Source organism: Canis lupus, chromosome X, assembly GCF_011100685.1.
Source record: "Canis lupus familiaris isolate Mischka breed German Shepherd chromosome X, alternate assembly UU_Cfam_GSD_1.0, whole genome shotgun sequence".
NCBI classification, from domain to species: Eukaryota; Metazoa; Chordata; class Mammalia; order Carnivora; family Canidae; genus Canis; species Canis lupus.
The window spans coordinates 45,313,008-45,435,792 of record NC_049260.1 but is presented as its reverse complement, the minus strand read 5'-3'; the positions used below and the strand labels follow the sequence as shown (position 1 = coordinate 45,435,792).

The 122,785-nt window shown below is 47.1% G+C and overlaps 1 protein-coding gene and 1 pseudogene across 6 annotated transcripts; one reads left to right on the top strand and one right to left on the bottom strand.

Moving 5' to 3' along the window:
• Positions 1–33,936: 33,936 nt before the first annotated feature.
• LOC106558388 lies at positions 33,937–34,811 on the bottom strand (annotated as a pseudogene).
• Positions 34,812–36,768: 1,957 nt separating this feature from the next.
• Positions 36,769–115,588, top strand: IQSEC2 (IQ motif and Sec7 domain ArfGEF 2). Of its 6 annotated transcripts, XM_038587488.1 has the most exons (16): positions 36,769–37,549; positions 63,603–63,632; positions 76,613–76,708; positions 97,353–97,614; positions 98,804–99,205; positions 100,275–101,170; positions 102,627–102,788; positions 103,271–103,393; positions 104,385–104,551; positions 106,970–107,109; positions 108,494–108,619; positions 110,850–110,949; positions 111,510–111,671; positions 113,213–113,386; positions 113,878–113,927; positions 114,525–115,588. In XM_038587488.1, exons 1-16 carry the CDS (start codon positions 36,843–36,845, stop codon positions 115,488–115,490), a joined length of 4,563 nt encoding a protein of 1,520 aa, XP_038443416.1. In that variant the 5' UTR covers positions 36,769–36,842; the 3' UTR covers positions 115,491–115,588. The 6 variants fall into 6 exon arrangements, with proteins under 6 accessions (XP_038443416.1, XP_038443417.1, XP_038443421.1 ...); XM_038587489.1 differs by lacking the exon at positions 76,613–76,708; XM_038587493.1 differs by lacking the exon at positions 113,878–113,927 and having other exon boundaries at positions 36,772–37,549; positions 114,525–114,685.
• Positions 115,589–122,785: the final 7,197 nt, after the last annotated feature.

The window sequence follows — 122,785 nt, the reverse complement described above, 5'->3', positions numbered from 1 at the left end:
GATTGGTTGGGAGCCTGGAAGAGGCAGAGGTTGATCAAGTCAACTACTAGACTTTACTGTGACTGGGTGGGGACCAGCACCTTCTGCTGGAGGACTCCTAAAGTCCGGAAATTGGAGGCTTTGTTCTAGAACTGTTTGATTTCTTTAAGAAACCCTCTGTATTTTGCTTAAGTGCAGATGCTTGGCTCTTCGGATTTCTGCACATGGAGAAGGGCAGAGGGAGGGTGGGGGAGTCAACTGTTCCAACACATACTTTGAATTCTCCCCCTGTCAGGGGCTCTACATTTCATGCCTACCATCAGGATAGCTCTTCTGTGCCAGTCTCACCAGGATTTTTGCAGGGTAGACCAGGGCTCTCCTTCGCAGGTTCCCCGTCCCACGTGTGGACTGTGCCTCTACCTTTCTCTGTCCTGCTTTCTCAGTTACCACCACTCCAGCCTCTTTCTGCTTGCCAGAAAGTTACTGAAATCTCATCCCCATTGATGGGACCTCCTCCAGCTCTTTTTGGAGATGTGGGTTTGTACACAATTCCTTTACTCTTATTCCCAGGAATTAGAGGAGACAGATGTGTTCCACCTTCTTGAATGGAAGTTAGAATCTGAATTATTAGCTGTCTCAGATTATGTGGATATGCCTTAAGCATGTAGGCCAACATTTGTGAACCACTGGCGATAGAAAAAGCCTGGGTTTGGGAGTCTGAAGCATTTAAGTTCGAATTCTGACTCTGACCTCCTTATTCAAGTCACATCCATGGGCCTTGATTTTGTCCTCTACGAAATGGGAATGATAATGCCTATCTGATAGAGTTCTGGAGAGATTTTCTTAGCTACTGCGTGTAAAGCATCTAACACAGGCCTTGGCAGACAGCAAGCAGGTGTTCAGAATGGGAATGATTACTCTTTAATGGGAGCAAGTGGGAAATGTGATTGGAAAGATTTGAATCAGGTTTTAGGAGAGCCTCAGACACCAGGACTTATTCTTGTGACACTGAGCTGTAGCAGGCTTGTGATCAGGGAAGTCACTTGAACCCAGAGAATATGTCAGATTGTTCCCTCAGTCTGGTGTGGGGAGGAAGCTAGAAGCCCTTGGACCAGCAGCTGTTGGGTTAAAATCTTCATCTGCATCTGAGTTATTTGTAACCTGTTGTCATGGCAACAAGTTTGGCAAGAGAGCCAGTGCTGCAAGCTCCTGACAGTAGGGAGGGGAGGGCAGTGGGAGAAGACTGAAGATTTGGAAGGGGGGGTCGTCTGTGACCAGCGTCTCACTTTCCTCTGATTTGTCTGAAGCATTCTGCTAAAGATGAGGGTAAGCATCCTCCAGGGAGAATCATTGGACATTGGAGAGTCTCCTGCTCCATCTCCTGATATTCCAGATGTGAAAATAGGCCCAGAGAGGTCCAGCAGCTGGCTCAGTGCCATACAGTAAGTCAGGGCTGGAAACAGGATTAGACTTTTTTTTTTTTTTTTAAATAAAAAAGGACTCAGGGTCATAGAACTAATGCATAACACACCTGGAGAGCACCTTTGGAAACATTTCATCCACCTTTCCACCAACACACACATGCTTTTATTGTTGTCCATATGGGAACCTGGGACCCAGAGTGGGTTAGAACTGACTCAGGGTCACAGAGCAACTCAAGCGCTGACTTGAGATCAGAACTCAAAGGTATCAGGCCTCTCAGGCCTGGGTACTTCTTGAGGAAGTGGCTGTCTCAGGTTCATAATTCAGAGAGGCTCTTCACTGCTGACTGCCAAGATACAGCCTCCCAGGGGTAGATTCATTTGACTGCCTTGATCTTTGACCCCCTCAAATCCAACATGCATGTGTTCCAATCACATTTCCCCTTCCCGCACACCTTCTTCTCCTGCAAGGATGTGTTCCCACTGCCAATGGCAAGGCTGTTGCACAAATGGCAGCCCAGCCCCACCTCTCCCTGGACCAAACCCACCTGTCACACACCTTCCCCTCCAAATCATCCACAGGGCTAGGCACTTCCTGAACATTCTTTGATGTGATTCATTCCTCACAATTATCATTCTTTGCCTCCTAAGTTAGCAGGTGGACATCTAGCCTTCTTCCTTCCTTTCTTTTTTTAAGTAAGCTCCATGCCCAATGTGGGACTTGAACTCACAACCCTGAGATTGTCACAGGCTCTACTGACTGAGTCAGCCAGGCTAGCAGGGGGAAATCTAAAGAACCAGAGGAAGATAAAATGACTGACCCAAGATAAAATGACTGAACCAGAGGAAGATAAAATGACTGACCCAAGGTCACACGGTGAGTCTAAACCTGAATCCCTCCTCCTCCAAAAAGGTGTTTCTGCCCTTTCTATCCCACACTGATTTCTCAGCCCTCAGAGTTCCCCCATTATCTTTGTCTTAGTCACCCCCTTGACACTTGCACAATACATTTCCTCTGTGTCCTCTGCCTATGTGCATCCTGAACCCCCCTTCTCTCATCAGAGCCAATCCCTCACCAAGTCCAGCTGATTCTCCTTTCTGTCTCTCAAATCCACCTTTTCTCATCCTCTGCCATTGCCTTGCTTCAACCTCAACATCCCTCATATGAGCGACCCCAAGTCTATTCCCTGGTTCCCTGTTTCCCGACTGGCCACATTCAACCTACTATTTTGCATACCAGCAGTGAGAGAGCAGTGATCCAGATGCTAATACATCACTTTCTTCCTTTACATCTCTGCCACCCATCCCCCGCCACTACCATTAAAGTTCTAGCTCCTTGTTAGGCAATTAAGGCCATTCAGAGTTCAGACCCCTGCCATACCACTCCAGCCTCATCTCCTACCACACTTTGCCTGACATGCTGTGCTCTGACCACTGAACTAACTACAGGGGGTTACTGCAATATACCAGGATTTCTCTTGTCTCAGTGTCTTTCTATGGAAGGCCTTTACACTGAATTCCCAAATCTGATGAACTCATTTCAAGTGTCATTTCTTCCAAGCAGCCTACCTGGATTCCCAAGTGGGATTGGATCCCATCCTCTGGGCTCCCACAGCCCCCAGAGGTCCCCGCCGTCTGCCCCCATGTGTTCTCGTAGCAGCTCAGAAGTTCCCTGAAGGCAGGGACTCTATCTCTAGCAAAGCCCAGGACCTGGCCAGTCCCTAGGAAGGGTCAGTGAATATTCATTGAATGCATTTAGGTGCATGAATGGTTGGACGAGGAATGGAATTTGGGTTCAGCCCTGTGGTTGCACACTCTTGCCTCAAAGGGCCTGCAAGATGTCACTAGTTCCTGGCAGGTTCCTCTGGGTTCCAGGGCATGGTTTCTCTGGGAGGGGCCGCAGAATGGGTCAGCTGTTGCAGGGTGAGGCCAAAGCAGCCAAGTCTTGAGCCTGAAGGTGAGGCATATTGGAAGAGAAGGGGTGCGATGCAAGATAGAAAGTGAGGGGAGCCACTAAGGTAGGTGCTATTATTGTCCCTCTTTGCTATAGGTATGGAAACTGAGGCACAGCGAGTCTTAGGTGACTTGCCAAAGCCATACAGCTAAATATGGTCATTCAACTCCAGCTCTGTTCAATTCCAAGTCACTTTTCACCTTGTCCCCATCTCTCCCAGGATTCACTTTGGACAACAGGTTTGCAGTAGATAATGGTGGAGTCGTGCCTCCAACCTGGGTCTTAGAGAAACAGTTGTCAAGGCAGAAATGAAAGAAGAAATCATACCCTGAACACCTACTGTGACCTTAAGCTCTGGGGACATCTGGAGTGGGGATCAGGGGCGGAGGATGGAGTTTGAACATTTATTGAGTTTCTGTTACCTGCTCATACATAACCTCTTAACACTTAGACTAACTCCTTTATGTGGAAATTATTAATATTGTGGTTCACCTCTGAAAACCTGAGGCTCCTAGAGAGGAAATGACTTACATAAGTTTAGCCACCTAATAAGCAGTGAGGGCAGGGCTTGTGTAGGTGTGTCAAGCTCCACAGTGAAAGGAGCTGAGCAAGGCTCCGAAGCAAATTAGATCATGGCTTTCCAAGGGGCTGGGACAAGAATGTTTGGGTTGAGAGCAGCCTGGAGGACAGGAGAGACTTGTGGAGGCTGTGCTTTGAAAAGGAAGGGTGGAGTTTGGCTCTGGAGGGTCCAGAGGTAGAATGTCAGACCCAGATCTGTTAAAAAGTGATAAATATATCACACATAAATTTATATTTTCTCTCTATATTATAATATTATATAGATATATAGAGAGAATATATGTTATATGTAAGTAAGCATATTCTCTTTATAGAGAGAACATATAATATATACCTATATATTATGCATTTATATATTAAAACACATGTCATATGTATATTAAAGAGAAAATTTTCTGATGCTAAAAGTAAAACTCACTAAATACACTTAAATGTTTTTTGGGGGAATGGGAGTGAGAATGGGGTGTGGGGGCAGCCTGGGTGGCTCAGCGGTTCAGCGCTGCCTTCAGCCCAGGATGTGATCCTGGAGACCCAGGATCGAGTCCCACATCAGGCTCCCTGCATGGAGCCTGCTTCTCCCTCTGCCTGTGTCTCTGCCTCTCTCTCTCTCTGTGTCTCTCACGAATAAACAAAATCTTAAAAAAAAAGAGAGAGAAAAAAGAGAATGGGGTGTGGGAACTCTGGAGAATAAATAAATAAAATGAACAAAGAAAGGAATCGAGAGAAGAAGGAGCCAATGATAATAGCGTGCCTGATCTGAGGCCATTAGTAACCTCACCTACTACCCAGAATGTCCCCAAACAACAAAATAAATGTCCCTCCCCCCAAAAGTAATACGTATTCATTGACAAAAATTATGGGGTAAAAAACATTCTACTGCCCAAACACAACCAATGTTAGCATCTTGGTGTATTTCGGCTTTATTTTTTTAAAGATTTTATTTATTCATCAGACACACACACACACAGAGGCAGAGACACAGGCAGAGGGAGAAGCAGGCTCCATGCAGGCAGCCCGACGTGGGACTCAATCCCCGGTCTCCAGGGCCACACCCTGGGCTGAAGGCGGCGCTAAACCGCTAAGCCCCCCGGGCTGCCTCATATTTAGGCTTTATTTTTGTCCTTAAGAACCACATTTGAGATCACGCTGTACATTCAGTTATATACTGCCACTTGCACATCAACATTTTCCCATTGAAATTGTTCATAAACATTATTTAAACAGTGCAAAATATCGTGTTGAATGGAGATACTTATGGAATTCCTTTCTGCGTGGGATTTGGTATTACTTTTGTTACTTTTTTTTTCTTTCTTTAGAATTGTTTGGCCAGGTTTTAGGTTTGATTTCCTCTATGTCTTATTTTGGAAGATAGCAGAAAGATCGTTGTTTGAGAGAAGTTGGGAAAAGCAGGGTAGGCTTATTGGAAGCAGTAGTACTTGAGGGAAACTTTGGAGTATGTTAGACATTACAGGATAAAACCTTGAAATGATACAAGAAGGTATTCAGTGAAAAATCTGTCTCTTTCACACGGCTCACCTTCAGTTCTGCTGGGTAGCACTCTTTGTCTTCTGTGTGTGGATATCCTAAGCCTATACAAGTGTGTGTGTGTAGCTATGTTTTAATTTTTTAACAGCCTTATTGAGATGTAATTCACATACTATACAATTCACCCGTTTAGAGTGTGTCATTCAATGGCTTTTAGTGTACTCAGAGTTGTGCAATGATCACTGCAATAAATTTTAGAATATTTTTATCATCCCCAAGAGAAACCCTGTACTCCTTTGCTGTCACCTTGAAGCACCCATCTCCCCGTCCCTAGACAGCCACTAATCTAGCTCTATAGATCTGCCTATTCTGAATGTTTCATATAAATGGAATCATGATATACAGCCTTCTGAAAATGACTTTTTTACTTAGCTTGTTTTTAAGGTTCATCCATGTTGTAGTATGTATCAATACTTCATTCTGTTTTTTATAGATAAACTGTATTTAAAACTTTTTTTATTTTTTAAGGTAAATTCTACACCCAATGTGGGGCTCGAACTCACAACATTGAGATCAAGAGTTGCATGTTATACTGACTGAGCCAGCCTGGGGCCCCTAAACTTTACTTTTTTGAGCAGCTTTAGGTTTAAACAAAAATTGGGTGGTGAGTACAAAGTTCCTATATGCCCCTTTACCAAACCCAGTTTCCCCTATTGTTAACGCCATGCATTAGTGTGATGTATTTATTACAATTGATAAACCAATAATGATACATTATTATTTTTCTTTTTTTACGCTTTATTGAGATATACTTGGCTGATACACTATTGAAAGTCCTAAAGTCCATAGTTTACATCAGGGTTCACTCTCTGTTGTACATTCTATGGGTTTTGACAAGTGTATAATGACATGTATCCACCTAATAATATTATACAGGGTAGTTTCACTGCCCTAAAAATCCTCTGGTGCTTTGCCTGTTCATCCCTCCCTCTCCCTAACCCCTAGTAACCACTGATCTTTTTACTATCTCCATAGCTTTGCCTTTTCCAGAATGTCATATAATTGGAACCATACAATATGTCTAGTCTTTCACATTAGCGTCCTTCATTTAGTCATATGCATTTAAGGCTCTTCCGTGTCTTTTCATGGCTTGACAGCTCACCTCTCTTTATCACTGAATAATATCTCATTGTCTGGATGTACCACAGTTTATTATATAATAATAATGTTGGTGATGTGAGATGCTTTCAAGTTGGGTCCTTGGTTCCTCCACATATTTAGACTGACCCTCAAGAATGGAGTAGAGTGAAAGCTCATTAACCTTCACAGAAGCTGGATTTTTAAAAAGATTTTATTTATTTATTCATAAGAGAGGCAGAGAGAGAGGCAGAGGGCAATCCCGATGGCTCAGCGGTTTAGCGCCGCCTTCAGCCCAGGGTGTGATCCTGGAGACCTGGGATCGAGTCACACGTCGGGCTCCCTACATGGAGCCTGCTTCTCCCTCTGCCTGTGTCTCTGCCTCTCTCTCTCTCTCTCTCTCTGCATCTCTCATGAATAAATAAATAAGATTTTTTAAAATTTTTATTTATGATGGTCACTGCCAAACTCAAGGTCACCTAGATTTTCCCCAAGTAGTCTTCTAGGAATTTTATAGTTTTGTGTTTTACACTTAGGTCTATGATCCATTTGAGTTGATTTTGGTGAACAGTGTAAGATCTGTGTCTAGATTAATATTTTTTACATGTGACGTTCAATTGTTTTAACATCATTTGTTGAAAAGACTATCCTTTCTCCATTGACTTGCCTTTGTTCCCTTGTGAAAAGATCACTTGACTACTTGTGTGGATAAATTTCTAGACTCTCTGTTCTCTTCCATTAATCTATTTGTCCATTCTTTTACTGATACTACACCTAGATTACTATTAACCGATAGTAAGTTTTGAAGTCAGGTAGTGTCAAGTCCTCAGACCTCATTTTTCTCCTTCAATGTCATGTTGGCATTCTGGGTCTTTGCATTTACAGATAAACTTTACAGTTTGTTGATATCCAGAAGATAACTTGGTGGGATTTTTATTGGGATTGCATTGACTCTATAGATCAAGTTGGGAAGAACTGACATCTAGACAATATTGAATCTTCCATCCATGTACATGCTCCATGTATCTTCTTTGATTTATCAGAGTTTTATAGTTTATATAGATTTTATACATATCTTTTTAGATTTATACCCATGTATTTCATTTTTTTGGTACTGCTGCAAGTGGTATTGTGTTTTAAATTTTTTAAATTTTTTGTGTATTTTTAATTTAAAATCCCAGTTGTTCATTGTGGTATGTAGGCAAACAATTGACTTTAAAAATTTTAATTTCAATTTGCCAACATATAGTATAACACCACGTGCTTATCACATCATGTGCCCTCCTTAATGCCCATCAGCCAGTTACTCCATCCCCCTACTCACTCAGTTTGTTTCCCAGAGTTAAGAGTCTCTCATGGTTTGTCTTCCTCTCTAATTTTTCCCCATTCAGTTTCCCCTCCTTTCTGTATGGTCCTTTGTACTATTTCTTATATTCCACATATAAATGAAACCATATGATAATTGTCTTTCTCTGATTTATTTCACTTTAGCAAGCATAATACCATACAGTTCCAGCCATGCCCATGAAAATGGGAGGCATTCATCCTGTCTGATGGCTGAGTAATATTCCATTGTATGTATATATACTACATCTTCTTTATCCATTCATCTGTCAAAGGCTTCTTCCACAGTTTGGCTGTTGTGGACAAGCAATTAACTTTTATATGTTAACCTTGTATCTTATAACCTTATGATAATTGTTTATTAGTTTCAGCAGTTTTTTTGTTGATTATTTGGGATTTCCTACATAAACAATTACGTCATCTGTACAAAGGCAGTTTTATTTCTTCCTTCCCAATCTGTATACCTTTTAATCCTTTTCTTATGTTATTTCATTAGCTAATTGAATAGGAGCAATAAGAGCAGACATCCTTGCCCTGTTCCTGATCTTAGTAGGAAAGCATCTAGTTTCTCACCATTAGATATGATGCTAGCTCTAGGTTTTTTGTAGATGTTCTTTAACTATGTTTTTTAATTAGGAATTTTTCTCTTAAATTTTTATTTAGGCAATTTCAGATTTACTGAAAAGCTCCAAGAATAGTACAAAGAGATGCTTACACTCTTCACCCAGATTCCTCAAATGTTAACATTTTACCACATTTGTTTATCCTACTCTATTTCTCCCTCTGTCTCATATATATTTTTATATTTCTTATATATATATATTTCTTCTTTCTCCTGAACTAATTAATAGTCAATTGCAGATATGATATCCCTTTACCCATAAGTACTTCAATGTATATTTCTTTTTTAAAAGATTTTATTTATTTGAGAGAGAGAGAGAGAGAATACATGCAGGGGAAGGGGCAGAGGGAGAGGGAGAAGCAGACTCCCCGCTGAGCAGAGAGCCCAATGCAGGGCTGAATCCCAGGATCCTGAGATCATGATCTGAGCCAAAGGCAGACACTTAACAGACTGAGCCATCCAGGTGCCCCTCAATGTGTATTTCTTAAAACAAAAAATTATCTTACATAAACAGAGCAATTATCAGTCAGGAAATTCACATTGATACAATACTATTATGAACATAATTTACTGAATTTATTTAGAACCGATAGATAAATAAATATCTTTTTAAAAAAATGACTGAGCCATGTTAAGAATACAGAGAGGGAGGAAGAAGATGGGAGAGGCCATCAGAGAGAAAAAAATAGCATATCTCTGTGCTTCGGAGGAGGCTGTCTGGAGTAATAAGCTAAGAATTTGAAGACTGAGACTCTAGTCTCACCTCTGCCATTCATTGTGAGATCTGAGGTGGCCGTGTAGCTTCTCTGAACCTTAGTTTCATTGCTTGGCCACCTCACAGGGTTGTTATGAGAATCAAATTAAATGATAGCTCCAAAGCAGACTTGTAAACCCTGAAACATTACACACATGGACATGGTTGTTATTTACCTGCCCTAATGAGCCTGGAGTCTCTTCTTCCACCAGAGACCACAATTCTCTTGGAAATGCAATTGATCTAAATTACAGGAGAATCCTGAAGACCCAAACAGGGGATTTCTAGGACATTCCCTTGGCAAATTTTATTTTGTTTTTTTTTTTAAGATTTTATTTATTTATTCATGAGAAATACAGAGAGAGAGGCAGAGACACAGGCAGAGGTTTGAAGCAGACTCCCTGCAGGGAACCTGATGTGGGACTCAATCTCAGGACCCTGGGATCATGCCCTGAGCCAAAGACAGAGGCTCAACCACTAAGCCACCCAGATGTCCCTCTCTTGGCAAATTTTGACTCTTGGTATTCACACCCTTATGTAATACCCTCTTTGAGTGTGGGCTGACCTAGGTACTTACTTCTAACTGATTGAATGTGGCCAAGGTGATGGAATGTCACTTAGGGATTTGACTACATAAGACTGTGACTTCCATCTTGCTAATGGACTGTCTCCCTTGCTGGCTTTGATGAAGCAGATTGCTGTGTTGGGGAGGTCCATGTGCCAAGGAAGTGAAGGCTAGCATCCAACCAGGAACTGAGTCTCTCAGTCCAGCAGTCCTTGAGGAACTGAAAATCTGGCAACAATCAGGTGATCTGGAGGTGTATCCTTCCACTGTCAGGCTTTCAGATGAGACCAAGCTATGGCAGACATCTTGATTGCAGCCTCATGAAAGACCCTGAAACAGAGAACTCAGAAGAGGACCTGGACCCAGCTAAGCCCACAGAAACTATGAGATGAATACATGTTGTTTTTTTTAAGCCACTAAGTTTGTAGTTATCTTTTACTCAACAAAAGATAACTAAATATAATAACCATCATTTATACAAGCTCCTCCAATCATCTATTCTTTCCTGTATTTCGTACAACTCTGTGCTTTCCCTCTCTTGAGCAAAACTTGAAATACCTCTCTTCCTCCAAAATCTTTCTACTGTACCCCCTGGAAACTTCATTCTGTAGTTAATAAGGTCCCTTGTTGGTTCAGAAATATGTGAATAAACAGAGAGACATATCTGGTTCCTGCATGGGCATACTCAGTATTATAAAAGATGTGAGTTCCCTTCAAATTAATTTATAAATCTAATGCAATTAAAATCATTTTTAATTCACATTACAGCTCTAAATTATGTACAGTTCTAAATTATATAATAAACATCCAGAAATAATGAGGGAAATTCTGAAAAAGAAGAGTAATGAGTACCAATCAGTCTTACCACTTATTGAAACACATTGTAAAGCTATGGCAATTAAAACACAGTGGTACTGATTCAAAACTGACAATTTGATAGAAAGTTCAGGAAAAAGTCATTCAGTCTATGGAGAATTTAGTATATTGAAAGATAATATTTTGGGAACTTGAGTGGCTCAGTCAGTTAAGTGTCTGCCTTTGGCTCAGGTCACAATCCCAAAGTCCTGGGATCAAGTCCCACATCGGGTTCCCAGCAAAGTGGGGAGTCTGGTGTAATAGACTCTCATGCTCTCTCTCTCTAATAAATAAACAAAATATTTTTAAAAAGAAAGATAATATTTTAATTCTTGGTGAAAAGATTATGCAAAAAATGGTTTTGGGATAATTGACTTATGATTTGGCAAAAATAATGTTGGATCTCTACCTCATTGCTTACACCAAAGTAAGTTCCAGATGTACTAAAAATATAAATGTTCTGCCCTCCCACCCAATACGTTATTCATAATCACACAAAAAGACCAAAAACAACCCAAGTGGCCATTAACAGGTACATGGATAAACAAAATGTGGTATAGCCATACAATGGAATATTAGTCAATACTAAAAAATAATGAACTAAAATGGATCTTGATTTGGAGAGATTATCTTGGATTATTTGGGGAGATCGATGTAATCAAAAGGAAGGAGGAGAGTCAGAATCAGAAGATGTGACATCAGATGCAGAGATCAGAAAGAGAGATTTGAAGATGCATCCGTGCTGGTTTTGAAGATGAAGAAGGGGCCACAAACCAAGGAATCCAAGTATAAAAGTGCAAAAGCTGGAAAAAGCAAAGTAATAATTCTTTCTTAGTCCCCAGGAAAAAAGTCTTTGATTTTAGTCCCATAAAGATCATTTCAGACTTCTGATCTCCAGAACTGCCAGATAATAAATTTGCTTTGTTTTTAAAAAAAGATTTTATTTATTTATTCATGAGAGAGAGAGAGAGAGAGAAAGAGAGAGAGAGGCAGACACAGGCAGAGGGAGAAGCAGGCTCCATGCAGGGAGCCCAGAGCGGGACTCCATCCCAGGACCCTGGGATGACATCCTGAGCCTAAGGCAGACGCTCAACTGCTAAGCCACCCAGGCGTCCCAATTTGCACTGTTTTAAGCCAACAAGTTTGTGGTAATTTGTTACAGTAACAATAGGAAGACTAATGTATATAGTTAAAAAAATCAGGGACGCCTGGGTGGCTCAGCAGTTTAGCGCCTGCCTTCAGCCCAGGGAGTGATCTTGGAGTCCCAGGATCGAGTCCCACATCTGGCTCCCTGCATGGAGCCTGCTTCTCCCTCTGCTGGTATCTCTGCCTCTCTATCTATCTATCTCTCTCTCTCTCTCTCTCTCTCTCTCTCTCTGTCTCTCATGAATAAATAAATAAAATCTAAAAAAAAGAATAAAAAAATAAATGTTCTAACCACCTAATATCTTTTACTAATCATGGTTCTTGATTGTAAATAATGCATTGCATCACTGATGACTTTGGTTAACTGTAGCATAAAATGAAATTACTAGAAGGAGTGGCCAAGTCATTTACTGTTTGCTGGATATCCATGTGCTTCTCCACATTTCCCAGTCCTCTCAGAGTTAGATGAGGCCATGTGAAGAGTTCTGGCCATTAGTGCATTGAAGAATTGATGAATTGAAGAATTGAAGAATTGATGTTCAATCCTTCTGCACTCTGTTCTGCTATGGCAATCATGGAGGCCTCAAGTGCTAGTTGAGACAGCCACAAGATATCAGCCTGTATCCCTAAGTTCCCATTTGGAAAGGAAACTTGCTGTAGATTTTGGATAAGCAAAAAATAAACTTGTACATGTTGTTATTGAGATTTGGGGTTCATTTATGAACAAAACGTAAACCATCCCATCTTGACTAACAGAAAATGGTGTTACATATTTCACGGGGTCCATGAGAGGCCTGGAGAACCAGATGGGGTCAGGAACCAAAGGTGGCATGACATGACACAGCAAAGATTTTACTGAAGATAGCATGATGCTGTTGCTTCCATTGCCAACTAATACTTGCCACTACAGCTGGACCCTATTGTCCCTTGATACTATTTCTGTACTGTCAGATTTTTGACTTTGCAGTAGCTGGTTAAAAAATTACTAACTAAAAAAAAATCACTAACTGACAGCATACTTTTGTATCACTCCTTCAACATTCAAGGTTCCAGGCAAGATCATGTGATTTGTCATTCTGAGGTCACATACTCATGCACTAGCTACAAGTGGATGGGAGAAGAAATATGTGTCCCCATTCTCTAGCCCATAATATCCTCAACCAAATGCCTTATTGTCCTTCCATCACAGCCCCAACTCCAGATGGATACAGCATTCACCTTCTCTATATCAATCCTATGCTCATATAATTGCTTAGATGGAAACCAATAAAAAGTCATGGTCCCCAACCTCTACTGCATCCTGGGAATCCTGCTTCCTTGCTCTCTTCTCCAAGTCTCCATAGCAGCTTTGTCAAATCTCCATTTCCTTAGCCCTCCTACATTTTTCTCTCTTTCCTGTCACTTCACTTCCTACTGAACTTAAAATAGTCCCAAGCAGCATTGCTCTCAACTTTTTGCCACAAGCTACCTGCAAATTCATCAGGATCCACACCTGGCCAATCCTTGCTTTTTTCCTTCTGTCATAGTGAAGAGATGCCTTTTTCATACTGACTAATCCTGTTGATGTTCTGTGTCCCATGCCCCATTACTTCCTCAAGAATCTTGATCAGTTTCTCTCTCCCTCCTGTATCCTCAGTCTCTCCCTCTCTACTGATTCAGCCTTTAAACATATTCAAGTTTCTTGAATCTTAAAAAAAATTGCCTTATTTACAATAACATCAAAAATAATAAAATTCTTAGGAATAAATTTAAACAAGAATATGCAAGACTTGTACACTAAAGACTGTAAAACATTACAAAATTAAAGTAAATAAGAACTAAATAAATGGAAAGACATCCCATATTCATGGATTGGAAGATTTAACATTGTTAAGATGGCAATACTACCCAAGCCATCTACCAAACGAATACAACCCCTATCAAAATCCTAATGATCCTAATATAGCACTGCATGCCAATTATAGTTCAAAAATAATCCCGATGATCTTTTTGCAGAAATGGAAAAGTTAAACCTATCATTTATATGGAATTGCAAGAGACCCCACATAGCCAAAACAATTTTGAAACAAGAAAACAAAGTTGGAAAACTCACACTTCCTAGCTTCAAAACTTACTACAAAGCTATAGTAATCAAACAGTGTGGTACTGACATAAGGATAGACATAGAGATCAATGGAATAGAACTTTGGATGTCCAAAATAAGCTGAAACATCTATGGCCAGTTGATTTTCAACAAAGATGCCAAAACATTCAATGGGGGAAAGAATAGCCTTTTCAACAATGGTAATGGGATAAGTGGATAGCTATATGCAAAAGAATGAAGTTGAACCCCTTACTTCACACCATATACAAAAATTAACTCAAAATGGATCAAAGACTTAAATGTAAGAGCTAAAACAATAAAACTTTTGGAAGAAAACCAGGGGTAAATCTTCATGATCTTTGTTTTGGCAATGGATTCTTATAGATGACACCAAAAGCACAGGCAACAAAAGAAAACATGATTTTGGCTCAAGTCGTGATATCAGGGTCCTGAGATTGAGCCCTGCCTCAGGTTCCATGCTCAGCATGAAGTCTGCTTGAGATTCTCTCTCCCTCTTCCTCAGCCCCTCCTGCTCACTCTCTCTCTCTCTCTCTCTCTCTCAAATAAATAAATCTTTTAAAAACCACAAAAGAGAAGAAAATGGGCAAAGGACTCAAATAGAAATTTTTTTCAAATAAAATATATAAATAATCATGAAGCACATGAAAAAAAAAGCCCAATATTATTAACCACCAGGGAAACACAAACAAATGAGATACTACTTCACATCCACTAGGATGGCCATAACTTTAAAAAAGGAAAATAAGTGTTGGCAAGTACATGAGAAAATTGGAACCTTTGTATATCGCTGATGGGAATATAATATGGCATGACCACTGTGGAAATAAGTTTCGCATTTTCCCAAAAGATAAACATACAATTGTCATATGATACAGCAATTCTACTCTTTGGTATATACTCAAAAGAATTGAAAACAAATATTCAAATACATGCATGAATATTTATAATAGAACTATTCACAATACGCAAAAGGTAGAAACAACCCAAATATGCATCAAGTGATGAATGGACAAACAAAATAGTGGTATGTCCATATTATGGAATATTATTCAGACATAAAAAGGAGTGAAGTACTGATACATGCTACAACATGGATGAATCTTGGAAACATTATGCTAAGTGAAAGAAGCCATATATAATAGGCCACATATTATATAATCCCACTTACAAGAAATGTCCAGAAAAGGTAAATTTATATAGGTAGAAAGCAGATTGTTTGTTTCCAGGGACTAGGAATATAGGAAGAATGGGAAATGACTGGCTAATGGGTGTAGGGTTTCATTTGGGGGTGATGAAAATGTTTTGTAAATAGATAAAAGTGATGACTGCACAACACTATGTATTTACTAAATGTCATAGAATTGTACACTTTAAAATAGCTACTTTTATGTTTTGTGAACTTTACCTCAATTTAAAAAGTCATTGCCTCCATTTCTTTAAATTTTTTTTAATTTTTATTTATTTATGATAGTCTCACAGAGAGAGAGAGAGAGGCAGAGACACAGGCAGAGGGAGAAGCAGGCTCCATGCAGGGAGCCCGATGTGGGATTCGATCCCGGGTCTCCAGGATCGCGCCCTGGGCCAAAGGCAGGCGCCAAACCGCTGCGCCACCCAGGGATCCCGCCTCCATTTCTTTAAATGTTAAACATAAATTTACCATATGACGCAGCAATTCCACTGTTAAATACCTACCTAAGAGAAATGAAAATGTGTCTGCATAAAAAATTGTACTTGGATGTTCATAGCAACATTATTCATCATAGCTAAAAGGTATAAACAGTCCAAATGTTCACCAACTGGTAAATGCATAAACAAAATGTAATGTATCTATAGATATTTGTCAATAAAGCAACAGAGTACTGATACGTGCTATACCATATATGAAACTCAAAAACATTTTGCTCCATGGAAGAAGCCAGACGCACACACAAACACATATTATGAGTTTATTTATATGAAATTTCCAAAAATTGCAAGTCTATAGAGACAAAAAGTACATTATTGGTTGCCTGGGGCAAGGGGTGCAGATAGGGAGTGACTACAAACAGTCATGAGGGATCATTCTGGGGAGGTGGAAATGTTCTAAAGGTAGATTGTTAGGATAGTTTTACAACACTGTAAATACGATACAACTAATTAAACTGTATACTTAAAAAAGGTAAATTTTATGCTACTTAACTATATCTCAGTAAAGCTGTTTTTTTTTTAAAGAACAACACAGAACATGGCATCCAACAGTAGCAGAATACACATTCTTCTCAAGTGTACATGAAACATTTTCCTAGATGCATCATGTGTTAGGTCACAAAACAAGACATAATACATTTCAGAAGACTGAAATTATATTAAGCATCTTTTCCAAACACAAAAGTATGAAACTAAAGATCAATTACAAGAAGGAAATTGGGGCACCTGGGTGGCTCAGTTGGTTAAGTATCTGCCTTTGGCTGAGGTCATGAATCTGGGGTCCTGGGATCAAGCCCCATATCCAGACTCCCTGCTCAGTGGGAAATCTGCTTCTCCTTTTCCCTGCCCCGTCCCCTGCTTGTGCTCTCTCATAAATAAATAAATAAATAAATAAATAAATAAATAAATAAATTAATTAATTAATTAATATCTTTAAAAAAACAAGAAGTAAACTGGAAAACTCACATGTATGTGATTAAACAACATGCTACTGAACAACTGATACGTCAAAGAAGAAATCAAAAGAGAAATAAATATTTTGAGACAAATGAAAATGGAAATACAACAAATCTAAATTTATGGGATACAGCAAAAGTAGTTTTGAGAAGGAATTTCATAACAATAAACACCTACATTAAGAAAAAAAGAAAGATCTCAGACAAACAATTTAATTTTACATCTAAAAGAACCAGAAAAAGGGATCCCTGGGTGGCGCAGCGGTTTGGCGCCTGCCTTTGGCCCAGGGCACGATCCTGGAGACCCGGGATCGAATCCCACATCAGGCTCCCGGTGCATGGAGCCTGCTTCTCCCTCTGCCTGTGTCTCTGCCTCTCTCTCTCTCTCTGTGTGTGACTATCATAAATAAATAAAATTTAAAAAAATAAATAAAAGAACCAGAAAAAGAAGATCAAATCAAGCCCAAAGTTAATAGAAGGAAGGAAATAACAAAGATAAGGGTGAAATAAATGAAATAGAGACTAAGAAGACAATAGAAAAGATTAAAAAAAGACCTTTGAAAAGGTAGATGAACCTTTAGCTAGACTTAGAGAGAGAGAGAGAGAGAGAGAACCCAAATAAATTAATTTAGAAATGAGGGAGGAGTCATTACAACCGAAACCACACAAATACTAAGGATCATAAGAGACTGAATAATAGTAGGCTAACAAATTGGACAACTTAGAAAGACAAGATAAATTCCTAGAAACATATCAAGACAAACCTATCAAGACTGAATCATGGGGATCCCTGGGTGGCGCAGCGGTTTGGCGCCTGCCTTTGGCCCAGGGCGCGATCCTGGAGACCCAGGATCAAATCCCACGTCGGGCTCCCGGTGCATGGAGCCTGCTTCTCCCTCTGCCTGTGTCTCTGCCTCTCTCTCTCACTGTGTGCCTATCATAAATAAATAAAAAAAAAAAAAAAAAAAAAAGACTGAATCATGAAGAAATAGATAATCTGAACAGACCAATTACCAGTAAAGAGATTAAATTAGCAATCAAGAACCTCCAACAAAGAAAAGCCCAGGACCAATGACTTCACAGGTGAATTCTACCAAACGTTTATAGAAGAATAAATACCAGTCCTTTTCAAACTTATCCAAAAACTAGAAGAGAGGAAACACTTCCAATCTCATTTTATGAGGCCAGCATTACCCCAATACCAAAACCAGATAATAACACTAGAAAAAAATAAAATTACAGGCCAATGTCCTGCCCTGAATTCAACAATACATTAAAATAATCTTGCACACGATAAAGTGGGATATATTCCAGAGGTGCAAGGATGGTTCAACATCCATGAGCCAATCAATGTGATATGCCACATTAGCAAAATGATGTATAAAAATCATTATTTTCCTAATGGATACGGAAAAAAACATTTGACAAAATTCAACAAACTGGGTATAGAAGGAACATCCTTCAACACAATAAAGGCCATATATGACAAGTTTATAGCCGATACCACACCTAATAGTGAGAAGCTGAAAGTTTTTCCTCTAAGATCAGGAACAAGACAAGGAGGCCTACACCTGCTGCTTTTATTCAACATAGTACTGCAAGTCTTAGCCAGAAAAATTAGGCAATAAAGAGAAATAAAGACATTCATATCAGAAAGGAAGAAGTAAAACTGCCTCTATTTGCAGATAATATTATATATATAAAACCCTAAATACTCCACAAAAGAACTGTTAGAATGAATCAACGAATTCAGTAAATTTGCAGAGTACAAAATCAATCTTAAAAAATGAGTTGTATTTCTATATCCTAACAATGAACTATCAGAAGGAAATTAAAAAAATAATCCTGTTTACAATTGCATTGAAAGGAATAAAATACCTAGGAATAAATTTAACCAAGAAGGTGAAACATCTGTACACTGAAAACTATAATACATGTGTTTTACACCAATACAAGAAATTGAAGAAGACACAAATAACTGGAAAGATATTCCATGATATGGATTGGAAGAACTAACATTATTAAAATGTTTGTACTATCCAAAGCAATCTACAGATTCAAAGAGATCTTTATCAAAATTCCAATGACATTTTTTCATATAAATACAACAAACAATCATAAAATTTGTTGCTACCATGAAAGATCCTGAATAGCCAAAGCAATCTTGAGGAAGAGCAAAGCTGGAAGCATATTCCCTGATTTTGAGCTATATTACAAAACTATAGTCATCTGAGAAATATGCTCTCAGATCCTAAAAGTTCTCATCCCAAGGAAAAAAATTGTAGCTATATGAGGTGACAGATGTTAGCTAAACTTATGTTAACTAATCTTAATTGTTTTGCAATATATGTATGTCAAGTCATTATTCTATACACCTTAAACTTATACGGTGTTTCGTATCAATTATATCCCAATAAAACTGGGGAAAAAAACAGTATGGTATTTAGCATGAAAACAGACACATTGATCAGTGGAAAGAATAGAGAACCCAGAAATAAACCCATGCATATACAGTCAATTAATTTACAATAAAGGAGTCAAGCATACACATGGGGAAAGGATAAGCCCTTCAATAAATGGTATTGGGAAAATTGGACAGACACATGCAAAATGATGAACAGGATCTCTATCTTACAACATACCCAAAGATCAACTCAAAATTGATTAAAAGCTTGGATATAAGACCTGAAATTGTAGGAGAAAACATAGAGGGTAACCTCCTTGATAGGGATCTTGGCAAAGATTTTTTGGATTTGACAACAAAAGCAAAGGCAACTAAAGCAAAAATAAACAAGTGTAACTGCTTCAAACTAAAAAGCTTCTGCACAGCAAAGGAAAGTCACTATGCTGCTCACCGTTTCAAAATGGAAAGGCAACCTATGGAATGGGTGAAGATATTTGCAAATCATATATCTGATAAAGGTTAATATTCACAATATATAAAGACCTCATACAACTCAATAGCAAAAAAACCAAACAAGATTAAAAATGGGAAGAGGAACTGAATAGACATTAAAAAAAAAGATATACAAATGGCCAACGGGTACATGAAAGGTGTTCAACATCACTAATCAGAGAAATGCACATCAAAATCACAATATTACTTCACATGTTAGAATGGCTATCATAAAAAAGACAAGAGAAAAGTGTTGGCAAAAACGTGGAGAAAAGGGAACTCTTGTGCACTGTTGGTGGGAATGCAAATTGGTGCAGCCACTATGGAAAACACTATGGAGTTTTCCTTAAAAAATTAAAACTTGAACTACTATATGATCCAGCAATCCAACTTCTGGACATATATCCAAAGGAAATAAGAACACAGCCTCACAGAGATATCTGAATCCACATGTCATTACAGTATTATTCACAATAGCCAAGATACAGAGAAAACCTAAGAGTCCAATAAAGGATAAATGGATAAAGAGCATGTGATATATATTCACACATTATATATTTGGATATATATTCAGACTACTATTCAGCTATGTGAAAGAAGGAAATCCTGCCATTTGTGACAACACGGATGGACCTTGAGGCCTTATGCTAAGTGAAATAAGCCAGACAGAGAAAAACAAATATTTCGTAGTATCGTGCAAACTGTGGAATCTAAAAGAAAAAAAGTCAAACTCAGAGAAACAGACAATAGAAAAGTTGTTGCCAAGGGTGGGGCAGTGGAGAAAATGGGGACAGGTTGGTAAAAAGGTAAAAACTTTCAGCTATAAGATGAATAAGTCTGAGGATCTAATGTATATAACATGGTGACTAGAGTTGACAACACCGTATTATATAATTGAAATTAGCTAAGAAAGTAGAACTTAAATGTCCTCATCAAAAATAGAAAAACGACAACAACAACAATGCCTTGGTGCCTCATTATTCTCTACCTTCTGCCCTGTTTCTCAGCTCTCTGTCATGGGCAAGCAGCTTTAAAATGTTGTTTGCACTCCTGTCTATACTTCCTCATTTCCTGTTCATTTCTTTCTTCTTTTAGTCTTTTTTCACCTCCAGTCTCCTCTTCACCCATTGTATTTTGCCTTCCACTCCTTCCTTCTTAACCCATCATAATTTGCCATCCATCCCCATCATTCCCTGTTCTCTGAAAGACAACCAGTGACCTTGTTGCTAAACCTAGTAGAAGGTTTTCAGACTTTGTTTCGTGTAATATCTGGCATGTTGACGCCTCCCTCCATTTGGAAGATGATTTTCCCTTGGTTCCTCTGACACCACACTCTCCTGGTTCTGTTCATTACTTTTTGGCCACTACTTCCTGGTCCCTTTTGTGATCCCCTCTCCCTCTTCCTTTCCTCAAATGTTGGTGTCTGATAGGGTTATATCCAAGGCCCTTTGTTCTTCTCAGTCTGTACAGTCACGGTGGGTGATCTCATCCATTACTATGGCCCTAATAGCCATGTACATGCTGATGACTCCCAGTTCTATAGCTCCTGCCTACATTTCTTTCCTGAACTCCAGATTCATATATCCAACTGCCTTCTAAATATCTCCCCTTGGATAGCCCACAAACACTTAAAAGTCACCAGGTCCAAATCGGATTCAGTATTTTCCCTCTGAAATCTGTTCTTCTTTGGGTATTCTCTCAGTGAATTAACTAATAGTGTTGATTTTTACCTCCTAAATATTCTCTTATTCAAAGATTCTATACAGTGGTTCATGGACCCTGGAGGGTTTAGAAAATCCATGAACATACTGAGTTGTAGGCAAAATTTGGTATGGTTATGTGTATTAGTATTTTTCTGGAAGAGTGTGCAAGGCATAGCCTTCCTCACACTCTCAGGCAGGTCTGTGACTCAGAAAGTTAAGCATATTGCTCTAACTCCACTTCTTTTCATCCACCCCTCCACTCTGACTAGATGTAGTCACTGCGGAAGGTTATTTCTCTGTATAACAGTTCTCTTTGCTCTCCAAGTGCTGCAAATAAGGAGGGGATCTTGCCCAGGAAATGGGCTGAGGTGAGCAGAGCTGGAGGCACTCTGTTCCTAGGGGCTCCTGTGTGCTATATAACCTGCTCCTCTCCCCACTTTCTGCCAACAGATTATTTATTCTTTCCCTTTTCCTCCCTTCCCCCATCTCTCTTTCTTCATCTTCTTCAAAACTCTATTCCTCATTATCCTTCCCTTCCCCTTTCCCTTCTCCAGCTCCTCCCTCATGCTTCATTAACACATAATTATAGGGTAATAGTATCTTTGATACACATAGCTTGAAGCCTCTTAAAATCAAGACTAGAGGCAGCTTCACTCTGTTCATTGGTTCCCACTTGCAGAGAGCCCCCAGAACCCCCCCACCCCATCCAAAGGAGAAAAAAGGGGACTGAGCTTGGAGGCGTGGTGTCTGTAAGTAGGGAGACACCAGTCCCAAGTATAGCTGTAGTGGGTTAGGAGAAATATGTGGGGCAGGCCAAGGAATCATAGACCTTACAATTTTTTATTAAAACTTAAAGTTTGGAAGAAAAATTTGAAAGGATCTACTCTGATCTTCCTCTCATCTCATACAGATGGTTCTTCTTGATTCCCTTCTTTTCTTTATCCTGTATATCCATCAACAAGTTTTGGGGCTCTATTTTAAAGTATATTTCACTTTGTTCCATTGACCTATATGTTTATTCTTTCTTTGAATACCACTGCCTTATGTACCATAGTTTTATAGTATTGTAGCTATCTTGAAATCAGTAGTATGAATCCTCCAACTTTGTTGTTCAGTATCATTTTGGTTGTGTTAGGTCTTTGGCTTTTCCATATAAACTTTAGAATCACTTTGTTTATATCTACAAAATAACATGGTTGTATTTTAACTGAAATTATGTTAAATCAATAGATCAAGTTGGGAAGAACTGATATTTAACATCAATATTTAACAATATTTAACATCATTGAGTCTTCCTATCCATGAACATGGAACATCTCTCCATTTATTTAGATCTCCTTTGGTTTCTTTTATGTGTTTTTCAGCTTTTCACATTCAGATCCTGTACATATTTTGTTACATTTATACCTAAGTATTTCATTGTTTTGCAGCTGCTGTAAGTAGTAACATTTTCTTAAAAGTTCCAATTCTAATTATTCATTGCTGGTGTATAAGAAAGAACTTGATTTTTGTGTATTGAAGTTGTATCTGCAACCTTGCTGTACATGTTCTCATTAGTTCCAGAAGGGTGTGAAGGTGTGTGTATGTGTGCGTGCGTGTAAATTGTTGGGGATTTTCTACAATGCTACAAATTTGGATAAATTGTATTTTCATTTAATTCAAAATATTTTTTTAAATCATCTTTTTTTTAATTTTTATTTATTTATGATAGTCACAGAGAGAGAGAAAGAAAGAGAGGCAGAGGGAGAAGCAGGCTCCATGCACCGGCAGCCCGACATGGGATTGGATCCCGGGTCTCCAGGATCGCGCCCTGGGCCAAAGGCAGGCGCCAAACCGCTGCGCCACCCAGGGATCCCTAATTCAAAATATTTTAAACTTTCTCTTGAAACTCCTTCTTTGACCCACACATTATTTAGAAATGTGTTGTTTAATGTCTAAACACTTGGGGATTTTCCAGCTACTTTCTGTTATAGATTTCTGGTTTAATTCCATTGTGATCTGAGAGCATACTTTATGTGATTTTTATTCTTTTAGATTTGTCAAGATGTGTTTCATGGCCCAGAATATGGTCTCTCTTGGTGAGTGTTCACTGTAGATTTGAGAAGAATGTGCACTCTGCTGTTGCATGGAATAATCTGTAAATGCCAGTGAGATCAAATTGATTGATAATGATGTTCAGGTAAAAACATATCCCAGATCTGTCCACTTAACTTTCTCTATCATCACTATCCTAGCCAAAGCTATCATGGTCAGTCACCTGGACCTCCTAACTGGTTTCATAACTAGCCTTCTAACTCATCGACCTGTTTCCAGTTTTGCTGTCACTATAATTCATTCTCTTCATATCATACAAAATGATCATAGATCATATCACTCTCAGCTCAAAGTCTCCATTGGCTTTTAATTGTACCCACAATAAAATCTAGACACTTTCCCATGACTGGCATGGTCCAACACAATCTTTTTAAAATTAATTAATTAATTAATTAATTTTTAAAAGGTTTTATTTATTCACGAAAGACACACAGAGAAAGGCAGAGACATAGGCAGAAGGAGAAGCAGACACCCTGTGGAGAGCCCAATCCATAACTCGATCCCAGGACCCCAGGACCACAATCTGAGCCAAAGGCAGGTGCTCATCCACTGAGTCACCCAGGTGCCCCTTTAATTTATTTTTTTAATTCAAGTGTAATTAACATACAGTATTATATTAGTTTCAGGTGTACAATATAGCGATTCAATGATTCTTTTTTTTTTAAAGATTTTATTTATTCATGAGAAACAGAGAGAGGCAGAGACACAGGCAGAGGGAGAAGCAGGCTCCATGCAGGGAGCCCGACGTGGGATTCGATCCCGAGTCTCCAGGATCACACCCTGGGCTGAAGGCGGCGCTAAACTGCTGAGCCACCGGGGCTGCCCTGATTCAATATATAACTCAGTGCTCATCATGATAAATGTACTCTTAATCTCTATCATTTCACCATGTCCATACCCACCTCCCCTCTGGCAACCACCAGTTTATCCTATATATTTTTAAAAATATTTTATTTATTTATTCATGAGAGACACAGAGACAGAGACAGAGACATAGGCAGAGGGAGCCTATGCTCCCTCTCTCCTTGTGGGGAGCCTGTTGCAGGACTCGATCCCGGGACCCTGGGATCACAACCTGAGCCAAAGGCAGATGCTCAACCACTGAGCCACCCAGGTGCCCCAGTTTATTCTCTATATTTAAGAGTCTGGTTTTTTGTTTGTGTCTTTTTTCCTTCATTTTGTTTCTTAAATTATGCATATGAGCAAAATCACATGGCATATTTGTCTTTCTCCGACTTATTTCACCTAGCATTATACCCTCTAGCTCCACCCATGCTGTTGTAAATGGCAAGATTTCATTCTTTTTTACGACTAATATGCTCTACACAGTTTTGCTCTGGAACTTCTTTCCTGACTCATCTATTACAAGTCTCTCCTCTTGCTTTCTCTCTAGTCAGACTTCTTCTGAAGCCCCTTGAATATACCAAACTCATTCTCACCTTAGGGCCTTTGCCCTTGTGTTTCACCCTGACTGGGATGCCATGTCTCTGAATCTTTATGAAATGACTTCCTTCTTGTCATTCAATCTATCATTCATGTGCCTTAACTGTCACCTCCTTGGAGAGACCTCCCTGATACTCTATTTAACCTTGTTCCCCATCCCTACCGGTCACACTGCCTTTGTACATTTTTTCCCATTTGTTTTCAAAGCACTTTTAACTTTTGGGAATGATCTTGTATTTGTTGATTGTTTGTGTCTATCATCTTTTATCTAAAATGTAAGCACCAAGAGAGCTGGGACTCTTTTAACCACTGACTTGTCTATACCTAGAACAGAGCCTCGTATCTAAATATTTACTGGATGGCTGCACTTCTGCTTGAACATTTCCAGTGACTTGGAGCTGACTGCTTTGATCTATAAGGCAGCCAATGCTTCTGTGGGTGGTTTTGTATGTTAGAAATTTCATTTTTCTCTTGAGCTAAAATATTGCATTCTTGACCATATAAACAGATTAGAAAATTAAAAAAAACATGATCGTTACAAAAGATGCTGAGGACGCCTTTGATAAAATTCAACACCTGTTAGTGATAAAAAATATCTTAGCATACTACGAATAAAAGGAAATTTCCTTAACCCAATAAAAGCATCCTCCAAAATCCTACAGCAAACATATATAACGGTGAAACATTGAAATTTTTCCTTTTAAGTTGAATAACAAAACAAGGATGCCCATTATTGCCCCTTTGTTCAGTATTGAACTGGTGATCCTGCACAGTAAGACAAGGACATAAAATAGCAGGAATAAGGATTTGGAAGGAAGAAACAAAACTGTCATTTAAATCTACTTTCTCATATCTTTCACCCACTCATCCTCCTTCTGTTTCCTGGAGGCCCACAGACCAAAGCTGTCCCCTCTTCTGCATGACAGCTCAGGTCTTCTTTCCTCTCTAGGCCTCAGTCACCTCAGCTGAAAAATGAAGGGTTGGACAAAGTAATCCAAAAAGCTCCTTGTGGTTCTATCTTGCCATGATTTATGAGTCTGTATCCTCTCTGCTACTAAACATTTCTATTTTCCTTAATAGTTTTTTTTTTTATGATAGTCACAGAGAGAGAGAGGCAGAGACACAGGCAGAGGGAGAAGCAGGCAGAGGGAGAAGCAGGCAGAGGGAGAAGCAGACTCCATGCACCAGGAGCCCGACGTGGGATTCGATCCGGGGTCTCCACGGGGTCTCCAGGATCGCGCCCTGGGCCAAAGGCAGGCGCCAAACCGCTGCGCCACCCAGGGATCCCTTCCTTAATAGTTTCTACTAGTGATGACTTCCAGAGCCCTCCTTTCCTATCAGCACACTCCATCTTGTTTTGTTTTTGTTGTTGTTGTTTTGTTTTGTTTTAAGTATGTTGCTCAGAACTAGGCAGAAGATGAAGATAGGATAGGACAGGACACAAAAACACTGGAGTTAAAGGGAGTTAGACTGAAAACAGAGCCTAAAAATGAAATGGTAGAGAGAGGCAGCAGAGGGAATGGGCAAGGGACAGCATCTGAGGGAGAAGTTGCGTGGTGGGAGAGAGCTCCTTGACTTCGCTCCCTGGGATGGGAGGATGGTCCCCTGCATGGTTTGGGGGACAGTGATGGGAACTGAGTTTGTGGTTGGCCACAACCATTTGGTGGTTCTGTCAGTCCTTCCTTCCAGCCTTCCTACCTCTAGGCTGGAGGACCCTCCTTCCCAAAGCTGAGGTTGGGGGAGGAGTATTGACAAAAGCCAGCTCAGGATGAGAAGGGATGCTGCACTGAGCCAGGTCTCTGTCCAGGAGGCAGGAGCAGCCATCACAGTGGGAGGGAGAAGCAAGCCAACAGCTGAGTGAGACAAGGCCTGGGTTATTTTTTTTCCAGTTTGTTGGCATGTGGGTGGATTTTTCTCCTTTTTTCTTCTCTCCTGCTCTCTGCCGTTTCCACAGAGATGTGGGAGTTTGCAAATTTGTCTCCGTGGAGGGGAGAGGCAAGAGCTGATTTGGGGGGTCTTTGTCAGGGACCAGGGGATCACCAAAGGACACTGTAATTCTGGTAGCAAGAAACTAGGACCTATTCCTTGATGGTATTACTGGGCAAGGAAGGCTCTCACTCTCTTTCCTTTCTTCTTAAGGCCGCAGGGATGCCTTCTTACCTCTGCTTAGCTCTTGGCTTTCAAATCCATCCCACCTGGTAATTGCAAAAATCTCTCTCTGCTTCTTTCCTTCCTCTGCAATGCCAAATGCCTTTTTCTCAGGGCCCTGAACGAACTATGGGCATACCTGACACTCATGCCCAGAGGCTGTTCTCCTCCCTAGTACTTGTGGGGGTTTGAGGGTGGGAGGCCAGGGAACTTTCCTTTTTTTCCAGTTATATATTTAAAGCATAAAAAACCCCAGTACCTATAGCATATGCTAAGTGTCAGATGAGTGTTTCAGGGGAAAGCTTTCTGAAAGGATTGAGAGATGGATAGTTTAGGAAAGGCTTCCTAAAGGATGTAGCACCTAGACAAACTGACAAAGCATGCCAGGCAGAGGAAGAGAGCACAGCATTGTGGGTCTGGACACCTACATGTTGATCCCAGTTCTGCTATAAATTTGTAATGTGATGTTGAACAAAGAATTTGCTTCTCTTGGGCTTTCTTTTCTCATCTGGAAATCAGACTGGATATCTAAAGCTCTACTGATCTCTGAAGCCTGAATCCTGATTCCTGGCCTTGGGGGTTATGAGCCATCTAATGAGATCACGTATATGCATAGTACATTGAACACCATCAAGGAGTAGGATGACCAACTGTCACTGCCTAGGACTCAGAGGTTCCCTGGGAAGCAGAACTTGAATGCAGAAAATATCCTGAACAAACCGGGGTGGTTGCTCATTCTACCCATATCCACTACTTGTTATGATCATGATCATGATCATTATTACCACTAGAGGGCAACACTCTCTTATGCCTAGGAGTAGGTCTTACCCCACCCCCCCCAAAAGGTGCAGAACTGCCCCCTCATTCCAGGACCAAGGACCAATCAATCCTCTGGGTCTTTCTCCTATAGAGGACCTCACTGAGGAACAGAGAGATCAGTGAATTTTGAATAGCAGGAGTGTCCTTTTGGTCATACCAGTCCCATATGGTCTGATTTCAGACTCGTGGTACAGTGGGGAGCAAAACAGACAGAGTATCTGCCCTTGTAGAGCTAACAGTCTAGTGAAGGAGGCAGGAGGAAAGCAAACAAAGAACTGCACAAATCAATATGTGATTACATACTTGCTAAGCTCAAGGAAGGAGAACGACTCACTGAGAGCTTTTATCAGAGGAATCTGCCTCATCTGGGAGTGAGAGACAGTGCTGCTGAGGAATTGACATTTGAACTGAGATCTGAAGGATGAATAGGCGGTAAGTAGGCAAAGGCAGCAAAAAGAGCTTTCCACGCCAAAAGAACAGCAGGTGTGTAGGGCCCAAGAGGGAAAGAACCCAGCTCCCAGGAGGAGCCATTTGCTCCTTGAGGGCACAGCCTGCCTCTTGTTCATCTCTTGCTATAGCTCCAGGCCTGGTGCACAGATATGCCAAATCAATGTCTGCTGAATTGAATTGGATGAAATTTTGTCACGGAAAAGCATCATGGGCTGGGGGTGGGGGTGTCAAGGACCTAGCTTCTACATCCAGCGCTCCTGGGCAATTCAATTTTCCAATTGCTTACTGTGCCTTCACCATGTGCAAGGAGCTGCAGCCAGGTCTAGTTGGGAGATTGAAAGGTAAACAGAATAGTCTCTACCCTCCAGCGGCACAGGATCAGTGATGTGGCCGACAGGTAGACAGGCCCCTTCCACTCTCTGGGCCTCTTTCTCTCTAATTCTAAAGTGAGGGGTTGGGATTATAGGATCTCTAAGACTCCTTTGAGCTCTAACAGTCTTGATGTGCTCTTTCTTGAACAATAGCCATGGAAGCAATGGAGCTGATTCTTTCATTTCTCCTGCCCTGTAAGAGTCATATGGAATAGGACTGGGGAAATGCAGCCTGGGATTCTGTTTATGGACCATCTTTCCATTTACAAGGATCTCAGAATCAGTTAGGGTTCACTGCTTTTGACTAGAACATTCTAGCATTTGATGAACTCTTTTGTTTCTTTCTTTCTTGTCTCCTTTCCCCACCTGCCTCTCTCTCCAGTCTTCTTTTCTACACCTAGAGCTGTATTTTGCATATATTAGGGCTGGAAAGGGCCTTTTATTTATTTATTTTAAAGATTATTTATTTATTCATGAGAGACACACAGAGAGAGACAGAGACATAGGCAGAGGGAGAAGCAGACTTCCCGCAGGGAGCCCGATGTGGAACTTGATCCTAGGACCCAGGATGATGAACTGAACCGAAAGCAGATGCTCAACTACTGAGCCACCCAGGTGCCCCAGGAAAGGGCCTTTTAAATCGTCTTATCCAGGCCCTCCATCCAGTTGTTTACATTCCTTATGCAACAGACCTTCCAAATGAAGCCATCCAGCCACTATTTGAAGACCTCCAGTGATGGTGAACTCACTGTCTTTACTAAGCTTTGCCTGTGAGACGTTTCTTCCCTCTGGGAATTTGTCTCCCTGTACTTTTTTATCCATTGTTCTGGTTGTGTCCTTTGGAGCTAAGCACAATAATTCCACTGCATTGCCCCTCTGACAGCCTATTGGATATTTGATGCCAGTAATCATGTATTCATAAGCCTGCTCTCTTCTGGGCCAAATATCATCTGTTCCTTCAAATGTTCTTCACTAGTTCAAATCCCCTTAGCATCTGTAAATATAGTTTAGTTTATGTAAGATTTGTTCCCGCCTACTTTAAAGAGGTTATTAGGAGACTCATCAGTTATAACATGAAAGAAAGACAATTAGGGATAAAACTGTGGAAGAAAACAGATCAGAAACCATGTAAAGGAAGCACGAATAGATGTTGCCAGGTACCCAAAATGAACTGGATTATAATTGGACTCTGAATTTGGCTCAAAATTTTATGGCAGCTAGGACAAATTTGGAAACACGTTGGGTTATGTGGTTTTATATTCTGACAGGATCAAGCTTACAAATCATCTTCAGAGAGAAGATTTTTCCTGAAACAAAACTCCAGACTAGCCTATTAAGATTGCTCTCTGTGAGGCTGTTCAAGACTGACAGGTACTTTGAATATATCTTACCCCTTCCCCCACTAGGGGAAAGAGGACTGGAAGGATGATTAATTAATTAGCTAAATACTGTCTCAGTTTTAAGCACCGCTATCTCTTTAGGGATTCCCCACAGAGATAAGAGACTTCCTTTTCCCTTCCTTCTTCATTCTTTTGAGCAGCGTTCTGCTCTGTAAAGTCTGCAATCTTAAGATTCTTCGGAACACCAGACCTCAGGAAATAGCCCAAGTGAGAAATTGTAGCCTAAGCAATCACACAGCAAGTATGTACAAATAATTTCTCTTGGGTCCTCAGTGTCCTCATCTGAAAGGTGAATTAATCTCTAACATCACTTCGGCTCTGACATTCTGGACTATAAACTCTTTGGTGGAAAGACCAATGACTGTTTTTTTTTTTAATTTAATTTTCCCATTTCATGTCTGGCAGCTAACCGGTATAAGAGAAGATCTGTTGATGGACAGAGCTATGAGAACCCAAAAGGAAAAACCAATTTGAACAGATGCCACCTTTGCAGCTGAGGAAAATATTTCCTGGCTCTCATTATCATGACGAATTCTTGTTGACTAGATACTGGTAGTGGTGAGATGTGGTTTTGGGGGTTCTTTCCTGCTGTAGCTCCATATTCCTTGGCAACGCTGGCCCTAGAGTAAGGGGCATTGGAACAACCACACCAGGGGCTGAGGCTTCAGCCCCTGAAATGACTCTGGGAACCAGCAGGCAGGAAAAAATAAAAAGGTAGTACTTCAGTTTCTGCTGAACAACAATGAACCAATACAAAACTCACCTTGTAGTGTGTAATATTTGGTATGTATAATATCCATGTGGACCCACTCCTGCCTACCATGTTACTCTCTTGCTCAAAAATGTTCCATGACTTTTCATTGCCTATAAGTGAAGGTCAAGATACTCCAACTTGGCAATAGAGTCTTCTCCAAGCTAAATCAAGCCATGTCTTCCCACTACCTCCCATTCCTTACAACACACATACACACACACACACCTGTTCACGCACACATTTCTTGTGCTCTCTTCTACCAAACTATGTATGGGTCCCTAAACACACACTGTTTTACTGACTGTTCCTTTCCTCTTACCACACATGGCTCCTTTCAACAGGTATTTCTCAGCTCTACCACTTCCACCTGTTGAAATGCTAAGCTCAGCTCAAACACCTTCATATCCATAAAGGCCTCCCAGCATCCTAGTCCTGCTGTGTCTCTACTCTCATGCTTTATGCATCATGTTGTTAGTTCTGTTTGTGACTTATGGTTGTAACTCTCTGATTAGACTGGGAGCTCCTTGAGGGCACAGGCTCTGTCTGGTTCACCCAGGGCTCTCCGTCATCCTTCCCCCTTTTGTCTTTCTCCAGAGCACCCAGCAGTACCTGTGTTAGTCTCCTCGTGTTGCTGTAACAAAGTACTACAAACTGGGTGACCTAAAACAACATAAATTTATTCTCTCACAGTTCTGGGGGCTAGAAGTCCAAAATTGAGGTGTTGGCAGGGCTATGCCCCTTCTGAAATCTCTAGGGAAGATTCCTTCCCTGTCTCCTCCTACCTTCTGGTGGTTGCTGGCAATCCTTAGCATTCCTTGGCTTGTAGACTGCAATCTCTGCCTGTGTCTCCACATGACATTGTCCTCATGTGTGTGCGTGTCTATGTCCAAATTTCCCCTCTTCTTATGAGGCCACCAGTCATTGGATTAGGACTCAGACAAATAGAGTATGACCTCACCTTAACTTGATTACATCTGCAAAGACCTTTATTTCCAAATAAGGTTACATGCAGGAGGAGGACATCAAGTTTTGAGGGACACTATGCAATCTAGTGTGCCCTCCAACATGCTCTATACATTCTATTTATTTATTGTCTCTCCATCCCACTAGAATGTTAGCTCCATGAGGTCAGGGATTGTTGTCTATTTCTTTCATTGCTCTGTCCTCGGTGTCTAGAATAGTACTTGATACATATAGACACTCAATAAGTATTTTGTGAATGACTCTCTATACCCACTTGCCCCATGCCCCACAGGGAATCTGAATGAAAGAAGCAAGGATAAGGATGAGAACATAGACCTAGAACATAATATATACTTTGTAAGTGTTCACTGGATGAATAGAAGTATTTGACAGATGTGTTAATTTAACACTTTTGGGGGCACCTCTTTTGTATAAAGTACTGAGAAGACGTACAAAGTGAGAAGGAAACATCTGAGCATCTGGGCTATGCCTTCATGTGGACCCTGAGCAAGTCATTCAACCTCTGGGTTTCACTTTCCTTACCTGTAACATGGAGGTAATAACATTACCTACATCATAGGATTGTCACAAGGATTAAGTGAGGTCATACATGTAAAATGCTTAGCACGGCGGTTGGCACATGGTAAGCTCCATAGATGTGTTAGTTATTATTACTGTAGTTGCTGTTATGTGCTAGACTCTGTGAAAAGTATTTGTTATTTTTAAAAATATTTTATTTATTCATGAGAGACACAGGCAGAGGGAGAAGCAGGCTCCATGCAGGGAGCCCGATGTGGGATTCAATCCCAGGACTCCAGGATCGATCGCGCCCTGGGCCGAAGGCGGCGCTAAACCGCTGAGCCACCCAGGCGTTCTGGTATTTGTTATTTTTTAAACCAGCTTTATAGAGATAAAATTCACATATCATAAAATTCTCCCTTTAAAAACGTATAGTTCAGTGATTTTTTAATTAAGAGTCGTGCAACAATCACCACAATCTAATTTTATTTTTTACTTGTGTTTTTAGGGAGGGGGAGAGAGAGAAGGGAAGAATCTTAAGCAGACTTCACGCCAGTGTGGTGCCCAACTCAGGGCTTGGTCTCATAACCCTGAGGTCATGACCTGAGCCAAAATCAAGAGTTGGAGGCTTAACTGGCTGAACCACCCAGGCGCCCCAACACAATCTAATTTTAGAACATTTTTTTTTCTCCCTCAAAAAACCCCATACCTGTTAGCAGTCACTCCCCTTTCCCCAACACATGCCCCAGCCCCTGGCAACCACTACTCTGCCTTTTGTCTCTACTAGTTTGCCTATTCTGGAATTTTATAAGTGAAATCACCATATGTGGACTTTAAAAAACATATTTTATTTATTCATGAGAGACACAGAGAGAGGCAGAGAGACATAGGCAGAGGGAGAGGGAGAAGCAGGCTGCCCGTGGGGAGCCCAATACAGGACTTGATCCCAGGATCAAAACCTGAACCAAAAGGCAGACGCCCAACCACTGAGCCACCCAGTGCCCCTTGCCTTTTTAATAAGATTTTATTTCAATATGTGGCCTTTTGTGTCTCATTTAGCATAACGTAGCATAGTGTTTTTAAGATTTATCCATGTTTTAGGATGGATCAGCACTTTATTCCTTTTTGTGGCTGAATAATACTCCATTGTGTGGATATGCCACATTTTATTTGCTTATTCATCAACAGATGAGCATTTGATTGTTTCTACTTTTTGGTTATTATGAATAATGCTACTATGAACATTCATGTACAAGTTTTTATGTGGACATATGCTTTCATTGGTATAGAACCTAGGAGTATAGGGTAGGGGTATAGACCTAGGAGTGGAATTCCTGGATCATGTGGTGACTCTATGTTTCACATTTTGAGAAAATTTCAAACTGTTTTCCCAAGTGACCACACCATTTTGCATCCCAACCAGCAGTGAATGAGGGTTCTAATGTCACCACATACTTCTTCTTGTCTATCCTTTTTTTAAAAATTTAAAAAAAGATTTTATTTATTTATTAGAGACAGAGACACAGGCAGAAGGAGAAGCAGGCCCCATGCAGGGAGCCTGATGTGGGACTCGATCCTGGGACTCCAGAATCATGCCCTGGGCCTAAGGCAGGCGCCAAACCACTGAGCAACCCAGGGATTCCTTGTCTGTCCTTTTAATTTTAGCTACTATAGTGGGTGTGAAGTGGTATCTGTGTGTGTGTGTGTGTGTGTGTGTGTGAAGCTTGTGTTTGTTTTTCAATAACCTTATTTCCATTTTTTTTTGTTTAAGAGCATGCGGAAGAGCAGCTTAAGACCACCCAGTGGTTGTTCCTATCCATTCAGTGATCTAAGCAGTGGGAGCTGAGGACCATTGTTCAGTAGTGGGCTGAGCACTCAAGTCTTCAATAGGGAACTTCTGGAAAGTCAGTGAGGGTATATGCACACCTTCAGACCAGTCCATGACCTTGGGTTGAGTAACAGTTAACTCAGAAGCTGGAGCAGTACATTCACCTTGAAATTCCTCTTGGACACAGTATTTCAGGAGTGGCCCTCTCTTCCCTTCCGTCTCTTCAGGATCTCCATAGAAGTAGAGATCAGGTATGATCTCCTATGGGTGCTCATGAGAGATGATGCCACGCACACACAGAATGAACTTCCTGGTCCAGCAACCACCACATCAGACCCACTGAGTATTCTCCCTTGTCGTTGCATGGGACGGCAATGCCCATATGGCATTGCCCACAGAGGAGAGTCTGTGTTACACGGAGCAGTGGGAACATAACGTCAGACACCTCTGTGACAGGCTGATGGTCAGCCCTGGGACCAGTAACCACTAGATGTTATGGCTCTTGGGAGGCTGCCTGGATCTGGCTAGTAAATCTTCCAGGAGTGAAGTGGCCAGCAGTATGAGTGGCCCTGGTGGCAGCAGAAAACTTCAGCACAGCTGGCCAGCCTGCCAGTATTTCTGGAGGATATGACACTAACATCAGCCCGGTTTTCAATGGCAACAATGGTGCAAGCCACCAGCAGAAGCATCTCCTAGGTTCTCTTCAGACTTAAGATGTAGGTGCATTCACTTTTCCTTTGGTAGATGTACCGTTTCACTTGGAAGTCGTTGGTGCCACCTAAGAGGGTTCCTGCTGCCAGGAACTTAAAGACTGCCTCTTCCCATCTACAGGACATGGAGGGCTCTGGAAACCATGAAAATTATGACAGGAACCCAGAACAGCATGATGTGTGGGGGGCACAGAAAGCTCATTGCGTTTTTTTTTTTTTTAAAGACTTAATTCGTTTACTCACAAGAGCCAGAGAGAGAGACAGAAAGACAGAGGCTCCATGCAGAAAGCCCAATGCGGGACTCGATCCCAGGACTCCAGAATAACACCCTGGGCTGAAGGCAGGCTCTAAACCGCTGAGCCGCCCAAGGATCCCCTCTCACTGTCATTTTTGATCTGCATTTCTCTGGTGGCTAATGATGTTGAGCATCTCATGAGCTTATTGGTCACTTGTACACCTTCTTTGGAGAAATGTGTCTTCAAATTCTTCACCCAAAGAGATTGGGTTATCTTTTTGTTGTTGGGCTGTAAGAGTTCTTTGCATATTCTGAATACAAAACCCTTATCAGATATATCATCTGCAAATATTTTTTTCCTATTCCATGGGTTGTGTGTTCTGTGCCAAATGTTTTTACTGTTTTTTTCCAAGACCACTCCCTGTGTGGCAGGTGTTATTGATAGGGGAAATGGAAGTTTGGAGAGGAGAAAATAGAATACAAATCCATTTTTTTTTCTGACTGTAAAATGTAGCTTTCTCCTCTACCCCAACTTGCTCACAAAGATGAATGAAGATATGTTTCTGGCTTTAAGAAGCTGAGCCTGGCAGAGGACATAAAACAAGAACACAAATGAATGTGCTTTAAAGCAGAGTTCCACTTGTCTCACAAGTGCCACAAGAGAAAAATGTAGGGAAGTGCAATGGAAGGTTGAGAGGAGAGAGAAGGCAAGCACTTCTGGCTAGGGAAATCAAGGTTGCCTTCAGTAAGGTGGCATTTAAGTCTCGAAGGATGAGTACAGTTTCATTAGATGAAGATGATGGACAGAATGGAGAAGCCCATTTCTGAAGGCGGGCAGAAATTGAGAGTTGAATGAATGGAGCTTTGATCCTAAGATTGACTGCAATGGGGAGTCCCAGAGCTTGTTAGGATGGGCATCCTGGCACTGCCTCTGTTGGAGGACCCAGGGACTGGCTAACCTTCCAGATGGTGGGGTTGACTGGGATAGGTGATCTGGGTGCTGGCTTGCATGGAGCGTTTAGGAACTGGCTGGAGCTGGGGGATGACTGTGATGTTGTGGGGGGGTGGGAAGGGGGAGTGATGTTCCAGGGGCTGCCTGGGAAGAGGGAGCTGTGGATCACCTGGGCTGGAGGAACCATGGGCTGGCTGGGCTGGAGGAATGGTCCACGGACTGGCTAGGATGAGAGATCCTGGGACTACTCGGGATGTGGGCGGGAAAGAGGTCGCCTGAGACAGGACGTCCAGGGGTTGGACGGAACGGGGAATCTGACACTTGGGACTGGCAGACCCAGGGAATGCGGACTCCATGGGATGTCCGGACCTGGAGGCTGCCTGAGATGGGGGTTCCAGGGATGTCTTAAGATGAGGATCTCGGGCTGAGAGGACCCGAGGGACACTGGAACGGGCTGGGATGGAGGGCTTCGTTAGGCTGCCTTTGGTGAAGCCCCTGGGATTGCTGGAATGGAGAGATCCCCGGAAGCTTGTGATGCAGCCTGCCCCTGCCTGGCGCGGGGGTCTCAGGGCGGGTCCGCCTTCGTGCGCGGGTGGCGGCGGCAGGTGGGGCGCGCGGGGGCGGACCCGGCGCGCGTGGTGGGGGCAGGGGCGGGGGGCGGGCCGGCGGCTGGGGCGGTCCCGCGCGGCCGCGCTGCGCAGTGACTCCGCAGCGGGCGGAGCGCCGTGGGCCGCGTCCTCCCGAGCCGTGGCGGTGGTGGCGGCGGCAGCCGTAGCCTCAGCTCCTGCTTCCAGTGCCGCCGGCCCCAGAGCTGTCTCCCGGGCCCCCCCGGGCCCCCGGGCCCTCGAGCCCGGTGCGCGCCCTCGCGTCCCGCCGGCCCCCTCCCCCGGCTGGGCCCGGGGGAGGGTGGCGCCGTGACCGAGCGGGAACCGGGCTCTCCTGCCCCTTCCCCTGCCCCTGGGCCGCCAGGATGGAGGCGGGGTCGGGGCCCCCGGGCGGTCCGGGATCCGAGAGCCCCAACCGGGCGGTGGAGTACCTGCTGGAGCTGAACAACATCATCGAGAGCCAGCAGCAGCTGCTGGAGACCCAGCGGCGGCGCATTGAAGAGCTGGAGGGCCAGCTGGACCAGCTCACCCAGGAGAACCGCGATCTGAGGGAGGAAAGCCAGCTGCACCGCGGGGAGCTGCACCGGGACCCCCACGGCGCGCGGGATAGCCCCGGCCGCGAGAGCCAGTACCAGAACCTGCGCGAGACCCAGTTCCACCACCGCGAGCTGCGGGAGAGCCAGTTCCACCAGGCGACCCGGGACGTGGGCTACCCGAACCGGGATGGCGCCTACCAGAACCGGGAGGCAGCATATCGGGACAAGGAGCGGGACGCCGCCTACCCGCTCCAGGACACTACTGGATACCCAGCCCGCGAACGTGACGTGGCCCAGTGCCACCTGCACCACGAGAACCCAGCCCTGGGGCGCGAGCGTGGCGGGCGGGAGACAGGGCCAGCTCACCCTGGCCGCGAGAAGGAAGCCGGCTATTCGGTGGCGGTGGGCGTGGGGTCCCGGCCACCGCGGGAGCGGGGCCAGCTGAGCCGTGGCGCATCCAGGAGCTCCAGCCCTGGGGCCGGCGGAGGCCACAGCACCAGTACCAGCACCAGCCCGGCCACAACCCTCCAGAGAAAGTAAGGAACGTGTGTTCGTACCCTCCTATCCCCTCCCAACCTTCCCGTTCATCCCGGCTCTTCCCCTCTAGTTCCCTCTCCCAACTTGTCCGGTTGATAAAGTAAGAAGCCTGTGCCTGATTCCATGTCCTCCTCTTCCGTCCCAGCCTGTGGGAGGAAGCTGGGTCCTCCTCAAGCAGCCGCCACCCCTTCTCTAGCCACCCCAGCTTGGGCTGGCCAGATGAGTGCAGGTGTCTCTTCTTTCTCAAAACCGCTGCCAGGGAGGGCCTACGGCAGTCATCACCCCTCCACTTCTTCACCCCCTAGGCTGTAGCCGTGCCAGAGGATGGCTTTTCATTTCTTTATTGATTTTGGATGTGCTGCTTGGGATTTTTATTATCTGTGATGGTGTCACCTCAGAGCCTCAAGGGAAAGAAAGCCCCCCATCCTTACCCCCGCCCTTTGGGTCTCCTCTGTAGGTCCCAAGTGCAGGCCGGATCTTGTCTCTGGTTGCCTCAGCCCCATCCTTTCCCAGAGAGGCAGGTGGGGACCAGAATGGCTGCTGGAGGCTGAGATATCCCTCTGAGGGGAACTGCAGCACATCCTGGCCAGGGGAGCAAAGATGGGGGAGCAAAGATGGAGGCCAGGCCCTTGGCTAGTTCCTCAAAGACCACCCCTCTCTCCACCCTCGAGAAAAACACTACCCAATTAAAGAGCTACCAAGGAAGGGAAGTCTACAGAGCTTTCCTCTTGTTGGATCAGTGCCAGTTTTCCGTGCTGGTGTTTGTGTATCTGCCTATTTGGGACACCTTGGCTGTCTCTCTTGGGTTGGTGGGACATGGGCTGGGGCCACTTCTTCCATGCAGATACTACCAGTATCTACCAGTCGGGATAGATGTCAGGTGAAGAGTCAAGGGCATGCAGGCTCACAGGACTGCCCTGAAGGCCCCCTGATTTCCCTTTTGCTGTGCTGGAGAGAACACCAGACTGAGAGCTAGGAGACCTGGGATTCCCCCTTCCAGCCATGCTGCAGATGGATTCGTGACCTTGACGGAGTCCCTTCCTCTCTCTGGCCAGCAGGTCCCCCCATATCTTGTCTGCCTCGAATGCTCCCTAAAGTCCCTCAGTTTAGATTTGCTGGTTCTGTGACTAATCCAGCCACACTACAGAACAAGTCTGAAGTCCTCTAGCGAATGGACAGCCTTCCCCCTCCTCTCACTGCTCAGCTGGTCCTACCATGTGCCACAACCAGTGGAGTGTCTCTTGGAGGCTGGGCTGGGGGTGGGGAAGCCTTCTGCCTCAGGAAATCTGCCGGGAGACAGCTCTCTGCAACTCCCCCGTGGTGAGGCAGCAGGCTGGGGTGCTGGGTTGAGATGGCTGGGCCCCAGGAGCAGCAGCTGCAGCTCGAGGGCTCAGCTGGGCTCCACTGCAATGCACCCTCAGCTGAGTTTTGGTGTGGACTGCCCCAGAGTCGTCTGGGGGCAAGGAAGATGGGTTCTCCTGTCCAGGCTCATTCCCAGTAGTCTGCCTGGGTGCAGCTTGGGTCCCCACACCAGAGGAAGGGTCCAGACCCACCAAGCAAGGCTGTGTCCGGAGAGGGCCACAGTGGGGTAGAAGCAAGAGACTGGGTGGGCATGGTGGGCCCTGATCCTGGCTGTGGAATACTTTTCAGAGTGATCAGGCCTGTGACAGGGCAAAGCAGCCTCATTATGTGTGGTTCTGGGGAACAGAAGAACCAGGAGCAGGGGGGAGATTTGGGCAGAAATCAGGGAGAACTTTCCAACCTGGCTGTCTGGTGATGCAGTGGACTGACTTGAGAGGTGGGGGGTGGGAGCCTGCTGGACCTGTCCAGCAGAGGCCCAGTGGGTGTTGGGATGAGCTGGAGAAAGCAGTGTTCCTGAATCGGATGTAAAGCCCAGTGAAGTGACCTGGGTCTTCCTCAATTCCAGGATTCCATTGCCCTCAGATTCTCCATCCTGCAGATGTGGATCTGAATCTTTTGGCTGGCTGGGAGCCCATTTGCTCCTAAGCTCTGTGCTTCTGCCATCCGCACAGGCCTGCCTTTCAGTCGGTCCCTCCTTTGTGTACCCTCTAGGCTGTTGGTTGGATTTCTCTGCTTCCTTCACATTTCCCACTGGATTAATAAGACAGTTTAGATAGTACTTTGAGTCTCTCCTAAGCATATATTAAATATTTGCACATCCCTTATTGCCTCTTTGGGGGCCTCGCCACAGGCCCCATGCAGTGAGCATTAGCAACTCCATTTTAGAGATGGAGAAACTGAGCCTCCGAGAAAAGGTTTTTGCTCAGGGTTATGCTGCTGGCTCCTGTCGGGGCTGGGACTCAAACCCAAGTCCCCCTGTCTCTGAGGCCTGTCATTTTTTCACCAGAGCTTTCCAACCCACGGGAGACTCCCGACTTCAAGACCCAGCCGGGTCACAAACTGGGAGAGGCCAGGAGAGCCTTAGGATCTAGAGGATTTGAGCAGGAGGAGCTGAGACTGGGATGAGTGGGGGCGTCGATGGGGGTGGGGGGAGGAGAAGGGGGATCTGGGGTTGAGGCGCAAGGGGGCAAAAGGCTGTGTCTCCCTCCTCACCATTCTCCCTTGCAGCCAGGCATCAAGAGGGCCTGCTGCTGCAGTGGCCATTGCTGCCTCCATGGCTGCTGAGGAGACTCCCCTGCCAGGCCTGTCGGGGTTTGTCAGGAGTGGGTGAGCAGGCTGCCTTGAGAAGCCGGGGCTAGCAGGGTGGGAGTCTTCGCAGCAGAGGCTGCAGCACTGGGGGAGGATAAGTAGCACCTGTCCAGGCGACCGGTTTCTGGTCCCTGGGCTCCCTCTGGTGGAGGAAGAGGGGAGAGAGGGCCTGAGGCCCAGCTGCCTTTCGTGGCCCGGGGGGTGGGTGGGGGGTGAGGGGTGGTGGGGGGTGTTCTCCCCTCCCCGTTTGCCTCAGGGACTTGATTTAGCCCTTCCCTGAGACCCTGTGTGTCTGTCATTATGATCCACACTTGACAGCTGAAGAAACTGAGCAGCTCCGAGGAGTGAAGCCACACGCCAGAGGTCACACTACCCCGAAGATGGACTCTTGGTCCTGTGAACTTTCCCTCTACTGCAGTTGACGGCTGCTGTCGTGTCCACCCCCACCCGTGTCATACCCCCAGGATTCCCACAGCCGCCTGCACTGTCTCCTCTGGACAGGTTCCCGGTTGCCAGTATGCCTTCTGCTTGCTCTGGGTGTGGCCTTTCTCGTACAGCATAGAGTGAGGCGAGGCTCAACCTCCTGCTGGCCACTCACTGCTCTCCTGTATGTGAGGGCTTTGCTTGCTTGCTTATTTGTTTGTGGCTACTGGTCTCTGCCACGCCAATGTACAGGTCTTTTACCCTTGGAATCGGTGTCCCTCTCCAGATGACTAGAGAAGAGGTCTGTGTTTCTTCATTGTTGATCTTGGCCTGCCCTCTCCCCTGCCCGCCCCCACCTGCAGTTCTGGTACCTGGAATGATTTACCAGTGTGCTGGGGGCCACTGCTGAGGTGGCCCACACCGAAGAGAGCTGTATTTCCCACGCTTTTTGCATGGGCCTGGCTCTGGCTCTGCTGTAGGCGGTGGGGGGCTGAAGCTGGTTTGGTGGTAACTCTTCATCCTCTGCCCTCACCCCAGCACTTCCTCATACCCCCCAGCCTACCCTGCATGCTGGCTCACATTGTGAGACAGCAGCCAGAGGGCCCGGCCTGGTGTTCTTGACAGCCAGGGCAGTGCGTGGTCTACTGCTTGGCTGCTGGGCTGTGTCAGTGTGCTCCCTGCAGGGCCTGAGGGCACTGGGAGGGAGAAGGGAGGGGGAGGAGAGAGTGAGCCCAGGGAAGGGCCCTAGGGAAGTCTGTTTCCTCTGGGGTCTGGGGTGCTTTTCCCAGGGGGATTTCTCCTTCTTCCCAGGAGGGTAAGCCATTTATCCCCTCCCCCCCCCCCCCCCCCCCCGTGTTGGGAGCATTATACTTGTGTGGGAGGAAATGATAATGTCAAGTTGAATGAGAATTAGAGGAGTCTTTCTTCTCTGTCTATATCTGGGGCAAGAAGGGGTTGTTGTCATCCACAAACATTTCTTGGCTGCGTGCACAGAGCAAGAGGGGCCACCAGGCTGAGTGAACACCATGCTCTCTGTGCTTGCAGAGCCCCTTCCTCCTGGCCAGAGATGCAGGGCTCCAGGCTCAGCCCACCAGAGCGACAGTGTTCAGGACAAAATGAGTAGCAAGGGTGGAGGAGTGTGGAGATTCTTGGAGGAAGGAATGAAAGAGCAAGGCACGTCAGGACACTGGCCGAGGACCAGGCTGGAGGGCTTTGAAGAGAGTGGGTGTCTCCTAGTGTCAGATGGGGACCTCGGTTGGAGAAGCCTGGACCCAGGCTTGCTCTCTGCTCCTCTTTCATCTCACCCTCTCCTGCCTACCCAGGGCCTCTGAATTTGCCAAGAGTATAGTGAAGGCCGGGAGCATGGAGAAGAGGCCACTCATGTGCTGAGTGAGTCTCAGCCTTCCGTGTGCCAGGCACCACCCTATGTGGCTTTATGTAATAATAGCTAGCACTTTTTTTTCTGTATTTACTGTGTGCCAAGCATTATTTGTTCTAAGCGCTTTCCATGTATTAATTCGTTCAATCTTCACGTGAATCCTTTGATGTAGATATTGTCATTAAATCTATTATACAGGGATCTTTGGGTGGCTCAGCGGTTTGGCGCCTGCCTTTGGCCCAGGGCACGATCCTGGAGACCCAGGATCGAGTCCCACGTCGGGCTCCCGGCATGGAGCCTGCTTCTCCCTCCTCCTGTGTTCTGCCTCTCTCTCTCTCTCTCTCTCTATATATATATATATCGTAAATAAATAAATAAATCTTTAAAAAAATCTATTATACAGATGAGGAAAATGAGGCCCAGAGAGGTTGGTTAACTACCCAAGGTGATTCAATGAATAAGCAGCAGAATGGAGAAGGAGCTAGAAGGAACCCAGGTGGCTAGGCTCCAGAGTCCATCTGCAGCATTCTTACCCACCATGCAGTACTGCCTCTTATCTCATTTGCAGAGTCCCTGCCAGGTGGGGGTTAGTATTATCCTCATTTTTCAGACACGGAAATGAGGATCAGAGAGGTGCAGTGACCTGCCTGAGCTTACACAACGGCATGGGGCCCAGAACTGTCTGGCTCAAGTCTGTGGTGTGCCATCACCTCCCGCAGGCAAGGTGTAAAGATGTTAACGACACTCCAGGCATGGCTCTGGCCTTCCCTCAGAGCTCCCAAGACCACTGCTCAGAGTCAGGGTCCATCTGCTGATTGCCCCTTGGATTTTCCTGATTGCCTCCTGGATTTTTGCCAGAGTCTTCTCTAATAGATGCTTCCCCTGCTCTTGTTCCTTCAAGCCTCCGATGACATGCAGCCAGACCAAGCTTTCTGCAGGGCTCCTGTGGTTTCACTCTGCTTTGGCCTGCAGGAGAATGTTTGCAGGCCTCTACCTGCCACACATGGTCCTCTTAGGATCTGCACTTAACTTACCTTTCTCCTCTCGTCTTTCCTACACACTGTGCTCTGGCCAGAAGGGCCTATATACCCCATTGTTAGCCCACTCAGCCTTTTGATAATTTCAGAGTCTACTCATGCTGTTTCTTTCTCCTAGGCTGTTCCATCCAGTTCCCAGGCTGAGCTGCACTGTCACCTCTCCGAGTTTGTTAGCTTATCCCTGACCCTTGAAATGAGCGCTTTGCCCCTTTTTATACCTTAACGACTCTTTGTTTGCATCTTGTGTCCTCCCTACCAGATTGGGAACTCCTTCAGATAGAGATTTAACTGATAGTATCCAGAGCGTGTTGTGTTGGTCCCTCTGGTAGGTGCTCTGGGCATGAGTGAAAGAGCAAGCAGCCTGGAAACATATAGCACAGTAGTGACTGCTTGGTAAATGCTGAATAGATAAATGCAGGTCAGGTTAACTCTTGGTGCCCTAATGGCCAGAGGTGCCTAAGTTTTTCTTCATCCCAGGGCTCCTATAGAGACGACTCCACTTCAGAATTCTCTTGGCTCCTGTGTGGCCTTCTTATGCTTCCAGGAGTTGTTGGGCCTCCTCCCCCTGTGCTTTTTGCACTCACCCATCTTCCAGTTGCTAGGATGTCAGGGTAGCAGTCAGAGGAACCTTAGGAGACATTTAGGGCAATCTGCTTATCGTTACCCCTCTGTCCCATGCCATGGCCATGTCACACCATGGTCTTGACCCCCAATCTGTTCTGAAAGGAGCAAAGAGACATGCATAGGACCTGTGTGCAGCCTGTGCAGTCTAGTGGGAAGTTACTTATTATCCATCAAGTCTTTATTGGGCTCAGACCCAGGGCTCAGCAAGGTGTCTTAGAGTAAGAATAAGATGCAACCCCTTTGGCTCTTCCCCTGCTGTGTTCCTTGGCAGAATGATAAACCCTGGTTGTGGGCAAGAATGATGAGTAAATGATTTGTTTCCACTTTTGATGTCACTCATTTAGGCCAGGTAATTTGTTAGTTACTCTGACTTCCTCCTGGAAATTATGTGGTCTCTCTCCAAGCATCCGTGTTGATAGCATTTACATGGGGAAGGCTGTTTCCAAGCACTTCGGAACTGAAGTTCTCTGGGGGCCTTAGTATTCGGAGAAAGTGCAGTGCCCTGGAAGGGGGACTTTCTGCAAATTTAGGCAAGTCACTTAACTTTCAGAGCCTCGGTTTTTCTCAAGTAGCAGATAAAACTGTGTTTTCTGATATATAAGATTCATGTTGCGCAACCCCCCCCCCCATATACCAGAAAATTTCCTGTTTGCCTAACATACCCATCAAAGTTCTTGATCAGATGGAAAGCTGAGAAACAAGGATGGAAAATCATTTGTGGGCCTGCCCTGCCCCCTAGAGGTGTAATGTAGCAAACAAAACAACTCCGCCAAGATCCTCACATCACATCTTCAAAACAACCCAGAGCTACAAGAGCTAATCGGGATGATTCCTCTAACATTTTAGAAGGAAATTTATCACAATTATCACCTGGCATATACCATTTTCCTAATATCAATGCATTTTTTATAGCTAGATAATGTTTATACCTTTTGAAAGGGATAATATGACTGCAAATCTGGGCCTTGTGATTTCCTCCTGGATTCCAGGATGTTGCATTTACCTGACGAAAACCAATATTTTCCTCTCTATAGCCACTTTAGAATTATTGTCATCATATCTGAGATTAAAAGTACCTAAATTTTTTCCCTCCCCCAAATTCCCTTATAAAAAAAACTGGGAGGGAAGGCACCGGGGTGGCTCAGTTGGTTAAGCATTTGCCTTTGGCTCAGGTCATGATCTCAGGGTCCTGCTATCGGGTCCTGAGTCCCAAATTGAGCTCTCTGCTCAGCGGGGAGTCTGCTTCTCCCTCTAACTCTCCCTCTGTGCTCTTCCTCTCTCTCTCAAATAAATGAATGAAATCTTTAAAAAAAAAAACTGGTAGGGAGGTAGTTGTCTGTCTGATAAGCTGGCCAATTCATAAATGGCTATGAATCTTCTCATGATTGTCGTGAAAATGAAATAAGATGACATAGGTGAAGTGTTTAGCACACAGTGTCTGCTTACTTAGCAGTAGGCATTATTATTATTAATAACTTTGCCAAACTCTGTGCTGTGGAGGGACCGGAGGGAGAGGCCATGTGGGAGCTCACCACATTTCTGAATGAGAGATCAGTCCAGTGAATATTGCATGCCTAGTATGTGCCATGCCTTGTACTACTACAGGCAGGAAGTTCTGTCGTTAATATTACACAGTTCTCGGCTTCACAACATTCACAGTTGGGCAGTGAAGATGAATGTACTGCGGTTTCCTGTGCGCTGGGCTAGAGGGGAGCACAGGGGGCTGTGGGTGCCCAAAGGAGGGACATCTATCTAGACTGTCAGGGAGGACTTCCTGGAGGAAGTGATGCCTGAGCTGAGACTTGGATGAGTAGAAGTTAGTTAGATGAAGAAGGACTGTATGTGGGTTGGTGGAAATGGAGAACAAATGGGAGGCTAGGGCAGAGGGAACCACAGGAGTGAACATGCAGAGACATGGAACCAGCAGAGTGTGTGTAGGGGGGGGCAGTTTATGAGGTCAGTAGAAAACTAAAGCACAAACAGGAAAGGCAGGAAGAGTCTGGAGCAGGGTCTGAAAAGTCAGCCAGCCCAGATCAGGAGAACACTTGAAGAGCAGGATAAGGAGCTTTATTCCGTTGGGAATTGGGAGCCAAGATAGGGTTTTAGGTTGAGGAAAGAGGTGCTCATTTTAGAATATGGGGTGGTGTCAAAAGCTATGTTTTGGAGAGATCCCACTAGTGGACAATTTGGAAGATTTGGAGGGCACCTAGTGAGAAGTCAGTGGTGACAGTCTAGATGAGAGATGATAAGACCTGATCTTAGGCAGTTGGGAGTAGAGATAATCTATTGGAGGAGAGAGACAGTGACAACACATTGGTAAGTGCTGTGAAAGAGGGGCATGCAGCTAACTGTGGGAAATCAGAGAAGTGGCAGCCATGCATGACTAGCAGGATTTTAATAATACCAGCATAAAAGCCAAGAAACTTCAAATTATAAGGACCCTTAGAAATGATCCAGCTCAAGGGGCATCTGGGTGGGTCAGTTGGTTAAGTGTCTGCCTTCGGCTCAGGTCTCGATCTCAGGGTTCTAGGATGCAACCCTGTAGTCCTGGGATCCAGTCTATGGTTGGCTGTCTGCTCAGTGGGGAGCCTGCTTCTCCTTCTCCCTCTGTCCCTCCTCCTGCGCATGCTCTCTCTGTCTCTGTCTCTCTCTTACTCAAATAAATCAATAACATCTCTAAAAAAAAATCATTCAGCTAAAGCTGTTCATTTCATAGATGAGAAGGCTGAGGCCCAGAGAGAGAGAACCTGTATGATGCTGCTCAATGTCAAAGCAGAAGAGCTCTGATTAGAAGAGTCACTCTAATGTTAATGCCAGGGTTCAAAGGACCATTCCTTAAATGTGCTATTTTATGCCTTGAAATCCTGTGAAGGTTGAAGGGCTCATTATTGTTGTGTCCTACAGATGAGGAAGCCGGGTCTTTGAGACAAACCCTCTGTCTTGCCATTGAAGCAAGAGACCCTCTGCTCTGTCTGGCTCAGCCCCACAGAAATCAGATCTCAGATTCACAGCGAGGGAGTAGACCCAGATTTCCCTTTTTCCGCCCAACTCACCTTTTCTCCTGCTGCTGTCTGCCTTCTAGGTCCTCATTTAATGTAAGCAAGGCAGCTCAGAGGCAGATTTTGGCCTGAGAGCCCTGCCTGTCATACCCCTTTTTTCTGTTTTCATGGAGGAGGACAGGCTTGTCTGTCATCACCTGTGTGTGCCCATTGCTTAGGGCAGAGCCTCTCCAGCCTGGATGACTTTGTTTTGAGGCTCCATGGCATGATACACAAAGAACCAGCTTTGGAGACAGACAGATTAGGTTTGTTTCTCTTTTGTTTTGTTTTGAGTATAGTGGACACACAATATTACATTCATTTCAAGTATAGGACATAGTGATTCCACAAGTTTATACATTATGCTATGCTCCCCACAAGTGTAGCTACCAGCAGAGAGCCCTAGGTTTGAATCTCGGCTTGCCCCAACCCACTGGAGGACCTCAGCTATGTCATCTTGTCTTCTCTGAGCTTTAGTTTCCTTGTCTGGAAGATGGCTGGACAATGCCCATCTTTCAGGATTAACCTAGATCATTTGAATGGCATTCACTGATACATGTAGGTGCTTCCTAGGCATTTCCAAGGGCAGAAAACCAATGAAATAATCCAAGATCATGCCAAAGCACATGCCCTTATACCTCATTTCTTTTTTTTGTATTTTTTAAAAAAATTTATTCATTTGAGAGAGAAAGAGAGAACAGTGGGGGAGGGGGGGGAGAGGGAGAAGCAGACTCCCTGCTGAGCAGGGAGCCCAATGTGGGACTCAATCCCAGGACCCCAGGATCATGATCTGAGCTAAGGGCAGATGCCCAACTGACTGAGCCACCCAGGCACCCCTCTTACACTTCATTTCTATAATCATGATATTACCTGAGATTCTTTAGTTTTTATTTTATTTTTTTAAAGATTTTATTTATTTCTTCCTAAGAGACACAGAGAGAGAAGCAGAGACATAGGCAGAAGGAGAAGCAGGCTCCTCACAGGGAGCCTGATGTGGGACTCAATCCCAGGATCCCGAGATCACTACCTGAGCCAAAGGCAGATGCTCAACTGCTGAGCCATCCAGGCACCCATCTTTAGTTTTTAATAGGAGCTAACTCGTCCAAATATCTGGATAGCATATCATTTAAAGTAGGACAACTTAAAGTTTAAAAACCAAACCAAACCCGTCATTTCCTTCTTCCTCATGAAATCTCCCATGGACAGCGATTTGCAGAATTCCATGCCCAGAGAATGGGTGTATTTCCTCCTTCCTAATATGAGGCTGTCATGGCTCATTGTATCTCACCCCTCTTCCCTGGCTACTGATTAATTTGAAGTACAGCTTGAGCATCTTTGTTGATCTCTTTTTCTGAGCTTATTTTCTAGTTCAATTTCTTATTCTTTCTTTGTGTTATTGAAGTAAGCCACCTCAAATCCTTTGTGACTCAGGCAGGTATAAATAACTAACGGGTGTAAATAGTAGAATGAGTGGAAGGCTGGAGAGGCTGGATGGGTGATGGTTGGGCTAAAAGGGGACCGGAAGGCGGTGCTGGTTGGGGTAGCTGAGAAGGCATTCCCATGGACAACTAACTGTGGCATCAGGAGGAATGGAAGTGTTATGGGGGGGGGGCATCGGCCCCTCACTCACCTGTTTCATTCTTGCTTTAAAAGGAAGCCTGTAGGGCACCTGGGTGGCTCAGTCCATTAGAGGTTAGACGGCTGCCTTCAGCTCAGGTAATGATCCCAGGGTCCTGGGATGGAGCCCCATATTGGGCCCTCTGCTCAGTGGGGAGTCTGCTTCTCCCTCTCCCCCTGCCCATCCCCCCTGCTTGTGATCTCTCTCAAATAAATAAAAATCTTTTAAAAATATAAAAATAAAAAGAAGCCTACATTGAAGAACAGGACCTTATATCACATAGAATCATACCTTTCCTCTTTTATACATACTGTGTGGGGAAACTGAGGTCCAAAGAAAGAGGAGGGACTCATTCTTTAAATTAAAGCAGTTACATGTGCATACTGTCAAAAAGGCAAACAGTGGCACCTGGCTGGCTCAGGCGATAGAGCCTGTGACTCCTGATCTCTGGGTTGGAGTCGTGGATTCGAGCCCCATGTTGGGTGGAGAGATTACTTAAATACAAAATCTTTAAAAAAAAAAAAAAAAAAAAAAAAAAAACGGCAAAGAGTACACAGACACGTGTATAGTAAAAAGCCAATGTCTCCCTCTTCTCCCCTTCCGGCCCCCAGAGGTTACTGCTTTTATCATTTAGGTTTTCTGGTGGTGGTTTTATCTAAGTCATGTGCTTTCATGGTTATTTCTTCATTTATCAACTTGAAACATTATCTACTGACTTCCTTCTCCTCCGACAAATGAGGATTTAACTTATTTATGACACATCTTTCCCCCGCACAGATTGTGATAGTTAACATTAATACTTTGGTTCCTCTGTTAGTTGCCTTTGTAACTTTATTAAGCACTGTTTTATTTTTATTTCTTTTAAGATTTTATTTATTTTTTCATGAAAGACACACAGAGAGAGGCAGAGACAGAGGCAGAGGAAGAAGCAGGCTCCTCGGGAAGGCCGATGTGGGACTCAATCCCCGGACCCCGGGATCATGACCTGAGCCAAAGGTAGATACTCAACCACTGAGCCACCCAGGTGCCCCTATTAAGCACTGTTTTAAACTACAGTTTCTGAGTCCATCCATTTTCTACAGTATCTCTTCACCACTGGGTCTGTAAGGCAGTTATTAGGGCCCCATCCTTCCCTCTATCTCTCCACCCTTGCACCTCCCACATTCTGTGCTCGACACTTTTGCATTCCACAAGGTTGATTGCAGTTGCATCCTGTAATAATTAGGCCTCCAGTGCTTTATCAAGACACATCGATTTTAAAAGTCAACTACCCGTCACCCAGTTACCCCATGGGCACCCCTCACCCAGTAAGGAGGGCACTTGATGGGATGAGCAGTGGGTGTTATACTATATGTTGGCAAATCGAACTTCAATAAAAACAAATAAAAACAAACAAATAAAAGTGGACCACCAATATACTCTGTTTATGTGATTATGACTATAATTGCAGCTCAGTTTTCAGGATCCACTGTCACGACCTCTGTCCTCATAGGAAGATGTGCCTCGCGTCAAGAGCAAACGAATTTTCCTTTCTTACTCTCTATGGCATGGCTCAAAATCATGCCACCTTTTACTTTGTTTTATATTTGAGCCTAGGACTTTCTCCCTCGTTTGTTTGCTTGCTTGCTTACTTATTTAGTTATCGCTATATGGAGCTCCTTGAAACTGCAGGATAATCATAGCACATCTTCTGGGGACAGTTTACCTGGAGTTTTCTAGAAGAAGGATTTTTTGGTAAACGTCACACTGAAGTATAATATGCATACAGAAAAGTGCTCATATCACAAATGAACAGCTGGGGCAATTTTTGCAAGCCAAACATACCCATGTCACTAGCACTCAGTTCAAGGTCTGTTTTCCATTCACCTGGCCTGGTACTCAGTGAGTGTTCAATCCAGTGCCTTTTATCTCTTCTTACATAATTTCTTTGGTAGTTTCCTCCTCTTCATTTTCTCTGTTTCCTCTTTCTGGAATGTCTGCTAGTTAGATGTTGAACTTCCAGGATTGATCCTCCAGGCTGCCTATCTTTTCTCTCATACTTTCCATTTTATTGTTTATGAATGAGTTCATAGAAAGCCTGATTGATATGTTTATATATCCAGGCTGTCTTGTCCACTTGCCAGCTTTATTTCAGGTGAGCCTCCAGAGAGCTGGCTGTTATCATGGGTGGCCCCCTAAATGCCAGAATGTAAAGCACTTTATTCTGGAGACACCAACATGCCACTGGGTGCCCTAATTCACCCTAGATAGTTTAATTCCTTTAGCTAGAAGCTCTCTGACATTTTGCCTAGGGGCACATGCCAGGCAGCTTGTATTCTGGATTTGGGAGTTAGGGGAGCAGGGGAGGATTTCATGTACTTATTTTCAGTTTATCCCCCTGTTTTCAGATCCTGATCGTCCCTGATCATCCCTGATCATCTCCAAGTCTGGAGTCTCTCTGGGCCTCTGCTGGCCTGATTGGCTCCCACCCTGGCTGCCACCCCCTGAATGGTGTCCCTGGCTCTCCTTCAAATATGAACACTCTTCTCTTTGTTTTTAGCTTACAGACCTTCATTTAAATCTCTCATCCGTTGATATTGCTTTCTTCCATCCTCTTCACTGTTATGACTTCATATCTTGTTTTGTTTTCCACATTCATTTTAGTGGGCTCCTGGGAGTGCAGCCCAGCCTCCTTTGCTTAGGCAGGGGGAGCAGGTAGGCCAGACCAGGGCCCCTAGCACACAGGAGGGGGCTTTGAGGCTGAGTGAGGCTTCTGCAACAGCGAGCTGCTCTAGGCTGCTCCCCACTTCCACCCACTCTCCTTCCCATCATGACTGATCCTCCATCCCTTTGCCTCTAGCAGAGGGAGGCAGGAAGGGAGGGCTGGAGAGAGCCAGTTCCATTTTACTTTTCTCTCTCTCTCTTCCCCTTCTTTTTCTTTTTTCTTTTTTTTTCTTTTCTTTTTTTCTTTTTTTTGGTCCTAATGCTGAGCTGATCTGGACTGTAATACCTGTGCCTAATCCCACCTTCCCTGTTTGGTGCCCTCCCTCTGACCTAGAATGATTGTTTCTTCCAGAAGTACTTCCCTGAATGTTTATGGTTGAGGGTGGATGCCGGGCTTGGGCTGCACTGTGTATAGGGGAGATGGGGGCCAGGTGAGGGAGAGAGGCCAAGCTCACAGGCTGGTATGGGAGATGAAGTGCCACTTAGCTCTGGCATGACAGAAGGAAGCCACAGCTGTAGCAGTTAAAAGCGTTGGTTTTAGAGTTAGACCAACCAGACCTGAATCTCAGCCCCACCACTTATTAGCTGCATAACTCTAGGCAAATCACATGGCTGTCCTGAGCCTGAGTTTTCACATCTGTACGATGGGAAGAATAACCATCTTGCCCAGCTGTCAAGAACACAGTGCAAGCCCCGAACCCATCATAGGTACTTAATAAATAGTCACTTTATTCTTTTTGGATTGTTAGAAGGCAGAATATGCTTAAGACCAAATAAAGCCTGCTTGACAGGAAGGAGCCTGGGATCAGGGAAGGCAGCATCTGACCTTATCAGTCCCAGGGCTGAGCTCCCTAAGGGCTCCCCAGAAATTACAGGACAATAGTCTGTTGTTTGGCATTCAAGGCTCTTCGTTGTAGTCTCTGCCTGTCTTCTTTTTAAAATAATAATGTAAAATGGCACTGCCTATTCCTGAGAAAAGAAATTGAAAAGTGATAGCCAAATATTTCCTTTGAAGTATGCAGCCGTCTTCATCATCATCCTCAGCATCCTAGAACTTACTCCACAAATAGTGCTCATCAAGGACCATAGGAAGAGTGATCACCAACAAAAGGATAATCAGCAACCGAGATTATCATGGCCTTCGTTTTACATCTCTGCCACCATCTTGGCCTTTGATTGCTGAAAGTGGTTTCATTATCCAACAAGCTTTTTGATTTGCCCAGTGGCTCATCTAGTGGTTCTCTCTTATTAACCTTTATAAGATTTTCTTGCATGTCACCATCATCTCATCTTCCTGACTTCTCTAACCACCTATGTGTCATTTCTAGGTCCGATTCTTGGCTCAGATGGGTCCCTGGGGCAGGAGTCTTCTCCTTCTGAATTATCTTTCAAGAGTTGTTGTTTTTTTTTTAAAGATTAAAAAAATTTTTTATTGAAGTTCAATTTACCAACATTTAGCATAACATCCAGTGCTCATCCTGCCAAGTGCCCCCCTCAGTGCCCATCACCCAGTCACCCCAACCCCCCGCCCACCTCCCTTTCCACTACCCCTTGTTCATTTCCCAGAGTTAGGAGTCTCTCATGTTCCGTCACCCTCACTGATATTTTCACTCCTTTTCTCTCCTTTCCCTTTATTCCCTTTCACTAATTTTTATATTCCCCAAATGAATGAGACCATATAATGTTTGTCCTTTTCCGATTGACTTATTTCACTCAGCATAGATTTTATTTATTTATTCATGACAGAGAGAGAGAGAGAAAGAGAGAGAGAGAAAGAGAGAGAGAGAGGCAGGCAAAGACACAGGCAGAGGAAGAAGCAGGCTCCATGCAGGGAGCCTGACGTGGGACTCGATCCCGGGTCTCCAGGATCACACCCCGGGCTGAAGACGGCGCTAAACTGCTGGGCCACCAGGGCTGCCCTCTTTCAAGAGGTTTTTACAGTCACTTTTCACATTGTCACGATTTAGGTGGCTCTTGAAGTTAGGAGGCGTCTTTTGCCTTTTCCTCAGGGCTTTTCCATTCCTTGGCCATTGCAAGTAAGTCTTTATATCACTTTTGGTCTAGGAAAGCTCTTGCATGCTCCTTTTGGAAAGGCCAGGGCTCCACTCATCTTTCTAGCCATGTTCTTCCTTTCCTGACCAGTATTCAAGTTGTATTGAACTGTGTCGTGTTCCCTAAGCAAAGTGGACTTCTTTGTGCTCCCATGCCCATATTCTGGCTATTTTATTAGCCAAGAACATCTTTTTACCCCTAAGGAGCAGATAGCTACTAAACTGTAGAAGAACATCTTCTCTGTATGTCGCACTGTTCCAGGTACTTGGCAACACTGAACAAAGCAGACAAAATCTCTGCCTTGTGAAGCTGATATTCTAGTGTGTGGATATCTGGGGGTCGGCAGGCAGGGGCAGAAAAGAAACAAGAGGATGCAGAATCTGTCCTATAGTGTTAAGTGCTATGGTGAAAAATCAAGCTGGACAGGAGTATGGGGAGTAGAGAAGGTCCCGTCGACTCCACCATAGTCAGTATTTGCACAATTATTATTAAGCAGCCTTTCCTCATTGAAGCATTTTCCAATGTTTTGCACATTATTTATGACCATAATCCTTCCAGAAGCTCTGTTGGGTTAATGCTATTGCTATTTACATTACATTGATGAGCAAACTGAACCTTACAGATATAATTCACATAGTTAAGAGGGGCAGAGCTGCAATTGAGGTCTAGGCCTGTCTGACCCAAAGCCTGTGCTCGTAACCACTAGGCTGTTCTGTCCCCAGCAAGCCTCACCACAACTCTCTGAAGTGGATATTATTATACCTGTTTTATAGTTGGAGAAACTGAGGTTCAGGGAAAGGAATGGACTCATTTGTGGTTGCACAGCAAATAAGTGGATTTGAACCTAGATCTGTCTTCCTCTTAGTGTTAGGCCTTTCTATAAACCCTGAGGCCTAAGGACCTATGGACTTGCCTGCCTCTACTTTTTCAGGGCCCAGGTACCAGTTGAGGCTTTTGGCCCTCCTTGCTTCTCTTCCTACCTATGGTTCTTATAGAACCTTGGGATGAATATGGCTACTCCATATTCATGGAGTACATACACATCAAAGCCCTGTCTCCATCCAACTTCCCCTTGGCCACCTGTTGGGCCTAGCAGATGGACCTGGATGATAAGACCACACAATTCTTGCAAATAAGCTCAAGAGATACAGGCAGGAGACTCTGGGGTTCTGGGTACCAGGAGTGCAGTCTAGAAGACAGAGGGCCAAAGATCCTGATGGCTGTATTCCCATGGCCCCACAGACCCTTTACCTCATGGAGAGAGGCATCTAAAGTTTGGGGTCCAATTTAGGGCCCTCTGTTTCCCAGCATGGCCTATGGTATTGTGATTTGTAATAAGCTAGACCCCAAGATCCCCCTTCTTTGGCTTCCCGAGCTAGGTCCTGCTTTTGCAGTGAGGGGATGGGTGGTATCCATGGGCCTGAGTCTTCAAGGCCTCTGAGCAGTAAAGAACAGAGCCTTCCCAGCAAGCACAGCTGGACCTGCCCACAGACTCTTAGGTCCCCCATCACAGTATTTTCTCCATAGCACTTGCAGGACATTTACCTTCATTTCTTAGGAGCTTTTAAAAAAATTAGACATTTAATGCATCCTTGCATTAGAAAATGTAGAAAAAACTCAGAAAAGTAGAGGTGAAAAATATTACCTGTAATTACAGCACACAAAGGCAGCCACTGCGAGCATTTGATGTATTTCCCTTGTTCTTTTTTATTCTTTTCATGTAGTTGAAATGATACAGCACATACGATTTTTTTCTTGCTTCTTTTCACTTGAGCATTTCCCCCACGTAATTGCATATTCTCCACGAGCATTATTTTTAACGGCAACTGATATACCATAATGTACTTAACCATCCTCCGAATGTAGGGCACAGAAGCTGGGCCCATTTTTTCCACAGTTTTAAATCAGGCTGCAGTGGGCATCCTTGCACATACAGCTCTAAAACTTACAGCATTTGGGGAACTGGCCTTGTAGAGGAACAACTGTCCTCAGCTTATTTCCCTTTCTAGATTTTACCCGTGGCTGGGTCTGACACATTCTGGTAGTCATTCATTTGTTCATTCATTCCATCACCACATAATGGCTCCATACCTCTGTGAGCCAGACCCTGAGATATAGGGGTACAGGTGTGACTAAGTCACAGCCCCAGACTGCCAGGGGCTCCCCCTCTGCAGGGAGAGTCAGGCACGGTAATGGACACTTTCAGAACAGTTTGATCAGGGCTGTGATGGAAGCAAGAAAAGGATACTACAGGAGAACAGAGGAGGGCCTCCTCATCCAGCCTAGAAACATTAAGATAAGCTTTCTGGAGGAGGTCTTGCCTAAATGAGTCACGGAAAATGATTAGGAGTTGGCTGGAATAAAAAAAAAAGGGGGAACTTCCTGTTAAACATAATGAGTTGAATTAACTTATTTATCTCTGCTGCTTCCCCAAATCCAACTGAAATATGAGAATTCAGAGGCACTATGAACCACAGAAGGCAGGGTGAGGTATGGAATTGAAAACAGGGAGAATTTTAAAAGTCTGTTAACAGACCCTCTTGTCCCCTCCCTGGCCCCATCTAGTGAGGGGCCTCCTCCACCCCCAACCCCATCTCTGCAGATGGGGGTTGATTTTTTGGACAAATTGAAGTTAAGAGGCCCTGGGCTTGGGGATACCAGGCACAATAAAGGGTGGGATGGAATAGGGTTATAAGCAAAGGTTTCTGCATCCTTAAACAGTGGGACCCCAACCTCCTCCCACTTTCCTCCTTCTAGGACACCAAAGTCAGGAGCATACAAGGGATCAAAGTAGTCTTCTTTGAGGAAACTGAAAGGCTCTAGAGAAAGGCCTGCAAAAGATGACAAATGGGAGTCTTCCAACAAAAGAACAGGCTTCAGCCCAGCAACTGTAGTGAAGCCTACCACCTGGCAATCCTCATCTATATACAGAGCTTCCCATCTGCTTGTTAGTGTTAGGGAAACCAATCACCAAGGATCACCAGCCAAGGACCCTTAAGATTGGTATATTTGATTTTATGTAAATTAAGCATTGGTACAACTGACATTTAACACACACACACACACACGCACACCACTGGCAAGCCTTAGGTAGCTAGATATGATCAGATAGTACAAGGCTTTTTGAAGAAGATATCAACCTATAGAGTGACCAAAAAAGCAAGCAAACAAACAGTAAAGAAAGGAACTTGGAAGGAACAGACGTCAGGAGGGAGGAGAAGAACCCTGGGAAATTAAAAATAGGGTCAAAATAAAGATTTCAGCAGGAAGGATTAGAAAATAAAAGGAGAGAAAACATCCTAGGAAAGCAAAATAACAAGATGAAGAAATAGACAACAGAAGAGAAAAGATGAGAAAATTGGAGGATCAGTTGAGGAACTCCAACATCCAACCACAGGAGTTCCAGAAATAGAGAGTGGAGGAAGCAGCACGAAGGAAGTAATCAAAGCCAAAATACAAGAACATGTCCCAGAACTGAAGGAATAAAAATCCCACTGAGTAACCAGCAAAATAAATGATAAAAAGACCCACACGAAGGTATGCCTGTGGAATTCCAGAATACCAGTGATAAAGAGAAGATCCTTAGGGGTTCCAGAAAACAAAAACATATCATACACAAAAGATCAAGAAAAAGAATGGCATTGGATTTCTCAACAGCAGCACTGGAAGCTAGGAGACAATAAATGTAGCAGTGTTCTAAAAATTCTGAGCAAACATAATTTCCAACCTAGAAATCTATACTCAGTTGAATTATCAATCAAGGGGCAGCCCCGGTGGCACAGCGGTTTAGGGCCGCCTGCAGCCCAGGGCATGATCCTGGAGACCCTGGATCCAGTCCCAAGTCGGGCTCTCTGCATGGAGCCCGCTTCTCCCTCTGCCTGTGTCTCTGCCTCTCATTCTCTATCTGTGTCTCTATGAATAAAAAAAAAAAAGAATTATCAATCAAGGCTGAAGGCCTAATGAATACATTTTTCAGATAGATGCGGTCTGAAGATTTTATGTCCTAGGCCTTTTTGCTCAGAGTGCTGGAGAATGTGCTCCAGCAAAATGTAGACATAAAGTCAGAAAAAAGTCCAAGGGATCTAGGAAACAGATGAAAGGTGAAAGGAATCCCAGAGTGATGGGGCAGGGACAAGATCTTAGTGCAACCTTAGGTGGGTGTAGAGAGCGCCCAGCCTGAATTGCAGTAGGGACAATGTCTTGAAGGGAAAAAGAAGAAAATCTGATGGATTGCCTGATGTGTCAAAACACGTTGAGAGAAGAAATGCACTTCTGACAGAGTTTGGGGAGAACTGATCATCGTTCTGAAGAAAACTAAGCAAGCAAAGTCATCACCACCATCAACCCCAGGGAAAAGAAAAAGTAGTATGGGAAAAGAAATGTAGTTATAGCATATGATATGATTTATCCATTATTAGCATTGATGCAGTCATAGTAATGTCAGCTACCAGTACTGGGTATTGAGGTAGGTGTATGCACGGGTTCTTTAGAAATGATGAGGTAAATACCTGAACAAGCAGTTAAAAGAGTTGAAGTGGGTTTGTCTCAGAGAGTGGGGGTTGGGTGTGGGAAGGGGGTAGAGTGGAGAATCTGTTTTTTACAATCCTCACAGTCCTGCATGACTTGAAAATCTACATACATGTATTACTTTGGCAAAAAAATGTAAAAGGACACACAAAAGAAGTTTCACAAGCAGATTAGCAATGTGAACATATACTTTAGAAATCTGAAAGTGAACTGAGAAAAAATAACATTGAAAAGGAGTTTCATCAACACCAAAGAAACAAACAATCCAATCATGAAATGGGCAAAAGACATGAACAGAAATCTCACAGAGGAAGATATAGACATGGCCAACATGCATATGAGAAAATGCTCTGCATCACTTGCCATCAGGGAAATACAAATCAAAACCACAATGAGATACCACCTCACACCAGTGAGAATGGGGAAAATTAACAAGGCAGGAAACAACAAATGTTGGAGAGGATGCGGAGAAAGGGGAACCCTCTTACACTGTTGGTGGGAATGTGAACTGGTGCAGCCACTCTGGAAAACTGTGTGGAGGTTCCTCAAACAGTTAAAAATATACCTGCCCTACGACCCAGCAATTGCACCGTTGGGGATTTACCCCAAAGATACAAATGCAATGAAACGCCGGGACACCTGCACCCCGATGTTTATAGCAGCAATGGCCACGATAGCCAAACTGTGGAAGGAGCCTCGGTGTCCAACGAAAAATGAATGGATAAAGAAGATGTGGTTTATGTACACAATGGAATATTACTCAGCTATTAGAAATGACAAATACCCACCATTTGCTTCAACGTGGATGGAACTGGAGGGTATTATGCTGAGTGAAGTAAGTCAGTCGGAGAAGGACAAACATTATATGTTCTCATTCATTTGGGGAATATAAATAATAGTGAAAGGGAATATAAGGGAAGGGAGAAGAAATGTGTGGGAAATATCAGAAAGGGAGACAGAATGTAAAGACTGCTAACTCTGGGAAACGAACTAGGGGTGGTAGAAGGGGAGGAGGGCGGGGGGTGGGAGTGAATGGGTGACGGGCACTGGGGGTTATTCTGTATGTTAGTAAATTGAACACCAATAAAAAATAAATTAAAAAAAAACAAAAAACAGGGATCCCTGGGTGGCGCAGCGGTTTGGCGCCTGCCTTTGGCCCAGGGCGCGATCCTGGAGACCCGGGATCAAGTCCCACATCGGGCTCCCGGTGCATGGGGCCTGCTTCTCCCTCTGCCTGTGTCTCTGCCTCTCTCTCTCTCTCTCTCTCTCTGGGTCTCAAATGAATAAATAAATTAAAAAAAAAAAAAAAACAAAAACAAAAACAAAAACAAAAAAACAAAAAAAAAAGAAAAGGAGTTTCATTCTAAGATCCTTTGACAGTTTGACTTTTTCAGCTGTTTCACGTATCACTTTAATACAATTAAAAATAATTTTAAAAGGGCACCTGGAGGGCTCAGTTGGTTAGGCGTCTGCCTTTGGCTCAAGTCATGATCCTGGGGTCCTGGGATCGAGTCCCGCATCGGTGCTCCCTGCTCAGCGGGAAGTCTGCTTCTCCCTCTACTCCTCCCCCTTGCTTGTGCGTTCTCTCTCTCTCTCAAATAAATAAAGATCTCAAAAAAATAATTTAAAAGACCTAAAGAGGGGCAGGGAGTGTTCCAGGTAGCCAATACCAGATGCGTGAAAAAGGGATGGGAGGGCAGGGTGAGGTGGAGAGCCTTAGAGAGTTTGGGCAAGACAGGCAGGGAGGTCACTGGGAGGAGTTACTGATGCTTAAAGCAAGAGAACCACATCAACTGATGTGTACTTTAGAGATGTTCCTTTAGCAGTGAGAAGGGAGTTCTCCAATGAAGAGACTTGCAGTTAGACCAGGCAATGTCTAGGAGAGAAGGTGCCTGGCTGCCCTAGGGCTGATTGTCAGTTTTTGGAGAGACCTGTGTGATACCTGGGCTAGGATACCCACCTCCTTGTCCTCAGGGCACTGCTGGAAGAAGCCCTGTTCATGGTTGTCCTTCAGGCTTCCTTAAAAAAAATCTACCTCCATCAGTATCCAACCTCCTTTCTCTTGGACACAAGAGTTTTTAGACATGTTACTCAACTCACATCCTGACTTGAGGACCAGTCTGTCTCTTTCAGGTAACTTTGCATTTCTCATTTCTGATATATTTTATGTTTGTTAGTTTAGCTCTCAGAGGACAGTCTTGTTTATCTAATTCTAGGTTCTTGGGGTGAGGCATCTTATTGTTTCCTGAGGTGCTGTTTACGGATGGCTGGGAAGACCTAAACCAGAGGCAGGGAACCAGTCAGGAGGCAAGGGCAGAAACCCCAATGTGGCAACTGAAGGGCTTACATTCTTTTCAGTTATTCTGCCCTGTTATCCCAATAGGTCCCCCAAAGGTTCAGGAACTTTCCATATTTTGCCATTTATTGTCTCATCTGCCAGACTGCTTCTTATACCTGGAAGCAGCAGTGTCAGAATCCTTGGTCAAGGGTGCCTGGCTGGCTTGGTTGGAAGAGCATGAGACTCTTGATCTCAGGGTTGTGAGTTCGAGCCCCATGTTGGATGTAGAGATTGCTTAAAAAAAATCCTCGGTCCGATTACATGCCCAAGTTTTGGGTTCAGAAAATACGGTCACTGTACTCATAGGCTTTGATGAATTACTATTTAAAATTTTTTTTTATTTATTTATGATAGGCACACAGTGAGAGAGAGAGAGGCAGAGACACAGGCAGAGGGAGAAGCAGGCTCCATGCACCGGGAGCCCGATGTGGGATTCGATCCCGGGTCTCCAGGATCGCGCCCTGGGCCAAAGGCAGGCGCCAAACCGCTGCGCCACCCAGGGATCCCCCGATGAATTACTATTTATTGAGGACCACTCCTGAGGATAGGAACTGGCCCTGTTAAACCTTTTGAGAACCCTGGAATCTTAAGTGGCCTGTCATCAGGAGAAGGCTGTGGGAGTAGCAAGACAGATTGATTTCTTCTCCTGACATGGATTGATAAAGGGAGGCCTTGTCCCCTGGGTCTTTGGGTCTCTATGTACTAGACAGCTGAACCAAATTGATACAAAAGAGAAACTTTGGCATTCCAAAGGAACAAAAAATTTCAGAGCCTGAAGGTTGTTGGGAACTCAACTTAACACAGCCCCATTGTTTATAGATGAGGAACCAAGGTCTAGCCAGAAGTGACTTATCCAAGTGTGTGCTATCTTCCAAAGAATAGTGGCTCAGCTTAGTGGAGTAAGAGGTAGACTGACCATTCGGCAGGTCATTAGCCCCAGGGAGGTATAGGAAAGAATAGCATTAATGGTCACTGTTATCTACATGTAATTCATAACATACTAAATGTGTAAGGAGCCGGAAACCTCCGAGGTGGGAAGCACCCCTACCTTGAATGTTGCATGATGCCAAACACTCTTAAACTGGTAAGAATTAGTCCACGGTGAGGAGAACTGGTTAATACATCTGCATCATGGCTTGGAGCTCTTTCACTCCCCTGAAGTGCCATCTTGAGGACTGTAACACATCACATAGAAATGCTTTTGGAGCAGAAGTACATGTGTGATAACCCCTCAGAAGAAAGAGCCCTAGAGAGGAAGAGTCTGTCTTGGCATCAGGGATATAGGACAAGGGATCTCACCTTAATGGTGTGCATGTGCTCAGCATCAAGCCACTGGTACAGTGGAGTATGGTGATAAGAGCACAAGCTTTGGGCTTTATGCCAAGCTCCCCTACTTGTATGATGTGTGGCAAATCATTTCAACCTCTCTGAGTCTCAGTTTAATCATCTAGAAATTGGACGAACAGTTCTCACATTGCAGGATCAAAGTAGATAATGTAGGGAAAGAGCCTAACATGGTGCCTGGTACATAGCAGGTGCTCAGCGATTTTTCACATGATGATGGGGATGATTATATATGTTGCTTATGCTCTAAAGCAGATTGGGGCAGGGGGCCAGTCCATGAGCTCTTGGAAGGTTCATATTTCCAGGTCTGGGTTTGGTATACAGTAGACCTATTAAGTGTGTGCCGGGGCTCAGGGGGTGGGGTGGGGGCAGCCTGCCTGGAGCAGAGGCTTAGTGTTAGGGAGAGAGGCTGAGGGGCTTGGCCTTGAAGGATCATTGAAGTCAGACCCCTCCGACCTGGTACCTGTGAAAAATTGAGCCAGGCCTCAAAGCAGTCTTGCTGCTTCGGAGTGAGATGGAAGGTTTTAATAAATGTGAAAACGTGCTCTGCGGCCCTAGTCCTCTGTCCCTTTAGGGGGCTGTGAAGGCTAAAGGTTAGTGCCACTGTCCTTGGCTGAACACACGTGCCATGTGCCAGGCAGAAAGTGTGCTAGGCCAAGCCTCATAGCCACCTGATGAGGGGAGGGATCCTCCCCTCACCCCATTTTCCAAGTGAGAAAGCCAAGGCTTGGCATAGGGGAGTGCCTTCCCCAGGATCATGTGGCTAGTAAGTAGCAGAACTGGGAGTGCTCTGTTAGAGCTCCAGTGCCCTGCTGCTTGCCTGCCCTACCTCTCTGTGAGGGCTCTATTCACTCTTTTTGTTTGTTTGTTTGTTTTTTATTGGAGTTCAATAACACCCAGTGCTCATCCCACCAGGCTCCATTCACTCTTTTTTTTTTTATGATAGTCACAGAGAGAGAGAGAGAGAGAGAGAGAGAGAGAGAGGCAGAGACACAGGCAGAGGGAGAAGCAGGCTCCATGCACCGGGAGCCCGACGTGGGATTTGATCCTAGGATTGCGCCCTGGGCCAAAGGCAGGCGCTAAACCGCTGCGCCACCCAGGGATCCCATTCACTCTTATAGCAAATACTCTCTTCTGAGGTCCACCTCCTCTCCCCATGCACCCCTGTCTCATTTTGCATGCAGCAGAGATAATGCTCCTCTCACTGAGCTTGAGTCTTGGTTCTCTTACCTGAGGACAGAGCCTGTGATGTGTTATCTCTCTCTTCTCTGCAGGGAAAATGTGGGCGGGGGTGGGGCTGGGGGGGGTGGCGGGTGGGGAGTGTGGGGAGGGGCGGGGGGACTGTAAAGGAGGAGGAAGAAGACAAAGGAGATGAGAAAAGCTGCTTCCCACACTTTGCCAATTCTTCCAAGTTCCTGGGTCCTGTCTCCCCTTTCTCACCCTGGATACCCCAGTGCCACGATCCCAATCCTCCCTGCCCCTCACCACACCCCCTCCCCAGGAGAAGCAGCCAGAGGGGTGTGCTGCAGATTTCACTCATTCCCTCAGCTCCCTCAGAGCTGTCTTGCACCCCATTCTCTCCTCTCTGCCCTTCTTTCACCTCTGAGGGGGCCTCACGATGAAGAAGGCAGGCCAGCTGAAGAAGGCAGGCCAGCGTAGTAGAAAGGAGCCCAGCAGCTGACTCACTTACCCCCTCAGCTTCATTCCCTTCATCTAGAAAATAAGCAGGTTGAACTAGGCAATTGGCAAAGCCTTTTCTATGTTGTTAATAATACCTGGCATTTGTCTGCTGGGTTCCAGAGGGCTTAATCATCCCAACAGTCCTGCCCAGATTGGCCTTATGTTCCAGGTGGGGAGAGGGAGACTGAGGCTCAGGTCTTGAGAAGGGAAATGGCTTGCCTGGGTCACGGGGCTGGTCTGTGGCAAAACTAATATCCAGGGCTAGGTCTCTCTGCGTTTAAAGTGGGGGGCTCTGCCTTGGCCCACAGCTGTGGGCTGCCTCTTAGCCACTTCGATTTGGGCCTCACTTCTCACTGTGACCCACCAGGGCCCTCATGGTTGGTTCCAAGAACCTCTCCAACCTCACCCACACCCACTCCTCCCCTGGTTCAGTCCACCCCCACCATACTATCTTCTTCCCGGTCCCAACAACTTTCCCATTGGCTCTCCTCTGCATGAAATACCCTCCCCTTCCTTTTCCCGGCATGTGTTAGGCCACAAGGCCATTGCATAGGGCACCAGGAGAAGAACAGAGAGCGTGTACTGATCATTGGGGTTTTTTTTTTCTGCTTCCCTTTCAGATCTGATGGTGAGAATTCCAGGACAGTCAGGTCAGTACCCTCTTTCTGTAGTAGCAGTGGGGAGATGGGACAGGGACTGGGGTGGGCCCTTTGGTTTGTTACTTGGGGATCTGTGGGCAGGGGCGGGGGGGGGGCAGTCGACCCCAGGGGTTTTGTCCCATTGGTACTAGGAGTGGGTATGGAGCAGAGTGGAAGGGCTAAGGTGAGTGTAGCAGGCGTGGAAGGAGGCTGAAAACTGTTCCTCAGTCTTTCTGACCCTGGCTACTCTGGGCTGGGCTGAACCCCAGAAAGACTCATGATTGCTGCTCAGATGGGAAAGCTGACCTGCAGAGAGGTCAGCTCTGGACCTGGGTCCTTCTCCACCTTCTCCTTTCTGGAGAAGAGGGCATGAGAGAAGCAGGGCTTCTTTGGTCTGGCATTGGTGCTCCACCCTGAATTGCACTAGCTAGCTCTGAGTAGTGAGATCTGGACTTTTGACATGACACATTCTACACATTAGAAACATACATTATGGTGACAAGTGCACTTTTTTTTCCATGCTTGGTAAAAAATTACAAGCTTCAGTAAGTTTTCGTGGTGTGATCAATCTGCCACTCGAAGAGATGGGAATAAAACTGGGGTTAAGACAAAGGCTAGTTGTGCATTTCCTGGGCCTTAACCCATCAGAAGCTTCACGAAGTCACAAGTATCAAGGATAGAGTCTACGGGGGAATGATGGGGTACTCAGGATAGGGCCCATTAAGTCTTAGCATCCAGGTCAGAGGCAATGCAGTGGGCCTCTGAGATAAGATGAGATGGGCCCAGGCAACAGAGGCATGGGATGGGTACACTGAATTCCAGCCAGGGCTACACAGTTCTTAATTAACCCACACAGTGCCTTTGTGAAGGGTGGGATCCACTGAGTGGACCAGTTGAAGGCATGTTCCCTTTCTCCAGGGCTACTGCGGCCTCTCACCGGGGTTCCCAGCTCAGTGAGCAGAGCACAGGTTGCATTTCAGCCACCCCCCCCCCCCGCTGTTTATGGCCTCTTGGCCATGAACCCTTGTGCAGAGCACAGCTTGTCCAACCTTATGCAGCCGCCCAGGTCCTGCCATTGGGCAGTGGATGTGGGAAGTGAGGCAGAGGATCCCAGCATATAGCCGGAAGCACATAATGAGACACAGCATGTCCTAGTATCCCAGGCAGGAGCTGTGGGAAGATCACACTGATGCCCCGGGTCTGGGGTATAGGCTGTGGTCAGCGGGAGAGCAGGGGACTGTGTTAGGTACAGTCAGGCCCAGCGTCTAGGCAAGGAGTACATGACAAGATGCAATTAGTCCCAGCATGCAGCCAAGGAGGACAGCATGGGCACAGCCTGTCCTAGCATTTAGGAAGGCACTACTAGTCTAGCAAAGGATATGGATCCCACTACGGGTTTGGAGAGAGGCAACTTAGCATGACTCTGAGCACAGGTTCCCAGGCCTCCCCCCTGATATCCCTGCTGCTTGTCAAGGAACCTGATCAAAGGCATCTCTAGCTCCCAGCTCTCCCCAGCAGGAGAGTTCCTGGGACATGCAGCTCAGGGTGTTTACTGATGATCATAATCATAAGTCACGATGACATACACTAGGCCTTTACAACTTATAAAAGTTGTCAGGGACTTTCTTTTGTTTGATCCTCCCAGCAACACTGTAGGTGGAGCCCGAGCTGGCCTTATCATCACTGTTTTACAGTTAAAGAAATTGAAGCTTGGGCTGGTTATGGGTTTTGCCTACAGCCACACAGCTAATAGATGGCTGGGCTGGAATTCAAACCAAGGTCTGCCTGGCACCAAGCCCAGAGCCCTGCCCACGTTGCCACTGTGGGAGCTCTTGACAGCCTGGCAGATAATAATTGTCCTCATCATCATCCTAATATTAGTAATAATAGTAGTTATCCTTTGCTCCTCACATATTAAGAACTCTGAGCATGATCTTATTTAATGCTCACAATGGCCCTGTTAGATGTGGGTTGGGTTCCCAGATTTATGGATGAGGACAATGAGGTACCCCAGAGGGTCAGCACCTTGCCCAAGGAAAGAACAGCAATAGGTCAGGGCAGCATCACTCTGACTCATGCCTTGTGCTGTCTGGTTGCAGAGCCAGCATTGATTTTACTGAGCCATACTTCCCAACACCCGTCCCAGTTCCACAGTCCAGGAGGCCGTGGGGGGAGGGTGTCTTGAGGACTCAGCAATTGAGAAGCAAGGGTCACACTTGGGCTGTGGAAGGGTCCTAAAACATAGTACTTGTGGGGCAAGAGCCAGCAAATGGGGTGGGAAGATGAACTTGGAACCAGGACTGGGTGGAGACGTGTGAAGGTGCTCCCGGACCAGACCACACACATAAATGTTTGAGCTCACTTCAGTTAGGGGTCAGGGAGATCTTTGTGGAGAAGGCAGAATCTGATCGAGGCTGTGGAAGACTGTCATGCAGACTTTACAAGGCAGTGAGGGCATGGGGTCAGGGTCCACATCCCTGGAAGTGGAACCAGCATGCATCAGAAGTGAGGATGGGATGAGAGTGGGTGCATTCTGTTGGGCTCCAACAGATCAGGGCAGGAAAAGAGCTAATGCTAAAGTTCAGAACATGGATCGGGGCTGGGTCAGAGACCTTCTGTCCTCAACAGGAGCCAGGGAAGGCCAGAGGAGAGAGACTGGGCTCTGCAGCATAGCAAAGGCAGCATCTGGGTTGGGGCACAGGACGCCATTTATGGCTAGGTCACTTTCTCGTTATGTGACTTTGGACAAATCTGCTCATCCCTTGGAGCTCCAAGTGTCCTCATCTAATAAACTGTGTGTGTGTGTGTGTGTGTGTGTGTGTGTGTGTGTGTGTGTAGAAGGGAACGGTGGATAGAAGAAACACCAAGGAGAGAGGCTAGGCCTTGGCTGTTGTGGCAGCCAAGCAGCAAGGAGGGAGCAGGGTGGGTAGATTGCAAACCACTGAGGCCTGAGGGCTTCTAAGTATGGGGTGCCAGAGAAAGTGTGGAGTCTAATTAGAGCTGAACAGCTGGTGTTGTGCGAGGGCTGTGGGCAGAGGAAGGTGCCTGGACTTCCTGTGGATTTGTGAGAAGCTGTCAGGCCCACAGGCATTTGAAACCAAGGTCCGCAGAGGGCATGAGGATGGCTCAAATTCACAAAGCTAGCTGGTCAGTGGAGCCTGCTTCCTCACTGTGTGCTCTCTGCAGTCACTGAACTTCTCAGATTCTTGGTTTCCTCATCCGTGAGTGGGGACAACAGTTTGGACTCCTCTGGGTTAGATGAGGGAAATGAAAGTAAAGCAGTGTCCAGCATAAAATAGTGCTCAGTACATCCTAATGCCCTCAGCCCTCTGCCGCCCCCAATCCATTGTCTTTCACTGGATAGCCAAGCTTGAAAAATGTGGAGATGTGCCTGAGAGGCAGGAGGGACTGCTACCTCTGCCACCAGAAACCCAGGGATCTCAGGTTTGGAGGCACTGACATGGTTGGGAGGGTCAGGCTGGAACTAGGGGGCCTGGGGGACCAGGCTGGGGTTGCCAGGCATGCAAGGATGAGAGCCACGGAGGTGGCCTGTTGCTAGGGAAGGAGGGAGGAGGTGGGGGAGCCACTGACACCCGCAGAGCCCAGGAGGTCCCCATGGCAACAGGAGCCGCTGCCTTCGGAGGAGAAGTGGGAGGAGGAGCCACTGCTGGCTCTGTTCCCAGAGGAGGCCTCCCACTCTGGGCCCCAGTGCCCCCATCTGTCCAACCGGAGTTTGGCTTAGATCACCTCTAAGATTCTTCTTTGTTTTGACCTCCTGGCAATCTGGGGTGGCTGAGACCTCACAGACCTTCCAAGGCTCCCCAGTCCACATGTCGATGACACTGCCAGTCCCAGGAGGCAACCCAGCTGTGTCCAAGTCTTCCTTCCCATGCTGCCTCCTGTTCAGCAGAGCCTAGTTGCCTGTCCTGCCCAGCTCTCTGTTCCTACCACTTCCTGTGCCTGCCACCTTGTCACTTTCAGGTCAGTTGAAGGCTTTCTGGCTCTGGGGGGCCCAACCCCAGTCCTGCTCATTCTGGGAAGCCTTGCCTGGCTGCCCTAAGCCCACCCCGGCTGCTTCTTCCCTCCTGGGATGCTCTGGCCCCCCAAACGTCAGGTCAAGAGCTCCTCCTTGCTGCCTCTCCATATTCACTGCTGCCATTTATCTGGCAGCTTCTTCTTTTTTTTAAGTTTTTATTTATTTATTGAGAGACACACACACACACACACACACACAGAGAGAGAGAGAGAGAGAGAGAGAGAGAGGCAGAGACACAGGCAGAGAGAGAAGCAGGCTCCATGCAGGGAGCCTGACATGGGACTTGATCCCGATCCTGGTCTCCAGGATCACACCCTGGGCTGAAGGCGGTGCTAAACCACTGAGCCACCCGGGCTGCCCTATCTGGCAGCTTCTAAGGGTGGGGCTCCACACAGGATGCCTGACAGGCTCAGATCTTTACAGTAAAATCTACGGGGTCATATCATGAATCTCCATTTTACAGACAAGTCACTGCTCTGTGAGCTTCTGTGACCTGTCTGAGGTTCCCTGGGTAGTGTGTGGTGGAGCCAGGCTTGAACTTGGCTCTGTGTGATTGCTGCTACCCCAGGGCTGGTGAGGCAGGTGTTTGCAGCAGCAGCACTTAGAGTGTTAGCTAGAGCTTTTCCATGCCAGGCACCATGCTGGGCACTTTACCTATACTCTCTCATTTCATCTCCATAATAACGCTATCGGGTATATGTTCTTGTCATTTTACCAGCAAGGAAACTAATCTTAGCTGAAATTATTTCCCTGGTAGTAGAACAAGGATAGGGATTCAGACCATCAGAGTTGCCATCACCACAGCAACTCTCCAGCAGCACATAGAGCATTCCCTGTGTACTGGACCTGTGTTGGGTGGTCTGTTGGGGGTGGGAGGGCAAAAGCGAGGTGCCAACACAAATAAGCCAGCTTTGGCAAGCCTATATGGGAGTGTGCTAAAGAGGAGAAACCAGTTGTAAGGACAAGAGTCTGGAGTGGGAGAGCTGGAGTGACAGTGGGATAGAGGAGGATGATGTGGGGGGAAACACGGGGGAGTTGGATAGTTTTCCCAAAGGAGGCACCATTCCAGGAAGCTCAGGAGGGACAAGAAAGGGTAAGAGGGTCTTCCCTCCCCTTCCTGTTTGCACTCCCCAGCCTCTGCCTGGCCCAGCCCCAAGAAGCAGGTGACCCCTGAGCTGGTTGCATGCCTGGTTGGCACCAAAATAAACTTGCCTTCTCTCTCTTCCCCTCCCCTTGCCTCTGTCCCCTCTGTCCTGGCTTTATTTTTTATTTTTTTTTGTCCTGGCTTTAATTAGCAGCCCTGGGGATGAGTCACTTGGCAGCTGGGGAGGGAGGCTGCACAGAGCCCAGTCAAGCCTCGACTCCTGCCCCGCGCCCTGTGGGCAATGCCACTGTGCTCATGCATGCGGGTGCCCTCCAGTGTGCCACCCAGTTTCATGTCCATGAGGGTGTGAAGAGCACCAGGGTGCTGGCATGCATCCATGTGTGTCTGGATGTCTGCAGAGAAGCAAATCTAGGCATCACCGCCTTTGTTTCTGCGTGCCACTGAATGTCAGTGTGTGAGTGTGGGGCTATAATGTGTGTCTGTGGTAGCAAGTGGCAGAAAATGAGGGAGCATTTGAGTGAGCAAATACAAACACTGTATAATTGCATTCACCCCTCCCTACATAATGTTCTCTATGCAGTCTTGCTTATGCAAGCCCTGCACTTACATCCCCAATTTTCCCTTGTCTTAGTCTGGGTACATTTTGTTGCAGGGAACAGAAACCCACTCAAACTTGCTCCAGAATAAAGGGGGAAAACTATTGTGAGGCTAAGGCTACAGCTCACAGAATCTGAGAAATGAAATATATATAGCCAGGCCTCATACCAATTGGAAGCAGGACCAGGAAGTCAAGGACCGAGATTCTTTCTCTTCCCTCACCCCACCCCCCTCCGCCTTGCATCTTCCAGGCCCATGTCTTGTCTATGTATCTCATGGCTTGATTGGTCCCCCATCATCTCTTTGTCACTGCCTTGCCCCTCTGGACTAAGCCTCCTCTGCTTTCACACCTTTTGATGTGGCTGCCAACCCTGGAAGCTATGTGACCTTATAGCTTACGGGTCCATTCCATAGGACTACAGCATTTCTATCCATCCTATGGTAACATAAGACAGCAAGGGGGGCTGTAGGTGGGAGTCAGTTCTCCTAGAAGTGGGTGAGGATAGAGAGGTCAGATACTTCCACAGTGAGCAGTTTTTATGAGTCCACAAGTGAAATCAGAGCCTGGGCGCCTGGTGGGCAGGGATGGGGCAGTCTGCTCAGAGCCCAGGGTTGTAAGGTTGCCCATCTATCAAGATTTTGATTATTTGAATGCAGGTTGACCTTTGCTCACCATGCTTTCAAGTTCTATGCCCTTGCCTGAGAACACCTTGTTTTATCGAAATAATTCCCCCTTTTAATGCCAGCTTTTATGTGCACCCATGAATATTACCATTGCTATCCAGGTATGGTTATTGTTATAGCTCTGGAACAACTGGCACAGTGCTACTCGTAGGACAGCTGTTACTGAGTTCTTGGTTGCTTTGAGAATTTGCACATTTTATTAGTGCAGTGACTGAATTTATAGTTATCTGCGGTATATAATTACAGGCACACATTATCAATATTATCAGCTTGATGCTTGAGCTTACTTTTCCATTAATACAAACCCTTGCAGTTTTTACATTAATTACAGAGAGAATTAATGACTTCTTAGACAAGTTTTCACCTATGAGTAAAGAGTTTGGAACCAGCTGTGCTCATAATGACTGCTCTCCAGACGCAGGGGCAATGCCCACGGCTCTAACTTTGGCCTTGGCCTCGCATCCTCTGGCTGAGACTTAGAGGCTGCCCACCACCTCCCCGGGGGCCTCCTGTTTCTGGCCTGGCACAGAGAAGGTGCTGTTGCTATTTTTAATAAGAATGATCGCTTTTTCATTATCATTAAAGCTGTCTTCTACAGGTAAATGGTAAATGTGAGTGGGAGAGATTATCCCAGGTTCAGAGCAGAGTCTCCTTCAACTTCTCCCCTCCGCCTCCTTATTTATTTATTTATTTATTTATTTATTTATTTATTTATTTATTACTATTCCAAATATTAATAATTGCTTTAATTCACAAAATGTCTGCTGTGCAGGTACTGTTAGGGAGCATTTGGCACAGGTTCTCTTTAAGCCTCCTGGCCACCCTGCCAAGTAGGAGTGATTGTGTACACTATACAGCTGGGGAAGCTGAAGCCCGGGGAGGTAAAGTGACTTGCCAGTCATCCATCCATCCATCCACCCACCTGTCCACTCACCCATCCATCCATTTGTCCACCTATCCACTCATTCATGTGAGGATGATTTATTGAGTACCTCCAGTGTTCTAGGCACTGTGCTAAATTAGATGCAGTTGATACAAATACAAATAATAGAGTCCTGCTCTGAGGAAGCCCACTGTCCAGTAGGGAAACAGACAAGGAGACAATTACCAGGAAGTGGAAGGCGGGAGCATCTCAGAAGTATACCCAACCCAGCCTGAGGGCCAGGGAGGCTTCTCTAAGCTGCCATCTAAGCTGAGACTTGGAGGATGAGTAGAAGTTAGCCGGGTGAGGAGTGGGTGAGGGGTGAGGTGTTTTGGGCAGAGCAGAAAATGTATGCCATGATGGTGGCGGGCATGGTTGGCCCCTATATTTGGGAAGAATGGAAGCTCTTTTCTGCAAAAGGAATGGGGCTGTCATGAGAAATGGTGTGGAAACAGAGCAGAATGTAAATTGGGAGGCTGTAACAGGGACCCTGGTCAATTAGGCTCAGAGCTAAGGAGCTGCAGTCCCCTGGGGCAGTTTCCCTGCTTCCCGGAGCACCTGGTACACACACACACACACACACACACACACACACACACACACACACACACGCCTTTTGCCTGGGCAGCATCAGGCCACGATCCCAGTGGCCACAGTGCCCTCTAGTGTCCACCAGCCCATCTTGCAGCCTCTCCACCTCCAGGTGGATTGTCCACCAATCAACACCACTTACTGACCTGTGTGACTAGATGCCCTGTGCTGGTTGCAGGGGACGCTGGGATAAATAAGACCCAGCCTCTATCCCCATAGGGCTCCTGGCCCAGAAGGAGCATCCGCATGTGGACAGAGGATGCTGAGACAAGTGCAGGGTGAGAAGGAAACAGGGAAGGGGTCAGGGCAGGTTCCCCAAGGGCACAACCTGTGGGCAGAGCAGGTATTTACCTATTTACCTATACACTGACCTGTGAAGAACAAGGGTGAGCTTGCAAGGTGGAGAGGTGGCAGTGGGGGACCGGGGGGTGGTGGTGGTGGGGAATGGCTTCTTGAACAGAGGCAGAGTGAAGGCTTGGACAGCTGTGTGGCCAAGAATATAAGCACTTCTGTCTGGGTGGTGCACTGCTTGAAGATGGGAGTCGGGGGAAAGCTGAGACTAACCAGAGGGTGGGGGGTTAGGTGCCAGCTCAGAGAAGGTTCTAGGGTGCCTGTCCCTAGCTTATGGTTGGCACTTAGTGAATGGAATCATATAAGGAGCTCCCCTGCCCTTTGGGGATAAAATAAATAAAATAAGATTTTATTTACTCATTCATTAAAGACAGAGAGAGAGAGGCAGAGACATAGGCAGGCTCCCCATGGGGAGCCTGATGTGGGACTAGATCCTGGACCCTGGGATCACACCCAGAGCTGAAGGCAAACGCTCAACTGCTGAGCCACCCAGGCATCCCACCTTTGGGGATTTTAAACCCATCTGAGGATCTTATGAAAGCTATGCTCCCCCCACCCCCAAACATGCTGTTACTCATTAATATTTTCCATACGACTTCAAGAGCTTCAGAGATACTCCCCCCACTCCCACCCCCCAGTGCCTACCCATGAACCACAGGCTGCCAAACTACTCTTTTTTTTTTTTTCTGCCAAACTACTCTTATTATAAATACTGAAACTTTATCGTGGCCTCCAAGGCTCTGTGTGATTGGACACCTGCCTACATCTCCAGCCTGGCCTCTCTCCCCTTTGCTTTTTCCACTCAGCTGTGTTGGCCTCCTTATAGTTCCTGGAAATACCACCTCAGGCCTTTTGTCGAGTTGTTTCCTTGGCCTGGAACATCCTCTCCTGCTACCTCCACTTTTTGTCCAGCTTAATTCCATTCGTTGGTGAATGTCTTCTCCTCTCTGATACAAGCTCTGTGAGATCAGGATGTTGGCTCCCCTCAGCCCCTGCCATATCAGGTCCCGGCCCAGTGCCTTGTCCATAGGATTTGTTGAACAAGTGAGTGAAGGCCCTGCTGGTGCCCTACGGCTGGGTGAAGCTCCTCACCCTCAATTCCTTCTTCCTTTTGGCCCACTGGGTCATCACATGAGTCTACCCAACATGCTCAGATACATCTGATTTCCAAGAGTGGCTCAGAGACTTCTCTCCATCCCTGAAACAAACAGGCTTCCTGTGGGTCTCCCCTGTTTTCCTGGGGGAGGGGTCAGATTCTTTCAGGCTCAAGCTGATTCTTTGTCATATATGCACTTTTGTTTCATGGCACCCTTACAAGAACCCATGAGGTAGGAATGGCTACTCCTCTCTCATAAATAAGGAGACTGACCCTCAGAGGGGTTATCCAGCTAGAAAGTGCTGGAGCTGGGACTTGCACTTGATCCACCAGGCACCCAGCTCTCTGCCTTGCCACAGAGGGGAAGGGGCCTACCCCAGGTCACACAGTATCAGCCTTCCTTAAGGCCAGGACTAGAATTTCTGTCTCTCAGCTCCTACCAGGCCAAGAGGCGGGTCTGGGCCAGAGGTGCAGCAATGAAGGCACAAGACACAGCTGCTGTAAGAGCTAGAAAAGCTGAAAGAAGAGAGAAAAGAAGTGGGAGTTGAGGCCCCCCCAAGCAGCACCCCAAGGACCAGGGGCTTTAGAAGGTGGGAAGAGGGAAAGGAGGCCACGATAAGCCCATAGATGCCAACTTTGCAGTGGTCTAAAGGGCCTATCTCTCTCAGCAGCTTTGGCTTTTTTTGAGAGGAACCAGCTGCCCCAGCAGGGAGGCAGGAAGGTAGGAAGGCTGGCCTGTTGCCTGTCAGTTCCTATTCTTTCTAGATCACTGGCCCCCTGGCCCCTCCCAGGGCCGCCTTCTGCTCAGAACAGCTAGGGGCCTGGGCTCTGGGGCCATGAAAGGACAGGAGCTCTCTGAGCTGGATCTGTGGGACTCTTAGGAACCCCCCTATCTCCCATCCTTCACATCCTCCAAATTCTCTACTCTTTCCAGCTCCACTCATATAGAAGAGGGAGGGAGAGAGAGAGATTACTGTGATAGGTAGGTAGGGAGTCAGGGCATCTGGATTTTAGTCTGACTGGCAGTGTGAACATTAGCAAGACTCTTCCCCTCTGGAGGCCTCAGTTTCCCCATCTGTCAAGTCAGGCAGGGCACTTTCCTTGGGAGAAGAGCCTCTTGATTGAGAATGGCATTTCTTCTGATTTGTGCTTCTCTACTCAGGGAACATTTCTCTTAGCCAGCTTGGGAGACAACACAAAAGAGAATGAGAGCTTATTGCTGTGGTCAGGAATATTGGCCAGGGCCTCATCTTGATTTCCCAAAATGGTCGAATAGAACATTACTTTATCTGGAGCACCTTGCACAATGACAGCTGTAGTACCTGAGCCCAATTACTTAATGTCTCTCCATCTTGTTTTCTCCTCAGGAGAATAGGGCTTAGTGACACATACTTGACAGGGTGCTTGGGGAGATTCTAGCAAAGATGCAGGAGCCTAGCCTGGGTTTGGCCCAGAGGAGTCACTGTGAGTTCTCAAAACTGCTTCCTCTTACTTGAAGTTCCCAGCCCTCCCGGGGGAGCAGGGGAAGGAGCAAAGTTTCCAGTTGCAGTCTGGCCTACCGCCCAGCTGGCCTGGCCCCGCCTCCTTGGTTCCTCCTTCTAGGGAAGGGCTAGGGAGGAGGGGGTGGTGACACAGTGGAAGCACTGCCTGGCCAGGGGGCCTGCCCTCAGGACAGGTCCAGACCCATGGAGGCCCCCAGGAGGAGTAGCAGGTAGGAAGATAGCCCCCCCACCCACCCACCCTGCAGCCTGACCCCCTCCTTCCCTGCCCTGGCCTGGACACGGTCCTTGGGCTGCTGATTCAGCAGCCTCCTGGCTTCCTGGTTCCTGGCTCCACTCTTGAACTCTAGGAGGCCTTTGGCTTGGGGAAGGAGTTAGTGAGAGTGGGTGAGCATGGGCATCTGGGTGCCCAGTGCTGTAAGGACTCTGGAGCCCTGAGCAGCAGCACAGTCTGTGGCCTATGAGGGGTGTAACTAGTGGCTGCCTTGGCATGCTAGCCTGGCTCAGCACTGCAGGGCTCCCCGTAGCCACTGAGATTCTCTGATACTCACATTCCTGAAGCCTAAGGGTCTCTACTTCTCAGGTTTAATGAGATAATGGGTCAAGAACTCTGGCTGGTTACCAGCACATAGATAGCACTTGAGAAACAGTCCTTCTGATGATGATGATCATCATCATCAACATCATTTCAGAGTCTCTGACAAGAACAATCTCAGATTCCAAGATCCTTATAAGGATCTAAGATTTGGGCATCCTCAAAATCACAAGGGAGATCCTGGGTAGCTGGCCTGGCCTGGCCTGCAGCCACATTTCCTGGCCTTTACTTGGGTTTTGGAATAGCTAGTCCCTGACCACAACCTGCCTTCAAGGGCTGTGGAGGGGACAGGAGCTGGCTGATCTGGAAGGGCACTGGGTAGACCAGGCCCTCAGCCTCACTGCCCTACTGTCTCCTGGTCCCCCTTCCCCCACCCCTGTCCATTCTCTTGACTTTAATCCTGGGAAACAGGAGGCACAGGGGCCTTTGGACCCTTGCACTAGGGGTGGGGGCACAGCACTGGGGGGTGGCGTGTGGGCCGCGTGCTAGGCACAGCACTGTCCTTGGAAGCAAAGATTTCTACTGGGAACCACTGTGTCCTCTGGCTCACTGGGCCCCAGCCACCCACTCAGCCCCCACCTTGTCACCTAGACCACTGAGACCTTGTCACCTCTCCTCCGCCCTCTCCTCTCCTCTCCTCTGCTCTGGTGCTCTCTTGCCTCTCCCGTCTTCTCTCTGTGTCTTTTGTCTTGCCTTTCTCTGTCTTTCTCCTTTTCTGTCTCACCCTTTCCTTGTCCCTTTCATTTTCTCTCTGTTCCTTTCCCACTCCTCCCACAGTGTTTCCTTCACCCTCCTGGCCTGGGTTCTTCCCCGGCTTTGGGCCCAGAGCCTCTTCTCCCTCTCTCCCTCCCTCCCTTCTCATCAGGGGCCTTCTATAAGGGGGAGCCACCCCCCCATACATCTTCGCCCTTTCTCTTTCATTCCCCTCCCCTCCCCCTTCCCTACCCGTGTGGCGTCTGGTATGAGGAGGGTTCCCTTCCCCCTTCCCTGCTGTGGTGTCCCAGTGTCTCCGTGGCTCAGGTCCCCACGGAGTCCACCTGGAACACAGGAGGCCCAGACTGGATCTTTTGTCTCTGCTGCCCCCTGTTGTCATTGTGTTCTGTTTGTGGTTCGAGTGCCGTCCTCTCTTTCTTGACTTTGTGGTTTTTTTCTTTTTTTCTTCCTTCCTTCCTTCCTTCCTTCCTTCCTTCCTTCCTTCCTTCCTTCCTTCCTTCCTTCCTTCCTTCCTTTCCTCCCTCCCTCCCTCTCTTCCTCCCTCCCTCTTTCTCTTCCTCCCTCCCTCCTTATTTCCCCCTTTCCCTTCTCTCTTTCCTTCCTTGCCTCCCCACCTCCACCCCCCTCTTCTATTCCCAATCCTCCACCACCCATTCCTCCCAGTCTTTCCTTTCCCCTACCTCACTTACTCTCATTTCCTTGTCCCTGCTCCCTCACCCTGCCTCTCCCCTCCCTCCTTGTCTCTCTCTCTCTCTCTGTCTCTCTGTCTCTCTTTCTCTCTCTGTCTTTTGCTGTCTCTCAGGTCCACAGCGTCTCATACTCTACACCAGTATTGCTGTCCTACTCAGGTCCTTGACTCCATGAAGCTTATCCCCTCAGGCAGGCTGGCAGAGAGCAGGTAAGAGCTAGACCCAACCCTCCCCCCATCCTTCACCCTCCCGGGACAAATCTGCCACAGCATTGCCAGACCCCCCTCCCCCATCTCCCTCTAGCCCCTGGAGTGATTGTGGATGGATGTCTGATCCTGTGAGGAGAGTGACTGGGAGACCAGGTAGGAGACCAGAGAGGACATTCAGATTCTGTTTGTAGTTTGTCCTTCCTTAAAAATCCCTCCCTAGATACCCACCCCAAAAAGTGGGAGTGGTCGGTTCTAGAATATGGAATATTTGAGCTGTTTTGAAGGATAAATAAGAGTTTGCCAGTTGGATAGGATAGAGAAGGGTGTTTAGGCAGAGGGAATAATCACCCACACCTTTGAGAGCAACATTATTTCCAAGTTAATTGGAAATCACATTTTATATTTTCTAATCATAATGCAATAACATTAAATATTAATAGCAACAGCAAAAAGGTTAGGCCCATTTGAGAGTTGAAAAAACTACTTGAGTGAAAAAGGAAGTAAGAATGAATTTATAAACTATTTAGGATAAATATCAATTATAGACTATTTAGAATAAATGTCATCAGGAATACTATATATCAAAACCTACAGGATGTGACCATGGGAGATTCCCAGAGGAAAATTTATAGTCTTAAATGCTTTTATTAGAGAACAAGACAGTTTAAATTGAATGAACTAATTATTCCACTCAAGAATTTAGGAAAAGAACAACCAAAAGAAAGAAGAATAAAGTAATTACTATAGATAAACCTGGAAATTAATGAAAAAGGTTTGATAAATTAAGAGGTGGTTTGGTTTATGAAAAGACAAGTAAACTAGACAGACTGTCCTCTGTCAGATATGACAGAGAAAAGGCAAGAAAGACATAAATAAAATAAAGTATCATGAAGGGGATTTAAACAAATTTTGAAGAGGTGAAAAAGTCATAAAAGATGCTTTGTATAATTCTATACCAATAAATGTGAAAATCTAGGTGAAATGGGTGGTTTTCTAGGAATATATAAATTACCAAAATGACTTAAGGAGTGACAGAAAACCTGAATAGAATAGAACAATATAGAAGTTAAAAAGATGGCCAAAATTTTCTCCTCAGAAATGGTACCAGGGCCCAGTTGATATTATGGAAGTTCTGGTATTGACAGAAGTTCTATTGAATCTGGAAAGATAGGATAATCGAAGAAAATGGACAGCTTCCCAATTCATTCCAGAAAGGAGGACTGAATAGGTCCTATAACTGGACTGAATAGGTTTGGACAAAATTCATTCCAGACAGCAGGACTGAATAGGTCCTGTAACTGGACTGAATAGGTTTAGACAAAAAAAAAGAAGAAAAGAAAAAAGGAAACTATAGCCTAATCTCATATATTAATACAGTCATGAATATTTTAAATAAAAGATAAATAATAAATAAAATAAAAAATAAACTGGGGATCCCTGGGTGGCACAGCGGTTTGGCGCCTGCCTTTGGCCCAGGGCGCGATCCTGGAGATCCGGGATCGAATCCCACATCGGGCTCCCGGTGCATGGAGCCTGCTTCTCCCTCTGCCTGTGTCTCTGCCTCTCTCTCTCTCTCTCTCTCTGTGTGACTATCATAAAAAATAAAAAAAAATAAAAAATAAATAAACTGAATCCATCAGTGTATTGAAAAAAGAATGTATTGTGACAAATGGTTTGTCCCGGGAAGGCAGGGATTGTTAAACATTAGGAAAGCTGTTATTATGATGGATTACATTAATAGATTAAAGTAAAAATAACTATCTCCATAAATGCTGAAAAAAATAATCTGATAGAACTACACATCCATTCTTGATTTTAGAACTCTTAGTAAGTGTCTAGTAATTTCTTGCTGTATTGGGGTAATTTGTTACACAGCAATAGATAACTAGTACAGTAAGCTCTCAGTGAAGAAGACCTTAGGGAAGCCCAGGTGGCTCAGCGGTTTAGCGCCTGCCTTCAGCCCAGGGCGTGATCCTGGAGTCCTGGGATCGAGTCCCGCATCGGGCTCCCTGCATGGAGCCTGGTTCTCCCTCTGCCTGTGTCTCTGCCTCTCTCTCTCTCTCTCTCTCTCTGTCTCTCATGAGTGAATAAATAAAATCTTAAAAAAAAGACATCCTTAACTTAGTAAAGAATTTTTTAATCAGAAACCAAAGACAGTCATCAAATGTAATAGTGAAATGCTAGGTAAATTTCCATTAAGTTCAGGAACAAAGTAAGTATGACTGCTATCACTGTCACTAACCAACATTTTTTTCTAGAAGTTTTAAGCAGTGGTATTAAATAAAGAAGAAATAAGTGGTATGAATATTAGAAAGACTCAGAATTAGCACTGCTTGAAGATGATATAGTTGTCTACTTAGGTAATAAAAGAGAATAAAAGGAAAACTTATTAGAACTAATAAGAAAATTACATGAGATGGCTAGATACAAGATAAATATACACCCAAACCATTAGCTTCTCTGAATACCAGCAATAACTAATTAGAAGACATAATAAAAAAAAAAGATTCCATTCACAACAGTAGGAAAAAATGATAAAATTCCTAGGAATTGACAAGAAACATGAAATACTTTCCTGTAGAAAACTGTAAAATTTCATCAAAGGCTATGAGAAGACTTGAATAGTCAAGCATCCTATCCTGTTCCTAGATGGGAAGGTTGAATACGGTAAAAATGACATTTCCCCCCTCTCAATTTGGTTAAAAAGGTTCAATGCATTTTGCATTACAATTTCAGTGGTATTTTCTTTCTTTTTTAAAAGATTTTATTTATTTATTCACGATAGACATAGAGAGAGAAAGAGAGAGGCAGAGACACAGACAGAGGGAGAAGCAGGCTCCATGCAGGGAGCCCGACACAGGACTCGATCCTGGGACTCGATCCTGGAACTCGATCCTGGAACTCGATCCTGGGACTCCAGGATCGCACCCTGGACCAAAGGCAGGCACCAAACCACTGAGCCACCCAGGGATCCCCTTCAGTGGTATTTTCTTTGGGACTTGGGCAATTGGATTTTAAAGTTCACTTGGAAGAGTAAATACCCATGAATCACTAAGAAAATTTTGAAAAAAAAGAATAGTGAGGGGCCATTTGTCCTATTAAATGCAAAACTTATCATGAAGCTGCAGAAATTACATATATAAACACAGAAATAGAGGATTATACATATGGAACAAAATAGAGAGTCTAAAAACAAACTCATATTCATATGGGAATTTAATTTAGGATTAAAAAGTACATTTAAAGTCAGTAGGGAATCAGTAAATAGGATGGGACCATTGACTCCCATTTGGGAAAAATTTAAGTTAAACCTCTTTCTCATATAAAATCAAATGTACCAGAAGAAAATACTGAATATTTTTAAAATATTAGGGTAGAGAAGTCTTCCTGAGCATGAATTAAGAACCCAGAAGCCATAAAGTAAAGAACAATAATTTAGGCAACATTGAAGTTAGGAACTTCTGTGTGGAGAAAGAGACTATACACAAAGTTAAAACATAACAGTTAGGAAAAAGTATTTGCTACATAAATATCAGAGGTTAATATCTCTGTCTATATATCATCTCCTGGAAATCAATAAGAAAAAGATGTATAGCACATTTAGAATAGAGAAATAACATGATTTGGCAATTCAGCGAAGAAATCAACATCCATTAGCTGATGAATGAGAAAGGATATTCAAGCTTGCTAATAACTAAAGAAATGTAACTAAAACAACAACGAAGTACCAATTTTATTTTATTTATTTTTTTTTTAAATTTTTATTTATTTATGATAGTCACACAGAGAGAGAAAGAGAGAGGCAGAGACATAGGCAGAGGGAGAAGCAGGCTCCATGCACCGGGAACCCGATGTGGGATTCGATCCGGGGTCTCCAGGATCGCGCCCTGGGCCAAAGGCAGGCGCCAAACCGCTGCGCCACCCAGGGATCCCCGAAGTACCAATTTTAAAGTGCCAAAAATTAAAAAGATTGGAAGAGTTGTGAGGAAACAGAACCTCTCATATTCCTTGACTGGAGGGCAAATTGGTGCAATTTTTTATGGCACCATTTGTTAGTTGCCCCCAGAATCTTAAATGTGCATATACTTCTAACCTGACAGCCATGTCTTAGAGGTAGATTTCTGTAAGGCTTTACTACTTGATGGTCCCCCAACCAGATGTCTTTTCTAAAATATTCAATCCCAACTGCAAACAAACCATACTATGTTGGAAGAGTTGTGAGGAAACAGAACCTCTCATATTCCTTGACTGGAGTGCAAATTGGTGCAATTTTTTATGGCACCATTTGTTAGTTGCCCCCAGAATCTTAAATGTGCTTATACTTCTAACCTGACAGCCATGTCTTGGAGGTAGATTTCTGTAAGGCTTTACTACTTGATGGTCCCCCAACCAGATGTCTTTTCTAAAACATTCAATCCCAACTGCAAACAAACCATACTATGCAACTCTTTATCACATACCCTTGTAGGATAGCATTCTCAACCAGCTCTTAATGAAAAGGTTATATGATGTATGCTCCTCAAAATAAAGATGGGATTATGTGACCAGGAATAATCTTTTAGCCAGTCTATAAAAATTATGTGAGCAGAAATAATCTTTTAGCCAGTCTATAAAAAATAACTTTTATCTACATTTTAAACAAAGTATGCATTCCTTTGGCCCAGCAATTCAACCTTTAGGCAGCCATCCTTCAAAACTACTTCCAGACATACACAAAGATGTTCGTTGCAGCATTGTTTATAATAGCGAAAAATTAAAGCAACCTACATGTTCATTAATAGAGAACAGCTTTTCCTTCGTGATTCACCCATACTATGGAATACTCTTACAGATCAAAAGAAAAATATATATCTCTGTATACTGGCATGGAAGTATATCCAAGATTTATTGTTATATGAAAAACACGTTGCAGAACAGGGCTTGTAGTATTATCCCATTCTGGTAAGGAAAAGAAAATCCATATAAAAATGTTGGAAACATGTTATACACATCATGTCATAATTTCAAAATTACTGGCTTTTTTCCTTGCTCCCATTTCCTTGCTTCTACTACCTCATTTCCTTCCTCCTCTATACCATTTCCCTATGTCGAGTTGTTCAGATCTTGCTTTTCCTTTTAATAACTAGCTCAAATACCACCTTATTCATTCAGCAAGATTTGTCCTGCCTACCCTCTGTTAGGCCTTTTGCTGAACCTTTGTGGCATATAGGAATGAATTGCATGTGGTCCTACCATCAGGGAGCTCAAGTCTAGAAGGGAGAGACACATAGACCATGACAGTGCAGTGTGGTTTGGTATGGGACAGAAGAAAGTTCAGAGGGGTTGCTGAGGAAGAGTACCTAATCCTATCTGTCCCTGACAGGAGGGAACATGGGTACTGAGTCTTGAAAGAGTACTAGCTTACCCTGCCAGAAGTGGTCTTGCCTACTTTTTGGCTCTTGTGAGCAGGATGACCTAATGGGGGAAAATAGTTGAGTCAGTACCTTTCTTTATTCAAATCTAAGTTTGACCACTTACCAACTCTATGACTGTGGGCAAACCATTTAACCTCTGAGCCTCTGTTTCCTCATCAGTATAATGGGGATGATGCCTACTTACTTCTCAGAGCTGATTTAGGATTGGAGATGGTACGTGTAAAATTCCTGAGTGACTATCAACTCCTGAAGGGCAGGGACTGCCCATGTCTTGTTTTCCTCATAGCCAAGTATATAGCATTGGATTGGATTGGATCTAAAGGCTTTATGTGTCTGGGGATGGTTCTGTAGCAAAGAATGGGCCTGACCATAGTGGGACTTCTTATGTTAATGAGAAGGCTGAGAATAGTAAATGGGATGGAGGGGGTTGCACTATAAGAGAGAGCCACGTCTCAGGTTTTGGCATGAAGGTGACACATGAGCAGAAAAAATGGGCAGGTGGCCCTGGGAAATGGAGCCTAGATGGGGCATTCTGGCCCTGGTTATCGACCCTGTTCTTCTACTGATACCATCTTTCAATCTCACAGTCCAGGGCAGGGAAGCATGGTGGACCAATATTTGCACTGGTGCCAACACATCTCAATTTCATTCTCAGTTCTTTCACTCACTAGCTGAGTGGCCATAAACAACTCACTTCACATCTCTGAACTTAGTTCCATATCTGTTAAAAGAAACACAATACCACTAACATCATGGGGTTTAAAGATGAGATCAGTTGCTGAGTGCCTGGCACATAATGGGTACTCAAAAACAGCATAGCTGTCATTAGTGTTCATTTCAGTAGACACTTATGGAGTCCTGCGGTAGCCAGGGCCTATGCTGGGTAATGGTTTTTGCCTCCCACGAGTCCCCAGTTAGTTGAGGAGACCAAGGAGGGCTATGATAGAGGGGATCATAGTGGTGGTGGGGTGCTGTAGAAGCCCAAAGGAAGGGATCTGGCCCATTCCAGGACTGCTGCAGGTCAACTCACCCTAAGAGTTGAGTCTTAGAGGATGAGTAAGAGGTAGTCAGGGACAGAAGGGTAATGTGTGGAAGAACATTTCAGGCAGAAGGAGCAGCAAATGCAGAAAAACCTAGATGTTATTGGATAGGGTCAGAGTTCTTAACCTGGGTTGCATGGGCTCTGGGTTGTCCCTGAACCTCCTGAAATTGAGTGCAGAATGTTTTGTGTGTACACCTATGGGCCTTTTTTGTTGGGGAGATGGTCCGTGGCTTTCGTTATACACATAAAGGGTTTGTGTTCCTCCAGAAGGGTTGAGAACCAATGTTGCTAGTGACAAGTATCATGGGAATGGATTCTAAATAGGAGAGAAATTTGGTAAAATTTGTGTTTTAGAAACATCACATCAGTAGTCCATATGAGAAATGGATTGTATGCATGGGGGCCAGTTGGAAGGCCTAAACTGGGGTACTGGCATAGAAGGGAATGGAATTGAGCAGGACTACCCTGTTGCACTACTCCATTGGGTACCAGTCATATAGAAATATTTTCATTTCAAATTATGAAATCAAAAGCCTTTGGGAGTGATTAATGAGATAGACCCAACAAAAGATGAAGGAGAGGGAAGAGACAAGAATGAGTTGGCATTTGCAGAGGGCCAGAGGGACATGAATCCAGGATAACAGTGCAAGAGGAAAAGGCAACCTCTTTTAATACTTACCCAGCACTAACATCCTTGGGAATTACTAACTTCCAATCTACTCGGTTCTTGGAGATCCTGAGTGACACTGGAGACACTTATCTCTCTATGGACTTTGGAGAGGAACTAACGTCTGGTTTGTGCATCAGGTTGTTTCCCAAAGAAAGTGGTGTTGAGTCAATCATTCAAGGTTCATAAAGATTTATAGAGCTAGAGATGGGAGAGGATGCTCTAAGAGTACACGCAAAGGCCCAGGGGTGAGAGATGGTGAAATTGAACATGGGAAGGGGGCAGAGCATAGACCTGCCCCAAATAGCTCTCTGGGGAGTTCAGGCTTCATCCTTCGTGGTAGGCCAGGTAGAGAGCCATGAGCAGTTCTTGAGTAGGTGAAGTGACACATCAAAGTGGCTTTTTAGAGGACGAGAAACTAGGGAGGAGGCAGCCATGGTAATCCAAGAGAGAGATTCACTAAGGTAGTGGCTGTGGGGATAGAGCAGAGGGGATGCATTTGAGAGGTGATGGGAAGAGAGAACTGGAGTAGTAGGCCAAATAAATAGTGGGGGTTGAAGGGAGTAGACAGGACAGAGTTTGGAATCCAGAGGGAGCTTCAGTGTTCAGGTCTGGCCATGGAGTCATTCATTCAACAAATACCTATTGAGTGCCAGACACTGTGCTGGGCATCAGGAAAATGGCACTGGACAGAACAGATGCTGGGCCTGATGGATCTTGTGGTGGATGAGATGGATAACAAATAAACAACTAAATATATAGACTGTGTCTGGTGCCATACCTCTCCGGGGGACGATGTTCCAGACAGAAGGAACATAGAGCACAAAGGCCTGGAGGCAAGAGTTTGCATGTCATGTTTGAGGGACAGCAAGGAGACCAGTATGATTGGAGAAAGAGTCAACAAGGAGTGAGAAGAGTAGAAGATGAGGAGGTGAAATCCACAGAATTTGGCGACTGACTTGTTAAGGGAGCGGGAAGAATGACTATCAGGTGTGTTTGGGGCTTGAGCAAGTAGGTGGATGGTGCTGCTTTTTGCTAAGGTGCAAAACACAGAGGACAGGTTGGCAGTGGTAAGATGCCGAGTTTGAGGTCCCTGTGAGCTCTGAAGGCCATCCTGGTGGGGCTTCCTGCAAGAATTAGGCTTGAGGGGGCTGAGGCCCAGGAGAGAGATCCATGAAACAGGGTTAGGGTAGGGGTCCTAAGCCATCCCTTAAGTCATGCAATGTAGTGAGATCACTGGCACAGGATGTGGAATGATAGAGAAGAGGACCAGAGCAGAACTGGGGAAGAGGGACCAACCTATGAGTAATGAGGAGAAGAAGAAGAGATGGGGTGGTCAGAGGAGTAGGAGGAAAACCAGCAGGGAGATGGGCTCAGGGAAGCAGAGGAAGGAAAGAGCCATCCACATACAGGAGGGGCTTGTAAAGAGTGGCAAGTGTTACAGCTGGGGGAAGGCAGATGAGGGTAGAAGAGTCTATTGGCTTTAACCACTAGGAGGTCCTTGGTGACCTGGCTGAGAACAGTTTCAGTGACATGGTGGGTGCACGAGGCAGATTGCAGTGGGCTGAAGAGCTCGTGGGAGGTACTGAGGTGGAGATGGCCAGTGTAGATGAATTTCTCAAGAAGCTTAGCTGTGAAGAGGAGAGAGGGACAGTGATTGCTAGAGGGAGATGTGGGGGCAGATAGAGGGTTTTTATTCCCAGATGGGAGAGACTTGAGCTTCTATAAATGTGGTAAGAAGGAGGCAACAGAAAGAGAGAGAGAGAGAGAGAGATTGAAATACAGGAGGGAGAGGGGATGATGGTTGTGGAGGAGGTAGCAGGGGTGGGCTCCAGAGCCCAAGTGGAGGGGCTGGCCTTAAGTAGTATAGGGGCCCTCTCTTTCTCACACAGAAGCAGAGCAGAGGTAGTAGGGGCGAATACAAGGGCGTTGAAGGGGTTGGTGAAAGAAATGCTTTGGTGAAGTTTGGAGCAGCTGCCAGAGATCCAAGGGCAGAGATGGGGGAGCAAGGAGGAAGCAAAGGAGTACTTCTGGTTGAGAGGGAGGACTTCCTGCAGGAAGCAGCATTTAATCTGGGCCATAACGTTTCACATAGGATTTTGATAGCGAAAGATGTGTGCCGAAGGAAGAAACAGAGTCACCAAAGCAGAGATGTGTAAAGAGGCTGGCCATTCTGATAGAATAGTGAACGAGCTAGTTTGATGGAGGCTGAGCATGAGGGAGCCACTGATAATGACAGTACTAATAACAGTTACTGCATATGAAGCACCAAACCTATCCTGTGGCAAGTGCTTTGAATACTTGAATTCATTTCATTCCACCATGCCCTGCGGAATAGGCATTTTTCTCACTTCGTAGATGAGGAAAGTAAGTCCTAGTGAAGTAAAGAAGCAGACCCAAGGTCACCCAGCTAGTAGGAGCGGGGGGTGCTGATATTTGTACCAAGATCTGTCCAACTCTGAAGCCAATGCTTTTTCCACTGGACAGGGTAGGTCAGGTGAAGCCATCTGGTGGGGGAGCCTTGAATACCAAGTTGAAGAACTTGACCTTTATCCAGGAAGCAATGGGGAGCCAAAGTGGGTGTCTAAGCAGAGACAAGCAAGAGATCTGTGCTTGCAGACTTTATTAGGAAGCCTAGTGGGTCCAAAAGGGTAGAGAGAAGAAATTCGGAGGTGACTGCAGGGTCAGGGTGAGGGGTGGCAGGAGCTGGGCCTGGATACGAGGGGAAGTGAGCAGCAGGACTGGAAGATCACTCATTTTTCATGACAGCCTTGAGAGGTGTGGAGACTTCTCCTTTTATAGATGAGGAATGGGAAACTCAGGGGGATCTGCTTGCCCAGGACTTGAGCTCTGCTTCACGTGGTTTTGCTGACTCAGTGACTCTGTGGAACAGTGTGTCAGAGGGAGCTTGAAGGATGAAGTGGGGGGCGTGTGCTCGGGTGTGTGTATGTGCGCATGTGCGTGGGTGTGTGCTTGTCCAGCTGTCAGATGGACCTCAGTGCCTTCCCTTGCCTGTCCTCTCTCCTTTCCATCTCTTCCCAGCCCTCCAGGTTCCAGGATTCCACACTTCCTGCATCTCTTGAGCCACGGGGTCTGGGAGTGGGGATGATACCGTTTCATTGGCTATCTCTCCAGAGGATCAGCCTTTTTCTTCCTGAGGCAGCTGGACCCCTCTCAGCCCTCCTGTCTGTCCATCCACGCTGTGAAACCGTAGCCCAGCTCCAGTGACTGCCACGTGCAGACCGGCCCCTGGGACCATTCCGCAGGACCCTGGGGCCCAGGGCCTGTTCCTGTACCGACTCCTCCCTGCCACTGCGGCACTTCTGCGTGGGGGCGAATGGCCGCCTTGGGAATTAGATTCAGTTCATGAGCTGTGAGCAGTAACCACCACCACATCCCCGTTGCTCTGATTTGCCAGGCACTTGATGCATGTTCCAGTCCTTGCAACAATCCTGTGGGCTTGGCATCCTGAGCCCTATTTTTATAGATGAGGACACTGAGGCTTCAAGAGGGGCCAATAACATGCCTGGGCACATAGCCTGGAAGCGCTCGTAGAGCTGGCCTTGGAACCCAGGTCTGTTTGCTTTCAAAGCTGTGGGCTTTCTACACTCCATGCCTGAGCATCTCCAACCTCCCCTACCCAGAGCCTTCCAGAAATAGAAATCTTTGCCCTTTAAGGGCAACCTAGAGTTCTAGAGATAGTGCCAAGTTCACCTACGGGACCTAGTGGGATGAGTTGAGACTTGGAGCTCTGAGAACTCCACATTGAAATCCTGACTCTACCACTCTCCCAGCTGTGTGACCTTGGTTGGGCTGGTTAACCAACCTCTATGAGCTTCAGTTCCCTTCTCTCTAAAAGGTTGCAGTGTTGTTGCACGAGTTCAATGAGCCAATGTCTGCAAAGAGCCAGCATAGAGCAGGATGCTACTATTTCTATTCAGATGAAGGTTGGGTACCTGTCAGGTCCGAAATAGAATTGGTATACTCTGGGCCTGACTATAAGTGAGCCCAGCCTGGGTGTGGGGGAGGGCTATCTCAGGCTCCTTGGAGACTGAGTAGGGTGTGGCCCTAGCTAATCTGTCACACTGGCCTCCCCATTCAGACCCCCATCCCAGCCCTACTGCCCTGGTTCCAGCCGTTCATGTATCTCCCCTGCTCTGCAAACTAATGCCTCTGCCTCTCTCTGTCACCCGCCTGCCTGTGGCCTCTACCCTGCCCTTCCTGGCCTCAGGGAAGAGGAGGAGGAGGAGGAGACTGAGGAAGAGGAAGAGGAAGACGCTCATCAGTTCTGCTGTCCGGCCTCCGAGTGCAGTAGTCCCTCCTCTCGGTAACTGAGAGGGCATGGGTCATTTTCTATGCAGAAGCAAAAGCCTTAACCAGCCCCCTCACCCCCGCCGACCCACACACCCTGCCCTCGACCCCCCCAGGGGACCCTGTCCCTGCTTCAAGATGGGCAAGCATCGTGCCCCTTCTTCCCCCACCTCCTTGGAATTCCCACCCCCATCCCCACTGCTGTCTCCCCTGGACTCCAGCCCCCGAATTATGAAGGCTGGAGCCCTAGATCTGAATAAAACAGTTTGGAGCTTGGAGCTTGGACCCTCCTGCACCCGAACCCCACTTCCCAGGCACCCTGGAGCCTGCCACTCCTGGAGAGGTCTCCAAATGACATCCTAAGGACCTACCTCTGTCCTCTGTGAGCACAAACAGAGATGCAGGGTGCCTAGGGCTTTAGAGGACCAGACGGGGGCGGGACCCAGCCTGCCTAGTTCCTACCCCCACCCCCCCACCCCACCCCGCCCCCCCTCCTTGCTCGTTCCCTCGCAGTGGCCATTGCTGCCATCTCTTCCCCCTGCTTGAAGGCCTCGTCCACGCCCTCTGCCACTCCCATAGTGCTCTGTAAATATGATCAGGAGGAAAAGGCCTTTCAGAGTGTGTGTGTCGCTGTGTACAAAGGAATTTCCATCAATAAAAGCTGATCTCTTCTCTCTGTCTGATGTATGATCCACCCTGCCCCCACTTTCCTCTCCTCATCCCCACCAGGTCCTTACTTCTTTCCTAGCCAAGGCTGAGAACAGGGCCTGGGAGAGAGAGAGAGAAAGGGTGGGGGGAAGGCTTCAGTTTTTGTTATTGTCAACACCCAAGAGACAGGCACTCAATGAACGAATGAATGGTGTGGTGCTCTCACTGTGGACAAGCCTGCCGCCCTTCTCCAGCCTGTCAACCTGAGGCGGCGTGAGCTGGCCAACTTGGACATATCGCTTAACCCCTCTGCTACCTAGTCTCCCCCATGTGCGAAAGGAGGAGAGAGGTTGGGTCAGAGGATCTCCAGGGGCTCCTCCAGCTCTGACATTCTGTCAGCCTTAGATGCTATGATTTTAAGAAACTGCAATTACATGAATTTAAATATGATAATTCAGTGACACATTCCATGCAATTCTGGGGTTTCTATTTCTACAACACTGTGATTTGAGGATTCTCCAATCCTGTGTTTTTAAGATTTCCTGATTCTATTATTTAAAAAAAATTTCTGATGGTATGATTTTAATGTTCTGTGACGGTAAGAGTCCTTGATTCTGTACTTTCACGGTTCCGATTCTATAGCTTTAGGGATCTCTGAATCTAAGGGGGAGCTGTTACCTCCAGATGCAACGACCCTAAATATTTCCTGCACCTTCCAGAAGCTGGTTCTCAGAATCCCTAGGCTGTTGGCAGGAGGGTGGAAGGTATTCTTTATGGACTGTAGGACCCACACCTTCCATCATATGTCTGTGTTGGGAACAAAGCCAGGAGACACCCAGGTGGGCTCATACCCTGGCTTTCCCTTCCTGAGCCTTTGGCATTGAACAAATCTGAGTTTACCTTCTGGTTCTCTCACTATCTGTGTAATCTTGAGCAAATACGTTCTCCTTGAGCTTCATTTTCCTCCTGAGCGCAGTGAGAGTATATCTACCTCTGTGGGATATCGTGAGGACTAGCAAAAAAAAACCCAAGGAGCTCAGTGTATAGGGTTTGGTCTGGTGCACAGTTGGGCAAGTGTGTAGTGACTGGTGGCCCTTGCTTTGATGAGGGTCCATGTGAGAGTCTTGCCTCTCATTCCTTTCAGCCCTCCTTTCAGCATCCCCATTACATTGGTCCTGTCCTATTCCCGGAGGCTCACCTTATTCCCTCACTGTGTGTTTCACTCAGCTACTCAACTCATCAGCTCCTTTACTCATTCACATCCCAATTTATTTCTCCCCTCCCTCTGACCTCTTCTCTCTCTCTCTCTCTCTCTTTCTCTCTCCCACCTTTACTCTTCCAGAAGGCATTGCTTGAGCACCTGACTGTGGGCAAGGCTTCAAGCTAAATGCTGTGACGGGTCCAAAGGAAGACAGTGGCTGTGTTCTCCATAAGTTCTCCATCTCTCAGGGGAGATGAGAATCCCTTTGGGAAAATAGGCAGGATGTGAGGGGCAGAAATGACTGAGTATATAGATGGCTTTGCTGGCAAGCAAGATATGTTCCTGGCCCAAAGAGTAGAAAAGCAGGTCCAGGTGGGTTGGGGAGGATGGCAGTATCAAGGAGGGCTTGCTGGAGGAGGAGGGGTGAGAGTGGAAGACTGGGAAGGTTTGAATGGGTGGTGGACATGAAGAGGCATCATAGGCTACAGGCATAGCCTGGACAAAAACGTGGTAGAGAGCTCCAGGGTTGTGCTAGGGAATGGTGTGTAGATTGCTCTGTTCAACTGGCTCTCTAGGGTGTATGAGGGCTGGATGACCTGTGGCTGGAGAGACCATCCTACCTTTTCTCTGATTGGAGATACAAGGAAGTGGGGTGGGGGTGGGGGTTCAACTAACTGGTGGGAGAGGGCAAGTCAAGGTCAGATGATCACTGTGGGAGCCAAGGAAGTGTAGACCCCTGTGTAGGCAACTGAACTGGCTGAGGGCTTGTGCTGTGGGAAGGGGGAAGGTTTCCCATCAGTTGTGGGGGGAAACGTGTGTGCCTGTGCATGTGTGTGCGTGTTTTTCTGTGTGGTGGGCAGGTGGATCTGTAGTGAGAGACTATGCATTATCACGTATCTAAGAGAACGTGATCGTGTGAGGCTGGGCATGAGGAATTCTGAGTGCGTGTATGCAAGTTTGATTGTGTGAGGTGGCAACTTTCTGTGCCCAACAGGCTGTGTGTGCCTGGTAGAGATAATCACAAGACTGGGTGTGGGTGGCTTTCGAGCATATGGGGCTATGACTTTTAGGGTGACAGTTGTCAGGCAAGATGGTCACACACATTCAGATACACACAACTGCCTCCTGTCTTAGGAGATCAAGGTGGCTGCTGAGCATGTGCTGTGGGCTGGGCCCTGTCCTGGGCATGCACAGTCCACAGAGGTGAATCATACCCTGCCAGTGCCCTTGGGAGATAGGAGCAGGGAAGGGGAGGGACACTTGGAGGGAGTACCATGAGTTAGCTGCCCATAAAGACCACCCATGACATGAGTGTGCACAAGACACAGCATGGAGAGTAGTTAGACCCTGTCAGGTTCGGGGTAGGTGGTGGGCAGCAGGAAGTGAGTCAGAATTGACTTTCAAGGAGGGCTCATCTGCTCAGAGTGCTGCAAGATGCAGATAAGCTCACCCAGACCAATGAAGTCTGAGGCAAAGTAGAGAGGGAGGCCATCCTGGGCAGAAGAAACAAAGGAAGAATATGAGCACAGGCACTGGGCTTACACCGCCTAGCAAGTTCAAGTAGCCTGCTATTGTCTGGGAGCTTAAAGGTGCAGGGTTGGGGGGGTGCTGGACAGATTCAAGGGGCTTCTCCAACTAAAAGTGGGACACTGGCCTGGAAGGTAGGGGATTCGGATTCTCATTCTTCATGACCTGGACACGTCACTTTGACTTTGTGGGCCTTGGTTTGGATCTCTGGGATTGGCTGGTCCATGAAGTCCATCCATGGTCTGTGGCTCTTCTCCCCTTGGCTAAACCCGTGACTCAGTATTCTCGAAGTCAGGCACTTCTTCCATCTAACCCCAGTCTTTCCTGCTTCCTCTTGGGTTGCTTCTTTTCACACTCCACAGATAGTTCCCCAGCATCTGGCCCTGTGCATGTCACTATAAGAAGGCACAGGGAGCCAGAAAATGCAGACCAGACCTGGGAGGGGTGGTTCAGCTTGGGGGGGCGGGGGTCAGAACATGAGTGTCGATGTGGCTCCTGGTCCCACCACTGGTGAGCTTTGAGCCTTTGGGCAAATTACTTCATCCTTCTGTACTTCAGTTTCCTCCTCTGTTGTCTCCTTTGGGGAGAACAACCCAGACCTTGCAGAGTTGCTAGGCCTAGCCAAAAGTAGGTACTTGGTAAGTGACAACAGTTCTTTTTAGGGCTGCGAAGAAGTAGAGGTGGGATTCAAACCCAGGCCTGTGTGCTCCCAAGCCCATGTTTGCCTACTGTCTCCCCAGTCAGCCCCTCTGATTGGCTTCCTCCCCTGCCAGCCTCTATGCCAAGCCAGGCTGGCCTCAGGTTTGGAATCTCCATGGCATTGGGATTGGGCAGCAGAAATAGCTTGCAGAAGAACCGTCAGAGGAGACCGAGGTGACTGGGGTCCCTCAGTCCCTCTGCCCTACCCACCCCTTTGTCTGACCGCCTCACCTAGTATCCTCCAAAGCCTGAAGCCCCTGCTCTCATGTAGGTGTGCTGACCTCCTCTTCTTGTTTTCTTGTCTCTCACTTCTGGTCCCCCCCTCCAGCCTAAGTTGTCATGGGGATAGTCCTCAGCATCCCTAGCTTCCTCTTGCCCTCATCTTATGGTATCCATAGCGACAGCCCCCATTCATTTCCATGGCAACTGTATCCTGATCCTGTCCCCTGCTGGCTGCCTGGTTCCAGCAGTGCCAATAAAGGGAAGGAGGGAGAGAGACCTCCCATTAGGAACGGCATCCAGGGAGGGTCAATGCCCCCACTCCGTGGGCAGGCCACCCCAACTCCCTACAGAATGTTCTGCCCTGCTTCTCCCCATCTCACTGCCTTGGCTCACAAGGTCACTCACTCACTTCTACTAGCTCCTCTTAGGCAAGGAGCTTCCTCCCCATGGAAGCATTTAAGGCAGCAGGGAAACTAGTTCAGGCTCTGGGCTTTGGCTTCCTGTCCTACCACTTGCTAGCTCTGAGACCTTTTGGCAGTTACTTGCCCCCTCAGAGCCTTTTTCCTCACCTGCAAAATAGGAATCCTAATTCTTCCTTCACGTTTGTCATGCAGATTAAATAATATGCCAAAATGCCTGACACAGGGAAGGTGCACTGTAAGTGTGAGTTTATTTTTATTCTGTGCAGCCACCCCCAAGCAGAAGGAATCTCTCTCCTGAGCTCCCCCAGCACTTCCTCTGTTCCCCGGCCTTGAGAACTTTCAGCTTTGTACTGTGTTATTTGTGTAACATGGTTTATTTCCCCCACTGCAGAGGATGCTCTCCAGCTTCCCCCACAGAATAGCCCAGAAGACAGTGTACATAGGCATGCATGCACATGCGCACATGTGTGTGTATGTGTGTGTGTGTGTGTGTGTGTGTGTGTGTGTTCTTGTGTTCTTTGCTCCTGCTGGGAGGAAGGAGTCCAGGGGGGTGTTTCCCAGGCCCTATCTGTAGTCCTGGAACCCAAAGAGGGAATTGCATTTCCCTCTAGCCCTGCATAGATGAGAAACAAGTACAGAGAGGGAGAGGGGCATGTCCAGGCTCACACAACTGACAGTCAAGACCTGAACGAGAGAGGAGAGATTTTCCATGTGATCAGCATGCTCCTCAGTGTTTTGGGGGCCCTGAGTAAAGGGATTTCACATCTCCAGGTCTGATTTCTTCAGCAGTATGTATGATATCAGAAGCAGCACCCCCAAGCACTGTACTTTCCGCCAGGCCCTGTTGGGGGAGGCTGCGTTGACAGCCTGATCTCCCTGCCACTATTCCCTCTGCAACCAAAATTGGGGGCCAGCTCTGAAGGGAAGAATTGCCAAAGAGCAGAGAGCCAGGGGCAGCATGAAGCTGGGAGTGGCGAGAGGTGATTAGATGTCAGGAAAAAACAGCCTGGGCCCTCTGCTTGCATCCTGACTTTCTCTCTTGATAGCTTGTGTGACCTTGAGCAACTTTATATTGCCTCTCTGAGCCTCAGTGTCCTCATCTATAACACAGGGCTAATGGTGTCTGCCTTGATAAGTTTCCAGGACTCAGCTCATTAATGCTCTTGCCCTCAGGGTAGAGGTGGCTATAGGGCCCTATGGCAGCAGAGGAAGGACCTGTAAGCCAACCCGTGTGGAGGGGGCAGTCTGCATGGATGGGCACACCTGAGCTAAATGTTGAAGGGTGAGCCAGAAGTAGCCAGGTTGAAATAATGGGGCAGAAGGTATATGAGGCAGGGGTCAGGTCAGGAGAGCCATCCATGGCTCTGGTGAGGTAGCTGGATGATGATTTCTATAAAGCCAGAGGTAGAATCACATCCCTCCTCTGCCCTTTCAATCAGAGCAAAGCCACAGTCCTTACCATGGGCTCAGTGCCCTTCACAATTGGGCCTCCCTTACCCTCTGATCTTACCTCCTGTCACTCTCCCCTTGTTCACTCTACTCCAGCTACACTGGCCTCCTTGTTGTTTTTTGAATATGCCAGGCATTGTGTTGTTGTTGTTGTTGTTGTTTACTGCAAAGTCTTTGCACTGGCTCTACCTTCTGTCTGGATTGCTTTGGCCTCAGGTGACCACACCTCTCACTCCCTCACTTCCATCTGGGCTCAGCGTATACGCCCTTTCTTCAAAAAGACATTCCCTGACTGCCGGGTTGAAACAGCACCTTTTATCACTCAGCTGTACTTTCTTTCCTAGCACTCATCTCTACCTGAAATTATAGTCTGTATTTATAGCTTGCATCTCCCACTAGAAAGTCACCTCCCCTAGGGAACACATCTTCTGTGTCTTGTTCACCATTACATTTCCAGCACCTAGCGCTGCGCCTGGCACATGAAGAATGGATTGGAAGAGGACACAGGAGGGGGAGGTCAAGGCTTAGGTGGGAGGACTTATTAGGAAAGCCACCAGAGCTCATTCATTGACTCTGGCACTCCAGACGCTTCTATTGAGTGACTGTTCAAGGCCTTGTGCTCTGTGTTGGCAAGGAGATTACCAAATTCTCTTCCTGTGCTGGGATTCTGGGAGTCATGAACACAAATAGCTGTCACGCTTTGCCAAAGCTAACCAGCACCATAAAAAGAAGGACAGATATGTGCTGTGTGTGGGAGCTCTGAACAGGATCAGCAATAATTTTTGGCTGGAGGCGGGCTTCAGGAGGGCTTCTTAGTGGTGGCATATGACCTGAATCTTGATGGAAGTAGGGTGTGGGGGGATTTCTCGGGTTGCAGATGGCAGAGATGATAGGGACTGCATTCCAGGTGGAAGGTACTGTATAAGCAGTTTCAGAGGTGGAAAGCAGAGGAGTATTTGGGAGAAACAGGATCTGGGCCAGGCTGGAGTGAAGGGTGGATGGGATGGGGAGCTGGCAGCAAACCCTGCAGTATGGCTTAATGTTTAAGACTGTGAGCTCTGGCGTCAGACTGCCTGGATTTGAATCCTGGTTCTATTGTTAGTAGCTGTGTGACCATTGACAAGTTACTTAACCTCTCTGGGCTTCCGTTTCTTGATGTGTAAAATGAAGATAAATCACAATTCTTATCTTCATAGGGTTGTTCTGAAGAGTGAACAGGTTATTAAATGTGAAGTGGTAAGAATAGCACCTGACATGCCAAGTGCTCTGTAAGCATTGGCTATTGTATCTTTGAGAAGCCTCCATTGCCAGAATAAGGAACTTGGGGCTATCTCTTGTGGGCAGCAGGAGCTATGGATGGTTCATGAACAGAGGGGACAATTGGATCGAACCTGGGTTTAAGCTGTGTGCTGAGAGGGAGAGATTTGAAAGGTTGATGGGCAGGATCCTGCAGTCCCTGAGGGTGGTGGAGAGGAACATCTTAGATGCCCAGGTTGGTTGGGAGTGCGGGGCTGGACGAGGTCTGCCCCCCAGAGTGGGACTTCATAAGCCCCTGAGGCCCCAGAGGAGAAAGAATTTAGAGTAGAGGGAAGTTCCCCAGTCTGTTTCTGCCTTGTTCCTGGCAGTGTCATAGACTGATATCATAAGGGTGGAGGATGAATGGTGGGAAGAGGGGGCTCACTAGGGTGGAGCTGAGCTCTACTGCTGCAGCCCAGGACCCAGCCTGGTGGGTGGGTGCAGCCTGCCCACTGCACCCAGCCCCCAGCACAATATGCTCTCCTGAGTTCCATGCACTCCAGCTTGCCTTGCCCTGCATCCAGGCCTCTGCCAAGTAGAGGTTTGGGAGTGGCCCCTTAAGCCTTTCCAGCCAAGAGCCCCCCCAACCATGTGCCTGCCCAAAGCAGACCATTCTCTGGGCTCTATGACACCCATTCCCCCAACAATGCCCATGCTTCACCCACCTGTCCCTCCCCTCCTGAACCCCTCCTCCCTCCTCCTCACCTCTGTGGCTCCTCACTTTGCTGGCTAGGCTCAGGGCACCTGGGCTCTGTCGCCACCTGGGTTCCCTGGCAGCCTGGTTGCCATGGTACCATGGGAGCAGGGCTGGCAGAACAACAACTCTGGGAAACCAGGGCAGGCAAGGCCCAGTGCCCAGCTCCTGCCAGTCTTCGACCTTGAGACTTTTGCCCCCTCCCTCCCTCAGCAGAACAGAGAAGGCCATGAGGAGAAAAAAGAAGTTGCCCCTCAGGGCAGCTCTTTACCTGTGAGGATGCTGAAGGGGAGGTGCTTCTCGCTGTCCCAGAGCCTAGCAGCCAGAGAACCCTGGGAACTGGCCAGGCCCATGTCCAGGCAGTTGGGCGCAGGAGGGGGCAGGGCTGGGCGGGGTAGGGATGAGTCTGGAGGTGCAGGAGGCAGGAGTGGGCCCCCAGGCCTGGGGTCAGGGCCCATCTAGGTGGTGCTGCGGGATCAGACTGGGAGTGGAAACTGTGACACAGTGCTGGAGACAGAGCCACGAGGGGTTGGAGCTGAGAGGGGAAGGGGCCTGGTGGTGGGAGGGGTGGGGCTGTGAGGGACCTGGCCAGCAGGGGAAGGAGGGTTTGGGGATGGAATCATGAGGGGCTGAGACTATTAACAAAGGGGACTTGGAGTGGACGAGACCAGGAGGAAGCTTGTCCAGGCATAAGGCTGTGAGGGGGCATGACCATGAAGGGACCAGGGTGTGAGTGGGGACCAGGACAAGCCTGTGAGGAGACCCTGTCTTGAGGTAAAGGAGTCTCACAGCTGGTGCTGTGAGCGGTGGCCAGAAGGGCAACATGAGGGTAGGGCTGGGAAAGCAAGGGGGCCCGAAGGGAGGAGACTGCAACAGGCAGCTTGAGAGGGTAGAACTTCCCTCTGGCCTTTAAATATTAGGGTTCCTATGTCCTCAAGGAAGCCAGGGAGGCTGGGGTTGTGGGAAGGGAGCCGATCCACTCACATCCAGTCTGGCTGTGCAGGCCCATCTCCCGGTCCCACATCTTGGCTCATGTTATCTCATCCCCACAGTGTGGAGGGTGATGCCCCAGGCAGTGACCTGAGCACAGCGGTTGATAGTCCTGGGAGCCAACCCCCCTACCGGCTGAGCCAGCTGCCCCCCACCAGCAGCCACATGGGGGGCCCCCCAGCTGGGGTGGGCCTTCCTTGGGCTCAGCGAACTCGCCTCCAGCCAGCCAGTGTCGCCTTGAGGAAGCAGGAGGAGGAGGAGATAAAGCGCTCCAAGGCCCTATCGGACAGCTACGAACTCTCCACGGACCTGCAAGACAAGAAGGTGCAGAGGAGACAGACAGCTCTGGCGGGGAATGAGAGTGGGAATGGGGGGCCCTGAGAGAACCAAGGGAGGGATCAGGGTGTGACCCTCAAGGAAGGGTGGTATCCAGGGGAGGCATGGGGAGCCTAGAATAGAAGACTAGCTCTAGGATCCTTCACCCTACTAGGGACTCACTCCCTCATTCACCACCCATCCGCTGAGTCTTGTTTACTCAGCAAATATGGATTGAGCTCCAAGCCCATGCTGGAGACATAAAGATGAATGGGACCACGACCCAGTCCTCCAAAATCTGTCTGATAGGAGAAGGACACACATAAATTGACACTTCCAGAAGAGTGTGCTATAGTATAACATATATATCACACAGGCTATCAGTTAGTTAAAAAAAAAAAAAAAAAGTGGGAGGGGCACAAAAATGCCATGAATAGGAAAAAAAAAAACCTGGAAGGACATATACCAAAATGTTAATTGTGGTTTTCCTAGGTATCGGGACTTTAGGTGAACCAATCTTCCTTCCTCCCTTCTTTCCTTCCTTCTTTCCTTCCTTCCTTCCTTCCTTCCTTCCTTCCTTCCTTCCTTCCTTCCTTCCTTCCTTCTTTCCCTTTCTCTCCACTCTCCCTCCCTTCCTCCCTCCCTCTCTTCTTTCTCTCTCTCTTTCTCTTTCCTCCTTCTTACTCCCAACTTATTTTTTACTTTCTTTCCATTTTTGGCTTCTGTGGGTTCTTTTTCAAACTGTTTTTGGGATAACAAACATCTACTTCCTATAAATAAGAAAGAAAACCGCAGGGGTGCCTGGGTGGCTCAGTCAGTTAAGCGTCTGCCTTTGGCTCAGGTCCGGGGATTGAGCCCCAGATTGGGCTCCCTGCTCAGTAGAGAGTCTGCTTCTCCTTCGCCCTCTCCCTCTGCCTCTGCCTCTGCCCCTGCTTATGTTCTCTATCTCTGTCAAATAAATAAATAAAATATTTAAAGAGAAAGAAAGGAGGAAAGAAAGAAAACCACAAGCCAGCCCCATGTGACAAGTGCTATCTGAGATTAAAGTGAGGACCCAACACAGAGCACAACCTGGAGTGTCCAGGCAGCTCTAAGCAGCTAGCTGTGACTGGGGGTGGTGGTGTGGTTGAGGCCCAGGGAGAAGAATGAGGCTATAGAGGGTTTCTGACCTTGTTTTCCTCCATCTTCCCCATGCTAGGTGGAAATGCTGGAGAGGAAGTATGGAGGCTCCTTCCTGAGCCGCAGGGCTGCCAGGACCATCCAGACAGCCTTTCGCCAGTACCGCATGAACAAGAACTTTGAGCGGCTCCGAAGCTCAGCTTCTGAGAGCCGCATGTCCCGCCGCATCATCCTTTCCAACATGCGGATGCAGTTCTCCTTCGAGGAGTATGAGAAGGCCCAGAACCCCGCGTACTTCGAGGGCAAGCCTGCCTCGCTGGACGAGGGTGCCATGGCTGGTGCCCGGAGCCACCGGCTTGAACGAGGGCTCCCCTATGGAGGCTCCTGTGGAGGGGGCATCGATGGTGGGGGAAGCTCAGTCACCACATCTGGAGAGTTTTCTAATGACATCACAGAGCTCGAGGACTCCTTCTCCAAACAGGTCAGCATCCATGAAAAGGGCCTTTCCTCCCCAGCCCCATACTCTGGCTATTCCTATGGCTCTCACCTATATTCCAAACTGAAAGAAGTTGCCTAGCAAGCATTTGAGTCAGGGCTGTGAGATTGATGAGAAAGAATTGGCCAGATAAAAAATCATGTAGTTAAAACAAGCAAGTTAAAAATCTATGTGGGATCACAGTCTCTGAAGACTTGACTGGTACTGATGAGTGTGCTTCCAAACTCACTCATTTGACTACTGGCAGGAAAATTCAGGTCCTTACCATGTGGGCATCTCTATGGGACTGCTCATGGTGTGGCTTCCCCCAGAGCAAGGGGTCTGAGAGAGGGGGAGGGAGAGAGAGAAAGAGAGAGAGAGAGCGAGCAGAGTGAACAAGAGTTCTCAAGAAGGAAGCTGTAGTCTTTCATAACCTAATCTTTGAAGTGACATTCCATCACTTCTGCCATATACTGTTGGTCCCACAGACCACACCTGGGACATAAAGGTGTGGATCCCAAGAGGTAGGGATCTTTAGAGACCATTTTGGAGGCTAGATACCACAGGGAAACAGGGTTGCCAGTCATGGTTCAGAGTTTCAAGTGATAAATATTACAGATTTCCTAAGACATAACCAGACAGAGGACTCTGGGACCGCAGAGGAAGCTGGGATTTCGGTTTACCCTGGGGGATGGCAGAGGCAAGAAATGTGGATTGAATCAGGGTGGAGGCAGCATTTGGCTTGGGTCTATAGGGACATGAAGGAGGTATTGAGATATCTGAGAAGGGACCTTGTCACTGCCATTATACAGCTCCTGTGAGCTCACAATGGCTCCCTGGGAGCTATTTTATATACTGCAGAGAACCTGTGGAGGGGGAGGGGAATTCCTTCTTCTTGGCTGACCCACTAGGAAGATTCCCCTCTTCTCCCTCCCTTCCTCTCTCCCTCCCTCCCTCTCCGCTCCCTCCCCTCTTCCTTCCCTTCCTCATTCCTCCCTTGCACCATCCCACCCTCCTCCCCTACATCTTTCCTCCCTCTCTCTCCCTTTCCCTCTTCCCCTTTCCTCCTGCACAGGTAAAGTCTCTGGCTGAATCCATTGATGAGGCCCTGAACTGCCACCCATCAGGGCCCATGTCTGAGGAGCCAGGGTCAGCCCAACTGGAGAAGCGGGAGTCAAAGGAACAGCAAGAGGACAGCTCAGCCACATCCTTCAGTGATCTTCCCCTCTACCTGGATGACCCAGTTCCCCCACCATCCCCTGAACGATTGCCCAGCACAGAGCCCCCACCCCAGGGCCGGGCTGAGTTCTGGGCACCAGCCCCTCTCCCGCCAGTTACTCCACCAGTGCCACCAGGGACCCGGGAAGATGGTGCCCGTGAGGAAGCCACTCGCAGGGGTCCCGGGTGCTTGGAGTGCCGGGATTTCCGGCTGCGGGCCGCTCACCTTCCCCTGCTTACCATTGAGCCTCCTAGTGACAGCTCCGTGGACCTGAGTGACCGCTCAGATCGCGGCTCTGTCCACCGCCAGCTGGTGTACGAGGCTGACGGCTGCAGCCCCCATGGGACCCTGAAGCACAAGGGGCCACCAGGCAGGGCCCCAATCCCCCACCGCCACTACCCAGCCCCGGAGGGCCCAGCCCCAGCCCCACCAGGGCCCCTGCCACCAGCCCCCAGCAGTGGCACTGGACCCAGTGGTGTGGCTGGGGGTCGGAGGTTGGGGAAGTGCGAGGCAGCAGGCGAGAACTCTGATGGTGGAGATAATGAGAGCCTTGAGAGCTCCAGCAATTCCAATGAGACCATCAACTGCAGTTCTGGTTCCTCTTCGAGAGACAGCCTGAGGGAGCCTCCTGCCACAGGTCTGTGCAAGCAGACTTACCAGCGAGAGACGAGGCACAGCTGGGACTCACCAGCCTTTAACAACGACGTGGTACAGAGGCGGCACTACAGAATTGGCCTCAACCTGTTTAATAAGTACGTGCTCCCTGATCCTGCCTCCGCACCTGTTTCTACCCTGCTGGGGGTGCTTTGACTGGGGCGGGGGTGCTGAACTCCAAGCAGAGATCCTGCTTCCCCTTGCTGTCCTCTTATTTCATGGATGGGGCTTCTCCCCAGCTTTTCAGGGAAGAGGATTGGCAACAGGGTGGCAGAATAGAAAGCCCTCCCCACCGCGCACACACACACACACACACACACACACACACCCCGTCAGAGGCAGTTCTAGTCTTCATACTGCCTCTGACTGGCTATGTGACCTTGGGCAAGTAACTTCCTTCTCTGGGCCCCAGTTCACCGTCTCTAGGGATGGATTCTGAACCTCGGTTCTTCCACATCCCCTTTTTGGTGGGGGAGGTAATATGATGTATAAAGAGCCCTGCTCTGAGTAACAGGCACCCTGGGCCCCAACCTGACTTCAGCTGAACTCTGTGTGCAGCCATGGGCAAGGTGTGTGCCTTCCTTAGGGTTTCAGTTCTTCCACCTATTGATTAGCAGGGTGTGTAATGTTTGAAGTTCTGGGGGGCATGGTGGGGTGCTGGAGTCATCAGTAACCATGATTGAGCTCTTTCTAGGTGCCTGATCTTGTTGCCAGGTGCTTAGGAGTGGGGTAGAAGTGTGACATTTGGTCAGAAAATAATTAGAAAGCAAATGCTCTGTGTCTTTATAGCCTAGGAGACACTGCCACCTGTATTTACTTCTCACAATAGCTCAGTAAGGTGGGAAGTAGTGTCCCCGTTTATATTATAAAAAAGAACTGAGGCTTGGAGAAGTAAAAGGAGTTGTCCTGTGTCATACAACTGGTAAGTAATGGGTTTGAGACTCTGGTGGCACCAAAGTCTTTTCCAAATTCCAGCGTTGTGGCGTCCTAAGGCTCTGGGGTTCTGACTATGGGATAGTTCAGACCCAGATTTGGCCTTGTGGAAAGTAGGGAGTATCTTCTCTGTCAAACCACCCACAGAGGCTGGGTAATACTTTGTCTTAGTGGGATGTGGGAGGCAGACAGAGTAACCTCTTCACCTTCCTATTCTGAGGGTCTGTGACCCAGAGAGAAGGGCTTCGCCTGGAGCTCATGCCTTTTCCTGGGACTCCTCTGTGCCCCCTGGGAATATCAAAGCCCCTGGCATATAGCAGCCTCCCATTAGATCTTCATTTTCTTTCCATTGTAGTGTGGCTCCAGTAAAGAAGGCAGTTGGGTTGAGGATACCTTGGAAATTTGGAAGCTCTGCAAGAGTATCTTCCTCTGCCTGGGCCTGTTTTCTCACCTGTACTGTGGTGGCATTGGACCAAATTATGTATTCAGTTGACTGCATAGCAAGGAAGTTGTCTTGGTTCTCTGAGGCAGTGGTTGAGCCCCAAGTTAGTGCAAGTAGTAGGGACAGGGGGCGGAGCTCCAGGCGGACAGCCATCTCATCTACCTCCCCTCTTTCTGCAGGAAGCCAGAGAAGGGTATCCAGTATCTGATCGAGCGGGGCTTCCTGTCAGACACACCGGTGGGAGTGGCTCACTTTATCCTGGAGCGGAAAGGCCTGAGCCGGCAGATGATAGGGGAATTCCTAGGGAACCGGCAGAAGCAGTTCAACAGAGATGTGTTGGAGTGAGGACCCCAGGAAGGGGCAGAGACTGGGCTGGGGCTTCCTGGAAAAGGAGGGCAGGAGGGAGGAAGTGGGCAGTTGGTCTGTTGTGCTCAGATGAGCTTGACAAAACAGGATGAAGAGACTTTCCTGTTCCCGTACCCCTGTACTTCACAAAAGCTCTCATCTCTCTTGGCTCTATGCCCAAAAGTCTTTCTGGGTGGCCCGGCTTATCCCCTGCCCTGCTTTGGGCCCCCATTTTCCTGTCTCTGAAATGAGTGGGTCAGTGGAAAGGACCCCGAGTAACCATGTAGTCTGGCCCTGACTTTTTGGGGGTGGATTCCATTTCGAACATTCCTTCCTCATAAGGACCTGCTAGGGACCATGGGTCCAGATTTTGGAAGTCTTGTCAGTGGGGGTGTCCGTCCATTTAGGCAGGTCAGGGTAGGTCAGAGGTTTTCTGCAGAGGACTTGAGAGTGCCATACCCACTTCTGTGTTTCTCAGCTGTGTGGTGGATGAGATGGACTTCTCCTCCATGGATTTGGATGATGCACTCCGAAAGTTCCAGTCCCACATCCGGGTTCAAGGCGAGGCCCAGAAAGTGGAGCGACTCATTGAAGCCTTCAGGTGTGCCTGTTTCCCCACTCTCCCCAAGCAAGATTGGGGGTGGGATGGGGATGGGGAGAGGGGTCAGTACAGTATGCATCTCCAAGTTACCTCTCTGGGCCTCCTACTTTCCTCACCAGAAAATGGAAATGATAAATCCTACCTTGCCAGGCAGTTGTGCAGTTGTGAGGATCAGAGGTAGCGTGCCTAAAGTGTTTGGTTCAGCATCTGGGACGTGGGCATCCAATAGGTGACAACAGCAGCCACAGCTAATATTTGTTGAGCACTTACCAGGTATCAGGTGCTAAGCTGGGCACTTTACACAATTATTTCTCTGGATGCTCACAACAACCCTGTGAGGTAGGTGCTTTTATTGTGATTCCCATGCTGCAGATAAGAAATCAGAAATTTAGAGAGGTTAAGTAACTTGCTCAGGGTCATAAAGTGAGTAAGAGGCAGAGCCAGGACTTGAACTCAAGGGTGTTTGCTTTCATGACCAGATGCCCTTAACTTAGTAGAGTTAATGCTTTGGGGATTAGGCAGACCTGGATAGAAATCCTGGCCCCATCACTTTGGGGTATTTAGCAGAGAAACAGAAGAATTCCTAAGAACTTGTTGCCCATAATGGGAGAAGGATTTGACTTGTTAGAAAGATCTGGATTTTCATCTTGTCTTCACCATTTACCAGCTCTATTACCCTGAGAAAGATACCTCTTCACTTTGGGCCTCATTACTTCCTCTGTCACATGGGGCTGCTAATAGCTACTTTGTAGAATTCTGATAGGATTACATGACACAAGGTACCTAAGTCCCCTAGCAGAGCTCCGAAGAGGTAGTGGTTGTGATTTTTACACACTAGTGTTGGGGAAACTGAAGAAAGAGGTTGTACCCAAAAGGCTTGGGAGTATTTCTTGGGGGAGAGGGTTGGTGGCACCAGACTCAGGACAGAGGGGCAATGGTGGGTAGGTGAAGATTACTGGTGCCTGACCCTGGCCCTGATCCTGCCCTGCAGCCAACGATACTGTGTGTGTAACCCAGCCCTCGTGCGCCAGTTCCGGAATCCAGACACCATCTTCATCCTTGCTTTTGCTATCATTCTTCTCAATACTGACATGTACAGTCCCAGCGTCAAGGCTGAACGCAAGATGAAACTAGATGACTTCATCAAGAACCTGAGAGGTGACCCCAGGTCCCCCTGTTGGCTTGTCCTGTCCTTCCCTTTGGAAGGGAGAGTGGGCAGGGTGGGAGTGGGCTGGGGAAGGAGGAGGGAGATCATATAGGCTCCCTGGATATTAACCTGTGATGTTCTCTGATTTCCTCCAAAGCTGCCATATTCCCTTATTAATTCACTCAAATACTTGTCCATCCACTCATTCCTGCACTGAACACTGACTGAGTGGGTTCTGGGGTTACAACAGTGGATGTGAGAGATGAAAGTCCTGGCTCTTACAGAGCTTATTCTAATCCACCCAGGCATTGACGCATCACTCCCTCTTCCCCTCTCCTCTTTATTTATGCTCATAAAGGCTCATTTAATTATGCTCTGTGCTCCTTCTCCATCCATACATTTATTGATTCCCTTGATCAGCCAGCCAGACGGCCAGCCAACCAACACTGAATGCCTCATGTGTGCCCGGCCCTGCAATGGGGACTTAGGACACCGTAGCCCCTGCCCCGAGAGAGCTCCCGGTTTGTGGGACTGACTTATAGTACCAGATACCCAACACAAGAGAATAAATAAGTGAATCATGATGTCAGATAGGCCGAAAGTGCAGTCAGAGCTCAGAGGTAGGAGAGCCCACCTTCAATACACTTCCTGGAGGAAGTAGAATTTTCATTTTTAAGATTGACCTTCAAGGCATAGACAATGTGACAATGTGACAGAATAGCAACAGAGGAGGCTTACCTAGCAGTAAGAATAAAAAGGCACAGAGGTAGGAAAAGTTGTTGGGAGAACAATTAAGATGGGGTGGACGACCTAGTCAGAAAGGTCAGTTGGAATCAATATATGAGGGCCTCAAATGCGAGGTGAAAGGTGTCACCTTGACCTTTTTTCTTGGTTTATTGTGTTGATATCAAGCCTGTCATCTCACTAAAGAGCAGCCTACTAAAAGCGGCACAGATGTTAGTATTATTTAAACAGAAATGAAAGAGAGCAATAGATTTGAGGAAAAACAAACAGATGAGACAAATTGGCTGACCGACAGGCTTTGCACGGTTGCTGGGCTTAAGCTCTCTGGCAGCTGAGATAAAAAGATGATGTGATGAAGGATGTTCCCTTAGCACCTGTCCAAGGAGGAGATGTGGCATTTCCAAAGGAGAATACAGTTTCTCTAGCAGAAGATTTAGGGGGAAGAGTGAGTGGGTTTCACTCAGCAGACAGGAGTGGAGAAGGATGGTAGACTCGGGGGGAGGGAGTTAGATCAGAGGCCATCTGGAGCTGTCTTCCAGACTCCTGCTGTTAGTCATTTGTTCATTCACTCATTCTCCCCTTTCTTTCTCCCTCCCTCCTCCTCTGTATGTATATGTGTATGTGTGCATACATATGGTTACATGCATACACATGTGTGTGCATACATATATGTGTATATATACGTGTGTGCATGTATTATTGTATATGTGTATATGTATTTGGAGAGGAGGTACTTCCTCTCTATGTATATGTGTGCATATACATATATTTGTACATACATTTATATATATATATGTATTATGTATGTGTATATCTTTCCCCCTCCAATTATTAAATAAATAAACAAGCGAAATGAATACTTGCTCATGCCCAGAAATTTTGGAAATAGAGCAAATGAGAAAAAATTTGTTTAATTGTCCTGAATTCTGCTGCCTAGAGGCAGCCATGGTTGATATTTTGCTGTTTTCTAGTCTTTTTTCCCCCTCAGCATATGTAACTTTTTATACAGTTAAGATCACAGTTAAGCTGTGAATGTAATTTTTATCCTGCTCTTTCCACTTACTTTGCTCCAGGAATTTTCTCAGGCTTTTTTATAAACATCAAGTTTTTAATAGCTATAAATTATTAAGTGGATATATTCAGCTTTAGTTGACTATTCCTCTATTGTGAGGACTTAGGTTGTTTCAAAGTTTTCCTGTGGGTAAGTAGCACTTGCACATGTATCTCTGCACTGTTTCTGAGCAGTTCCTTAGGGTAGATTCCTAAAAGAAGAACCCCAGAATATTTAGGCTTTTGCCAGGTTGCCTTCCAAAACAGTTATGTTAATATATGTGCCCACTTCCCTGCCCTTTTACTAACACTGGCTATATCATCTAATGCTATTTTTGCCAGTTAGAAGGGAAAAAAAAGTACCTGATTATTTTAATCCCAGGTGCTCTGAGTTGCTTAGAAAAAATCCCCATGCTGGGAAAGAAAGCAACTGGGTATCCAGTTGTTTGCTGAACAATAGTCCTTGGTGAAGAGCAGCTCTTCTGGCCCAGTCCTAAGGGACTGAGGGGTGCCCACTGCCTCCAGTCCCAGCCATTGCTTGCCTGCAGGAGTCTGGGTGTGAGGTATTGTGGAGAACCACTACCACCCACTCCCCACATTTATACAATATGCCTCTGTGTTACTCCCCTACCCAGGGGTTGACAATGGTGAAGACATCCCCCGAGACCTCCTGGTGGGCATCTACCAGCGTATCCAGGGGCGTGAACTGAGGACCAATGATGACCATGTGTCCCAGGTGCAGGCCGTGGAGCGCATGATTGTGGGCAAAAAACCAGTAAGTGCCTTGGGAGGCTACAGAGGGGACAGGGTTTGGGTTGGCTTCTGCCAGAGTGGTAGGTAAGCCAGTAGCCCTCTCAGAGCCCCAGACTCCCCTCTCCTGCTGACTGGAGTGAGTGATAATGCGTTCTCAGGGGTCATGGTGCAGAGTGCAATGCTCTTAGGGGAATGCATCTAGCACATTGTTTTGTTTTTAAAGATTTTATTTTATTTACTCATGAGAGATACAGAGTGAGAGAGAGAGAGAGAGAGAGAGAGGCAGAGGGAGAAGCAGGCTCCACGCAGGGAGCCCGACGTGGGACTCCATCCCGGGTCTCCAGGATCAGGCCCTGGGTCGCAGGCAGCGCTAAACCGCTGCGCCACTGGGGCTGCCCGCATCTAGCACATTGTAAGACACATAATGGGTGCTGTGTAAATACTAGCATCCTTCCCACCTCTGGTTTTGCCTCTCCATCTCAGGTGAGGAGCCAAGCTCATAGTTAGCTGATAACCCAAATGAAGTACACGCTTTAGTCTTGTGGTCAACAGACATTTACAGATGCCTTTCCACAGAGCCCAGCAATGCACCAGGGAGTAGGGACATAGATATGAATCAGATAGAGTCTTGTCCTTGGGGGCACTCAGAGCCTGGGAGTGGGGGGTGTCAGACAGCGCAATACTTCTGCATCATAGTTAGTCTAAGGGGGCATAAAGGAGGGAAAGGTCACGGCACCTGGGTGGCTCAGTTGGTTGGGCATCTGCTTTCAGTTTGGGTCATGATCTCAGGGTCCTGGATCAAGCCCTGCATCAGGCTCCCTGCTGCACAGGGAGTCTGCTTCTCCCTCTCCCTCTGCCCCTTCGCCCCACTCATGTGCACGTTCTCTCTCAAATAGATAAATCAAATCTTAAAGAGGGAGAAGTCATTTTCAGTCCAGGGAAATCAGAAACAGCTTTTTGGAAGAGACAACACTAGAACTGGGGTTTGGAGGAAGAGTGGAATATGGAGCTGGGCAAGAAAGGCATTCCAGTGATGCCTGGATGACTCAGTGGCTGAGTGTCTGCCTTTGGCTCAAGGCGAGATCCTGGGGTCCTGGGATTGAGTCCCACATTGGGCTCCCCACAGGGAACCTGCTTTTCCCTCTGCCTCTCTCTCTCTCTCTCTTTCTCATGAATAAATAAATAATATTTAAAAAATAAAAAGGAAAGAAAAGAAAGGCATTCCAGACAGAGAAAGCTATTAGGACAAAGGCAAGCCTAGGCCTTTGTTGTTTAGACTCCTTGTGTCAGAGTGACAGTGATATGTATCAGAGGTAAACTTCCTCTTGAGGTTGAGTGATAAGGTGCCAGAGGCCTGAAGCTGGTATTCTAGCCTTGTTGACACCTATTTCTTCATGCCTGTCTAGGTCTTGTCTCTTCCTCACCGTCGACTGGTTTGCTGCTGTCAACTCTATGAGGTGCCAGATCCAAACCGCCCGCAGAGGCTAGGGTTGCATCAGCGGGAAGTCTTCCTCTTCAATGATCTCCTTGTGGTATGAGTGATCTCCTTGTGGTATGAGTGATCTCCTTGTGGTATGAGGATACCTTGTGGTATCCTATGTGGGGGTGGAGATGAAGGGGAGGTGGTAAGTTCAGACCCTGGGTCCAGTATGAACCATGCTAACATTGGCAGGTGGAGGCATGGTGGGTGAGGTGCTTTATCATGTGATCTGTGCAGTCCTGGATAAGGCACTGGATAAGGCCCTCTGCCCCTCTATTACCTTTTGCGTTCTTTTGGAGGTAGTGACAGTGGCATAAGGGGAGAAAATGTGAGGAGCAGGGGAGCTGACAGACCTACAGTCTGGGAAGTGGTAGGAAACGTCCCCATCCATCTCAGTACCCCAGAGTGCTGGCTGGAAGGAGGTGAACCTGTGACCCTGGGGTCACTCTGAAACCTTTGGGTGGTCAGGACACTTGAAGTGATTCTTAAAACCAAGCTCATCACCACTACATCTTTTAGAGCTGGGACTCTTAAGGACTCTGCCAGTAGGAAAAGAATTTCAGGGCCTCCTGTCCAACCTCTTACCCGGTGCAAGAACTAGTTTCCTGCATGGCCCCCTGCCTGCATGACTGCAGAGAGAAGGCTGCCTTCCTCTAAGGCAGCCAGTTTCCTGGTTAGACAGCTCTGATTGATAGAAACTGTCTCCCAATGAGTCTCCACTAACCATCTTCCCCGGGTCCTTGCAATCACAGAGAACAAGTGTTCTCCTGCTCTGAGACAGCTTCCCAGGGATTTGAGGACAGTGACCTGTCTCCCCCACCACCCACCTCTGTGGTCTTCTGTGCTTTAGAACAGGGTCTCTCAATTTCAACATTATTGACATTTGGGGCGGGATAACTCTTTGTTGTAGGGGCTATCCTATGCATCAGAGGACATTTAGCAGCATCCCTGGTCTCTACCTACTATATACCAGTAGCACTTCTTTCAACCAAAACTGTTTCCAGACATTGCTAGATATCCCCCCAGGGTTCAAAGTCGCCCCTGGTTGAGAATTGCCACTTTAGATGAAGCCCCTCTGATGCTTTTGCTAAGCCTTAATTTCCTCCTCTGTGAAGTGGGGCTAATCCCTCTCTCATGGGGTTGCCATGAGGATGGAGTTAAGAAGTTGGATGTGGAAGAACCTAACCCAGAGGAATGATTGGTCCACACAGCTGCTGAGTAAATGTCTCAGTACCTGTCACATACTGACACCTGTGTGTGTCCAGCCCCATACTAGGCACTGGGTTCCCAGAGATGAATGAGACTCAGTCCTTGTTCTCAGGACTAAAAAAAAAGGAAAGAAAAGAAAAAAAATGCTTTGCATAACCATGCACTGTAACCATCCTGAAATGAAATACTTTGCTTTTAAACACTACTTGTAGACTGTTTGAGATGTTCACAGCCTATGGTGGTTGAATCTAGAGTGCTCAAGTACGTGCTCAAGTACTTGGTAAAGACCTTGGGGTATTGAGAGAGGAAGACTCAAGACATCCATTCCTTGGCATTTACCATTGTTTTGCTGGGTTGGGGGTGGGGGGGTGGGGTGGGGGTGGGGTGGGGGGGGTGGGGGCGTGGGGGGGGTGGGAAGGGTGAGCAAGAGACAGGAAAACGAGACTCCTCTTGGCACTTCTGGTCCAGCAGGGGGCAATCCACCCTCAGAGTGCTCACCTAAAGCCTCTTGGTGAAAGGCACTGAAGCAGCACTCTCAAGTTCCAAAAAGGGGAGGGGGGGCACCTAGGTGGCTCAGTCGGTGAAGGGTCTGCGTCTGGACTAGAGTCCAGGAATCAAGCCCCCCCATCAGGCTCATCAGGCTCATCAGGCTCCCGGCTTAGCAAGTAGTCTGCTTCTCCTTCTCCCTCTGCCCCTCCCTCCCATTCATTCTCTTTTTCAAATAAATAAATGAAATCGTTTTTAAAAAGTGGGGGGCAGGATGGGGGAGTCTGTGAGAGGTGTTAGGTAGAACAGACTTTCTGGAGAGAACAGCCTTCAGTTACCTCCTATAAAAATCGTAAATGCCTGTTATGCGTCATTACATCAGGAACTTGCGTTTTCTCCCCGTCTGCTCCTTAAGCTTCAGTTTTTCCCAATTTGTGGGTATGAGTGTTTGTGTGTTTGTGTGTGTGTGTGTGTGTGTGTGTGTTAGTGGCAGTGGGAGAGGAGGGCGGCTGTAAGAAATAGGTGTCATATGGAAATTCCTCACCCCAAACTCTGCCTTTTGTCTTTTTCCCGCCCCCCTGCCAAAGGTCACCAAAATTTTCCAGAAGAAGAAGATCTTGGTGACGTACAGCTTCCGTCAGTCCTTTCCTCTCGTGGAAATGCACATGCAGCTCTTCCAGAATTCATGTGAGTCCTTCCTTGGATCCCAGCATCCCCAAAGTCTATGCTATAGCCCCTGTACTCATCCTTCATCCATACCAATCTCCAGTTTTTGGAGTCCTTTACAACTGGACCAAGGTCTCCAAAGCACCTACTTGGTCCTAGGATGGCAGGGCAGGCCAGGGTGAGGTATAATTTGGGTCTGTGCCCTGGGGAGCTCGTGGTCTGGCAGAGAGCTGTGGTGTGTATGTTTTCCGGTGGGCCGAAGAGATGGTGATCACACTGTGCTTTGCAGGACTGAGCCAGTGGAGCTTTGTGGGGTGGCAGCACAAGCAATGTGAGTAGAGGCAGAGGTGTGAAGGAAGGGGTTCGAGAGAGCAGCTAGGGTTCACTTTGCCTTTATATCTGGAATAGAGGAAGTAATGGGGCCATAACTACCAGGAACTTGGGGGGGCTTGGGGGGGCAAAGGGGAGCCACTGAAGATGCTGGAGCAGGAGAGGAAGATGGAATTGAGAAAAATGCGTTCACATATGAGCCATTTTGCTTCCATCCTGACGAAGGTGCCCGACCTCCCGCTTCCCCGCAGATTACCAGTTTGGGATCAAGTTGCTGTCTGCAGTACCTGGCGGGGAGCGCAAAGTCCTCATCATCTTCAATGCCCCCAGCCTCCAGGACCGGCTGCGCTTCACTTCTGACTTGCGTGAGTCCATCGCTGAGGTTCAGGAGATGGAGAAATACCGCGTGGAGTGTGAGTATTGCAGCCACGCCTCTTTCCCCTTTCCCTGACACAGTATCCCACAGACACCAAGAATCCTGTCCTCTGAGAATCTCAGAGTTGAGGGTTAGCTTGTCCAACCTTCCTACCCTCATTCTAGGAGCCTTTCAGCCTCTGCTTGAATACCTTCAGTGACAAGGGGCTCATTACCTCTGAACTGCAGATTATTATTCCAAGCCCTAATTATGAATCAACTCCTTCTCTTGAAAGGCAGCAGGGAGAAGAATCAGGGTACCAGAGGTAGGACTCTAGTTTCAGATCCCAGGTATGCTACTTATTATTTAGATAAACGGGGACAAGTTGCCTGACTCCCCGAGCCCCAATTTCTTCATACATGACATTGGAAAAATGAAATCTCCTTCACAGAGTTGTGGAGATTCAGTGAGGTAAGGGAGACAGGGTGTCCTCTTCTCACATTCAGGTTCCTGAGCAGTGTCCTCATTGCCCATCCTTCTGGCCACCAGAAGCCACATCAAGTCACTTAAAGCATATATAATGGAAAGTGGTGATTACATCTCATTCCACTCAGTGCCCTCCAAGTTTTCTCTTCTCCAGGATAAGCAACAGTTAAGTAACATGGTGTTGAGGATAAAGGGGCAGGCAGACACAGAGAGAGAAACTAAGGCAGTGGACAGCTGCTCAGTGAGCTCATCATGGTTCCAGGGTCTACTCTTCTCCTCAGCAAAGCAGGGTCACACATTTCAGTTCCTTGAGACCAGATCCTTGAGACTCAGGGGATATTCAGAGAGGGGTGAGCATACCAAGATGAGGGGGAAGGCCGCAGACAGAAGTCTCCATGACCTCCTCCAGGAAATGAGGGTATAAAGAGGCTGGGGAGCTCAGGCTCTGGACTCAGGCAGACCTGCTTCCAGAGTATTGGCTCCCCGCCTTCCAGCCGTATGACCCTGGGCAAACTCTATGTATTCTTGGACTCTCAGTTTCTTTATCTGAAAACTGTGGATGGTGGTGCTTACCTCTGAACTGTTGTGAGATTGAGCAAGATCAAGTATGCATAGCACCCAGCATACTGCTGGCACATAACAGAGGATTGCATTCCTTTTGGTTTCCTGCTCCTGTCTTTCCAGGAGCCCTCTGCTCTGAGAACTGAGCAGACTTTGGAATGCTTGCCCTTTGCCATAATCTAGAAGATTCTTCCTACCCCTGGTGTGACCAACAGCTCTGAAGCTTTGTTTTGAAGGGTAGGGGTGGTTTGGGAGACTAGAATGAGAGTGGGCAGGGAAGCCAGGAACCAGAAGTTGCCAGAGGAAAGGGGGGGAATAGGAGGAACAGAGGGAAAACCCAGCTAGAGCTAGGGGAGATGGTGCAAAACAGGGCTGGGCACTATGGGGGGCTTCAGAGATGGAGCTGAAGTGGGAGGGAATGTGCTGAATGTCCAGGGGGCAAAGCAGGAGGCCTGGAGACAGAGCGGGAAGGTTCATGGAGGGCTGGGGGCAGTTGGGTGGCCTTTAACTCCTGTTCCTGACCCTCTCTCCCTGTCTCCCCGACTACCCCAGCGGAGCTAGAGAAGCAGAAAGGTATGATGCGGCCTAACGCCTCACAGCCTGGAGGGGCCAAGGACTCAGTCAATGGCACTCTGGCCCGCAGCAGCCTGGAGGACACATATGGGGCAGGCGATGGGCTCAAACGGGGCGCACTCAGCAGTTCCCTGCGAGACCTCTCTGACGCAGGCAAGTGTTTGGGGCCCCTGCCCTGGCCAAGGAGATGTGGGACCGGGTGTCCTCTCTGCCTCCTCTCACTGGCCTCCAGCCTTCCCTGCACCTGCCATACATGCACGCACCCTGCCTGCCTTCATCCAGAGCCCTGGGCGCTGCACCGCAGGGGGGCCTGGGAGCCAGGTCAGATCAGGTTGAGCCCAGAGTTTGGGCCAGGGAGTGTGAAGCGGGGCCACAGTCTTAGCTCCTCTCTCTTGCTGCTCCACCTCTCCTCTCCTCTTCTATCTCTCCAGCACCACCTTTCCTCCTCCATCTTTTCCTCCTCTCACTCCTCCTCCTCCTCCTCCATCTCTCCTCCTCCCTGCCTTCCCCTCTTCAATGGGGAAAAGGGAATAGGGGTGTCTATCTCCGGGAGGGGCCCAGGCCTGGTGCCCAGCTCTGGAGCCCAGCAGGGTGGGGAGAGGGGGTTGCTGCTCTGACGCTGGGCTCCTTGCTTATGGGTGCAGGGAAGCGGGGGCGGCGTAACAGCGTGGGATCGCTGGACAGCACCATCGAAGTAAGTGCCAGCTCCTGCCCCACATGTCCTCTGCATGAGCCCTGCCCTGCCATGGAGCCCCAGAGGAGGAGGGGACCTGTTGCTTCCCCCTCTTCCCTGACGGGAACCCTGAAGCTGCCTCTCCCGGCCACCCACTCTCTATCTGTCAACTCTGTCTGTCCTCACTCTGCCTGTCTCTCAGTCTTTTTTCCACTCTCCCTAGCCCCGCTCAATCCCAGGGCTGCTCCGAGTAGAGCTGTCCTTGGAGTTGAGCCATGAGAAGCTCTCACCTCCAAGTCCCTGCCCTTTGAGCCGGGGCAGGTCAATCTGTGTCTCTCTCTCGGGGCCTGACACTCTCCCTGCCTGCAAAATGGGGATGATGAAGAGGGATTACTTCTTCCTCTCCCAGTGGAGGCTCAGATGAGATAGTAGATGTGACAGCAGAGTTCTGCAAGCTGGGGAGCTCTGTGTACAAAGTATAGGACCACTATTGGTTTTCATGATGCCCTGGGGGTTCCTGTCTCCCCAGCTCCAGACCCCCAGGGGCCGGGTGGAGTTTAGGGTTGGGCATTTAGGAAGTCTAGACTGGCCTGACTTTCCCCCCCTCCCCGCTTCCAGGGGTCTGTTATTAGCAGTCCACGCCCTCACCAGAGGATGCCACCTCCGCCCCCACCCCCGCCGCCAGAGGAGTACAAGAGCCAGAGGCCCGTCTCCAACTCCTCATCCTTCCTGGGCTCCCTGTTTGGAAGCAAGCGGGGCAAGGGGCCCTTCCAGATGCCACCGCCGCCAACAGGCCAGGCTTCTGCCTCCTCTTCATCTGCTTCTTCCACCCACCACCACCACCACCACCACCACCACGGTCATAGCCATGGTGGCCTGGGAGTGCTACCTGATGGGCAGTCCAAGCTCCAGGCCCTGCATGCCCAATATTGCCAAGGACCAGGCCCTGCCCCACCACCCTACCTCCCACCCCAGCAACCTCCTCTCCCCCCACCTCCTCAGCAGCCCCCACCCCTGCCCCAGCTGGGCTCCATTCCACCACCTCCCGCCTCGGCCCCACCTGTGGGGCCACATCGCCACTTCCACGCCCACGGCCCAGTCCCAGGCCCCCAGCACTATACCTTGGGCCGGCCAGGCAGGGTGCCCAGACGGGGGGCTGGAGGACACCCTCAGTTTGCTCCACATGGCCGCCACCCCCTGCACCAGCCCACATCCCCATTGCCTCTGTACAGTCCTGCCCCCCAGCACCCTCCAGCCCACAAACAGGGCCCCAAGCACTTCATCTTCAGCCACCACCCACAGATGATGCCAGCAGCAGGGGCCACTGGGGGCCCTGGATCCCGGCCACCAGGAGGCTCCTATTCCCACCCTCACCACCCCCAGTCACCCTTGTCACCGCACTCACCCATCCCGCCCCACCCTTCCTACCCACCCCTGCCCCCACCCTCCCCCCACACCCCACACTCGCCCTTGCCACCCACCTCCCCCCATGGCCCACTGCACGCCTCTGGGCCCCCTGGCACGGCCAACCCACCCAGTGCAAACCCCAAGGCCAAGCCAAGCCGGATCAGCACCGTGGTCTGATGATGAATGGAGGGAGTGAGCTGGGGCCCAGGGAGGTCTGGGGATTCTACAAGAGATTCCCTGGTTTTTCCAAAATATATATACACATAGAGATGTCCTCCTCCCCACTTCCTCCCTGTCTCGGCACCCTTCCTCTAACCCCCAACAGTTGCCATGGGGTTTCCTTCCAGATTCAAGGATCTTTGCCACTTAAAGCCTGGACACAGGGCTCTCAAGCTCTGGGGAGTGGTGAGGACCTTTCGGAGATCCTTGACCTTTTTGTTTTTCCTCTCTCCACTCCCCCACCCACTCCCCACTCCCTGAGGTGGCCTCAGGCCTGAGAACCAATGTGAGCGACCTGTCAGCTCTAGCTGGTAGAGAAGGGCAGGTAGGTGTCAGGAGCAGTGAGGGTGAAGGCTTCCCCAGAGCACCTCTAGCCATGGGGGCCTAGGAGGGAGCTCTGTAGAGTTGTGGCCAAACCTTAGCTGGCTCAGCTCTCTCAGACCTCAGGGCCTGGCTAGATCCCTCCGTGTGTCTCTCCACCTGCTGGAGGAATGGGGCTATCAGTGCACTCAGTGGGTGGGCCCCCACTAACACTGGGGTGGGGGGGCCTCCCCCCACCCTCCGCAAGGGGCAACGCTTCCTCTCCAGAGCCAGCCTCTGTCCTCTCTCCAGTGGGCCCCAGCCTAGACCTCTTCAGCTTGATCAAAGTCCAGACAGGTTTTGGAGGGGGGTGCTCAGGTCTAGGATGAGAAGGGCACTGCCCTCCCTCACCCATGTTGCATGCCCCCCCATTCCCTTATACCTCCCCCGTCTACAACTGAAGACAATGCACTTTATAGATCTTGCCCACATACACCTCGCTGGGGCAGGGCACCCTGCATCAGCCCTGGGGAGAGAGGCTCCCAGAGGGCCACCATAAGCCCATGATGTTCCTTCCTGAGGCAGATTGAAGCCATCAGAGCAGGGGTTGGGAGCCAGGATGCCTGAGTCCTTCTGTCCATCAAAATGTCTGCTGCCTCTCCAGCCCCTTTACAGCCCTGTTTATTTATTATAAATATATTTTTTACAAACCCCAGCTCCTCTTCTTGCCCTGCATATCCAGCTCCTTTCTCAGCTCCTGCCTCCCTCTCCCCCCTCCACAGTGGGCTGCAGTACAGACAGACAGAGCCTGGCTGTATGAAGGTCCAAGGACCCAGGGGCTTGGGGTGGGGGAGGGCAGCAGCCGGAGGGGCTGTATGGAGAGGAGCTGGGGTTCAGGCATTGTCTTTTTTCCTCCTTGTATATAAGAATGTATATTTGATGCCTCATAAAAGACCTTGTGCTCACCTCCCGCCTCTGCCTCCTACTTATGCCCCTTCCCCCTGGGTGGAGCCCATGGAGAAAGAGGCCTTAGCCCAGAGAGGTAAGGAGCTAAGGGTAGCAGCTCAGGCAGCTGGGTGGGTGAAATGCCTTGGTTGGGTGGGAGGTGGGGAAGAGGGAGGTTTCCCTGTCTCAGCTCATTAGCTGCCCAGGTGACAGCAGCAAGGATGTGGGCTCTGGAGTTGATCCAGTTCAAATCCTGAAGCTTTCCCTTCTGAGGCATGCACACTTGGGAAGAGCACCCTCTCAGTCTCAGTCTTCTTACTTTAAAATCAAAGGTGATAAGCCGTTGCCACGTGGAGTTGGGATGATGACATGCAGGGACGGATGAATGTCAAGCCAAAAGCATGGAGTAGGTGCTCGGGAAGTTACTTCCCTGCTCTTCCTTTCACAGGTCGGAGACTTCCTTCTGCTCTTGTGCCATCTATGCTTACCCTTCCTGTGGCTGGCCTGGCTTTACCCTGGGGCACTCCCCACCCTCCACAGCAAGCCATGTTTCTGTCCTTGAGAGGGAGGTCCGGCAGCGTAACAACGGGGGTAGTAGGTGACCTGGGCCAGGCATCCAGAGGCTAGATACATTATAAGAGCTCTTATGTGTATCCACTTAGGTCCTCAGATAACAAATAGCTGGATTCTCTTCAGTTTACAAGGCAGGGGACAAGTCCAGAGAAAGGAAAGGTCTTTTCCAAGGCTATACAAGTCAGAACAAGGGTTCCTGAGTTCTAGGCCAGGCTACTGTCCAGCCCTCCAAACTGCCTCCCTAGGAAATGAACATGTTTCCAACCCTACTAGTTATATCCTGGGGAGCACAGGAGAAATGGGGGCAGAGCATTGGCTCTTGGTTGGGCTCAGCAGGGTCCCCAGAAGCAGCAGTCAGTAAACATTTTTGGTGCCTTCTAGGGAATGGTTTGGATGGCCCCACTCTTTAGCAGCTTGGACAGTGGCTCAGTTTGCCTCTTTGCCTGCACATTCGAATGGAAGAAGCAGCTGGGACTGTCTAGCCACTTGATGCCTCCTCGGGGACCCACTCTGAGCTTTTGAAGAGCTTAGATACAGAGGTGCCAGAATGAAATCCAATAAGTATTTTTTTTGGTTGGTTTCTTCCCTGGTGGGCCAAGCTGGACTGCCTTTGGTTGCTCCCCCTTCTCCCACCTTCAAGGTGATGCCAGATGCCGGTTTTGTCTCCCCAAGGCTGAGCCTTTTGCACTCAAATCCAGGCTCAGTCACATATCCGACTATGTTGCCTTTGGCAAGTTACCTAGCCCTTCTGAGCTGGGTCTTTCACTTGTAAGACAGGGATAATAATCTTGTAGGGAAACTGATAATAGATGCATGTGAAATGCTTCCCTCCTGCCGGACACACAGTAAGCTGTTCTCTGCCACCTACAGAAACTAATGCAAACTCCTTGTCTTGACATTGGAGGTCCTCCACCGCAGGGCCCCAATTGATCTCCTCATCCTCTTTCCTCACTCACACTTTGACCACCCACTCACTGTTCCCTGAGAAGGCCTGTGTGTAATTTCCCAGTTCTGTATTTTACCTGTGCCTCCCTGCACCCCCACCAAAGGGGCTCCCCCCAACATCCCTGATGAAGAGTTTCTCATTCTTGTGAGATGGGCTTTAAAAAACCCATCCCTCACAAAATGGGCCCTTGATTACATCCTCTGAGATCTTTCGTTATCTTTCTCCCCCACCAGGCCATATAAGTGGCTCAAGAGCGACGATGGTCTGAATCATCGCTGTCCAGAGCATTGCCCAGCACAGATGACGCTGAAATTTTGTTGATTCAAATGAATATATAGTTCTTTCTAGAGTCAGGTACCTTTGAATTGGTTGATTTACTGATTGGTGCAACCTGTGTCCCAAGCTTCTGGGCCCCCTGGGACCTCTTCATGCCTCCTTCAGCTCTTGCCTATGTTCTCCTGTTCCCTCCTCATTGCAGCATCAGCACTGGGCTGTTCCTGACCCTGCACCCTCACCCTCCCACCCCCACTCCCCGGAGCCTCACCATCCAGACTGTGGAGGGGTAATTCTGCTCCTCACCTCCCCATTTGTTTGAGGGCCTGAAGACAAGAAGCCCAGTGGCTGTCCGGCTATCAAAGGTTCTACTGCCAATCTCTTTGGGAATGTAGATGGCAACAGACAACACACAACAAAAGACAAAGGTCCTAGACTCTCACAGCATTCTTTGTCCTAGACTAGCATTGTCCAATAAGTCTTTATGTGATGATGGAAATGTCCTGTATTTGCACTGTCCAGTACAATACCCCCTAGCACATGTGGCTCTTGGGCACTTGAAATGTGGCTACAGCAACATAGGACCTGAGTTTTTAAATTTAAATATAAATAGCCACGTGTGGATAGTGGCTACCATATTAGAGCAGAACAAGACCTTCAGGAGTGAACAGCCTGGCGGGGATAATGTCCATGTGGTATAACAAGTACAGGCCCAGAAGGGAGCACAGCATGGATGAGGGGGTGCAAAGAAGAGGGAAAACCCAGCTTGGGGTGGGTGATGGGCAGGCAAGGAAGGAACTGCCCCTTTAGCCGAGTCTTCAAAGGTGAATAGGAATTACCCTGATAAGGAAGGGCATCTGTCAGAGGGAACAGTGTATACAAACGCCTGGAGGGGTGTGAGTGTGTGATGTGTTAGTGGCATAGTGAGGAAGGAATGAGAGAGGGAAGCCCAGGTGGTAGGCCTGGCATATCCTGAAGCACAGTGGCTGGCAGGCAGCATACCCTCATTCCTCTGTTGCCAATACGTTTTTTCACCTGAGCCTCATGAGGACCTAAGTAAGACCCGGTGACACATTGAACTAGACCTAGTGTCCCCATTGCACAGTTACTGTTTTCCTCTTTGTAATAAATGAGCATCTTGTGGAGAGCTACATCGACATCATATAAATATCCCGTTCTCCTCAAACTTGCACCCACCAGTTTGAGTATTCACTGATGATTCTCCAGGTTGCCAAGTGGTGATTTTCAAATGCCATCATTCTTTTGACATGGATTAGTTGGCTTTCCACTCTAAGGGAGAACTTTCCCTTCTTCTACAAGTATTTGTTTATATCCTTGTGGACTCTTGATTGTCTATAGTATTCAATGGGTTATAACACATTAGTATCATTCTTTATTATGATGTTCAAAATGCCCCAGATCTGGCCAGCAGGAGGCCCTCCGGGAGCTGGCTGCTGTGTACTTTTGGCAGGTCTCCACCTTTTTTTGAGCACTTCCTTGTTTTCTGGCACTACAAGATGCTCCAGCCCCGTCATGTACTTTCCTTGCCCTAGTCTTGGAATCAGCCACTTTTTCCAAGGAGCCCTGGTTCTTTTTAGTAGAGAATGGCATTTAAGAACCAAGATTTGGGCCAAGATTTCAGTGTTATAGCTATGTTTTAATTAAGAGTTTACTTTTTTACTTGGAAAAAGTCTGAGCATCTATTGAGGATCTACTTACTCCATCCTTCCTTGAAAGAAAAGCTTTCCCTTTCCCTCATTTTATTTATGTATATCAGTGTGAAGTCATGGATTTTTATTCCACTCTTCAATGAGTTATAATCCACTGTCATAATTCATCTGGAATTGTCATTATTTTGAATATGTTTTATTGTTTTTTGTGCGTATATATCCATGAATTCACACAGATACCTTAATACCTTGAGGAGGCTCTTTTAATAATACAGGCTAGAGATAGGAAATGGCTCTCTGGGGAATAGGTTAGACAATGGCAAGGGAAGGAGAGGATGGATTCCAGAGCTCTTCAGGAGTCAGAACTCATAGCTCATACCCACATCAGAACTAAAAGGGATCCTATTTTACAAATCAAAAAAGTAAGGTACAAAGTCATTCTGATCCTGTCCATTCAGAAAACATGGATGGGGTGTGTGGTGGAGAGCTCAATCACTGCTTTGCACCAGCTCTGCGCCAGACTTTCTCTACCAGGTGGGTGGGTGAGGCCCAGGGTGAGCTCCCTGGTGCTTCCCAAATCTTAACTCTGCAGTGGCCAGATGCGGATTGATCTCCAGCAAGACCAGAGGGTTGGGCAAGGAACCCGTTTCCTGAGCACCTTACTGGGGCTGCAGGGTGGGGGTAGAGGGCACCATCTGAGACTTTTACAGGCAGACAGGTCTGGGTTTGAATACCAGCTCTGCCACTTACATATGACATGATAAGTTTATACTTACCTGAGCTTCAGCCCACTTATGTGCAGAACATGGATAACTATACCTATTTCATGGCACTAGGCCCTTGATGAATGGCAGTTATCATTATCTCTAATTTTCATAACTACTCTGTGAGGAAGGGATTATAGAGCTTCATTGGATAAATGAGAAAATCAAGGCTAAGGGAGAAGAAGTATCCGGCAGACCTCTGTTGGTGAATGCTAGCTTCAGGAAAGCAGGGCCCCTATCCATCTTGGTCACTATTATATTCCCAGAGCCCAGAAAAGTGCCTGGTACATAAGAGGAATTTAATAAATATTCATGAATGAATGAATTAGATCTCACTGGCTTTAAAGATTCTGTGCAATTTCCATTCGCCCTTCCAGGATGCTGGGGGTGGTGTCTGGGCTCAGGACCTCAGGCATGTGGGCTGAACTGAGGTCCTGAACCTGGTCTCCTGACTCCTGATTTATGTTCTTTGCCCTTTGCTGAGCTGCATCTAGATGGAAAGGCTGAACTTCCTTCAGCCTAGAATTTGACATATTTCCCACCTTCTGCATTCTCCTCACCCTTCTGCCTGTCCTATTCCTAGTGAGAGCAAATGATAGGAAGAGCATTTGACCAGGAGTTTAGCAACTTCCCATGTAACAGTAGACAAGTTGTTTAATCTTTCTAGAATTTAGTTCCTCATCTACAGAATGGTTAAGTTGACCTACATCTTTCCCAGGACAAAGGTTAAGGGAAATTGCAAAGATTAATAATAATTAAAATAATTAGGCCTATCTGATCCTACAGTGTGAGCTCCTAGTGGTGTGTGCTGCTCTATCAGGATGTCTTCAGCTCAGCCCTGAAGCAGGTAGAATGATGTACCTAACTGGGACATGGTACAGTTAACTGTTCCTGCTTCAAACATATTTAAGCTTGTAACAGATGCTTATTATACACAGGAAGTCTTTGCAAAGAGCATATATTATTTTCAGTCAATATATACTAAGGATACTCAAAAATATATACTCATTTTTCTTTTGTTTACTCAACATTTACTGCTTACCATGCCAAGTGCTAAGGACATATAAAGCCACATGGTTCCTGCCCTTAAGAAATTCAGTCTGATGCGGGGGAGGGGGGGCACAAATTAAGCATTTAATCAGCACGTACACAAGTACTCTAATATGTGCGTAGTAGGTGTTCACCCTGTGTGCAATAGTCCCACAACCAATGAAAAATATCCTCAAATGCAGGAGATGCCTGATGTGTGGGCAAAGTGCTGGTTTGATATTCAAAGTAGTTGCAATAAACCTATTCAGAAACCGCTCAATGGTCACGCACACAATAGGAGTAGATGCATACATAATAGGTACTCAAATGCATATGACAGGTGTTATACACAAAAAATACAACCCATGTACACAGATGTTTGATAAGTACACTGTAGGCTCACAAATGGTATATGTTCCATACAGTAGGCACTAGTAGGCGATAGATGAATATGCTGTTGCTAAACACCCAACAGTTAAAATATATATACACTCGAGCATGTTTTATAGTACATTCCACAAATGTGAACACAATAAAAGTGCATACAGAACAGTTGAAAGTGTTCATTAAAATGCTGACTGACAATGACTCGTTGGGGGGTATGAATGGAAGCCCCATCTCTGAGAGGCTTCTACACATAACCTTGGATGAAATAAATATTTCCTTCCTTTCCCTGGGACCCAGCATTCCCAAAATCCATAATCCCCAGGGGGTGAGCAGCATCTTGCTCTCCTTCTTTCAGAGGTGTCAGTG

What these genes read in the sequence shown, in the direction of transcription:
- IQSEC2 (XM_038587488.1), top strand. Translation starts at nt 36,843, where the DNA reads ATGGAGGCGGGGTCGGGGCCCCCGGGCGGTCCGGGATCCGAGAGCCCC. An exon ending in AGGACTCCTTCTCCAAACAG is followed by an intron (nt 99,206 to 100,274) that starts GTCAGCATCCAT and finishes CCTCCTGCACAG; the next exon opens with GTAAAGTCTCTGGCTGAATC. An exon ending in CGCTGGACAGCACCATCGAA is followed by an intron (nt 113,928 to 114,524) that starts GTAAGTGCCAGC and finishes CCCCGCTTCCAG; the next exon opens with GGGTCTGTTATTAGCAGTCC.